Below are 108,797 nucleotides of genomic sequence, written 5' to 3' on the forward strand. Positions count from 1 at the left end.
GGATGGATGGGTGGGATCCATTCCTTTCCCTGGGCTAATTGAGCCGCTTATCTCTCAAATCATTGAGGTCATGACCCACAGAGCAGATGGTTCTGGGGGCTGTTCTGCTCGCCACGGTGAAAGCGAAACGTGCCAGAAGGAGCATCGCACTGACTGAGCTAGGGGGGGAAAGGGATCCTCACCATAGCAGATGTGCTGTGTATGTCATGTTATTTTATTGCCTTGAGCACAAATGTGGATGTGTAACAATGAATTCCTGCTGATTGAATGTTTGTATGCACATGGTCACGTCATGTATGTTATCATTTACTAACTGGAAAATAGTCCGATTTAATTTGCTATTAAGATAAAGCTCATACTGTTAACTGGACTGGTGAGAGAGACCTTATGATGTATAGTTCTAATGTTTACTATTTAATGTCCTCTAAACACACACAACATACCCCACCAATTACTGGGTGGGTCCCGTTTATTTTCTAGTGATGTTATTAACTAAAGTGAGCTGACGGAGCCAAATGATTATCTCCTAAACTCCTAAGTAAAGTAAACAATCTTTCTCTAGTTTGTAAGAATTAGAACTTGGCCACTGGGATTTTGAATTTTGCAGCCGTAACATCCCTGGTCAGGGTTTGGTTACGCTATTCCACTATTGTCGTGGAAATTCTAATCAATAATGAGGAGAGACGAGGTCAATCAGGATTTTACTTTTGTCAAAACTTATAAGGCAAACGGTCACACCACCCACACGTGAATGGAGTGAGTGCTCTGCAATATTGAGGCTGGTCGACCCAACACTCTTGAGTGTTGGGCCGAGAGCTCTGACAAACAGAGATAAACAGACGTCTCATATAGTGGACCTAAAAATGCTTAGTCATGGCTGGTTCCACCCCTCCACATCAACTCTGAAGAAAACAAGCTACCTTGTGTTCTTCTCGTGGCTGTGTGTTTCGGTTCATAGCGCACAAACAAGTGATAACGCCAGTTCCGTTACTCCTCTCTGTTCAAGCCAGCCTCTGTTCACCTCTATCTCCCCACAGCTGTGCCCTTGGAAGATAGTAAAATAACTGGATGGGCTGAAGAACTGTGGTCACTCTCAGAGGCTCTTTGTCTTATGCCTTGTGACCAGGTTACTCAGAAGCAAAGAGAAATTGAAACAATACAGGTCCATCTGTTCCTCAAGTTTATCTCCATCCCATGTCCTTGACTACACGCCTAGACCAGCTGCGGGGAGTGAACGTGGAAGAGATTAACCATCCTTTCTCAGAAGCACAGCATTGGCACTAAAGAAATGTCTTTACTATTGCTAAGTATATTCATTGTTAACTACAGTGAGGGAAAAAAGTATTTGATCCCCTGCTGATTTTGTACGTTTGCACACTGACAAAGACCTGATCAGTCTATAATTTTAATGGTAGGTTTATTTGAACAGTGAGAGACAGAATAACAACAAACAAAATCCAGAAAGACGCATGTCAAAAATGTCATAAATTGATTTGCATTTTAATGAGGGAAATAAGTATTTGACCCCTCTGCAAAACATGACTTAGTACTTGGTGGCAAAACCCTTGTTGGCAATCACAGAGGTCAGACGTTTCTTGTAGTTGGCCACCAGGTTTGCACACATCTCAGGAGGGATTTTGTTCCACTCCTCTTTGCAGATCTTCTCCAAGTCATTAAGGTTTTGAGGCTGACGTTTGGCAACTTGAACCTTCAGCTCCCTCCACAGATTTTCTATGGGATTAAGGTCTGGAGACTCTCTAGGCCACTCCAGGACCTTAATGTGCTTCTTCTTGAGCCACTCCTTTGTTGCCTTGGCCGTGTGTTTTGGGTCATTGTCATGCTGGAACACCCATCCACTACCTATTTTCAATGCCCTGGCTGAGGGAAGGAGGTTCTCACCCAAGATTTTACAGTACATGGCCCCGTCCATCGTCCCTTTGATGCAGTGAAGTTGTCCTGTCCCCTTAGCAGAAAAACACCCCCAAAGCATAATGTTTCCACCTCCATGTTTGACGGTGGGGATGGTGTTCTTGGGGTCATAGGCAGCATTCCTCCTCCAAACACGACGAGTTGAGTTGATGCCAAAGAGCTCGATTTTGGTCTCATCTGACCACCACACTTTCACCCAGTTCTCCTCTGAATCATTCAGATGTTCATTGGCAAACTTCAGACGGCCCTGTATATGTGCTTTCTTGAGCAGGGGGACCTTGCGGGCGCTGCAGGATTTCAGTCCTTCACGGCATAGTGTGTTACCAATTGTTTTCTTGGTGACTATGGTCCCAGCTGCTTTGAGATCATTGACAAGATCCTCCCGTGTAGTTCTGGGCTCATTCCTCACCGTTCTCATGATCATTGCAACTCCACGAGGTGAGATCTTGCATGGAGCCCCAGGCAGAGGGAGATTGACAGTTCTTTGTGTTTCTTCCATTTGCGAATAATCACACCAACTGTTGTCACCTTCTCACCAAGCTGCTTGGCGATGTTCTTGTAGCCCATTCCAGCCTTGTGTAGGTCTACAATCTTGTCCCTGACATCCTTGGAGAGCTCTTTGGTCTTGGCCATGGTGGAGAGTTTGGAATCTGATTGATTGATTGCTTCTGTGGATAGGTGTCTTTTATACAGGTAACAAACTGAGATTAGGAGCACTCCCTTTAAGAGTGTGCTCCTAATCTCAGCTCGTTACCTGTATAAAAGACACCTGTGAGCCAGAAATCTTTCTGATTGAGAGGGGTCAAATACTTATTTCCCTCATTAAAATGCAAATCAATGTATAACATTTTTGACATGCGTTTTTCTGGATTTTTTTGTTGTTATTCTGTCTCTCACTGTTCAAATAAACCTACCATTACAATTATAGACGGATAATTTTTTTGTCAGTGGGCAAATGTACAAAATCAGCAGGGGATCAAATACTTTTTTCCCCTCACTGTATTAATATTAAACAAATCAGGTAAATACGTGATTTTTCTCTCACACTGTTCCTTTACATTGTGAACTTATTCCTTATCAAGGAATGTTCTGGCATCTGAGGTTGTCCTGTCTGCCATTTCACCAAAAGGCAGCATGTTTGTGCCCCATCTCAACCCCCAATATCACCCTTTTACCCTCACAGCCTCACCCCTAGTACCCCCACCCTCTACCCCAACCATACAGAGGTCACATCTTTCAGATGCCAGTGAATTCCAGTCAATTATGGTGTCTGTCCCCCCGCTGGCTTTTCTCTCAACCAAACCACTTCACCCCTCAAACCCCACCCTATTCCTCGGTCCCCTCTTCCACCCTTCCAACCCCCAGTGGTGGGGGGCCTCTGGCCTTTCTGCTGCTCTGCCCCGGAGGAATGCAACACTACCCCCTGGTCATGTCACCACTACACGAATACACACACATACACACGTGTGGCAGGAGAGGGGTAGCGTGTGAGACAGAGGATATTAGAGGGCCTCACAGTCACACACTCATGTTGCCTTTACTCCTTGGAGTTAAGCTACTTTGTTCACAGAAGGAGCCCAGTGACTACTTTACCCAAGAGCACTGTGTCAATATAAGTATATCTCTTTATCTCTATCTATTCGTACAGTACTGGATATTTGTTAATTAGTTAGAAAGATTTAGAGATTTGAAAGTTCTAGGGAAAACATTTTCCAACTTTCTTAATTTTACTTTCAAACAAATCCACTTTCAGAGTGAAGGAAATTAGTTGTGATCTCTTCTGCAGGTTACTCTAATTAAAAATGAGGGTCAATAAACTTACAGTGGCTGTGAAGCATTCAGGCACATACATATAGCATGTCTCAATGACTTCTCGCACAGTAACCCTCTTTCTATCTAAAGCCTTTTCATTTGTTTTCTTCCTCCCTTTCTTCCTCTCCCTAACAATCCCAGATTCCTGATAGGATTAGCCAGACTGGACGACCGGGAACAAAAGCCCACAGCTGACTCCCACAGCCTGACGCCTGTCTCACAGAGACGCTGCTGAGGAGAGTGAGTGGGCTACACACAGACATACGTTGCCCTCCCCAGTCATGGATTCACTGTGCCATCATCAGTAGCTCCCCAAAGCATCAGCTGGGGTCTAAAGATGCCCCTCCCACTGTGACCTTTAACCCAAGTGACCACTAACCTCTGTGACCTCTCACAGTTGTAGGGTCAGCCCATAGAATTAGAAATTAGAATACTAGGATCTCTATGGGTCAACCTCTGAAGCTGGCATCACTGTGTTCTTTCTAAAAGCACTCTTGAAAAAGATTTGAGTAGAAATGTTGATGTGCATTTTTCTTATTTTTTCAATGGTAGTGTAGCAATGAACCTGACTACAGTGTATGCATTTATTCTTTCCTGCCTTAAAATATAGATACCATCGAACTGCAGACCACGTTGAGAACAAAGGACCTGCCACTACTTTCTGAACGTCTAACCACATACCCACCGAATGCGAAGACACACACTCACACACGCAGCATGGAGAGGCCAGTGTCTCAGATGAGTGGGCAGCCTCACGGATGGCCAGACCTGGGGCAAATTAAAGCTTTTCATGAGAAGGGACTCGCACTGCACTTCCTTTAAACCTCACAGAGAGGGAAGGGCGTTTTCTTACACTACCCTAGTTTCCCTGGACACCAGAGAGACAGAGGGTGTCCAGCCCTGAGGGTCTGAATCATGCTGTTTGTGCTACTTAGTACAAAGATAAACTTTGAGAATGGAAGAATATACTCACACACTCATAAGAATTAGATAAACTAGTTTGTTGTTATTTTTCACAAGCTGTTCTGTTGTGAGCATCAATCAACAGAGCAAATCCACAGCAGTGCCTGGAATAGCAACACTTGAGTTTCCTGCAAGACGCAATTAGTGTCAAAACAATGCTCTCCTCAGGATCCTGTGTGTGTGTTGTAACTTCTTTGTTTATTTACTCTTGTACTGACTGATTGCCATTTCCTATTTAAATATGTGGGCCAACAGGCACAGCTGATTCTAAAACCAGCCTCATCCATTAATTACAAAGACCTTGGGTTGACTAGACAGGGTGGATAGAGAACCCCTGGCATGGCACACACTCACACCTTAGGGGTTAGGGGCATCTTTTCTTAGGACACTCACTGTTTCTCCAAATTATGGGTTGTAGGTAATTCTTGGGTTATGGTTTGGTTTATTTGGTTGTTCAATACAATCCCCCCTTAGCTGAAAAGTTAAGACAGGCATACAAGCAGAGAGAGACTGACAACAGTGTTTTCACTGAGCCACGATACCCATGATAAATCAGAAATGTCTCTTAATCTGTCTTTTGACATTCCACAACCTGCAGGCCCTCTCCTTCATCTCAGCCTAGAGCTGTCTTCTGTTTGGCCCGGCCTGTGTGTGCGTGCGTGTGTGCATGGCATGTTGTTAAGTCTGGAACGTGTTTTGGGGTTTTACACTTGTGGTTTCTTGGATGTGTTATCTGTTCTGTGGCATGTTTGAGTAATTAAGGGGTTTGTTGTATTTGTGTTGTGGGCGGCCTGATATTGTATTGGTGCACTATACAGTAGGCAAACTGGTGTTTCGAATCTGTTAATCTAGTCTGGATGATTGGTGGAGGTGTAAAATGGCATAAAACACCCAATCTCAATCTCTTCAGTGCATTTGGAAAGTATTCAGACCCCTTCACTTTTTCCACATTTTGTTACGTTACAGCCTTATTCTAAAATTTATTAAATTAATGTTTTCCCTCATGAATCTATACACAATACCTCATAATTTGTTGAAGCACCTTTGGCAGCGATTACAGCCTCGTCTTCTTGGGTATGATGCTACAAGCTTGGCACACCTGTATTTGGGGAGTTTCTCACATTCTTCTCTGCAGATCCTCTCAAGCTCTGTCAAGTTGGATGGGGAGCGTTGCTGCACAGCCTTATTCTACAGCCTTATTCTAAAATGGATTTTAATATATATATATATACAGTGAGGGAAACAAGTATTTGATCCCCTGCTGATTTTGTACGTTTGCCCACTGACAAAGACATGATCAGTCTATAATTTTAATGGTAGGTTTATTTGAACAGTGAGAGACAGAATAACAACAATAAAATCCAGAGAAACGCATGTCAAAAATGTTATAAATTGATTTTCATTTTAATGAGGGAAATAAGTATTTGACCCCTCTGCAAAACATGACTTAGTACTTGGTGGCAAAACCCTTGTTGGCAATCAGAGGTCAGACGTTTCTTGTAGTTGGCCACATCTCAGGAGGGATTTTGTCCCAATCCTCTTTGCAGATCTTCTCCAAGTCATTAAGGTTTCGAGCCTGACGTTTGGCAACTCGAACCTTCAGCTCCCTCCACAGATGTTCTATGGGATTAAGGTCTGGAGGCTGGCTAGGCCACTCCAGGACCTTAATGTGCTTCTTCTTGAGCCACTCCTTTGTTGCCTTGGCCGTGTGTTTTGGGTCATTGTCATGCTGGAATACCCATCCACGACCCATTTTCAATGCCCTGGCTGAGGGAAGGAGGTTCTCGCCCAAGATTTGACGGTACATGGCCCCGTCCATCGTCCCTTTGATGAGGTGATGTTGTCCGGTCCCCTTAGCAGAAAAACACCCCCAAAGCATAATGTTTCCACCTCCGTGTTTGACGGTGGAGATGGTGTTCTTGGGGTCATAGGCAGCATTCCTTCTCCTCCAAACACGGCGAGTTGAGTTGATGCCAAAGAGCTTGATTTTGGTCTCATCTGACCACAACACTTTCACACAGTTCTCCTCTGAATCATTCAGATGTTCATTGGCAAACTTCAGACGGCCCTGTATATGTGGTTTCTTGAGCAGGAGGACCTTGCGGGCGCTGCAGGATTTCAGTTCTTCACGGCGTAGTATGTTACCAATTGTTTTCTTGGTAACTATGGTCCCAGTTGCCTTGAGATCATTGACAAGATCCTCCTGTGTAGTTCTGGGCTGATTCCTCACTGTTCTCATGATCATTGCAACTCCACGAGGTGAGATCTTGCATGGAGCGCCAGGCCGAGGGAGATTGACAGTTCTTTTGTGTTTCTTCCATTTGCGAATAATTGCACCAACTGTTGTCACCTTCTCACCAAGCTGCTTGGCGATGGTCTTGTAGCCCATTCCAGCCTTGTGTAGGTCTACAATCTTGTCCCTGACATCCTTGGAGAGCTCTTTGGTCTTGGCCATGGTGGAGAGTTTGGAATCTGATTGATTGATTGCTTCTGTGGACAGGTGTCTTTTATACAGGTAACAAGCTGAGATTAGGAGCACTCCCTTTAAGAGTGTGCTCCTAATCTCAGCTCGTTACCTGTATAAAAGACACCTGGGAGCCAGAAATCTTTCTGATTGAGAGGGGGTCAAATACTTATTTCCCTCATTAAAATGCAAATAAATGTATAACATTTTTGACATGCGTTTCTCTGGATTTTTTTGTTGTTATTCTGTCTCTCACTGTTCAAATAAACCTACCATTACAATTATAGACTGATCATTTCTTTGTCAGTGGGCAAACGTACAAAATCAGCAGGGGATCAAATACTTTTTTCCCTCACTGTATATATATATATATATATATATCATCAATCTACACACAATACCCCATATATTAAATAAAAAACAGGTTTTTAGAAATGTTTGCAAATGTATTACATATAAAAAAACAAAAATACCTTACTTACATAAGTATTCAGACCCTTTGCTATGAGACTCGAATTGAGCTCAGGTGCATCCTGTTTCCATTGATCATCCTTGAGATGTTTCTACAACTTGATTGGAGTCCACCTGTGGTAAATTCAATTGATTGGACATGATTTGGAAAGGCACACACCTGTCTATATAAGGTCCCACAGTTGACAGTGCATGTCAGAGCAAAAACCAAGCCATGAAGTCGAAGGAATTGTCCATTGAGCAGGATTGTGTCAAGGCACAGATCTGGGGAAGGGTACCAAAACATTTCTGCAGTATTGAAGGTCCCCAAGAACACAGTGGCCTCCATAATTCTTAAATGGAAGAAGTTTGGAACCACCTAGACTCTTCCTAGAGCTGGCCACCCGGCCAAACTGAGCAATCGGGGGAAAAGGGCCTTGGTCAAGGAGGTGACCAAGAACCTGATGGTCACTCTGACAGAGCTCCAGAGTTCCTCTGTTGAGATGGGAGAACCTTCCAGAAGGACAACCATCTCTGCAGCACTCCAACAATCAGGCCTTTATGGTAGAGTGGCCAGACAGAAGCCACTCCTCAGTAAAAGGCACATGACAGCCCACTTGGAGTTGCCAAAAGGCACCTAAAGGACTCTCAGACCATGAGAAACAAGATTCTCTGGTCAGATGAAACCAAGATTGAACTCTTTGGCCTGAATGCCAAGTGTCACGTCTGAAGGAAACCTGACACCATCCCTACGGTGAATCATTGTGGTGGCAGTATCATGCTGTGGGGATGTTTTTCAGCGGCAGGGACTGGAAGACTAGTCAGGATCGAGGGAAAGATGAACGGAGCAAAGTACAGAGAGATCACCTTCCAACAGGTTCACCTTCCTAAGCACACAGCCAAGACAACGCAGGAGTGGCTTCGGGACTCCGAATATCCTTGAGTGGCCCAACCAAAGGCCGGACTTGAACCCAATTTAACATCTCTGGAGAGACCTGAAAATAGCTGTGCAGCGACGCTCCCCATCCAACTTGACAGAGCTTGAGAGGATCTGCAGAGAAGAATGGGAGAAACTCCCCAAACACAGGTGTGCCAAGCTTGTAGCGTCATACCCAAGAAGACTCGAGGCTGTAATCGCTGTCAAAGGTACTTCAACAAAGTACTAAGTAAAGGCTTTTTGCAAACATTTAATAAAAACTGTTTTTCCTTTGTCATTATGAGGTATTGTGTATAGATTGATTCATGTAACATTCATTTAATCAATTTTAGAATAAGGCTGTAATGTAACAAAATGTGGAAAAAGTGAAGAGTTCTGAATACTTTCCGAATGCACTGTATTTGATAACCTCTTCACTGGAAACGTAATTCTTAATTCTAGTGTAAAGGAACAGCATGTTGCTCCATCTTGATGAGAAAAGCAGGAATGTCTTGGGTGGGATGTCAGTGGGAGTAGCCTCTGGTTTTGCTGACCAAGTCCAAAAACAACTCCAACACAAACACTACTGCTTTAGGACAGTGTGGTGCAGGGAAGATTAGATTAATTATTTGGCATGAGCGACTTTGTGTGTGTGTGTGCACGTGCGCGCACATCTGTGTTTGTGCTTGAGGGCTAGCCAGTGGTGTGAGACAACAACCAGAGAGCCCACAACAAGGAGCATTTCACGTGTGATGGAGAAGTGTTTAAGCACCCCTCCTCTCCCACATCCCACTTGTTCCTTCCTGTTCCGCTGTCCATTGGAGAGGAAGTCTGATTGTGCTACTGGGCTGTGACAAAGCTCTGAATCATTCCACTGGCTTAAGCCTCAGGGGTCCACCACTATCTAGCCATGCTGAATTATGAGACGTTTTTAAGTAGCCTATAGGTTTTTAACACTTCTTCTAACAAATATCTTATGTACTTGCTCATCAGTTAAGATGAAAATGTATAATTTGTCCTTTTACTGTACGCATGGGAATGGAGTGACTGACTCTCACTGTGTTTTATTGGAGACTCTATCTGGGTGCACCTGCTTTGCCTGAGTCATCTATTACTCTGTCTCTCTTTGTCTGAATCACCTCATTAAAGTAAATCACCTAACCTAAAAAATCTGACTAAGAAAGTATGCTCCTACCAGAGTCCCGTTATAGGAACTCCTCTTTCCTAACTGGGATGTAGAAGCTTGATATGAAACCAAGTACAGTATTTGGTTATTCAGAATGTCAGTGGTCTTTCTTTCTCTCTACCTCCCACTCTCCCTTTCCCCCGCTGTCTGCCCCTGCCTGCCTGCCTGCCTGCCTGCCTGCCTGCCTGCCTGTCTGTCTGTCTGTCTGTCTGTCTGTCTGCCTGCCTGCCTATGTTTCACTGCAGGGGCGCAAATTGGGGGGAACATTATTATTATTAATTTTTTTATCCAGTTGGATAAACACTCCAAACAGCCTACCCGATCGCTCGGAGGCGTCCGCATGGTCCTAAAGCATACCGTTTTGTATCACATTCCAATGATAAAACTGGGGGGGAATGCAATTTTAGAATGTGGGGGGATGTCCCCCCTGTCCCAAATGAAAGTTGCGCCCCTGTTTCACTGTACATGTGTGGTGGCCACCTGACTGATTATGCGAGTGCTCCAGTGGTTGTGAGTGGTCAAGGGTTCAGGGGTTTGTGACCTCAGTGATGTGGGGGATTCCAGGGAGATGAGCTCATGCGTGGTCAGTAGAGGGAAGTGACTTCTGACCACAGGCCAGGGTTTGAGGTGAAAGGTCATGAGACAATAATACTGGGCATGTTCGAGCGGATCTCTTTTGTCAAGTCGTGACCATTGTTGGTCACCGCCTTTCGAAGTGTGTTGCATTATGGGGATAAAAATTGTCTGACTTGTGACTACATGTCGACTGCATGAACTTCACAAATATCATGTGATCAAAGGTCTGCAGTCCACTACAAGTTTCTGCAGTTGCTCTTCACCAACTTCCTCCTGCAGCCATCGCCTGCATTGTGGGAGGCTCTATTGTTAACCAGTCATTAGGGTGTTTTTGTTTGACTCGCACAAACGTGACCAAAGACATGACTGAAACAGGAACCAACTTTGCGCGATTCATATATAGCAGGCTACATTGGAAATTTACAAATTATTGAATGTGATATTTGAGTCTCTCTCTCTCACCAATTGATTGTACAATGTAGCTTACACATATTTCAGTTTGTGAGTGTGTGATATGGGGGTTGGAGACATTTTTATTTCAACATAAATACTTTTTAAAATAAAAAATGCCATCACTGCCATGTTGCACTGAGTCTTGCTGTTGGAAAACCACATCAGTGTCCGACTTTCGGCTGTTGCAGATGCACCTCCAGACTTCACTTCTCGACTTTCGTCTATACAGCCGGTTGCTTTCGCCTTACCACTCAAACGAGCCCAATAACTCAGCCCAACTGCCAACCACTGCATTGGGTTGACGTAACCCTCAAGCACAGATCTTGGATCAGCTTACCCTCCCCAAATTCTAACCTTAACCATTAGGGGCGAGAAAGCGAAACTGATCAGGGGAATTACCAACTTCCGCGCCCACTCCCTCCTTTTCGTGTCTCAATCTCTCTCCCAGCTAGGTCAAGTTTAATGGTCAACAAGGTGTTCCCAATTATGCTACTAAGATTAATATTGGCGTATTATATTATTGTATCACATTGGGCACATGTTTTCTTTATGATAGGAATGAATTGTGTTGAGCTGGAGTAGGATATTAGTAAGGCAATATGAGTAATTCAGTCAAGTTTATTTCTTTCTCCAGTTTTTATTATTGTCAACATTTTGGATTGGTTTGGGGTTTTTCCTTTAACAAAATGATGGCTCATAAACACTGAATGAACCACTGAGATCTTACAATCAGTGGTGTAGTGGAGAGTATATGTCATTTCCAGTGGGGAAAAAGTATTTAGTCAGCCACCAATTGTGCAAGTTCTCCCACTTAAAAAGATGAGAGAGGCCTGTAATTTTCATCATAGGTACACGTCAACTATGACAGACAAAATAAGAAAGAAAAATCCAGAAAATCACATTGTAGGATTTTTAATGAATTTATTTGCAAATTATGGTGGAAAATAAGTATTTGGTCAATAACAAAAGTTTCTCAATACTTTGTTATATACCCTTTGTTGGCAATGACACAGGTCAAACGTTTTCTGTAAGTCTTCACAAGGTTTTCACACACTGTTGCTGGTATTTTGTCCCATTCCTCCATGCAGATCTCCTCTAGAGCAGTGATGTTTTGGGGCTGTCGCTGGGCAACACGGACTTTCAACTCCCTCCAAAGATTTTCTATGGGGTTGAGATCTGGAGACTGGCTAGGCCACTCCAGGACCTTGAAATGCTTCTTACGAAGCCACTCCTTCGTTGCCGGACGGTGTGTTTGGGATCATTGTCATGCTGAAAGACCCAGCCACGTTTCATCTTCAATGCCCTTGCTGATGGAAGGAGGTTTTCACTCAAAATCTCACGATACATGGCCCCATTCATTCTTTCCTTTACACGGATCAGTCGTCCTGGTCCCTTTGCAGAAAAACAGCCCCAAAGCATGATGTTTCCACCCCCATGCTTCACAGTAGGTATGGTGTTCTTTGGATGCAACTCAGCATTCTTTGTCCTCCAAACACGACGAGTTGAGTTTTTACCAAAAAGTTCTATTTTGGTTTCATCTGACCACATGACATTCTCCCAATCCTCTTCTGGATCATCCAAATGCACTCTAGCAAACTTCAGACGGGCCTGGACATGTACTGGCTTAAGCAGGGGGACACGTCTGGCACTGCAGGATTTGAGTCCCTGGCGGCGTAGTGTGTTACTGATGGTAGGCTTTGTTACTTTGGTCCCAGCTCTCTGCAGGTCATTCACTAGGTCCCCCGTGTGGTTCTGGGATTTTTGCTCACCGTTCTTGTGATCATTTTGACCCCACGGGGTGAGATCTTGCGTGGAGCCCCAGATTGAGGGAGATTATCAGTGGTCTTGTATGTCTTCCATTTCCTAATAATTGCTCCCACAGTTGATTTCTTCAAACCAAGCTGCTTACCTATTGCAGATTCAGTCTTCCCAGCCTGGTGCAGGTCTACAATTTTGTTTCTGGTGTCCTTTGACAGCTCTTTGGTCTTGGCCATAGTGGAGTTTGGAGTGTGACTGTTTGAGGTTGTGGACAGGTGTCTTTTATACTGATAACAAGTTCAAACAGGTGCCATTGATACAGGTAACGAGTGGAGGACAGAGGAGCCTCTTAAAGAAGAAGTTACAGGTCTGTGAGAGCCAGACATCTTGCTTGTTTGTAGGTGACCAAATACTTATTTTCCACTATAATTTGCAAATAAATTCATTAAAAATCCTACAATGTGATTTTCTGGATTTTTTTTTCTCAATTTGTCTGTCACAGTTGACGTGTACCTATGATGAAAATTACAGGCCTCTCTCATCCTTTTAAGTGGGAGAACTTGCACAATTGGTGGCTGACTAAATACTTTTTTCCCCCACTGTACCCACTTATTGTTTAGTGGACATTGCAAATACTCACTTCTTAATCCCCACTGATACATTTCATAGTGTAGTGGAGGTACACACTGTATCAATTAATAAGGCTGATGGAACAGATCAGAATGTTTAGCTTAAAATGTACACATGGTGGTAGGCCCACGCATGAATGTTCCAAAATTCAATCAGCGGTAAAACACTGTTCACATGCAAGCGGTCTCATGGACAGATATGGAAATATCCGTTAGAATTTTAGAAAGAGGGGGGATTTAAAGATGCAACAACTTTCATGGGTTGCTAATTAATGCAAGTAGTCTGGGTAGCCATTTGATTAGATGTTCAGGAGTCTTATGGCTTGGGGGTAGAAGCTGGTAAGAAGCCTCTTGGACCTAGACTTGGCGCTCCGGCACCGCTTGCTATGTGGTAGCAGAGAGAACAGTCTATGACTAGGGTGGCTGGAGTCTTTGACAATTTTTAGGGCCTTCCTCTGACACCGCCTGGTATAGAGGTCCTGGATGGCAGGAAGCTTGGCCCCAGTGATGTACTGGGCCGTACGCACTACCCTCTGTAGTGCCTTGCGGTCGGAGGCAGAGCAGTTGCCATACCAGGCAGTGATGCAACCAGTCAGGGTGCTCTCGATGGTGCAGTTGTAGAAACTTTTGAGGATCTGAGGACCCATGCCAAATCTTTTCAGTCTCGTTAGGGGGAATAGGTTTTGTCGTGCCCTCTTCACGACTGTCTTGGTGTGCTTGGACCATGTTAGTTTGTTGGTGATGTGGACACCAAGGAACTTGAAGCTCTCAACCTGCTCCACTACAGCCCTGTCGATGAGAATGGGGGCGTGCTCGGTCCTCTTCTTTTTCCTGTAGTCCACAATCATCTCCTTTGTCTTGACCACGTTGATGGAGAGGTTGTTGTTCTGGCACCACACGGCCAGGTCTCTGACCTCCTCTCTATAGGCTGTCTCGTCGTTGTCGGTGATCAGGCCTACCTCTGTTGTGTCATTGGCAAACTTAATGATGGTGTTGGAGTCGTGCCTGGCCATGCAGTCATGAGTGAATCAAATCAAATCAAATCAAATGTTATTTGCCACATGCGCCGAATACAACAGGTGTAGACATTACCGTGAAATGCTTACTTACAGCCCTTAACCAACAATGCATTTATTTTTTAGTAAAAAAGTACAATAAAACAACAACAACAAAAAAGTGTTGAGAAAAAAAGAGCAGAAGTTAAATAAAATAACAGTAGGGAGGCTATATACAGGGGGGCGAACAGGGAGTACAGGAGGGGACTGAGCACGCACCCCTGAGGGGCCCCCGTGTTGAGGATCAGCGTGGCGGATGTGTTGTTACCTACCCTTACCACCTGGGGGCGGCCCGTCAGGAAGTCCAGGATCCAGTTTCAGAGGGAGGTGTTTAATCCCAGGGTCCTTATTTTAGTAATGAGTTTGAGGGCACTATGGTGTTGAACGCTGAGCTGTAGTCAATGAATAACATTCTCACATACAGTGAGGGAAAAAAGTATTTGATCCCCTGCTGATTTTGTACGTTTGCCCACTGACAAAGAAATGATCAGTCTATAATTTTAATGGTAGGTTTATTTGAACAGTGAGAGACAGAATAACAACAAAAAAATCCAGAAAAACGCATGTAAAAAATGTTATAAATTGATTTGCATTTTAATGAGGGAAATAAGTATTTGACCCCCTCTCAATTAGAAAGATTTCTGGCTCCCAGGTGTCTTTTATACAGGTAACGAGCTGAGATTAGGAGCACACTCTTAAAGGGAGTGCTCCTAATCTCAGTTTGTTACCTGTATAAAAGACACCTGTCCATAGAAGCGATCAATCAATCAGATTCCAAACTCTCCACCATGGCCAAGACCAAAGAGCTCTCCAAGGATGTCAGGGACAAGATTGTAGACCTACACAAGGCTGGAATGAGCTACAAGACCATCGCCAAGCAGTTTGGTGAGAAGGTGACAACAGTTGGTGCGATTATTCGCAAATGGAAGAAACACAAAATAACTGTCAATCTCCCTCGGCCTGGGGCTCCATGCAAGATCTCACCTCGTGGAGTTGCAATGATCATGAGAACGGTGAGGAATGAGCCCAGAACTACACGGGAGGATCTTGTCAATGATCTCAAGGCAGCTGGGACCATAGTCACCAAGAAAACAATTGGTAACACACTACGCCGTGAAGGACTGAAATCCTGCAGCGCCCGCAAGGTCCCCCTGCTCAAGAAAGCACATATACGGACCCGTCTGAAGTTTGCCAATGAACATCTGAATGATTCAGAGGAGAACTGGGTGAAAGTGTTGTGGTCAGATGAGACCAAAATCGAGCTCTTTGGCATCAACTCAACTCGCCGTGTTTGGAGGAGGAGGAATGCTGACTATGACCCCAAGAACACCATCCCCACCGACAAACATGGAGGTGGAAATATTATGCTTTGGGGGTGTTTTTCTGCTAAGGGGACAGGACAACTTCACTGCATCAAAGGGACGATGGACGGGGCCATGTACCGTCAAATATTGGGTGAGAACCTCATTCCCTCAGCCAGGGCATTGAAAATGGGTCGTGGATGGGTGTTCCAGCATGACAATGACCCAAAACACACGGCCAAGGCAACAAAGGAGTGGCTCAAGAAGAAGCACATTAAGGTCCTGGAGTGGCCTAGTCAGTCTCCAGACCTTAATCCCATAGAAAATCTGTGGAGGGAGCTGAACGTTCGAGTTGCCAAACGTCAGCCTCGAAACCTTAACGACTTGGAGAAGATCTGCAAAGAGGAGTGGGACAAAATCCCTCCTGAGATGTGTGTAAACCTGGTGGCCAACTACAAGAAACCTGGTGGCCAACTACTTAAGACAATGGCTCGAATCTAAGTTGTGCCATTAGAATTCGAGAAAATTCACAACTAAGGAAGAATGTATCACTTCTCTCATTGACTTCTCAAACCCCAAACCCTGGCCTGGTCTGTTTGGTCTGTTTAGCAAGCTTTCCCGGAAGTCTCGAAATCTGAAACCTGTGAATTTCTGACTCCGTTGACAGCCTCATTTATCAGTTTCAATTAGCCTTCTTGCACAGTACAGCTTGGTTTGGCCTGACTGTGAAAGACCAATTTGGGATTAATCATTTTAGGTTATTCAGAGCGTAGCATATGTCACTGTTTCTCATATAATTTTTCACAGGGCGCCTGTCCTTTGCCAGGAGGGCTGTTTGGAAAACAATTGGCAAAATTAGGGTATACCCAATTCTCCTGGCACCACTGCTTACGCTCTCAAACATAGTTATTGTTGCTGTGGTCATTGCTGAGTTACTGGCTTTTCGTAAACCCCTTCTCCCTGTCCTTAGCCTCTGCCGATGTTCCGGTTTTCAGGGGAAATGGAAAGAGAGCCTGTGACGCGACTTCTGCTTTTGGACATTAACAAGGCGACAATCCATTTGAACTCCACCACATTTACTGGATTGGGTGAACAGTGCAGAAGAGAACCTCCCCCAACAGTTTTTTTCTTCTTCTCGTCAAGACGAGTATATAGGGGATCTAGTTTCAGGCGTTTCTTTTATGCCTGCTACGTCTAGACGGGGAGTCTGTGTGTGGGTGGGTGGGTGTGTGTCTTTGGAATGTCCGCAGGCTGGGCCTTTATTAGGCTCATCCATACCACCACATTATAGACCCTGTAGCTAGGCAACTGCAGGTCCTAAACTGTTACCATGGCAAGGGCCCATTGAGTGACGTTGCTGGTCCTGTTTGCCTCTTTTCTCTCTGGAATGGGGGTCTTTTTAGAGGTGCACCCCAAACTCTACACACCCCACAGTCTCAAAATAACAGCCCAGAGAGCCAGCCCATTCCCGACAGACCATACTGCTTCTTTGTGCCCAAACACCAGATACACACCAGAGTCTGAATGCCTATAGAGGGGGTTAGGGGAGGGATGCGATGCCTAGGTTGTCGTCATAGCAAAAAGTTACTGTGAAAGTTTGTTATGGTCATCTGCGAGTGCACACTAAGACGTTTATTCACAATGGAGTTCTATCAAGTGGCTCATGGCCACTTTTGGCTAAAATGTAAATTGCATAGCCTACATGCAGTTGTTGGACATACTTTTTCTCTCTACTAATAATGTCGTTGTCTTTTTTCACCAAAAGATAATCAGCCCAACTCATATCTACCTCGATTCAATTGAGCTGGTGAATGGCCTTTACATGTTCTAGTTATAAGTGGGCATATGACCCACTAAGACTCTTATGTGGCCAGCTAAAGTATAAGTAAGCTTTGAAAATCCAGCCAAAGCTTTGAATATGGGTCATTCATAATCAAGCTCTGAGAAATACCAATAGCTTACATGCCAGATGTTTTTGTTTATTAAGTTAAAACTGAATTGTATTATTTGTATAATGTAGGCCTATTATTCTAAATCCATAATTACAGGAAATAATTTCATTTTAACTCAAAGACTCCGAAGGTTGGGAACATATAATATGAGAAAAGGTCAGAACTTTTTTTCATCTCACCAAAAACGTTGTTTTGCCACCCCAATCAGCCAATTTACAACCCACAACCACAATTACACAGGCCTACAAAATCAAACCCCTCAAATGGCGGGAAAGAGCGATAGTGGTGGAAAGACATCCGGGAAGACGTTTCCAGCACATTCTCCCGAGCTTCAATTTGCACGCCTGCTAAACAGCGCGGTGGGGTAAGAGAGAGCTGGCTGAAAGGGGGATGGGGTCGGGGAGTATTGTGCTGAACAGCAGAGCCCCACTCTCGCTGAATGGGTATTGTCATCTAGATTTCTATAGTTCACCAAAATACTTTCTCCTGCTGTGGAGAACCACGGTGGGACCTCAACGCATTACGCAGGCGTCCGGCCCAGACATAAATAATATTGTTGATTTGCAAACGACATGTTCTGATGACCTATTTATTATATTCATTCAGCTACATTTCGATTCGTTTAAATAAAACACTGTAGAACAAATACGTTTGAGACGATATCAGTTTAATCTCAGTGTAACATTGGAAATAATATTGCATGAAATATATAATGGATCTTTATATCAAACATCAACAAAACCAGTCTGTAAAACAACAGTGTATTCCTACAAATCAATGACAAGAAACACATCCAGCATAGTGTCTACATACAGATATAAAACAAACGTTTGCAAACTTTTAAATGTTTTATCTGAAAATAGATTAAGTGGACTGGACATCCTATATTTGGCATCTAAATCTATGGTCCTAATTTTTGTAAAATAGATTATGTTCCGCTGTTGTAAAAAATAGACAAATATAAGGATGCCTGAGTCTTATTTTAGCTCTTCCCACAGTCCCATGCAGCAAAATCCATTGTCCAAAAACCTTTTAGGTGGTTTGGAGTGCAACCACTCCGAAATCACAGTAACTGTAGCCTACACTGAAGTAAAAAAACTGTGAATATATTCAGTCGTATAAACTTCCTTTAGAAAAAAAACTTCACAATGGTAAACATTTCAAAATGCAAAGGATTATGAGCGATCATATATAATATAGCCTAGGACATTTCAAAATACAGGTACCTAAAACAAAGACGCTCATTTTTGTCACTGGCTATCACTTTATATCCAGACGTATATGCATAGTCTCCAAAAAGTTTATTTTCTGCTGTTTGCAAAAATTATGAATGAATATGTTCTCCAATATTGTGTTTACTTTATAGTCAGTGTAACAAAATGATGCTTTCATTGATTTCAAAGTTCAGAGTAAACTGCAGGTGCAAAAAATACGTTTAAAAAAATAGTTTTTGAAAAGACCACAGCACATTTACGCACAGCCTAGCTACCCCATCCCGAGGGTGAGAAGCAGGGCTACACGTAATTCCTTTTGTCATAGTCCCCGGTCCCGTTCGGTGTGGCCCGTTTGGTCGGGGCATATTTGGCCGAATAGCCCGAATTCCCGTTAGAAGGACAAGAGCAGCAGAGCAGCGCGCCCCCGATCAGCAGGAGCGCAGTGGCCGCCCAACCGATGTAGAGCGCGGCCCCGATCTCCCTCTTTTTGGACGCGGGCACCTGTGGGTTGTAGAAGTCAGAGATGATGTTGTTGGCCATCCAGCAGAGAGGAACTAATACAAACAACCCACTGGTTATGTAGATGACACCTCCGGCGTTCACCACCCGGGTTTTGACGTTCTCGACGCTAATGCAGTTGGTGCACTGCGCCCCGGCGATCACCACCATCAGCCCCAGCACGCCAAACACACACGAGATGACGGTGAGGGCTCGCGCCGCCTGCAGGTCGTGGCCGAGCGCAAGGACCGAGTCGTGCACCTTGCACTGCATCTGGCCCGTGCTCTGCACCACACAGGACATCCAGAGCCCATCCCAGATGGTCTGAGCCACCACAATGTTAGCCTCGATGAACGCCGTCACCTTCCACATGGGCAGCCCGCACACGACCATCACCAGGAGCGAGCCAATGACGCACAGCCCCAGCCCAAGGATCTCCAGTCCAGCGGACACCATCTTCGCTACTTCTTAACGGATATTTGTTATAATTTTTGTCCTCTGTGCGTAAACAACGCGTCTTTATTTGGATTCTGCGCTTTGGGATATCTGAGCTTCAGACAGATTCAGATAACGTCGATTTGTTTGAGACTCCTTACATCACTCTCGCTACAAATAGTCTACAACAGGCTGTCGTTTTAGTCAGTATGTTACTGACTGTAAAAACAACTGGACGCATAGAGCGGCTTGACCAATTATATGTTTTGAGAGGGGTGGGGGTGACTCAACAAGTGCTAAAACCAGAGGAAAAACCTTCACCCAATCAGAAGTCACCGCATCCTCTCAGCACCAATGAGGAGGCAGGGATGTTGGATGAGAATGAACAAAGCCAGGAGACCGCATTTCTGTGTGTGTGTGTGTGTGTGTGTGTGTGTGTGTGTGTGTGTGTGAGAACAGTTAGTCGGTTGAATATAGGGTTGGGAACAAACGCTGAGGACTTGTAAGACCGTAGGCTATAATAAAACATATATTCTATCAATATTGCTCATTAGTGGAATAGCCTTCACAGTAATTAAATGATATGATTTTGAACCAAACATAATTGTTGGGCTCTTATCGCCAACTTAGTAGAATTTAAGCACATAAAATGAATTGGTTGTACCCATAGACAGACCCATAGGCTACTGTATATAGCTCTGGTTCTACCCAGATCTGCATCATTTAGAATGACATTCGATGATTTACAAAAAAAAATATTGGAACATTTTAATAATAGCCTAGTAAAAAAACAAAAAAACACCACATAGCCTATGTAATGGCCCCAGACAGACAGTTAGGATTGCATAATGCTGTGACAGTATGCTGTTTGCAGGCTACAGACTGGACTCACTGGACCATAAGCAGGTGTAATGTTAGTTACATTATAAATGTTGTTTTTGCTTCTGGTAGGTTCAGGGCATAATTAAGTATATACAATTTAGCAGACGCTCTTATCCAGAGCGACTTACATGAGCAATTAGGGTTAAGTGCCTTGCTCAAGGGCACATCGACGTATTTTTCACCAAATGTATGTAAACTTTGTTTAAACTTCGTTGTCTGTATTCTGTCTCTAAATGTTGTCTATCACTAGCAGGACCATATAACCAAGTAACATTCTGAGTAGTCTATGTGTAAATGTAGCCTACTTGGCGAATAAAGATGATTCTGATGCGAAACAGCGACCTTTAGGTTATTGGCCCAACGCTCTTAACCGCTAGACTACCTGCCGCCTGTTTCTAATAAATCTAGACTAGGTCTATATGTTAGAACATTTCTTGAAATATATTTAATTGGAAAAAAAATGTTTAAAACCATGCACGCTTTCCCTGACTCAGTGTTTTGTTTTCCAAGTTTGCGTCGACTTCAAAACAAAGTTTCCACTTAGGCTACTTTCCGTAGGCTACAGTAGCCTATACAATGCTTGTTACAATGTTACTGTTGACAAGCGTGTAATCACAGTCCTACACAATACCGTATGAGAAAGAATGTATCCTCCCACGAACTCCCACATAATAACGTGTATCTACCAAAGCGTGACATCATCCATCAAGAACGAAAACCGCCTCGTGTAGAAACTGAGAAGTATGGCTGCCATCTTGGATCTTGAACTACGTTTGCATATTGTTGTGATTCCACCCTGGTATGAGCCGCAATGGACCCAGTTGCACTGACTCCCACCCGTGAAAAAAGACGAACGAGCATCATGGGATGAGGGCGGGACATTGGAGCTGTTTCCGGAGTCCCTTCCCTGGCCTGGGATAGAAAGAAGAAGGGGAAATACTTCTGTTTATTTACATTTCATAAGTTACACACAGGTAAGGTCTCAAACGGTCGTATATGAATGCGTGTCTACCGAATGAGTCTAAGAAAGAGAGAAAAGGGATGAGCTTTTAGCGAGATCAGAGATAGTTGAAACTTGGCAAAATGACACCACTCACTCACTGGAATAGCAACTTTTTCATGCTAAAGTTAGACAGAAAACAAATAGTTTCATAGTGCTTCGAAAGTTGAATTGATAGGCCTGTTTCCTATTTACAATAAGGTACACTGTTTCCATATACAGTATATGCCTAACATATTCCTATTCATTCGCCGTAAACTCGTATCGTGTTTGCAATATGTCAATCTTTCCCAAACTGGGTGTGGACGTCAACTGTAGTAGAAAACAAAAGGCCAAAACATTTCCGCTACATTAAACATCCTAACTTCTCATTCAAAGAAGGAACTTTTTTGTTGTTGAAAAATACAAAATCATTATACAAAATCATGAACCACACATTTCACTTGTGACAATATTGACTTTGACAATGCATTGTGGATAGTAGCCTACATGTAGGCCTATGTATGTAAACTCAGCAAAAAAAGAAACGTCCCCTTTTCAGGACCCTGTCTTTCAAAAATAATTAGTAAAAATCAAAATAACTTCACAGATCTTCATTGTAAAGGGTTTAAACACTGTTTCTCATGCTTGTTCAATGAACCATAAACAATTAATGAACATGCACCTGGGGAACGGTCGTAAACATTTACATTTTAGTCATTTAGCAGACGCTCTTATCCAGAGCGACTTACAGTTAGTGAATACATATATATATATATATATATATATATTTTTTATACTGGCCCCCCGTGGGAATCGAACCCACAACCCTGGCATTGCAAACGCCATGCTCTATCAACTGAGCTACATCCCTGCCGGCCATTCCCTCCCCTACCCTGGACGACGCTGGGCCAATTGTGCGCCGCCCATGAGTCTCCCGGTCGCGGCCGGCGGCGACAGAGCCTGGATTCGAACCAGGATCTCTAGTGGCACAGTTAGCACTGCGATGCAGTGCCTTAGACCACTGCGCCACTCAGGAGTACTAGACACTAACAGCTTACAGAAGGTAGGCAATTAAGGTCACAGTTATGAAAACTTAGGACACTTAAGAGGCCTTTTTACTGACTCTGAAAAACACCAAAAGAAAGATGCCCAGGGTCCCTGCTCATTTCCATGAATGTGCCTTAGGCATGCTGCAAGGAGGCATGAGGACTGCAGATGTGGCCAGGGCAATAAATTGTAATGTCCGAACTGTGAGACGCCTAAGACAGCGCTACAGGGAGACAGGACGGACAGCTGATCGTCCTCGCAGTGGTAGACCACGTGTAACAACACCTGCACAGGATCGGTACTTCCGAACATCACACCTGCGGGACAGGTACAGGATGGCAACAACAACTGCCCGAGTTACACCAGGAACGCACAATCCCTCCATCAGTGCTCAGACTGTCTGCAATAGGCTGAGAGAGGCTGGACTGAGGGCTTGTAGGCCTGTTGTAAGGCAGGTCCTCACCAGACATCACTGGCAACAACGTCGCCTATGGGCACAAACCCACCGTCGCTGGACCAGACAGGACTGGCAAAAAGTGCTCTTCACTGACGAGTCGCGGTTTTGTCTCACCAGGGGTGATGGTCAGATTCACGTTTATCGTCAAAGGAATGAGCGTTACACTGAGGCCTGTACTCTGGAGCGGGATCGATGTGGAGGGTCCGTCATGGTCTGGGGCGGTGTGTCACATCATCATCGGACTGAGCTTGTTGTCATTGCAGGCAATCTCAACGCTGTGCGTTACAGGGAAGACATCCTCCTCCCTTATGTGGTACCCTTCCTGCAGGCTCATCCTGACATGACCCTCCAGCATGACAATGCCACCAGCCATACTGCTCGTCCTGTGCGTGATTTCCTGCAAGACAAGAATGTCAGTGTTCTGCCATGGCCAGCGAAGAGCCCGGATCTAAATCCCATTGAGCACGTCTGGAACCTGTTGGATCGGAGGGTGAGGGCTAGAGCCATTCCCCCTGGAAATGTCCGGGAACTTGTAGGTCCCTTGGTGGAAGAGTGGGGTAACATCTCACAGCAAGAACTGGCAAATCTGGTGCAGTCCATGAGGAGGAGATGCACTGCAGTACTTAATGCAGCTGGTGGCCACACCAGATACTGACTGTTACTTTTGATTTTGAGCCCCCCCCCCTTTGTTCAGGGACACATTATTCAATTTCTGTTAGTCACATGTCTGTGGAACTTCTTCAGTTTATGTCTCAGTTGTTGAATCTTGTTATGTTCATAAACATATTTACACAAGTTAAGTTTGCTGAAAATAAACGCAGTTGACAGTGAGATGACTTTTATTTTTTTTGCTGAGTTTATGTATGTACACTACCAGCCAAAAGTTTGGACACACCTACTCATTCAAGGGTTTTTCTTTATTTTTTTTACTATTTTCTACATTGTAGAATAATATAGTGAAGACATCAAAACTATGAAATAACACATATGGAATCATGTAGTAACCAAAAAAGTGTTAAACAAATCCAAATATATTTTATATTTGAGATTCTTCAAATAGCCACCCTTTGCCTTTATGACAGCTTTGCACACTCTTGGCATTCTCTCAACCAGCTTCACCTGGAATGCTTTTCCAACAGTCTTGAAGGAGTTCCCACATATGCTGCGCACTTGTTGGCTGCTTTTCCTTCACTCTGCGGTCCGACTCATCCCAAACCATCTCAATTTGGTTGAGGTCGGGGGATTGTGGAGGCCAGGTCATCTGATGCAGCACTCCATCACTCTCCTTCTTGGTAAAATAGCCCTTACACAGCCTGGAGGTGTGTTGGGTCATTGCCCTGTTGAAAAGCATACGATAGTCCCACTAAGCCCAAACCAGATGGGATGGCGTAACACTGCAGAATGCTGTGGTAGCCATGCTGGTTAAATCACAGACAGTGTCACCAGCAAAGCACCCCCACACCATAACACCTCCTCCATGCTTTACGGTGGGAACCACACATGCGGAGATCATCCGTTCACCAACACTATGTCTCACTCCAGACCAAAGGACAAATGTCCACCTGTCTAATGTCCATTGCTCGTGTTTCTTGGCCCAACCAAGTCTCTTCTTATTGGTGTCCTTTAGTAGTGGTTTCTTTGCAGCAATTCGACCATGAAGGCCTGATTCACACAGTCTCCTCTGAACAGTTGATGTTGAGATGTGTCTGTTACTTGAACTCTGTGAAGCATTTATTTGGGCTGCAATTTCTGAGGCTGGTAACTCTAATGAACTTATCCTTTGTAGCAGAGGTAACTCTGGGTCTTCCATTCCTGTGGCGGTCCTCATGAGAGCCAGTTTCATCATAGCCCTTGATGGTTTTTGCGACTGCACTTGAAGAAACTTTCAAAGTTCTTGAAATGTTCCGTATTGACTGACCTTCATGACTTAAAGTAATGATGTACTGTCGTTTGTCTTTGCTTATTTGAGCTGTTCTTGCCATAATATGGACTTGGTCTTTTACCAGATAGGGCTATCTTCTGTATACCACCCATACTTTGTCACAACACAACTGATTGGCTCAAACGCATTAAGAAGGAAATAAATTCCACAAATTAAGTTTTAACAAGACACACCTGTTAATTGAAATGCATTCCAGGTGACTACCTCATGAAGCTGGTTGAGAGAATGCCAAGAGTGTGCAAAGCTGTCATCAAGGCAAAGGGTGGCTATTTGAAGAATCTCTAATATAAAATATATTTTGATTTGTTTAACACTTTTTTGGTTACTACATGATTCCATATGTGTTATTTCATAGTTTTGATATCTTCTCTATTCTACAGTGTAAAAATAAAGAAAAACCCTTGAATGAGTAGGTGTGTCCAAACTTTTGACTGGTAGTGTATGTATGTGGGGTAACTAGCCACCCCTAAGAGCAAGGTCCAATTGTTGACACAAAAAAGCAATGTTTGGTAAAAATGTGGTATATGGATGATGGTCATGCTCAGCCGCGAAGTGGTAAGCCTCACAAGCTCACAGAACAGGACTGCTGAAGCGCGTAGCGCGTAAAAATCGTCTGTCCTCGGTTGCAACACTCACTACTGAGTTCCAAACTGCCTCTGGAAGCAACATCAGCACAATAACTGTTCGTCGGGAGCTTCATGAAATGGGTTTCCATGGCCGAGCAGCCGCACACAAGCCTAAGATCACCATGCGCAATGCCAAGCGTCGGCTGGAGTAGTGTAAAGCTCGCTGCTATTGGACTCTGGAGCAGTGGAAACGCGTTCTCTGGAGTGATGAATCATGCTTCACCATCTGGCAGTCTGATGGACAAATCTGGATTTGGCGGATGCAAGAAGAACGCTACCTGCCCCAACGCATAGTGCCAACTGTAAAGTTTTGTGGAGGAGGAATAATGGTCTGGGGTTGTTTTTCATGGTTCGGGCTAGCCCCTTAGTTCCAGTGAAGGGAAATCTTAACGTTACAGAATACAATTACATTCTAGACGATTCTGTGCTTCCAAATTTGTGGCAACAGTTTGGGGATGGCCCTTTCCTGTTTCAGCATGACAATGCCCCCATGCACAAAGCGAGGTCCATACAGAAATGGTTTGTCGAGATCGGTGTGGAAGAACTTGACTGGCCTGCACAGAGCCCTGACCTCAACCCCATCGAACACCTTTGGGATGAATTGGAATGCTGACTGGGAGCCAGGCCTAATTGCCCAACCTCACTAATGCTCTTGTTGCTGAATGGAAACAAGTCCCCGCAGCAATGTTACAACATCTAGTGGAAAGCCTTCCCTGAAGAGTGGAGGCTGTTATAGCAGCAAAGGGGGGACCAACTCCATATTAATGCCCATGACTTTGGAATGAAATGTTCGCAGAGCAGGTGTCCGCATACTTTTGATCATGTAGTGTATGTAGGCTACTGTATGGATATAGTCTGTGACCATGGATGTAGTAGTCTGTGACCAAAACATGTTTTGTCTTACTGAGTTCATTTCAATTCCTAGAACCTGACATAACCTTTAAACATCAGATTTATCATTGACCTCTGACGGTTTAGCACGTCCTGATAAAATAAATTGAATGTTTAGGCAACTCCACAATAATAGTAGGAAACAATAATAAGTATTCTCATTGTGTGTCTCTCTGAGCTAAGAGATGGCGGAGGGCCACTATTGAACAGCTATCATCCATCTTGGCTCATATCTTTTGGCTCAGGGAGTCTATGAACATTTCATTTCCCTCTGTTGAGTGGATGGAGATGATAAAAGGGCTGCCTTCATTGTGACTGTTTAGGTTGTGATAGAAGACCCTTAAATTGAACTCTGAAAGATGGTGGCGGTTTAGGTAGAGGTTGCCCATAAGAACAAATCTACGATCAGTGTACCCTCTCCAAATCCTGACCTTATCCATTATCGGGGAAACATAACTGGTGTTTTATCAGTGTCAAGGGGCAAGTTTCTCTTACTCCTGAAAAACCTAGACTGCCTCCCAAATAGCACCATATTCCCTTTTGTAGTGCACTACTTTTGACCAGGGCTAATGGGTATTAGGGTGCCATTTAGGACCTATCCACAGTGACTATCGCTGTGGTCCATTTGATTAACCTCAGTGTGAGCCCTGTCTCTTTCTCTAGTCTTATCTCATAAGGACATGGATGAGGGGGAGCCATCTGACACCACTCATCAAGGAGGGACGTTTCCTTTTGTTTTGTAGTGTGGCACGAACGGAATAACTACATGAATCAGACTGACATGTCCAAGTGGAGATCCAGAGTGGTGCTCTCAGTAATTGTACTGTACAGGATATGTTGTAATCCTCAATACTGGCAAATGGACAGTGGTATGGAAGAGGATTTGTGTCCATCCATAGAACAGTCCAGTTCTAACCTCATAGAATGATGTCATGAAGCTATGCTATGAGGTCTGTTTTCTTTGTCTTTCTAAGGAACTTTGGTGATTTGGTAATGGACACAGATGCTAAACTTAGAGCTACCTATGCATCATTGAAGTAGGGTCAGTACTGAGATGTTTATGCATTGTAGGAGTGCATCGTTTTATGATTTCACAACATAAATAGATAGTCAAACCTGACATTCTATTTATATTGCTCTGCATTTAACCCTGTGATCCCATGTTGGTCATACAGTAGCTAGGCCTGTGCATAGTGAAACGTGATGTTATGATAACATTTTCTTGCTTTGCCATCAAACCCTTCTGTTGCTTGACTATTTCCACTTCTGTCCCCATCATCATAAAAGGGCCATCCTGTGCTCTGTACTCTGTCTGTGTAATGAACTGCCCTGCTGGTTTCCGCTGGCTTGAAAGGCTTTCTCATTCCGCCCATTGTTGTGGTTTTTCTTTTCATTGCTTGTAGAGAGCTCCTGAAACAGAGTATAACAGCTTTATTATTGTTGCCCACATCACCTCGTGACCCCCAAAGGACCACTTATTACAGTCAAGCCTCAAACCCCCTACTGTATGTGTGTACATGTCAGTTTGCTAACTTTCTTTTTATGAGGCCACGTTCAGTTTATTAGTTCGCTGCCCAGTCACAGAATAGCTCAAATCAGAGTGGACTGTAGCTGCAATTTCAGGAAGAGGTTCTTAACCAAGAGACCAAATTAAGCAAAAATAGAATTCAAAATAATAACAAATTATATAGATTTGCATAGGTCTCAATAATTACGAATGGCTTAAATTTGTTGTTTTAAGTTACTGTGTGGCAAGTTGGTGAGGTGTACAGTGGGGGAAAAAAGTATTTAGTCAACCACCAATTGTGCAAGTTCTCCCACTTAAAAAGATGAGAGAGGCCTGTAATTTTCATCATAGGTACACGTCAACTATGACAGACAAAATGAGATTTTTTTTCTCCAGAAAATCACATTGTAGGATTTTTAATGAATTTATTTGCAAATTATGGTGGAAAATAAGTATTTGGTCAATAACAAAAGTTTCTCAATACTTTGTTATATACCCTTTGTTGGCAATGACACAGGCCAAACGTTTTCTGTAAGTCTTCACAAGGTTTTCACACACTGTTGCTGGTATTTTGGCCCATTCCTCCATGCAGAACTCCTCTAGAGCAGTGATGTTTTGGGGCTGTCGCTGGGCAACACGGACTTTCAACTCCCTCCAAAGATTTTCTATGGGGTTGATATCTGGAGACTGGCTAGGCCACTCCAGGACCTTGAAATGCTTCTTACGAAGCCACTCCTTCGTTGCCCGGGCGGTGTGTTTGGGATCATTGTCATGCTGAAAGACCCAGCCACGTTTCATCTTCAATGCCCTTGCTGATGGAAGGAGGTTTTCACTCAAAATCTCACGATACATGGCCCCATTCATTCTTTCCTTTACACGGATCAGTTGTCCTGGTCCCTTTGCAGAAAAACAGCCCCAAAGCATGATGTTTCCACCCCCATGCTTCACAGTAGGTATGGTATTCTTTGGATGCAACTCAGCATTCTTTGTCCTCCAAACACGACGAGTTGAGTTTTTACCAAAAAGTTATATTTTGGTTTCATCTGACCATATAACATTCTCCCAATCCTCTTCTGGATCATCCAAATGCACTAGCAAACTTCAGACGGGCCTGGACATGTACTGGCTTAAGCAGGGGGACACGTCTGGCACTGCAGGATTTGAGTCCCTGGCGGCGTAGTGTGTTACTGATGGTAGGCTTTGTTACTTTGGTCCCAGCTCTCTGCAGGTCATTCACTAGGTCCCCCCGTGTGGTTCTGGGATTTTTGCTCACCGTTCTTGTGATCATTTTGACCCCACGGGGTGAGATCTTGCGTGGAGCCCCAGATCGAGGGAGATTATCAGTTGTCTTGTATGTCTTCCATTTCCTAATAATTGCTCCCACAGTTGATTTCTTCAAACCAAGCTGCTTACCTATTGCAGATTCAGTCTTCCCAGCCTGGTGTATGTCTACAATTTTGTTTCTGGTGTCTTTTGACAGCTCTTTGGTCTTGGCCATAGTGGAGTTTGGAGTGTGACTGTTTGAGGTTGTGGACAGGTGTCTTTTATACTGATAACAAGTTCAAACAGGTGCCATTAATACAGGTAACGAGTGGAGGACAGAGGAGCCTCTTAAAGAAGAAGTTACAGGTCTTTGAGAGCCAGAAATCTTGCTTGTTTGTAGGTGACCAAATACTTATTTTCCACCATAATTTACAAATAAATTCATAAAAAATCCTACAATGTGATTTTCTGGATTATTTTTCTTAATTTGTCTGTCATAGTTGACATGTACATATGATGAAAATTACAGGCCTCTCTCATCTTTTTAAGTGGGAGAACTTGCACAATTGGTGGCTGACTAAATACTTTTTTTCCCCACTGTATAGATTCACTGCCACCACAGCCCCTCTAGCTAATAAATCAAGTGTAAACCTCACATGCCAGGATTTTGGCTTAACTTAAGTGCCATTTTTCCTTCTTCGCCAAACTGTTAAATCTCCCTCAGGTCGGGCCTTCTGGGTTGTGTGTGTGTGTGTGTGTGTGTGTGTGTGTGTGTGTGTGTGTTTATAACTGCTCACAGAAACCAGTCAGATTAAATGGGTATTATTAAGTGGGTATTATTGCCGCCTGCCTCCTGCCTGTATCTCCCGTAGTGTTGCCTTTGTGTTATTACCACAGCGATAATGGAACAGCTTAATTAATCTACTGCTGGTTCCCACAGAGACAGTCCAGGAATAACACATTTCTCTGTGTGTGTGTGTGTGTAAGTATGTGTGTGTGTGGACTTGTTTAACTATATTTGTGGGGACCAGAAGTCCCCACAAGAATAGTAAACAAACAAACATTTTGTTAGTCCCCACAAGGTCAAATGCAATGTCTAGGGGGGTTAAGGTTAGAATTAGTGTTAGGTTTAGGAGCTAGGGTTAGTGTTAGGGTTAAGGTTAGGTTTTGGGGTTATGTTTAGGGTAAGGGTTAGAGGTTAGGGAAAATAGGATTTTGAATGGGACTGAATTTTGTGTCCCCACAAGGTTAGTTGTACAAGACTGTGTGTGTGTGTGTGTGTGTGTGTGTGTGTGTGTGGGGGGGGGGGGGGGCAAACTCAGTTGGTTGCGGGTAAAATCGTTTTTTTAAATACAGACATGAGAAACATACTGTATCACAAAAATTGCTTTCGCATATTCAATAAATGCATTGTAACTTGTACAGTATGAAGGCCCCAGAATGTTGCCATAGATAATAGATTAATAATAATAATGCTGTGAAATAAATGTAGGCTATCACTCGGATGCAGCCCATCTCACCCCGCGCTGCCTGCTATGTCCTGCTAAGATCCATATCGCAAGCTGTTGACTTGTGGGTCCCGTCCGTCGGCATACCACTGACTGACCCTAACCACCTCTGTGCTTCGGCCCCTGATAGTGTGTGTGATTGTGGGCCGGTGGGGCCGCGGGCGGGCTCTTGTTCCCTCTCTTACACAGGCGGAGGGGTGATCCGTATGAAAGGCCTCAGGAACCTGGGTGATAAACAGCCATTGTTCTCCTGAGAGCTTGATGAAACAGAGAGGGATGTCTGGCCACGCCGCCTGCTGCGGAGATATGAGGTCCTGCCACCATACACAATAGATCAGTGTTGTAGTACTCCAGTCTCGAGTCCGGTCTCGAGACAATATATTGAGTGTCTCGGTGTCGGATACATTTGTACTTGGTCTTGACTTGACAGTGAGGACTCGTAATTTCTTCCAAAGACCAGCTGAGTAAAAAACTCATAATTATCAGCTTCCATTCAGTCAGCGGATAAAACCGCTTCGCCGGGCCAAATATATACACTCCTTTTTTGAAACATTATCTTAACAGCCTTTATCTGTTATAGACATGTTTGCGCAGTGGTGAACCTATAGGGCCATTGGTGTAGTGGAGGGTATACGCACTTTTTTTTCAGTCGGCATTGTGTATACTCACTTCTTAATCTCTACTGATGCGTATCAAGGTAGTGAAGTGGACGTATACGACTTATCAATTAGGTAGTACAATAGAGAAATCATGCACAAAGTAGCCTACACAATCGCAAATCACGTGAAATATATTCACATGCGCTCCGCACACATATCCTAGCTTCAGCGAAATATAATCTGCAGGCAGCAAGAGTACACAGCTCTCAACTGGTTGTCACATGGAGCAGCTCACAGAAGAATGACATCGGTAGCCGGTAGGGTAGGAAAGACATTTCAATTTATGATATCTACGAGTAAATGCTAACTAAGGCAACAATGGGTATGCAAACCAGGTATTAAAAAAGTTTAGTCCCAAGTGTTGGTAAGTAGGCTATTTGTGATGCGCAGTTGTCATCATGCACTGTTTGCATCAGTGGCGTAGACATGGATGGGCCTGGGTGGACAGAGGCCCACCCATTGGGAAGCCAGGCCCTGACAAGCTTACCCAATCAGATTGATGTGGTTTGAAGCATTGTGGACTTAGACCATCACGATTTTGAGAGTGAAAATCTGAAAAATCTATAGGAAAACTCATTAAAAAACCATTGGAAAGCATAGGATTTTTCACACAGGGTGCCTTTCCTTCGCTGGGTGGGCCGTTTGGGAACTTTTTGGCAAAATTAGTATACCCACTTCTCCAGGCACCACTACACCACTGCATAGGGCCGATGGAAAGACAGCAGTCACACACAGCATGATGTTAAAGGATAAGCAGTCCATAAACTCTGACATAATAAGCCAGTAGGTACACACAAAGTAACCTGTGACCTAGAGTTTAAAGTGGAACTGACAGCATTTTAACTACTTTGCAGATATGAAACAAACACAATCATAATATCAGTAAAAAATTTAAAAGTCCCAGTTTTTATGCTACAAAACCAAGAGGTTTTAAAAATAGGTTATATTTGATTCAACGTTCCATGACGTACACGAAGGCGTTGTTGGCAGAATAGATGGATGCAGTTCAATGCATGATTAATATAATTCACCAATACATTTCTTGGTAGTCCAAAAAATATTGCTATCAGGTTGTAAATCACAGCTTGCCTGATACATTGTTTGCTGCCTCCATTCGGGATGCACTGTTTCAGTTTCAATGACTCAGTATTCTGGACAAAAACGGACGAATGTAACTAATGCTGGGAATGTCAATACAATCAAACTAGCAAGGGCAATGAACAAAAGTCAGTCATAACGTATGGAGGACTAAAAGTGCCACAATTAAATAAATAAATACACCATTAAATAATTACTTAAATGTGTCATTAATTAATTCAAATTAGAATTAAATACATAAATGTGTAATTAAATGTATCATTAATTAATTCAAATACCGATTCATTTTATGTAAAATACATATATAATTATTTCACTATTTACATTTACATTTCATGATCCTGCATTGCAGTGATTCATGAATTACTTAAAACTGTCAAACTGACCCATCAAAGTCAGTGGGCGGGGCTAACGCGAATCTAGTCTGATCCATTGCTTTGGTCTGAAGTAGAGTAGGCCAACCTGGATAGAGACAATGGAGGATCTCCGTGAACTTTCCAGGGAGTTGGTTAGAGACATTTTAAACTTAGCAGAGGATGTAGAAGCAGGACCTGCTGACATTATCCGGAATTGATTTGTCTTGGCTTGATGCAGAGGGTAACCAATCAGGCGTTAGGTTCCGCCTACCAACTTTTGATGGGTCAGTTTGACAGTTTTAAGTAATTCAGGAAGCACTCCAACGCAGGACCATGAAATGTAAATGTAAATAGTGAAATTATTATATATGTATTTTACATAAAATGAATCGGTATTTGAATTAATTAATGACACATTTAATAACACATTTATGTATTTAATTCTAATTTTAATTAATTAATGACACATTTAAGTAATTATTTAATGGTGTATTTATTTATTTAATTGTGGCACTTTTAGTCCTCCATAATAACGTGGCTACTGTATTTTATTTATGTAGCAAGCTAAAAACACGGAGCCTAACGTTAGCTAACTGCTAGGAGGATGTCATGTCATGTCATGCGATTGGAGGAGTGGGTGAGTGACTGACTTTTTCCCCTCATATCGTTTTTCGGTGGCTAAACACAGCTAGAGACGCATGTATCATTTGGTTAGCTAGCAAGAACTTGAACGACTGTTATCCAGTTAGCATATCTCTTGCATTCGCAAATTCATTCTAGCTATCTACTACGATTTCAGAGCATTCTTGTCTGAGTGTGCTAGAGCGCAGAACAACTGATGAATTTACGAACGCGCAACACCCGCTGAATATGACCGGTGTCAGTAAACGTAGGCAAAGAAAGTAATAGTTAGTCAAAAACTCTCGAGATTACATGTAAACAGCCTAACCAGTTCTGCTACGGCGAGTAAAATGGTCAGAGTGAGGTGTTTTCTCATTTGTGTCTGGAAGTAGCTAGCTAGCAAGCTAGCCAACTTTAGCTGGTTAGCTTGGTTGTGACAAGCATGCATTGGCAGGCAAGCTGCAGAAGGACGAGGAGGCTACAATTCCCCATCGTTTTATCAGTGCATTTTTGACGGCCAACTAGCTGAAAAAGTTTAAGAGGGTTTATCTAATGTTCCTTCGTTAGATTTGAGCTAATCTTGCTCTGGCTAGCATTAGCTGTTGATCTTATTGTTGTTGATGTGCATAACTGAGGGAGAGAGAGCCTACTTTTTCATGGTTGTTTGATCAATAGGACTGTAAAGTTCCCAAATGTAAGAGGACTCCCGTGGTGTTTACATATTTACAGAAATACATTCAGGTGTATTTTTTGGCTTTTGGCAAATTAATGCGTTCTAATGATCGAAAGTCGCGCTGTTGCAACTGTTGCAAACACACAGTAAAGTTAAAAGTGAATGATGGCAGGCCCATGTGGCAAATGGCTTGTTTGTATAAAGGCCTACTGTAGCTCTGACTGGATATAGCTCTGACTAGTCTGTGTAGACTCCGGTCCTGGACAAGACAGATGTTTTTATTCGGTTTTATTTACTGCAGTGTCTATTAATTGTCCAAACGCACGGCCGCTTTCCCACTCTATATTGCTATAGAATTTTCACAAATGCCTTAGTTTACGTAATTCCCAAACGTTCTAAGAATTTATGAAAACGTGAAAATGACCATATCTAAGTGGTTGCTTGTCAGATTTTTTTTTTAAGTGTCATATTCTTTCTGGGGGTGTATATGAACAGATTGTAATACGATTTCATGTTGCTAAAATACTGTCAGTTCCACTTTAAATGCAACAATGTTTCACACAAGTTATTTTCAAAGAGATGGTTAACAGCAAGCACCCTGCAATAAGCACCCTGCAATAATAAACACAGTTCCACTCACCAGGAGAAGATAACAAATTGCAACTGCATCCTCTTTGATGACACCTGCTGCAGCCGCTGCAAACTAGCCGACAACAAAAGCTAGCTAGCTAAACCATGGGAAAACTACTGCTCGCTATTGCGCAGTGAGCTGTTGGCCTTCAAGAAGGCAGAAGTTTCCATACGTTTTAGTAAAAACTGATATTTCTTTCTCTTCAGTGTTAACCCTTTCCAACAGAAATTGAAGAGATTAAATCAGAACATCATTGAAAATAATAATATAACTATCATTATTATTATAATAATATTATTATAATGATTATTTTATAAATCCTTAGTCCTTCTCTGAAGGCGTAGAAGGCCCATTGTTCCCCACTGTGTTTGGGTTAGTAATAATTTGTAGAGTGGCTCTATTTTCCCTCAGCATGCATTTCTTCACTATTCTGAATGTCTAAAGAATCCATATGTTGTTCTGAAATATGAACACAGAAATACTGGACATTTTGAACTCTTATTATGGTGGTGATTTGACAAAATTACAATCATGGTCTTGAATTGGGCTCGCATTTTTATGGTCTCGGTCCTGGTCTTGAATCGGTCTCGCTTTAGGTGGTCTGGAACACAACACTGCAATAGATGTATCTTCATCACTCTTTAATGGATTCCAGACAATATTAAAGTGTCAGATATGGGACACACTCCTGAAAAATATTTTGTTACTTTTATTTTCTTGTGTTTTTGAAATAAAGTTACATAACAGGGTTCAGTAGTCTTTGGCTGTGCTTGACATCTTACTCTAGTGCCATAGAGTAGAGCAGCAGGAGCCTAACTAAACAAACCTGGTCCTTAATGTAATGTGGAGGTCTGGGAACCAAGTTGTTGTCCGCCCCTTTTCTGCTCCATCCGTTGACTGTGATAAAGAGTTAATGGGGATTTCGGTGAGTGACTAGATGTGAGTGCAAGCTTAGAGTGCCCTAGTGTGGATGCTGTCAGTGTCATTATTCAGAATGCTGGTGAGAGTGACTACTGCATGTTAATAGTAGTACTATAGTAAGACTTATGAGTGTAGGCCTGGTGGTGAATGATTATACAGTTGTTGTCTCAAAAGCAGAGATGGTAAGATAGCCTGGGTGCCAGTCTGCTTCTGCTTAAACAACGCTACATTGTTACCTTGCCAACAACAAAAACAAGTTGACTAAAGCAGAAACAGACTTGCACCCAGGCTAATGTTAGTGTTGAGTGACTTACATTATATTTTGTTTTCAGGTTCAGGCGACCAGCAGCAGTAACCATGTCTCAGTCTGCAGAGAAAGGGAAGGTGAGTGTACCCCTAATTCTTTAGTACGCACACGCCCTAACCCAGGCACTCAGAGAGGACATCCTGTATAAACAGCTGTTTCATCAGCAGCTTTATTGCTTTTAGGATTTTCTCCTCCATTTAATCTCAATTTACACCAGCCATCTAAAGGCTGGAGATGAAGAATGTCAGGGAGGAGAGCGATATATTGTCACATGCTTCGTAAAAAACGGGTGTAGACTAACAGTGAAACGCTTACTTACAGGGCCTTTCCCCAAAATGCATAGAGAGAAAACAAATAAATTATAGAAAATGTATGACACAAGGAATAAATACACAATGAGTAATGATAACTTGGCTATATACACGGGGGTACCAGTACTGAGTTGATGTGCAGGGGTACAAGGTAATTGAGGTAGATGTGTACATACAGGTAGGGATAAAGTGACTAGGAAACAGGATGGACAATAAACAGTAACAGCAGCGAATCTGATGAGTCAAAAGAGTTAGTGCAAAAAAGGGTAAATGCAGATAGTCTGGGTAGCTATAGGTTTACTATTTAACTATTTAGCAGTCTTATGGCTTGGGGGTAGAAGCTGTTCAGGGTCCTGTTGGTTCCAGACTTGGTGCATCGGTACCACTTGCCGTGAGGTAGCAGAGAGAACAGTCTATGACTTGGGTGGCTGGAGTCTTTGACAATTTTTAGGGCCTTCCTCTGACACCACCTGGTATAGAGGTCCTGGATGGCAGGGAGCTCGGCCCCAGTGATGTACTGGGCTATACGCACCACCCTCTAGAGCCTTGCGGTCGGATGCCAAGCAGTTGCCATACCAAGCGGTGATGCAGCCAGTCAAGGTGCTCTCAATGGTGCAGCTGTAGAACGTTTTGAGGATCTGAGGGCCCATGCCAAATCTTTTCTGCATCCTGAGGGGGAAGAGGCGTTATCGTGCCCTCTTCACGACTGTGTTGGTGTGTGTGGACCATGATAATTCCTTAGTGATGTGGACACCAAGGAACTTGAAGCTCTCGCCCTGCTCCACTACAGCGCTGTCGATGTGGATGGGGGCCATTTCCTGTAGTCCATGATCAGCTCCTTTGTCTTGCTGATGTTGAGGGAAAGGTTGTTGTCCTGGCACCACGCTGCCAGGTCTCTGACCTCCTCCCTGTAGGCCGTCAGTGATCAGGCCTACCACCGTCATATCGTCTGCAAACCTAATGATGGTGTTGGAGTTGTGTGCGGCCACGCAGTCGTGGGTGATGTGGGATTACAGGAGGGGACAAGGCACGCAACCCTGAGGGGCCCCCGTGTTAAGGGTTAGCGTGACGGATGTGTGGTTGCCTACCCTCACCACCTGGGGGTAGCCAGTCAGGAAGTCCAGGATTCAGTTGCAGAGAGAGGTGTTTCATCTCAGGGTCCTTAGCTTAATGATGAGCTTGGAGGGCACTATGGTGTTGAACGCTGAGCTGTAGTCAATGAACAGCATTCTCACGTAGGTGTTCCTTTTGTCCAGGTGGTACAATAGAGATTGCATCGTCTGTGGTTCTGTTGGGGCAGTATGCGAATTGGTGTGGGTCCATTTGTGTGGGATGACGGTGTTGATGTGATCCATGACCAGCCTTTCAAAGCATTTCATGGCTACAGATGTGAGTGCTACAGTGCGATAGTCATTTAGAAAGGTTACTTTGGCATTCTTGGGCACAGGGAATAGGGTGGTCTGCTTGAAACATCTAGGTATTACAGACTGGGTCAGGGAGAGGTTGAACATGTCAGTGAAGACACTTGCCAGCTGGTCAGTGCACGTCCTGGTAATCTGTCTGGCCCTGCGGCCTTGTGAATGTTAACCTTTTTATAGGTCTTACTCACATCAGCTATGGAGAGCTTGATCACGCAGTTGTCTGGACCAGCTGGTGCTCTCATGCATGGTTTAGCAAGCATAGAAGATATTTAGCTCGTCTGGTAGATTTGCATCACTGGACAACTCGCGGCTGGGTTTCCCTCTGTAATCCGTGATAGTTTACAAGCCCTGCCACATCCGACAATGCGTCAGAGCTGGTGTAGTAGGATTCGATCTTGGTCCAGTATTGATGCTTTGCCTGTTTGATGATTTGTTGGAGCGTGTAGCGGGATTTCTTATAACCGTCCGGATTAGTGTCCCGCTCCTTGAAAGCAGCAGCTCTAGCCTAGATGTTGCCTGTAATCCATGGCTTCTGGTTGGGATATTTACGTACAGTCACTGTGTGGACGTCGTCATCGATGCACTTATTAATGAAGCCGGTGACTGATGTGGTAAAGTCCTCCATGCCATCGGATGAATCCCGGAACATATTCCAGTCTGCGCTAGCGAAACAGTCCTGTAGCTTAGCATCAGTTTCATCGGACCGCTTCCGTATTGAGTGTGTCACTGGTACTTCCTGTTTGAGTTTTTGCTTGTAAGCAGGAATCAAGAGAATTAAGTTATGGTCAGATTTGCCAAATGGAGGGCGAGGGAGAGCATTTTATGCGTCTCTGTGTGTGGAGTAAAGGTGATCTAGAGTTTTTTTGCCTCTAGTTGCACAGGCGACAAGCTGGTAGAAATGAGGTTCTAGGAGTGCCGCCTCTGGGTGATGGTTTTCTTGTTTGCTTATGGCCCTATACAGCTCATTGAGTGCGGTCTTAGTGCGATCATCGGTTTGTGCTGGTAAATATAGATAAACTCTCTTGGTAAGTAGTATGGTCTACGTATAGAAAAACCAGCTAGATTTATATTTACCATGTCCTTGTTCAGCCACGACTCTAGAGAAACATAGGATCTTACAGTTCTTCAGATCACGTTGATAGGATAGTCTTGAACGGAGCTCATCCAGTTTATTCTCCAGTGATTGCACGTTTGCCAATAGAACGGAGGGTAGAAGCGTCTTATCAGGTATCCCGCACGCCGGCCTCTATAGCGCCGTCTCCTCCTCCTTCGAGGTTGGGGATTTGGGCCTGGTCTGGGATAATCAATGTCTTTCGCTTCCTACTCATTGAAGTAGAAGTCCTCGTCCAAATTGAGGTTAGTGATAGCTGTTCTGATGTCCAGAAGCTCTTTTCGGTCATAGGAAACGATGGCGGCAACATTATGTACAAAAAAATACTAAAAGAAACAATTTGTCAGTAGCCTGCAAAACGGACGCTATTCCCTCCAGCGCCATTCTACTACACAGAGTGGGAGGGAAGCGAAACAATTTAAGACACTTCTTCCAATGCAAATCCTACTGAGTTATAATGCATTATCGTTATAACCATGTGTTTGTCAGTTCCCCGAGGCGGCAGGATATGTGGGTTTTGCCAACCTACCCAACCAGGTGCACAGGAAGTCAGTGAAGAAGGGATTTGAGTTCACCCTCATGGTTGTTGGTGAGTATGACCTATTCTACAACTATGTTGATTCAATTCAGGAGAATTCAAGAGAAGCTCACCTACACAGTAGTTATTTTGTGCCAGAATGCTGTTGTATAGTTGAGGGCTGTGTCCAAGATGGCATCGTATTCCCTATATAGTGCACTACTTTTGACCAGAGCCCTAGGCCCTGGTCAAAAGTAGTGCACAAAATACGGAATAGGGTGCCATTTGGGACGCAACCTTGTAGATGTATAGATCCTAGAATGATCAGGCCCGGTCCGTATTTCTGCAGGAGAGTCTGGTTTGGGCAAGTCTACGCTGATCAACAGCCTGTTTCTGACAGACCTCTACCCAGAGCGATACATCCCTGGGGCCGCAGGTACACTCACACTCACTCACTAATAATGGAGAAATGTCTGTTCTGCTGTCTCGGGTATAGTATTGCCTGGAGTGGAATGTTAAGAATTATCGTTTGTATTAGTCTTTCAAAGGCCCATCCCCTCCTCATGACTTAGATTATTGGCCAGTCTGTAAAACAACCTCCAGCTCCTACCGCTTTTGTGTTTGTAGTTCTGAAGGGATGGGATAGGTGTAAGCAGTATTGTAATGGCTTCAGCATTGGGCAATATTGATCGTACAAAAAAAACACGATTTGAAATCATGTGAAAACTTGTTTTTGGAACACTTACGTTTTCACGTGTAGTTTCATGTTATCACATGTTGCTTTACATGTTGTCACATGTTATGTTATAACTTCACATAAGATCATATGTGATCACATGAAAACTTGTGTTTTTGGAACACTTTTTACATGTTCACATGTGATATTCATGTGTTTTTTCCATAAGGGTGCTTACACCTGTCCAGCTGCTTAAGATCTGCAGAAGGGGTTAGGGGCTGCCTGGGTTTGTTTTCAACTTGGATATTTTTTCCAGAGGCTTGGCTTAGGCAGGCTTTAGAGTCACAAGGAACAGAAGCTTTGATCTGAAAAGTAATGAAACTACTTAATTATAATGCTGTGTCCCCCGGGATCCCTCTAAGCTTAACCTAGTGTGTTACACCCAACTAAATATTATTTATTTTGTCTCTCCCTCTGTAGAGAAGATCGAGCGGACGGTGCAGATAGAAGCCAGTACGGTGGAGATTGAGGAGAGGGGTGTGAAACTCCGCCTTACTGTGGTCGACACCCCCGGATATGGAGACGCCATCAACAGCCAGGACTGGTGGGTGGATGGGGGGGGGGGAGTCAACTTGTTTGCCCTCCTGTACTCCCATCCTCTTTTACTCTTTCTCTCAAATTTCCTCTCACCTTCCTCCTCCACCCTCTCTTTCCTACCTCTCCTTCCCAATCTTTCATTCGCCCTTTCGCCATTTCCTCAGCCTCCTCCCCTTTGTCTGTTTGTGTGTGTGTGTGCAGGGTTTGTTCTGGATCAAAAAGGCGCTTAGGTGGTAGGTGTGGCAATGGGTGCGGACGTTGTGTCAGTGCTGCTGAATTTAAAGGCCCTGTGCAGTCAGAAACGTGATTTTTCTGTGTTTTATATACATTTCCACACTATGAGGTTGGAATAATACTGTGAAATTGTGAAAATTATGATAACACCCTTTTAGTGTAAGAGCTGTTTGAAAAGACTGCCTGAAATTTCAGCCTGCTTTGGTGGGATGGAGTTTTGGCCTGCCTGATGACATCACCAGGCAGTAATTAGTTAATAGACCAATAAGAAAGAGAGTACATTTCTGCCAATAACAGCTAGTTTTCAGTTTTCTCCTCCCCACTCAGACCACTCCCAGACAGTCATAGCCAAATTCTTGCTTGAGAAATTGCTCTTCCTAAGAAGACATTTTGGTTTCTTTTTGAAAACAATCAAAGTAAGGTGCTTTGTTACCCAGAAATGATTTGATATCGAGAAAAATAGTGTGCAAAGCTGTCAGCAAGGCAAAGGGTGGGTATTTAAAATATATTTTGATTTGTTTAACACTTTTCTGGTTACTACATGATTCCATATGTGTTATTTCATAGTTTTGATGTCTTCACTATTATTCTACAATGTAGAAAATAGTACAAATAAAGAAAAACCCTTGAATGAGTAGGTGTGTCCAAACAACAATAACAGCACTTACAGTTGACTGGGGCAGCTCTAGCAGGGCAGACATTTGACTAACTGACTTATTGGAAAGCTGGCATCCTATAACGGTGCCTTGTTGAAAGTCACTGAGCTCTTCAGTAAGGACATTCTACTGCCAATGTTTGTCTAAGTTGAATGCACCAATTTGTAAGTCGCTCTGGATAAGAGCGTCTGCTAAATGACTTAAATGTAAATATGGAGATTGCATGGCTGTGTGCTTCATTTTATACACCTGTCAGCAACGGGTGTGGCTGAAATAGCTGAATCCACTAATTTGAAGGGGTGTCCACATACTTTTGTATATTTAGTGTATTTTTCTACCCATCCCCTGATCTGTGCCTTTCCACAACATTGTCCCGGAGTTCTTTTGAAAGCTCCTTGGTGCCCATGGTTGAGTGTTTGCTTTGCAATTCACTACCAAGCATAGGGAAGCTACAGGAACGGCTGAATTTATCCTAAAATCATGGCCAATTTACTTGGTGTGTGATTTTGAAGGTGATTGGTTACACCTGAGATAATTTTGGATTGCTATTATAAGGGGGTGGGGAGGGGGGGTGGCGGCCCGCTAAAGGATTTCAATGGCAGAAAAATCCCTGTGTGTGTATTGGTATACAGTGAGGGAAAAACGTATTTAATCCCCTGCTGATTTTGTACGTTTGCCCACTGACAAAGAAATTATTAGACTATAATTTTAATGGTAGGTTTATTTGAACAGTGAGACAGAATAACAACAAAAAAATCCAGAAAAACGCATGTCAAAAATGTTATAAATTGATTTGCATTTTAATGAGGGAAATAAGTATTTGACCCCCTCTCAATCAGAAAGATTTCTGGCTCCCATGTGTCTTTTATACAGGTAACAATCTGAGATTAGGAGCACACTCTTAAAGGGAGTGCTCCTAATCTCAGCTTGTTACCTGTATAAAAGACACCTGTCCACAGAAGCAATCAATCAATCAGATTCCAAACTCTCCACCATGGCCAAGACCAAAGAGCTTGCCAAGGATGTCAGGGACAAGATTGTAGACCTACACAAGGCTGGAATGGGCTACAAGACCATCGGCAAGCAGCTTGGTGAGAAGGTGACAACAGTTGGTGCGATTATTCGCAAATGGAAGAAACACAAAAGCACTGTCAATCTCCCTCGACCTGGGGCTCCATGCAAGATCTCACCTCGTGGAATTGCAATGATCATGAGAACGGTGAGGAATCAGCCCAGAACTACACGGGAGGATCTTGTCAATGATCTCAAGGCAGCTGGGCCCATAGTCACCAAGAAAACAATTGGTAACACACTACGCCGTGAAGGACTAAAATCCTGCAGCGCCTGCAAGGTCCCCCTGCTCAAAAAAGCACATATACAGGCCCGTCTGAAGTTTGCCAATGAACATCTGAATGATTCAGAGGAGAATTGGGTGAGAATGTGGTGGTCAGATGAGACCAAAATCGAGCTCTTTGGCATCAACTCAACTCGCCGTGTTTGGAGGAGGAGGAATGCTGCCTATGACCCCAAGAACACCATCCCCACCATCAAACATGGAGGTGGAAACATTATGCTTTGGGGGTGTTTTTCTGCTAAGGGGACAGGACAACTTCACCGCATCAAAGGGACGATGGACGGGGCCATGTACCGTCAAATCTTGGGTGAGAACCTCCTTCCCTCAGCCAGGGCATTGAAAATGGGTTGTGGATGGGTATTCCAGCATGACAATGACCCAAAACACATGGCCAAAGCAACAAAGGAGTGGCTCAAGAAGAAGCACATTAAGGTCCTGGAGTGGCCTAGCCAGTCTCCAGACCTTAATCCCATAGAAAATCTGTGGAGGGAGCTGAAGGTTCGAGTTGCCAAATGTCAGGCTCAAAACCTTAATGACTTGGAGAAGATCTGCAAAGAGGAGTGGGACAAAATCCCTCCTGAGATGTGTGCAAACCTGGTGGCCAACTACAAGAAACGTCTGACCTCTGTGATTGCCAACAAGGGTTTTGCCACCAAGTACTAAGTCATGTTTTGCAGAGGGGTCAAATACTTATTTCCCTCATTTAAAATGCAAATCAATTTATAACATGTTTGAAATGCGTTTTCCTGGATTTTTTGTTGTTGTTATTCTGTTTCTCACTGTTCAAATAAACATACCATTAAAAGTATAGATTGATCATTTCTTTGTCAGTGGGCAAACGTACAAAATCAGCAGGGGATCAAATACTATTTTCCCTCACTGTACCTATGTCTGTGTGTATGAGTGTGTGTACAATAGTTGATGATGGCAGGAGCAGTGATTCTTCCCGTTCCCTTGCCCCCTCAGCTGCTGTGTGGGCTCTCTCACTCCCTCTCTCCCTCCACCTCTCGCTCTCCTCCCCTCAGCTCCATTTCCTGTTGATTGTCCTGACATGCCTGTGTTTGTGCCTGTGGTTGAGTGGACGTTGAAATCAAATAAACAACAAAAAATGGTCACATGCTTAGTAAACAACAGGTGTAGACTAACAGAGAAATGCTTACTTACAGGTCCTTTACTAACCATGCAGAGTTAAAGATGAAGATAGAAAAAGATAGATATAGAAACCAGGGTTGTTACCACTGGCAGTGGTCTAAGGGCTAGGTTGAGTGCAATAGAGCAGGTTAGCAGCTCGGTGGCGTCAGTGACAACAAAGGGGCAACAGTAGCAGGTGATAAGGATATGCTAAGATCCAGAGTTGGGATCATTCCATTTCAATCTAATTTCAATTAATCTCAGTTAAATTGGACAAGGCATTTTTTCACAGTAGTGGCTTGAGTTGTCTGGAGTTGATACGGAATGAACCCCAACACTGCCTGGGTCCAACTGGGTGATGTGAATATAGGTCAGAGGTAATCTACATCCCAAATGGCACCCTATTCCCTATATAGTGCACTACTTTTGACCAGAGTAGTGCACTATACAGGGAATAGGGTGCCATTTGGGAAGCAGACTTTGTGTTGATGTTACTTCTGTTTGGGGGGTAAGCTGTAGCTAATGACCATGTGACCACGCCTAGTGGCCCTGCAGGAAGTAATCAGAGAAAGCAGGTCAGATGACAGAGATAGGCTACATCTCAATAATCTGAAATGGCTTCTTTTTCTGGTCTACTTTCCTCCATGTTGCTGTCTGTTATCGCTGGTTTTCATATCAGTGCAGATGAAGTAGGAAAGGTGAGGAGAAAAAGCAAGTTTAGGCTTTTGAGTTGCACCCACTTTGTGAATATTTAAAGTATATACAGTGTATATACTGCCAAGGCTACAAAGACCCACAATCTATTTCTGGAGGTGGTCTTCAAGTTCACACAATGTCTCTGGTCGGTTTGTGTTTGATTTTTGTGTGTGTGTTTTGTTTGTGTGTGTGTGTGTGTGTCCTCAGCTTTAAGACTATCATCCAGTACATTGATAACCAGTTTGAGCGTTACCTTCATGACGAGAGTGGCCTAAACCGCAGGCACATCGTAGACAACAGAGTCCACTGCTGCTTCTACTTCATCTCTCCTTTTGGACACGGGTAAACACACACACACACACACACACACACACACACACAGCTACTTCTTACCACTATTTAGACTGGGTAGTGGGAACATAATCACTTTATATTTATCTGTATTATATTTCTACCTGTCCCTGTATCTGTCCAGTCTGAAGCCTCTGGATGTGGAGTTCATGAAGGCCATTCACAGCAAGGTCAACATCGTCCCTGTCATCGCTAAGGCTGACACACTCACACTGAAAGAGAGAGACCGCCTTAAAAGGAGGGTGAGTGGGGCACACACGTATAAGTACACCACATATTCAATAGTTTTCCCTCATTCCCTTACGTTAAAATCTCTTTTTAAATACAGGTGTAAAAACATAGCATTGCCTGTCACTAAGATCATGATAGAACCAGTGGAATGTGAGATGAGGTTGTTGCCTGGATGTTGTGAGCTGCATCAGCATCACTAGCTGTTCTTGTTTGTGTCCTGAGCCATATGGTACTATCATCAGAACGTAGATTATAGAATAATAATCAGAGGCAGCTATCCAAGTCGGACATCGTGATTGTGTGTGAATACGCACACATCTGGCCTGTTTGTGTGCGTGTGCACATTTTTGATGATGCAGCTTGATTGCTGCTGGACAAAAGCAGGCTTCTTTAGAAGTGCAGAGAGAGAAAAGAAAGGGCGAGACAGGGAAAGAGAGAGGGGGAAAGAGAAAAGAGGGAGAGGGAGAAAGAGAAAGCACACATCTTGGTCAGTATCTCCTCCCAGATGCTTCCTATTGGAGCAGACCCAGGTGTCTGCCTGCCTGCACGCTCCCTGCTTTCTGATGTCTGGTCTGACATAACATACACATACACACACACACACACACACACACGCCCTTGTCCAACCCTTTGTGTTATTGTAGTCAGGTTACACTCTGGGCATCTCACATGCATTAGACCCTGTAATGCACGCGCGCACACACACACACACCAGGAGAGGTGTGTTAAGATTTCACTTTAATAACTCTACCTACATGTACATTTTATCTCAATTACCTCGACTAACCGGTGCCCCCGCACATTGACTCTGTACCGGTACCCCCTGTATATAGCCTCGCTACTGTTATTTTACTGCTGCCCTTTCATTATTTGTTTTATTTTATTTTTTATTAATTTTTTTAGGTATTCTTTCTTAAAACTGCATTGTTGCTTAAGGGCTTGTAAGTAAGCATTTCACTGTAAGGTCTACACCTGTTGTATTCGGCGCATGTGACAAATCAAATTTGATTTGATTAAGATGATATAGCCCATGCTAGGCAGAGGAGAATAAGGTTGTGTAAATAGGATTTCCTGCTTCTGTGATATCACTCCCCAACTCCGCTCATCCCCCTCTCCTCCACCCACCCAGCCCACCCAACAATGGTCCTGTTGCCTGATGATTAGATGTTTTGGTTTCTGCTCCTTTTGATTCTGTGTGTTTGAGTCACAGTTTGTTTAAATTTCTCTCTGGGATCAAACAGTGCCTTTCTCTCTGTGGTGGGAGAGATAGCAACCAGATCCGGACAGGGCTGACTCGTTGTGTGTGTGCGTGCATCTTATATAATCCTCTGGTGACATCCACCCAATATAATCAACAGTGAATATCTTATTGTCTAACTTCTGCCCTCTGCCCCTTTGTTTTGCCTGAGCTGTGTAGTTAGCTGTACTGCAACTACTGTGTACTGTATTTCCCCTCCCTAACCCCTGTACTGACAGTCCAGTCCCAGCTAGTAGTGTATGTTCAGTCCCAGAACCCCCACCAGCACTTCTTTCATACCCCAGAGACGTTGGTCTTTTCCCCCAGTGGGGAGGCCTCTGCCCCAGCCTGTATGTGGCCGGAGTGGGACCTGGCTGGCACTCAGGGCTGGAACGGCTCTCCTAGCTGGGCTCCGGTGGAGGATGGCAGACTCAGTCACTGTACAGCTGCTTTGTTGGAAGCCCAGGTCTGTACAGAGCTTGTTCTACGGGAGTGAGAGTGTATGTGTGCGCTTTGTTGAAGACACAGTCTGGTTGTGTAAAGTGCTGATGTTACATATTAGTAAACATTGTGGTGGGTGCTGAGGAGTATTTCTGTCTGTAATAAAGCCCTTTTGTGGGGAAAAACTCATTCCGATTGGCTGGGCCTGGCTCCCAAGTGGGTGGGCCTATGCCCTCCCAGGTCCACCCATGGCTGCGCCCCTGCCCAGTCATGTGAAGTCCATAGATTAGGGCCTGATTAATTTATTTAATGAACTGTAACTCAGCAAAATCTTTGAAATTGTTGCGTTTATATTTTTGTTCAGTATAGCTTTTACCATATCTGTATAGGGTGAGTGTTCTGACAACCACAGGGGATGGGCTGAGGTGAGAGAGGAAATATGCTTTGATAACATCTCACACCCTTTCCTGTTCAACTGTTTAAAACTGTCTGTTTGTCCAATTGGTTCCCTTAACAACTGTCAGTTAACAAGCAATTAGGATAAACTGAATAGATAGCCTACACACAGATGTGCACTCTAATACATCACAAACTCACATACAGTTTACCACAAACCTCTGCTGCTCCTCCGTAAACAACATTTATGAATTCCCCCATGCCCACATAGGCCTACCAGCACACACTTTTATTTTATTTTATTTTATTTAACCTTTATTTAACTAGGCAAGTCAGTTAAGGACAAATTCTTATTTACAATGACGGCCTACACCGGCCAAACCCGGACGACGCTGGGCCAATTGTGCGCCGCCCTATGGGACTCCCAATCACGGCCGGTTGTGATACAGCCTGGAATCGAACCAGGGGGTCTGTAGTGACGCCTCAAGCACTGAGATGCAGTGCCTTAGACCGCTGCGCCACTCGGGAGCCCACTGATTAAATAGGGATGGCATAATTGACACAGTCTGTATCAGGCTAATGGTAGTGAGTTCCTAGATAAATCATTATAGGCAGGAAGTGGAGGGGGCACTCGATTTCACAGGTCCAAATTTAACCATGGAACCAAGCTGTATTTCCAATTACACTTTGCTAAGCATAATTTTAATGTATTTTTAAAGGGGAAAAAATTTCTGATGCGACTGTGATTTGCTCATCTTGGGTCTACTTGTTGTCCTTTGTGCTATGTTTGTTTCCCAGTTTAATCAGATAAGTAATAGATTGCCATACCAGGGTAGTAGAATACCCCTCCCCTATTAGACTAGGGTAGTAGAATACCCCTCCCCTATTAGACTAGGGTAGTAGAATACCCCTCCACTGTTAGACTAGGGTAGTAGAATACCCCTCCACTGTTAGACTAGGGTAGTAGAATACCCCTCCCCTATTAGACTAGGGTAGTAGAATACCCCTCCCCTATTAGACTAGGGTAGTAGAATACCCCTCCCCTATTAGACTAGGGTAGTAGAATACCCCTCCACTGTTAGACTAGGGTAGTAGAATACCCCTCCCCTATTAGACTAGGGTAGTAGAATACCCCTCCCCTATTAGACTAGGGTAGTAGAATACCCCTCCACTGTTAGACTAGGGTAGTAGAATACCCCTCCCCTATTAGACAAGGGTAGTAGAATACCCCTCCCCTATTAGACTAGGGTAGTAGAATACCCCTCCCCTGTTAGACTAGGGTAGTAGAATACCCCTCCCCTATTAGACTAGGGTAGTAGAATACCCCTCCCCTGTTAGACTAGGGTAGTAGAATACCCCTCCCCTATTAGACTAGGGTAGTAGAATACCCCTCCCCTATTAGACTAGGGTAGTAGAATACCCCTCCCCTATTAGACAAGGGTAATAGAATACCCCTCCCCTATTAGACAAGGGTAGTAGAATACCCCTCCCCTGTTAGACTAGGGTAGTAGAATACCACTCCCTATTAGACTAGGGTAGTAGAATACCCCTCCACTGTTAGACTAGGGTAGTAGAATACCCTTCCACTGTTACACTAGGGTACTTCATTGAGTACCAGTCCTTCTATTGAAGTCAGAGAGGCAGCAGCCAAGAAGCTGCCACAAAAAGCCCTCTGCTGTAGAATGATTAATGACTCTAGTGTTTTCCCCCTGATATTTATTAGTTTATTTGTTTTTCGATCGCCGCTTTCTCACAGTTTTTGCATTGTTTGTCCGTCAGTTAATTGTGTTCTCCTGCCCTCAGCCCCAGCCCTACTCTCTCTGTATTATTAGGGGGAAACAGCTTGTATAGAACAATATACATTTCCTGCAATGTGTCAAGACTATTCCACCGACAAAACGCAGTCTGCCACCCTGCGCAATAGAAGCTTATCAACCTCTGAACAAACCCCTCTCTTGATCTCTGTCTCCATCCTTCTCTTTTGTTTTCTCCTTCTCTCCCCTCCTCTTACTTTGTTTCTTTGTTCTTCCTGCTTTCTCTCCTCTCTCTCTCTCTCCCTCTCCCCTATCTCTCCCTCTCTCTCTCTCCCGCTCCCCTCTCTCTCTCCCCTCTCTCCCACCTCTCCCCTCTCTCCCACCTCTCCCTCTCCCTCTCTCTCTCCCCCTCTCTCTCCCACCCTCTCTCCCTCTCCCCTCTCTCTCCCCTCTCTCTCTCCCCTCTCTCCTCTCTCTCCCTCTCCTCTCCCGCTCCCCTCTCTCTCTCCTCCCTCTCCCCTCTCTCTCTCTCTCTCTCTCTCTCTCTCTCTCTCTCTCTCTCTCTCTCTCTCTCTCTCTCTCTCTCTCTCTCTCTCTCTCTCTCTCACCCTCTCTCCCTCTCCCTCTCTCTCCCTCTCTCCTCTCTCTCTCCCTCTCTCTCTCTCTCTCTCTCCTCTCTCCTCTCTCTCCCCTCTCCCCTCTCCCCCCTCTCCTCTCCCCTCTCTCTCCCTCACCCCTTTATCCCTCTCCTCTCTCTCCTCTCTCTCTCACTCTCCCCTCTCTCCCTCTCCTCTCTCTCTCTCCCCCTCTCTCCCTCCCCCTTTCTCCCTCTCTCTCTCTCCCCCCTCTCTCCCTCTCCTCTCTCTCTCTCCCTCTCCCCTCTCTCCCCTCTCTCTCTTCTCCCTCTCCCCTCTCTCCCTCTCCTCTCTCTCTCCCCTCTCTCCCTCTCCTCTATCTCCCCTCTCTCTCTCCCCTCTCTCCCTCTCCTCTCCCGCTCCCCTCTCTCTCTCTCTCTCCCTCCCTCCCTCTCCCCTCTCTCTCTCCCCTCTCTCCTCTCTCTCCCTCTCCTCTCCCGCTCCCCTTTCTCTCTCCTCCCTCTCCCCTCTCTCTCTCTCTCTCCCACCCTCTCTCCCTCTCCCCTCTCTCTCCCTCTCTCCTCTCTCTCTCCTCTCTCCTCTCTCTCCCCTCTCCCCTCTCCCCCTCTCCTCTCCCCTCTCTCTCTCCCTCCCCCCTTTCTCCCTCTCCTCTCTCTCCTCTCTCTCTCTCCCCTCTCTCCCTCTCCTCTCTCTCTCTCCCCCCTCTCTCCCTCCCCCTTTCTCCCTCTCTCTCTCCCCCCCCTCTCTCCCTCTCCTCTCTCTCCCCTCTCTCTCTCCCTCTCCCCCTCTCTCTTCTCCCTCTCCCCTCTCTCCCTCTCCTCTCTCTCCCCTCTCTCTCTCCCCTCTCCCCTCCCCCTCTCTCTCTCTCTCTCTCTCTCTCCCTCCCACCCTCTCTCCCTCTCCCCTCTCTCTCTCTCTCTCTCTCTCTCTCTCTCTCTCTCTCTCTCTCTCTCTCTCTCTCTCTCTCTCTCTCCCTCTCTCCCCCTCTCCCTCTCTCTCTCCCCCTCTCTCTCCCACCCTCTCTCCCTCTCCCCTCTCTCTCTCCCTCTCCCCTCTCTCTCTCCTCTCCCTCTCCCCTCTCTCCCTCTCCTCTCTCTCCCTCTCTCTCCCTCTCCCCTCTCTCTCCCTCTCCTCTCCCGCTCCCCTCTCTCTCCCTCTCCCCTCTCTCTCCCTCTCCTCTCCCGCTCCCCTCTCTCTCTCCTCTCCTGCTCCCCTCTCTCTCTCCTCCCTCTCCCCTCTCTCTCTCTCTCCCACCCTCTCTCCCTCTCCCCTCTCTCTCTCTACTCTCTCTCTCTCCCCTCTCTCTCTCCTCTCTCTCCCCTCTCCCCTCTCTCTTGCTCCCTCTCCCCTCTCTCTCCCTCCTCTCTCTCCCTCTTCTCTCTCTCTCCTCTCTCTCTCTTTCTCTCCCTCTCCCTCCCTCTCCCCTCTCGCTCTCTCTCCCTCTCCTCTCTCTCGCTCCCCTCTCGCTCTCTCTCTCTCCCCCTCTCTCTCTCTCTCTCTCTCTCTCTCTCTCTCTCTCTCTCTCTCTCTCTCTCTCCCCCCACTCTCTCTCTCCTCTCTCTCGCTCTCCCCCCTTTCTCTCTCTCTCTCCCCTCTCTCCTTTCCTCCTCTTTTCTTTGTAGTGCCAGTTTCCCTGGCTGAGGTCCCAGTGGTCTGTAACTCATAAGTGGTCCTGAGCAGGATATATTGGAGAGTTTATCCTCTGTGTCTGGGACGCTGCAGTCATATCCTGTGTGGGGCTTTACTCATAAACCACCTCACTATTGCTTCTCTATTTGATCAGACTATACACAGGAGGTGGTTTAGACTGAATCTTGGCTGGGACGATGCTACTGAAAAAATATCAGATGACAAAATCCCTGCATATCAGCTGTAGTGGATTCGCCATATAAGGGGAGCCATTTTGAACAACACTAGTGAATTACCAGCTGTTTATGGAAAAGAGAATACAAATAACTGAGCTTATTCAGCAATGGGGTTTAGATGATCTTGGCGAGGGAGGGCATGTAGTGCTAGTACACAGTACTGTATGTACTCACTAACCTGCTTTAGTGGTATAGTAGCACTTGAGTTAATTATTTTACTGCAATAGTAGTTTGCTACTATTAGGTCACTACATGGCAACTGTAGTTTGAAGGGAGGCAGAGGTCAGAGATGGCTGGAGAGCTCAGGAGGAGTTCTGTTCTCGCGCCGAGCCGGGGGGACAACCAATTGTTCAGCCCTCTCCCCTTCTCTCTCCCCCCTCCTCTCCTGTTCTCGCGGAAGGCAGTTTGGCCGTGCGGCTGTCATATATCACCCAGGCCGCGGCCCATGATGCTGTCACAGCTTTCCCGTCATTGTCTCGCTCCTGTCGACTCTCCCAGGCATCCTCAGTCCTCTCAGCCTTGTTCCTGCTGTGTGAACCAGCTCTACAGCCCCACAGGGGTACTGGTAGCTTAGCATAGCGCTATACCTCCGTCTCTAGGCCGATTATAGTAGCAGTGGAGTACAGTTAGCCAAAAGTCCTGCATTGTTTCTCTTTCATCCTCTGAGCATCTAATGGGTCTTTGCCCATACAAACACTCAACGGCCTTTAGGATTAAAGGTCGAACACTGATGATGACCTCATCCTTACTGAGGCCTCTCCTGTGTGTGTGTGTCCCCGTGTCCGTGTGGTCGTTGTCCAGTCCTTTTCCTGCCTGTGACTCCAACACGCGGGGGTATTTATTTGTCTGCCATGTGGCAGTCATTGTGCCAGGGCTTGCCCGCGCTTCTGCAGGATTAAAAACAATAAATACACATTTCCCTCCGTGGAGAGAATAACTATAAAACACAATTACCTCTTCAGGAGTGGATTCGGAACAGGCATTTTACAGTGAGAAAACAGCAGGTTTCCTTGCTTTTCTTTTTCTCAGGCTGACACCCCTTCAAAAGAAAGTCAGAGAATCTACTTAAAGTGAAGACAAATAATATAAGTAATGATATTAGCCCCTAGAGTCGATTGACGTACCCCTGCGTCACACAGTGAAGTCATTTTGAATATTGAATAGCTATCCATGTGTTTATGCTAGAGACTTACCATATTGTAGTGGCTGCAGCTCAATCCCCTCTTTCCACCGATATAAAGTTTGCGCCTATTCCATAACATGGGGCTTGTGAAAGCAGCCTTTTTCTACACGAGAGGATCCGGACAAGAAAATCGTCACACAATTGTCTGTAAAACCCGAACCGTGTGAGCTACAAACTAATATGTCACCTAAGGGGAGACTCTCACATACAAGACAGTGTCGGTTGTTTGGCTCTACGACATCCACAGACTTTACGGCAGTCGTCTGAACTCTCTGTCGCGGATGTCCTCCTTTCAAAGAGGTCTTCTCACAAAACCGACTGTCCAGACCGGACCGTTGGCGCTACAAACTAATATGTCACCAACTCGACGCACACTAGCTTCAGGGGAGTCGTCTGATGGTAACCCAGTACCTGGCTGTAAACATTTCAAAAACGGCATAGGGTGTAAAATGTGGCAAAAATAACATGACCAAACATGGGTCTAAAAAAAAATGTGTTCTTATTATCTCTCAGATATAGGACACACACTTCAAAACCTTGTTCCTTATGAATAATCTTTAGACTTTCTGTTTTGCCATTAATGAATGTGTTATTCAATACGTTTCTATGGGCTATAGCAGTAAAGGCCAAATTCAATTTAATCAAATAATTGTTTTATATATTTGTTTTTATACCTACAGGGGGCCTAAAATTCTAAATCAAATGGCTAAATGATACATTTCATGACCAACTTAAAACAATTCTGTATGTTAGATATTACCATCTAAGGGCTTAGACCTACAGGGGTTAATAGACATTAGTTTCTTACTACATTTATGTTCAACCTACTTTGAAACTGCACTGTGACAACCGGAACCAGCCAGAGGTATTTTCATCAGCCCCTTTCAAAACTCTTAAGCTTACATGTTCTTGTGTGATACTAGCTTATACATTATTACATGGCTTAATTAGCACTGTATTGAACTCTCCTTCATTCTCTGTGATCAGAGGTTGAGGTGGGTGGTCTGTGGATCGGTTGGGCCTTAGCTCTACTGTAGGAATACTCTCAGTCGAGAAGAGGGAGAGGGGTGGGAAGGGGGGTTGCTGTCATTCTGTTGCCTTTTTAAAATTAAGCGCTAAGCCCACTAGTTACCTTGGTGACTGTCTGCCCCACCACCCCTCCACTCCCATGCCCTCTGGCTGGGCAGACCCAGCAGGACCGGTCCAGTCCAGTCTGGTACAGTAATTACAGGAAGGACATCCGCTCTTATGGTCCAGTGAATAGGTCTGGAATGCCAACTTGACATCTTTGTTTAAATGCTCTTTCAGAACGAGTCACTCTTTGCTTCACCATTTTCATTTCTGATCAGGACGAAAGAAGAAAGCTACTCTGTTTTCCCATGCAGAGCTGTGAGGAGCTTTGTTAGCCTGGGCACCTGTATACCTGCATGCTACAGTACATTACTGTCTGGGCAGCATGGTGCTGTCGTCAGGATGTCTGTATGAGGATGCCTCCCAAATTGCACCCTATTCCCTATATAGTGCACTACTTTTGATCAGAGCCCTATTGGCCCAGGTCAAAAGTAGTGGACTATATAGGGAATAGGGTGCCATTTGGGAAGCTGAATGAGTCTTCTACAGGATCACCTGGAGCTTCTCAGGCCTAGGGCCAGATGTTAGGGTCCATGGGGGCAAAAGATGGAGCAGGGAGTCACAGAGGGTAGTTATGTAATACTGAGAGGCTGGGGCGGGTTTACAGGCAGTCCCAGTGCACAGGCAGCCCCAGACAGAATGTGCCATTATAGGCATCCTCTCCTTGGCAATCCCCCCATGGAGATCCAAAGCTCCACGTCTGCTCTCTCCACACACACACACACATTCTCCTGCTATCCGCCAGATTATCCCAACCCGAGAGCTGAGCCTACAGAGAGAGAGAGAGGTGTGTGTTTGGAGGGGGTGGTATGGGGGTCTAATACCCTCAGCCTGCCTTCCTCAGAGTGAGTATTGTTGGGGCTTCGTCACCCCCTCTGACTCCCAAGGGACAGCAGGAGGGTAAGTCTCCCAGGGCTTAAGGTTAACAAATTACATTTTGAATTAAAGTTGTTTTTGAGTGAGGGACCTAGAGGGATCTAACGAGCAGGCAGCGTTTCCCCCACTGACTCCCTCGTTGGTTGTGTAATGTGTGTGAGCCCAGTCAGTGGTAAAACAAAAATAATATTACTTTTTCGGTTATTATTCATCGTGTATAGGATAGCATTATTGGCTCCAGAGGCTGTGGTCTGTAATGTTACATAAAGCTTACGTTAAAGTTTTTCCAGACTTGGTGAGCATTCTGGGCCCCTGCTGCCTTGCCCTCCTCACCCTGGGTCGATAAGAGTTTAAAGATGCCATTCGTTTTTTCTCAGTGAGCTTTTTCACTCTGATTTGTTGATTTCATAAGACTTTCCTTCGGTGCATAGTTTCACTTCCAAGCATTGTTCCCTGGTGGACTAGTTTTAGTGGGGACAAACAGCCCATGATGGCAGACCTGAACAGGCTGCTGAGTCAGGCCAGGAGTAGGGCCAGGTGGACAGACAGGGCTGTGGTCTGTGGCTGATGTTACACATGATGCGTCCCAAATGGCACCCTATTCCCTTTATAGTGAACTTTGTTTGACCTGGGCCCATAGGGCTCTGATCAAAAGTAGTGGTCTATATAGGGAATAGGGTGCCATTTGGGACACAGCCACAAAGATTGGGACTGTTTTTCTCACAATGTAGAGGCTGCTATCTACAAACACCATAATGGTCTGTGGCCACTAGCTAACTGTACTGTGTTGGAGTGGGGCTTAACCCAGGTTTGTGTTTGTGACTGTTTTTCTACTGGTTTGTGGCTATGATAGTCATACTTGTGTGGGTGTTTTCATATTGGGTTTACTTTGAGGTCATGTTTATGAGTAAACCATATGGAAATATTGTGTTTGTTATTCCATAGTGTCTGTAACCAGGGGTACTGCATCTGTTAGTGTGATTGGAGGCTGAAGTGGCTCAATGTTTCCTTTTTCCCTATGTAGATAAAATGTCCTATATACAATTGAAGTCGGAAGTTTACATACACTTAGGGTATTAGACTTTTGATTTTGACCCTCCCCTTTGTTCAGGGACACATTATTCAATTTCTGTTAGTCACATGTCTGTGGAACTTGTTTAGTTTATGTCTCAGTTGTTGAATCTTGTTATGTTCATACAAATATTTACACATGTTAAGTTTGCTGAAAATAAACCAGTTGATAGTGAGAGGACGTTTCTTTTTTTGCTGAGTGTATATATAGATAGATAGATAGTTGAAGTCGGAAGTTTACATACACTTAGGTTGGCGTCATTAAAACTTGTTTTTCAACCACTCCACAAATTTCTTGTTAGCAAACTATAGTTTTGGCAAGTCGGTTAGGACATCTACTTTGTGCATGACACAAGTAATTTTTCCAACAATTGTATACAGACAGATTATTTCACTTATAATTCACTGTAACACAATTCCAGTGGGTCAGAAGTTTACATACACTAAGTTGATTGTGCCTTTAAACAGCTTGGAAAATTCCAGAAAATGATGTCATGGCTTTAGAAGCTTCTGATAGGCCAATTGACATCATTTGAGTCAATTGGAGGTGTACCTGTGGATGTATTTCAAGGCCTACCTTCAAACTCAGTGCCTCTTTGCTTGACATCATGGGAAAATCAAAAGAAATCAGCCAAGACCTCAGAAAAAAATTTGTAGACCTCCACAAGTCTGGTTCATCCTTTTGGAGCAATTTCCAAATGTCTGAAGGTACCACGTTCATCTGTACAAACAATAGTACGCAAGTATAATCACCATGGGACCACGCAGCCGTCATACCGCTCAGGAAGGAGACGCGTTCTGTCTCTTAGAGATGAACGTACTTTGGTGCGAAAAATGCAAATCAATCCCAGAACAACAGCAAAGGAACTTGTGAAGATGCTGGAGGAAACAGGTACAAAAGTATCTATATCCACAGTAAAACAAGTCCTATATCGACATAACCTGAAAGGCCGCTCAGCAAGGAAGAAGCCACTGCTACAAAACCACCATAAAAAGGCCAGACTACAGTTTGCAACTGCACATGGTGACAAAGATTGTACTTTTTGGAGAAATGTCCTCTGGTCTGATGAAACAAAAATAGAACTGTTTGGCCATAATGACCATCGTTATGTTTGGAGGAAAAAGGGGGTCGCTTGCAAGTCGAAGAACACCATCCCAACCGTGAAGCACGGGGGTGGCAGCATCATGCTGTGGGGGTGCTTTGCTGCAGGAGGGGCTGGTGCGCTTCACAAAATAGATGGCATCATGAGGAAGGAAAATTATGTGGATATATTGAAGCAACATCTCAAGACATCAGTCAGGAAGTTAAAGCTTGGTCGCAAATGGGTCTTCCAAATGGACAATGACACCAAGCATACTTCCAAAGTTGTGGCAAAATGGCTTAAGGACAACACAGTCAAGGTTTTGGAGTGGCCATCACAAAGCCCTGACCTTAATCCTATAGAAAATGTGTGGGCAGAACTGAAAAAGTGTGTGCGAGCAAGGAGGCCTATAAACCTGACTCAGTTACACCAGCTCTGTCAGGAGGAATGGGCCAAAATTCACCCAACTTATTGTGGGAAGCTTGTGGAAGGCTACCTGAAACGTTTGACCCAAGTTAAACAATTTAAAGGCAATGCTACCAAATACTAATTGAGTGTATGTACTTCTGACCCACTGGGAATGTGATGAAATAAATAAAAGCTGAAATAAATCATTCTCTCTACTATTATTCTGACATTTCACATTCTTAAAATAAAGTGGTGATCCTAACTGACCTAAGACAGGGAATTTTTACTTGGATTAAATGTCAGGAATTGTGAAAAGCTGAGTTTAAATGTATTTGGCTAAGGTGTATGTAAACCTCCGACTTCAACTGTAGATTACATATAGAGCCTATGGGCCCTGGTCAAAAAGTAGTGCACTATGTAGGAAATAGGGTGCCATTTGGGACATAAAAGTGTTTCAACGTATCATATTCACTGTCTCCATAAACCCCATAAAGTAAGAATGTCCCTCCCTACCCTTATCATTTATTTCCCCCAAGGGGAATGTTTCCTCCTCATCACGACTCTACTTACACACAGTCATATTAGATCACGTATCAAAACAAACTAAGCCTTTAAATCAGAAGCTCTCACTTCCTTTTCTAATTAATACTGAGGCAGAGCCCTGTGTGCCATTGTTACCAGAGACCTGGCCTGCCAACTCAAACACAGCAACAGAGAGCGAGGGAGCAAGAGAGAGGCAGGGTGAGAGAGAGGTAGAGACTGAGGCAGAGAGAGAGAGACAAAGAGAGAGACGTAGAGCTGGTTGGTCATAAAAACCAAAATGGCCCCCATATCCACCTTCCCTCTGCCAATTACAACACAGGACTGTAATCAGCCATCTAGTTAGACAGTAAGGAGAGAGGCTGGTGTAGGAGCATGTTAATACTGTATGTTACAGCAGCGCAGGATGTAGCAACTAAGAGGCCTGGTATCCTGTACAAAAGCCCAATATCTCTGTCAGGATTACTTGTATTGCTAGATGACTGCTAAACGTCACTTTAAATGCAAGCTTATGAAATTGACTTATTTTCAGTGACTTTAAAGTGTGATGAATGAGTATAGAAAAGAAAGATGAATAAATAGGATGATAACTAGAATTGACTTGGCCAACATTACATGTTATATGTCATTTAGATATATTTCGACCAGGCAGTGGTTTGAACACCTCATCACCCCTGAAGCTAGTGATTACAGGTGTGGTTGGTTAAGTCAGGCTGCTGTAAATAGATGTTAGGTCAATCCAGGTAAATAGTTATTAGGCTTAGCAGGTTGGGGAACAGGTCCAAACACCTGTTGAGAGGTTGGAAACCATGACTAAACATTCTGTTTTTAGTTAAATTCCTCAGTTGAGATGCAACTCCAGCTTTCCCATAGATCTCCCACTGATATCACTGCATGATTCACATTAAACCTTTTGTTATGGTAGTTGGTTGTTGAGTGTATTGTTGGTCGCTGAGGCTTTGCAGGAGGCTCCTTCTGTATCCCTCCCACCTCTGATACATTCAGAGACGTATTTCACATTTCTTTCAGCATTTTAAACTGTGGATTGACGTAACCAGTTTTGTTGTTTGTTACTTTTTTTCCTGCCATTGTGTGATATCTGTTTATTTTCCCCTCTGTGTCACGTTTGCCAAACTCCCAGAGTCCTACCCCACCATACTGATGCTTGTCTGTTATGTGTGGGAAGAACCCACAGGTCTTGTGTGTGGTGTGATGGGGAGCGGGTCTTGTTATGTGTCCTGCTGTCCTCCGGGTCCAGTAGGTCTGTTTGTTTTCAGTTGTCCTTAACAATACCCTCCTCTCCCAACACACCCTATAACACGCACACTCTGCTCTGAGAAAACAACCCACAACCATAACAGGAGCTGGAACAGTGGCCTGCCCTGTAGGAAAAAGCTGCTCTCACATCCTGGGTTCCTGCCTCCATCTCTACTGTACTTTATAGATTACATGAAAGACCCCAAAATGTCAGGAAAACAACACTTGACATTTTTGGGCTCGGTTACGCAACACTCATGCATTGTTAATTCAATTTTACTCTTGAGAAAACAGAGAAAAACATACCTTTTGATGGATAAAATAAATATTTCCATCTGTCCCCTAGATACTGGTGAAGAAAGGCCTTTGTTATTTCACCGCTGGGGGTTGAACAAAGGAGGGGGGAGAACTTTCCTTATGACTCTGTTAGACATCACACACCCACCCCTCTCTCTCCCCCGTCTCCGCCCTAGGGGTAGTTCATTAAAGTCCCTGGGTCTGTGAGGCTGCACAAACACACCAGGTATTCTCTTGCAGTGCAGTAGTGGACTGATTGTAGTGTAGTCAACAGGCCTCTCCTGGTGTCGCCCTGAAGAGGTGTAGGGGAGTGAACTTAATTGGGTGGGATGTTTTATTCTCCAGATAGTGTTGAGGACCGGGGCAAGTGGGTAGAACTAGAAGTAATAAGAGGGAGATGGAAATGGCGTGTCCAGAATCCCGCTCCTGTCATGGAGGCTGGGCCATGTCTGAAACAGTGACACAGCAGAGAGGAGAGCGAGAACAGAGGGAAGAGAGGCCTGATAGACAGCAGTGACCGCCTCATTATGTTGCAGAGGGAGCATGTTCTTGTCCAACTGTGGAATTGATAGTCTCTCAGCCCAACGTGACTGCCATCGAAAATGGCCGACTGCCTAGTTCAGATGAGAGGGATTGCTGCTGGGTTGGGGGCGGCTCCGGCCTGTACAGGTTGCAAAACTGACCTTAGATCAGTGCCTAGGGGCAACTTCATCTGCCTCCTTGAGGATGAGGATTGACCTGAGAAAGTTTGAGAGGTGAGAAGGTCACGGCGGGGTTGTGACCCTGTGTGTTGATCCTGTGTGTGTGTGTTTCTGTGTTAGATCCTGGATGAGATTGCAGAGCATGGCATCAGGATCTACCAGCTGCCAGACGCTGACTCAGACGAGGATGAGGAGTTCAAGGAGCAGACACGAGTACTGAAGGTACGACACACACAGGCAAATGGCACCATATTCCCTATGTAGTGCACTGCTTTGCCATCTGGTCAAAAGTAGTGCACTATGTAGGTAATAGGGTGACATTTGGGACGTTGCCACAGAAATACTAACACCAACTAAGAGAAAGGAACCCAAGGAGAAACACCACTACCAGAATGAACTGGAAGTAACAGATAGAACCACTTGTTATGTAGTTTCTCTCTTAACCACAGGGCATGAGTTTTAGAATGATCATAATATTGAAACCAAACCTGTTGATTGTCTTTTGAATAGGCCAGCGTTATGTCAACCCTGAACCATCTGGTCATTCTTTCCTTCCCTGATCCCTCTATCTCTACCTCCCTCCGTTCTCACACTCCTCTCTGTCTCCTCTTTCGCTCCCCTTATCTTCCTCACCCTTGTATCCATCTCACCCTCTTTACTCCTCCCCCTCTCTCAGGCGAGCATTCCGTTTGCTGTGATTGGTTCGAACCAGCTGATTGAGGTGAAAGGGAAGAAGATCAGAGGTCGTCTCTACCCCTGGGGGGTCGTAGAGGTGGAGAACCCAGAGCACAACGACTTCCTCAAACTACGCACCATGCTTGTGTGAGTCACCACGACAATGCAATGCAACTTTTGTTTACAAACCAATTAATCAAATGTACGAACAGGTAGCCTATAATACCACATGTAAAGGAATCTATGCATGCTCTTATCCCTGCTTTCCTTTGATATGTATTACTATATTGCCACCTAGTGGATGAATAGAGAACTTCAAGTCTGCCCATCTGTTGCTTCGTCAAGTGGTGTAGTCTAGTCTAGTGGGTGTTATGGGGGTTCCCACTAGCCGAATAGTGATACTGACACGTGTGATGGTTGTGTGTGGGTGTTATGGGGGTTCCCACTAGCCGAATAGTGATACTGATACGTGTGATGGTTGTGTGTGTGGGTAATATGGGGGTTCCCACTAGCCGAATAGTGATACTGATACGTGTGATGGTTGTGTGTGGGTGTTATGGGGGTTCCCACTAGCCGAATAGTGATACTGATACGTGTGTGTGGGTGTTATGGGGGTTCCCACTAGCCGAATAGTGATACTGATATGTGTGATGGTTGTGTGTGGGTGTTATGGGGGTTCCCACTAGCCGAATAGTGATACTGATACGTGTGATGGTTGTGTGTGTGGGTGTTATGGGGGTTCCCACTAGCCGAATAGTGATACTGATACGTGTGATGGTTGTGTTTGTGTGTGTTATGGGGGTTCCCACTAGCCGAATAGTGATACTGATACGTGTGATGGTTGTGTGTGGGTGTTATGGGGGTTCCCACTAGCCGAATAGTGATACTGATACGTGTGATGGTTGTGTGTGTGGGTGTTATGGGGGTTCCCACTAGCCGAATAGTGATACTGATACGTGTGATGGTTGTGTGTGTGGGTGTTATGGGGGTTCCCACTAGCCGAATAGTGATACTGATACGTGTGATGGTTGTGTGTGGGTGTTATGGGGGTTCCCACTAGCCGAATAGTGATACTGATACGTGTGATGGTTGTGTGTGTGGGTGTTATGGGGGTTCCCACTAGCCGAATAGTGATACTGATACGTGTGATGGTTGTGTGTGTGGGTGTTATGGGGGTTCCCACTAGCCGAATAGTCATACTGATACGTGTGATGGTTGTGTGTGTGGGTAATATGGGGGTTCCCACTAGCCGAATAGTGATACTGATACGTGTGATGGTTGTGTGTGGGTGTTATGGGGGTTCCCACTAGCCCAATAGTGATACTGATACGTGTGATGGTTGTGTGTCCAGCACCCACATGCAGGACCTCCAGGAGGTCACTCAGGACCTGCACTACGAGAACTTCCGCTCAGAGAGACTGAAGAGAGCTGGCAGGTCAGTCTCCTATATGCAGTGTTTTACACACACACACACAACACACACACACACACACACACACACACACACACACACACACACACACACACACACACACACACAGGCTGGTTGATGCTGAGGCTATTACAGTAATATGTTCCTTATTATTCCCCTACAGAGCTGTGGAGGAGGATGTGGTTGATAAAGACCAGATTCTCCTGCAGAAGGAAGCTGAGGTGAGTAGCTTCTACAGGGTTAACATGAGAGACAATGGTGTTTGCCTCTACCCTTTTTGGCCATTCTAAACCATGGAGCCAGTGATCTGTCAGAGAATAAAAAATGACCCTCTGCTTCCTAATTGCCTCTGATTGGTCTGTTTGTTTTGCCATTGCGATGTATATAGATAACAGGGTGGGGTGGGGTGCAATTAAAGCCGTTATTAAACATGCACATGCAATTAGAGCTGTTAGTAAACATGCATGTCTGTACAGGATATGACATATCTGACTTCCTGTCCCAGTTAAGTGGTGGAAATGAGTCAGGCGATGTAAAGAGTATTGTATACAGGGTTTACACTGGCTGGGCTGCTGGTGGGGGCTGTGTCCATAGAGATCCTATTAAATTACTATTCTTATTCCTAATTCTATGGCTGTGTCTTTATGGGAGGTCAGATTGGTTTCGTACACCATGTTTTCAAGGTTTCTGTTCCTAATTCTATGGCTGTGTCTTTATGGTAGGTCAGATTGGTTTCGTATGCAATATGTTTTCAAGGTTTCTGTTCCTTGACTGATGTTACTACTGGTACTATTTGATGAAGAGGGACAGAAGTTTTCAGTCAATCAGAAATAGATTCTTTAGAGATAATATTCTGAAGACCCATTAAGTGTCTTAGTGTATTATTATGTGCTCTTGTTTTTCAGTCAACAAACAAAACACAATCCACATTCACGGAAGACAAAAGTAATAGAATAAAATAACTGAACAAATAAAACGAACAATACATTTGCAGCGGCACGATCAGAAATCATGTTAGATATTTCCAGCTTATGTTGAGACAATGAGCACAAAATGAGTTTTACAGCACCTAACATGAAGTCGGAAGTTTACATACACCTTAGCCAAATACATTTAAACTCAGTTTTTTCACAATTCCTGACATTTAATGCTAGTAAAAATTCCCTGTCTTAGGTCAGTTAGGATCACCACTTTATTTTAAGAATGTGAAATGTCAGAATAATTACATTTACATTTAAGTCATTTAGCAGACACTCTTATCCAGAGCGACTTACAAATTGGGGCATTCAATTTAGGATAGCCAGTGGGACAACCACCACTGGGGGAGGGGGGGGTGTAGAAGGATTACTGTTAGACTATTCCAGGTATTCCTTAAAGAGGTAGGGGTTTCAAGTGTCTCCGGAAGGTGGTCAGTGACTCCGCTGTCCTGGCGTCGTGGGGGAGCTTGTTCCACCATTGGGGTGCCAGAGCAGCGAATAGCTTTGACTGGGCTGAGTGGGAAATGTGCTTCCATAGAGGTAGGGGGGCTAGCAGGCCAGAGGTGGATGAACGTAGTGCCCTCGTTTGGGTGTAGGGTCTGATCAGAGCCTGAAGGTAAGGAGGTGCCGTTCCCCTCACAGCTCCGTAGGCAAGCACCATGGTTTTGTAGTAGATGCGAGCTTCAACTGGAAGCCAGTGGAGTGTGTGGAGGAGCGGGGTGACATGGGAGAACTTGGGAAGGTTGAACACCAGACGGGCTGCAGCGTTCTGGATAAGTTGTAGGTGTTTAATGGCACAGGCAGGGAGCCCAGCCAACAGCTGTAGAGAGAATGATTTATTTCAGCTTTTATTTCTTTCATCACATTCCCAGTGGGTCAGAAGTTTACATACACTCAATTTGTATTTGGTAGCATTGCCTTTCAATTGTTTAACTTAGGTCAAACGTTTCGGGTAGCCTTCCACAAGCTTCCCACAATAAGTTGGGTGAATTTTGGCCCATTCCTACTGACAGAGCTGGTGTAACTGAGTCAGGTTTGTTGGCCTCCTTGCTCGCACACTCTTTTTCAGTTCTTCCCACACATTTTCTATATGATTTAGGTCAGGGCTTATTGATGGCCACTCCAATACCTTGACTTTGTTGTCCCTAAGCCATTTTGCCACAACTTTGGAAGTATGCTTGGTGTCATTGTCCATTTGGAAGATCCATTTGCGACCAAGATTTAACTTCCTGACTGATGTCTTGAGATGTTGCTTCAATATATCCACATAATTTTCCTTCCTCATGATGCCATCTATTTTGTGAAGTGCACCAGTCCCTCCTCCAGCAAAGCACCCCCACAGCATGATGCTGCTTCACAGTTGGGATGGTGTTCTTCGGCTTGCAAGCATCCCCCTTTTTCCTCCAAACATAACGATGGTCATTATGGCCAAACAGTTCTGTTTGTTTCATCAGAGCAGAGGACATTTCTCCAAAAAGTACAATATTTGTCCCCATGTGCAGTTGCAAACTGTAGTCTGGCTTTTTTATGGCGGTTTTGGAGCAGTGGCTTCTTCCTTGATGAGCGGCCTTTCAGGTTATGTCGATATAGGACTACTTTTACTGTGGATATAGATACTTTTGTACCTGTTTCCTCCAGCATCTTCACAAGGTCCTTTGCTGCTGTTCTGGGATTGATTTGCACTTTTCGCACCAAAGTACGTTAATCTCTAGGAGACCGAACGCATCTCCTTCCTGAGCGTTATGACGGATGCGTGGTCCCATGGTGTTTATACTTGCGTACTATTGTTTGTACAGAACGTGGTACCTTCAGGCGTTTGGAAATTGCTCCCAAGGATTAACCAGACTTGTGGAGGTCTACAATGTTTTTTCTGAGGTCTTGGCTGATTTCTTTTCATTTTCCCATGATGTCAAGCAAAGAGGCACTGAGTTTGAAGGTAGGCCTTGAAATACATCCACAGGGTACACCTCTAATTGACTCAAATTATGTCAATTAGCCTATCAGAAGCTTCTAAAGCCATGACATCATTTTCTGGAATTTTCCAAGCTGTTTAAAGGCACAGTCAACTTAGTGTACGTAAACTTCTGACCCACTGGATACAGTGAATTATAAGTGAAATAATATGTCTGTAAACAATTGTTGGAAAAATTACTTGTGCCATGCACAAAGTAGATGTCCTAACCGACTTGCCAAAACTATAGTTTGTTAACAAGAAATTTGTGGAGTGGTTGAAAAACGAGTTTTAATGATTCCAACCTAAGTGTATGTAAACTTCCGACTTCAACTGTATACACACACATTTTCTTAATCACCCCATTCACTCTGGCCAGTTTGAGATTAAGTTGAGTAGTGGAGACCAGAGTCTATCGAACCTGGGCTGTCTTTTGCAGAGGTTTGGTGTAGTTTTTAACACTGGTCACAAACTGGGGCTGTGACTGATTAGGCAGAGTCACACACTATAGACTTGCATTCTTGTAGCAAGCAGCTTGGGATACCAGATCAGCTTAGCGAAGTGTTACGTTTGATCGCATTCCTTCAGTCTGCAACACACAGAGCTCTAAAGAGCACTAACCTGCTTTAGTGTAAATTTAAGTATCAATGCAAATATTTTATTCAGTCACACACAAGTGTGAAAATTAGTAGGAGTCCATTTGATCCCAGTTGGGTGTGAAGTCAAATTATCCACTTGAAGTTCTATCCACGACCACTAGATGGAGATATGTTCTGTTGGAAAAAAGGTGGTTTTACATAGAGGCTCTAGGAAAGTTAGGCGGATGTATTCTCCTGGCTGATAGCCTCTGGTATTTGTTTTACTCAACTATCCCTTTCCCTCTCTGTCTTTCCTTCTCTTCTCTCTTTTTCCTTCTCTTCTCTCTGTAGCTGAGGCGTATGCAGGAGATGATTACCCAGATGCAGGCGCAGATGAAGATGAAGGGAGATGAGTGAAAAGAAAGCGATCGGAGGAGGGAGAGGGGGAAGAGAAGAGCCCCTCACCCCTCAACCCCCTGTGCGTCTGCAACTCCATCATGGACGTACTGCTGGACACATTCATCACCCCCTATCCCTCATTGTGTCAGTCAAACAATCAATTAACCAATCAACCAACCAATTGGAGGTCCTCCTCAATAACCTCATTTTAATTAGTAAGTCTTCAATATGGCCCCTATTTCACCATGGTACTGAGATCCACTGATCTGCTAGTCTGAGTGTTTTTTTGGAAAGCGTTACTAACGTTATGACATGAGGTGTGTTTGTCAGGAGTGTTATAGCATTACATAATAAAGGATATGGGTTTTGATATATAATAAGACATACTGTAAAGACAATAATTACATGCTCTCCTAATAGCTGACTACTGATGATGTCCATTTGTTTTCATCAGTACTACTAATTCTGTCTCATGTACAATGCAGATCTTCCATTGATAACGGTACTAATACATCTAATTGGTTAGACAACAATAAGACTTCAGTGTTTACGGAATGTTAGGGGAATGTTTTGAATATATTAAGGGAAGGTTTATTGAGAGCTGGGTGTTGTGTGTGTCATTTGCAACCTGTCTTTGTCTTCACATTTGGACACAGCGGAGGACATGTCAGTCCACGCTGTAGGTGTAGTAATAAGAGTGTCCCTCAGGTGGCGCTGTAGTCTATGTTCAACAGCACAACACTTGGAAATAACTATAAAGGTAATATATGAGGGTAATATAGACTTAATTGGAAGTATCCCACATAGTAACAATTTAGATTTTAAACCTTATCACATTTGGTCTATATTAGGAAATATTTATGTAACAAAACTTTGTGCCTCTGTTGTATTGGATGGAGACAGTTTGCCTTGGTCTCTCTGGATCAGTCTCAGACGAGGTTCTTCTGAGCTGAATTCCTCACCATGTAATCTTATAACTCAAGTATCACCAGCAGAAGTAACACAAGCCATGGGTTGTGTTGTCAGTAAAGAGGGAATATTTGTCCTTGTGTTTGAGGAATGCTCTGAAATGACTTGATAGCTGAAATATGTATGTCAAGTGGGTGGACGTACTGTCTAGAATAGATGTTGGTGCATTCAATATCCAACTGATGAAATGGTTGCCAAGTGATCATGTTAATTCAAGTGTTTTCAAACCATGCACAACCATATCATGTCTTAATTTGGTTAATATGCCTTTTGTATCTCCTAAAACGTGTACTTCAAAACCTTTCATCACCGTTTCTCTTTATTAGTTACATTACATCATGAGCAGTCTTAGTGTTGATATCTGTGGGTTTTTTATTTTGGTTCTGTTCTTGTTTTGGATTTTCCTAAAGTTCTTTTTAAAAAATGTCATCACAATGATTTACTGTATGCACATTACTCTTTTCATATTGGCTAGCTCCATGGAACTTACAGTATTAAACTGAATTCCAAACTATATTCTGATTCACCATGGTCGTGTCCCAAATGGCACCCTATTCCTATATAGTGCACTACTTTTGACCAGAGCCCTGGTCAAAAGTATTGCACTATATAGGGAATAGGGTGCCATTTGGGACGTAGTCCATGTATGTCTGTGGCTGTGCCAGCCCACCTTCTAGACTACTGACTGTCTTATACAGTCAACACACTAAAACCTCTTTCTGTGTTCAGGAATGTGTTTTCGTGTTTAGGAGTGCTATCGTAAGTTAGTGTGGCAATGGCATTGTCTCTGTAACCTGGCTGTTTCTGTTTAGTTGGTCAACAGATTTGTCTGTTTGAATATTCGAGCCATTAACCCAACTGTGCTTGAGACCTTTTTTAGTAGTGTCTCAACTTTTGCACTTCATTTTCAGAAATAAAGTTTCCATAGAAGCAGACTAGTGGGAGTGCTTTGTTCGGGCCAGGGGTCATACTGTAAGTATGATGTTGTTGAGGGGCCATGTAGAAAAACAAAGGTGATGGGATTGAATGGAGACTGAGATTTCAGTTGCCAGGCAGGCTTCTAGACATCGATCAAAGGGAAAACACTAGATAAGAAGCTGATGTAGAGGTTGGTGTAGCAATGTTGCTAGATGGTAAAAAGCTGATGATATGACAAGGATAGGAAGCATGGCACAGTGTTATTCCCTTCCACTTTGTGCATGTCTAGATGTTGAGCAATGAATGTTTAAAATATAGGAGTGATAGGTTTGAACCGGATTATTGATTATGCAAGCTGCATACAATATCAAATCAAATCAAATTGTATTTGTCACATACACGTGTTTAGCAGATGTTATAGCGGGTGTAGCGAAATGCTTGTGCTTCTAGCTCCGACAGTGCAGTAATATCTAACAAGTAATATCTAACAATTTCACAACATATACCCAAGTCACACAAAACTAGTAAGGAATGGGATTTAATAATATATACATATATGGACAAGCAATGACAGAGCGGCATGGACTAAGATACAGTAGAATATATTGATGATATCAACAGTAAGATCACAGGCAACTTCAACCCAGCTAACAATTCTATGGAGAGAGAACGTTTCTGTAATGTTACCCGTAATGTTCCCCAGATGTTTGAGTGTCCAGTTCTGTTAATTAGGGGAACATTCTATGTATGTTAGCAAAAACCTCCTGAGAACCTATTTAGCATGTCTTGGCATTAGAGTTAGGAGTACATTCCCTAAATGTCAAACAGAACTTACCCAGAATGTGGTTGTCATGTTTTTATGTACAATATTAATGTTCTAGACATGTTTCCTTGGAACATGTCCAGTTTTCTGAGGGTTGGGACAATATTCCATCAACGTCGCACCAAACATATAGAGAACATGGTTGCCATGTTCTCGAAATATAAGATCTTAAAGTTTGAGACACGTTTCATTGGAACATTGCAAGAACATTCCTCCCTCTATGCAAATTATTTGATAGATATTCTCTCAAAATAACATGGATTTATTTATTTAAAACAATTACTGATGGCATAAGTCAGTGGTACCACCTGTCAATGATTTTAGAGGCCGGTATAATTTTGATTTAAATGGTTTAACCTCTTAAGGATCTGACCCTTTTTTTCAATTTTTGCCTAAAATGACATGACCCAAATCTAACTGCCTGCAGCTCAGGACCTGAAGCAAGGATATGCATATTCTTGATACCGTTTGAAAGGAAACACTTTGAAGTTTGTGGAAATTTGAAGTTAATGTAGGAGAATATAACACATTAGATCTGGTAAAAGATAATACAAACAAAAAAACATGCGTTTTCTATTTATTTTTTTGTTCCATCATGCAAGAGAAAGGCCACAATATAATATTGCAGTTTAGGCGCAATTTAGATTTTGGCCACTATATGGCAGCAGTGTGTGTGCAAAGTTTCAGATTGATCCAGTGAAGCATTGCAATACTGGACTATTTTGTATCAAGTCTGCCGAATTGGTCAATTGATACATTTTCAAGTACATAACTATAGAGAACATACAAAAATGATATGGTAATAGAAAATGTAAGTTTACACACTCCCAGGAATGTCATACATGATGGATCATTAGCTTATACACTAACTTTCACACATCTAGATGGCCGGGCAGGTTGGGTGTGGAGCCAGAGACAGCAGGGGTTCAAACTGTAGAACCCAGTTCCTACATTTTTAATATATAATTGGATTTTATCAAACAAAACTATGCTACATTTTATCTCTGGGACCGTTAGGATGACAAATCTGAGCAAAATTACTGAATGTAAGAACATTATTTCCCTTCAGAGGTGAATATATGAAACCAGCTGCCGTGATACGTTTTTTGTTGTTGTGCACTCTCCTCAAACAATAGCATGGTATTTTTTCACTGTAATAGCTACTGTAAATTGGAAAGTGCAGTTAGATTAACAATAATTTAAGCTTTCTGCCCATATATGACATTTCCATGTCCTGGAAAGTTTGTTGTTACTTACAACAGTAATGCTAATCACATTAGCGCACGTTAGCTCAACCGTCCCGTATACGGGACACCGATCCCGTAAAGGTTAACCATCCAGATCTGTTTACACTTGATTGATATCCAGACCCAATGAGTACATGACTACCTCAGGAGGTGAATCTGATCACAATCAGATCACAATGTGTCTTTTAATCATCTACACGTGTCTAAAAATGTGGCCACAATCAGAATGTGGACAAGATCAGGACAAAGGGCGCATGTTAGCACCAGGTATAAAAGAGCTCTAGAGAAAAGTATTTTAATTAGATCAGTTATGGGTGTTGTAACTGTTGCTAAATAATACATTAACATATATTGCTAAGAATGTGAGAGTAGTATGACACCCCTAGCAGGTCTCGAACCCAGGCCACTAGCACCAATAACGAACACCCTAACCACTGTCCCAATAAGGGATATTGCTAGGGCATGTTCTCATTGGGCCAGTATAGTTAGGCCCTGTTCAGAAGCAAACCCCTTCTCCCTATGCACTTGTGTAGATATGAAACAACTGCATAGGCATAAGCAATAGAGTGAATGCACTTTGAAGTCAATTTCAGCTCTGTTAAAAGTACACTCAAGAAAAACTATTTTATTGATCATAGTGCTTCAGGAGTAACATTAAAACAGGGTTATATGCCCCACCAACATTAGACATCTATACAAAAACCCAAAAATTGCAGAAATAAGTCAATGATGAGAGAATAGTGAAATTAACTGAGGCCTTTTTAACTGACACAAACATGGTGGGGTAGCAGGAAGATCTGAATGCTGTCAACCAAGAGGTTGTGAGTTCAAATTGCAGGGGAGGACATGTTGAATAATAATTACTGTATAAATAAACATTCACAATCTCTTATCCAGAGCAACATACAGGAGCATTTAGGGTTAAGTGCCTTGCTCAAGGGCACATCGACAGATTTTTCACCTAGTCGGCTCGGGGATTAGAACCAGTGACCTCTCGGTTACTGGCACAACGCTCTTAACCACTAAGCTACCTGCCGCCTCATGTATGTCAAGTGTATTAAATATGTAAGTTGAAAACACTATATTAAAAGCATTGAGTGTCCCTAACTTTGCCAACAAACAAAGAGCTGTGAGTGGTTCACCAATCAGAGCCTTGATGGGCTAGGCCACAGTAACAATGAAATGGACACAGGAATGTTCATGAAACGTGTCTAGAACATTCATATTGAATATTCGGAGAAAATGTTAACCACATTCTGGGTAAGTTCTGTTTGACATTAAGGGAATGGTCTCATGGAAACAGTCTGGAACATTCCTATGAAAAGGTTAGGTAATGACCTAATGAAACTGTTAAGGGAAGGTTCTCTAAAGTTGTGGGAACGTTTGTTATTAGCTGGGTCTCCATCCACCATTGGGTACCACATAGAGGAAGGCGGGGCTCAACCTGTCTCTCTGCTGTAGTAGAGCTGAGAAGGACCGGGCGCGTGCTTTTACCGAACAGTACGTCCGTTTTGGAAGCGACACTGACGGGAGGAGAGCTGCGAAGATGACGACCAACATCAGATACAAGAGCCGGATCCCGATCAAATCGGGTAAGCATAATGATAATAGTGATGATTATGCATAAAGGCAATTATAACGCGGTCCATTGCAATGACCGTCTTTCTCTGTCGGTTTCTCTCTCCCTCTTTCTAAATTGGGAGTCGTTCTGCATCCCTCCACCTGCGTTTCATTTCCCCATCCACCACAATGACCAAACAGATGAGACCACTGAGGTAAGGAACACGTTTATTCCTAAAGGATTTTTTTTCATACAAAAGGTTTATCTGTGCTCCGTGCTTATGGTGTAAGCCTAGGTCATGTTAGGCGATACATAGAATCATAATTCATATCGAGCATGGTAGCCTACATATACATTTTTTTCTCCAATTCGCTTCTTATGGCCTCATAGCCTAGATATATATTTAGCCTATACACTATGTAGGCCTTGTAAACGTCAGCGCATCATCATTCCGGTGCATTGAATATGACTATTGTTGTCATGCCACCGCATTACAGGGTACAGTGAGCATCACACAGTCAGAACGATTAGATATCATATTTATGCAAACAGTCAGACACAGAATGCGCACGCAGCTTGTGGTACCCGAGGGCTCGCCTCTCATCCTTGGGCATCCATCCATTCATCCATCCTACCAGTCGCACACTTGGCTGTGGGCGTGACAGTGACCCGCTCCCTAAAGTCTATTAGAGACCCTATGGGTCCAGTCAGCGAAATGACCCGCTGTTAATTAGCTGTCTTTAGATCAATCTCTGTCTGCATCCTCAGTACATCACAGCTCATTATCCTCTCATTGAGTTCCCTCTGTATTGGTCAGATGAGCTCCCTTTCATAGATGTCATAGATTATTACCTTGAGTGAACCCTGTGTGTGATCATGCATAGTTTAGGTGGAGCTTGGTGGCTGGCTACACTATCCTCCTTGGCAGAGTGCCAATTATATCCTAACATTCGGGGGTCTCTATTGTTTTATGGGCCTTATAGTAAAGACATGGAATTTAAGGGGAAAAATGTATCACCTTTAAATGAAATGAACACAACCAGTCATGTTTTCATCTGATGGTCAAACAAAGCACTTCAAATAGTAGCTACCTGCTCATGTTTCGTCCACTCCAAAATAATTCCAGCATCCAAACAGTGCACTGTGCACCTGCCATTTGATGAATGGAAAGAGACTTCTGTTACAAAACATCAAAAAGTGTAATGACATTCGGCAATTGTCATTAGGTAGGCTGAATTAATTGATGTGTCTTGCTCACAAAATGACCTTTTTTTGTAGACAGAAAAGTTGGGACACTTGAAAATGGGCTGAAATAAGTGTAGCCACATGGGGATTCTTTTTTCTCCAAGCATGACACAGAGGTAGGAGTGTTCGTTTAATTTGGAATAAGCTTTTATTTTCATATTTACCACTGTAGCAGTACAAATTGCATTTTAAACACATAGGAGAATGGGTAAATTAGCATTATATAGATACCCCCCAAAAGTTATGCCATTTTGCCACAACTTTGGAAGTATGCTTGGGGTCATTGTCCATTTGGAAGATCCATTTGCGACCAAGCTTTAACTTCCTGACTGATGTCTTGAGATGTTGCTTCAATATATCCACATAATTTTTCTTCCTCATGATGCCATCTATTTTGTGAAGCGCACCAGTCCCTCCTGCAGCAAAGCACCCCCACAGCATGATGCTTCCACCTCCGTCCTTCACGGTTGGGATGGTGTTCCTCCAAACATAACGATGGTCATTATGACCAAACAGTTCTATTTTTGTTTCATCAGACCAGAGGACATTTCTCCAAAAAGTACAATCTTTGTCCCCATGTGCAGTTGCAAACCGTAGTCTGGCTTTTTTATGGTGGTTTTGGAGCAGTGGCTTCTTCCTTGCTGAGCGGCCTTTCAGGTTATGTCGATATAGGACTCGTTTTACTGTGGATATAGATACTTTTGTACCCGTTTCCTCCAGCATCTTCACAAGGTCCTTTGCTGTTGTTCTGGGATTGATTTGCACTTTTCGCACCAAAGTACGTTCATTTCTAGGAGACAGAACGCGTCTCCTTCCTGAGCGGTATGACGGCTGCGTGGTCCCATGGTGTTTCTACTTGCGTACTATTGTTTGTACAGATGAATGTGGTACCTTCAGGCGCTTGGGAATTGCTCCCAAGGATGAACCAGACTTGTGGAGGTCTACAATTGTTTTCTGAGGTCTTGGCTGATTTCTTTTGATTTTCCCATGATGTCAAGCAAAGAGGCACTGAGTTTGAAGGTAGGCCTAGAAATACATCCACAGGTACACCTCCAATTGACTCAAATGATGTCAATTAGCCTATCAGAAGCTTCTAAAGTCATGACATCATTTTCTGGAATTTTCCAAGCTGTTTAAAGGCACAGTCAACTTAGTGTATGTAAACTTCTGACCCACTGGAATTGTGACACAGTGAATTATACGTGAAATAATCTGTCTGTAAACAATTGTTGGAAAAATGACTTGTGTCATGCACAAAGTAGATGTCCTAACCAACTTCCCAAAACTATAGTTTGTTATCAAGAAATGTGTGGAGTGGTTGAAAAACAAGTTTTAATGATTCCAACCTAAGTGTATGTAAACTTCCGACTTCAGTGACGGAAAAAAGTATTTGATCCCCTGCTGATTTTGTACGTTTGCCCACTGACAAAACATGATCAGTCTATAATTTTAATGGTAGGTTTATTTGAACAGTGAGAGACAGAATAACAACAACAAAATACAGAAAAACGCATGTCAAAAATGTTATATATTGATTTTAATTACATTTAAGTCATTTAGCAGACACTCTTATCCAGAGCGACTTACAGTTAGTGCATACTTTTTTTTTTTTCATACCCCCTGTGGGAATCGAACCCACAACCCCTGGCATCGCAAACGCCATGCTCTATCAACTGAGCTACATCCCTGCCGGCCATTCCCTCCCCTACCCTGGACGATGCTGGGCCAATTGCACGCCGCCCCATGGGTCTCCCGGTCGCGGCCGGCTACGACAGAGCCTGGATTCGAACCAGGATCTCTAGTGGCACAGCTAGCACTGCGATGCAGTGCCTTAGACCACTGCGCCACTCTGCCTTTTAATGAGGGAAATAAGTATTTGACCCCTCTGCAAAACATGACTTAGTACTTGGTGGCAAAACCCTTGTTGGCAATCACAGAGGTCAGACGTTTCTTGTAGTTGGCCACCAGGTTTGCACACATCTCAGGAGGGATTTTGTTCCACTCCTCTTTGCAGATCTTCTCCAAGTCATTAAGGTTTCGAGGCTGACATTTGGCAACTCGAACCTTCAGCTCCCTCCACAGATTTTCTATGGGATTAAGGTCTGGAGACTGGCTAGGCCACTCCAGGACCTTAATGTGCTTCTTCTTGAGCCACTCCTTTGTTGCCTTGGCCATGTGTTTTGGGTCATTGTCATGCTGGAATACCCATCCACGACCCATTTTCAATGCCCTGGCTGAGGGAAGGTTCTCACCCAAGATTTGACGGTACATGGCCCCGTCCATCGTCCCTTTGATGCGGTGAAGTTGTCCTGTCCCCTAGAGCAGAAAAACACCCCCAAAGCATAATGTTTCCACCTCCATGTTTGACGGTGGGGATGGTGTTCTTGGGGTCATAGGCAGCATTCCTCCTCCTCCAAACACGGCGAGTTGAGTTGATGCCAAAGAGCTCGATTTTGGTCTCATCTGACCACAACACTTTCACCCAGTTCTCCTCTGAATCATTCAGATGTTCATTGACAAACTTCAGACGGGCCTGTATATGTGCTTTCTTGAGCAGGGGGACCTTGCGGGCGCTGCAGGATTTCAGCCCTTCACTGCGTAGTGTGTTACTACTAAATTGTTTTCTTGGTGACTATGGTCCCAGCTGCCTTGAGATCATTGACAAGATCCTCCCGTGTAGTTCTGGGCTGATTCCTCACCGTTCTCATGATCATTGCAACTCCACGAGGTGAGATCTTGCATGGAGCCCCAGGCCGAGGGAGATTGACAGTTATTTTGTGTTTCTTCCATTTGCGAATAATCACACCAACTGTTGTCACCTTCTCACCAAGCTGCTTGGTGATGGTCTTGTAGCCCATTCCAGCCTTGTGTAGGTCTACAATCTTGTCCCTGACATCCTTGGAGAGCTCTTTGGTCTTGGCCATGGTGGAGAGCTTGGAATCTGATTGATTGATTGCTTCTGTGGACAGGTGTCTTTTATACAGGTAACAAGCTGAGATTAGGAGCACTCCCTTTAAGAGTGTGCTCCTAATCTCAGCTCGTTACCTGTATAAAAGACACCTGGGAGCCAGAAATCTTTCAGATTGAGAGGGTGTCAAATACTTATTTCCCTCATTAAAATGCAAATCAATTTATAACATTTTTGACATGCGTTTTTCTGGATTTTTTTGTTTTTATTCTGTCTCTCACTGTTCAAATAAACCTACCATTAAAATGATAGACTGATCATTTCTTTGTTAGTGGGCAAACATACAAAATCAGCAGGGGATCAAATACTTTTTTCCCTCACTGTATATCACAGGAGGTTGGTGGCACCTTCATTGGTTTCCAGGTGTTTGATGCCATTCCACAGGAGCAGCCTCCTGTGATCATTATATATATATATATATATATATATATATATATATATATATATATATATATATATATTATATAGTACTAAAGTATTCACCACCTTTGGCATTTTGCCTATTTTGTTGCCTTACAACCTGGAATTAAAAGGGATTTTTGGGGGGTTTGTATCATTTCATTTACAGAACATGCCTACCACTTTGAAGATGCAAAATATATTTTCTTGTGAAACAAACTAGAAATAAGACAAAAAAAAAACAGAAAAATTTAGCGTTCATACCTATTCACCCCCCAAAGTCAATACTTTGTAGAGCCACCTTTTGCAGCAATTACAGCTGCAAGTGTCTTGGGGTATGTCTCTATAAGCTTGGCACATCTAGCCACTGGGATTTTTGCCCATTCTTCAAGGCAAAACTGCTCCAGCTCCTTCAAGTTGGATGGGTTCCGCTGGTGTACAGCAATCTTTAAGTCATACCACAGATTCTCAATTGGATTGAGGTCTGGGCTTTGACTAGGCCATTCCAAGACATTTAAATGTTTCCTCTTAAACCACTCAAGTGTTGCTTTAGCACAATACTTGGGGTCATTGTCCTGCTGGAATGTGAACCTCCATCCCAGTCTCAAATCTCTGGAAGACTGAAACAGGTTTCCCTCAAGAATTTCCCTGTATTTAGCGCCATCCATCATTCCTTCAATTCTGACCAGTTTCCCAGTCCCTGCTGATGAAAAACATCCCCGATGGTGTTCTTGGGGTGATGAGACGTGTTGGGTTTGCACCAGACATAGCGTTTTCCTTGATGGCCAAAAAGCTCAATTTTAGTCTCATCTGACTAGACTACCTTCTTCCATATGTTTGGGGAGTCTCCCACATGCCTTTTGGCGAACACGAAACGTGTTTGCTTATTTTTTTCTTTAAGCAATGGCTTTTTTTCTGGCCACTCTTCCGTAAAGCCCAGCTCTGTGGAGTGTACGGCTTATAGTGGTCCTATGGACAGATACTCCAATCTCCGCTGTGGAGCTTTGCAGCTCCTTCAGGGTTATCTTTGGTCTCTTTGTTGCCTCTCTGATTAATGCCCTCCTTGCCTGGTCTGTGAGTTTTGGTGGGCAGCCCTCTCTTGGCAGGTTTGTTGTGGTGCCATATTCTTTCCATTTTTTAATAATGGATTTAAATAGTGCTCTGTGGGATGTTCAAAGTTTCTGATATTTTTTTATAACCCAACCCTGATATGTACTTCTCCACAACTTTGTCCCTGACCCGTTTGGAGAGGTCCTTGGTCTTCATGGTGCCGCTTGCTTGGTGGTGCCCCTTGCTTAGTGGTGTTGCAGACTCTGGGGCCTTTCAGAACAGGTATGCTGAGATCATGTGACACTTAGATTGCACACAGGTGGACTTTATTTAACTAATTATGTGACTTCTGAAGGTAATTGGTTGCACCAGATCTAATTTAGGGGCTTCATAGCAAAGGGGGTGAATACATAGGCATACACCACTTTTCCATTATTTATTTTTTAGAATTTTTCTATGACATAAGTATTTGATACATCAGAAAAGCAGAACTTAATATTTGGTACAGAAACCTTTGTTTGCAATTACAGAGATCATATGTTTCCTGTAGGTCTTGACCAGGTTTGCACACACTGCAGCAGGGATTTTGGCCCACTCCTCCATACAGACCTTCTCCAGATTCTTCAGGTTTCGGGCTGTCGCTGGGCAATACGGACTTTCAGCTCCCTCCAAAGATTTTCTATTGGGTTCAGGTCTGGAGACTGGCTAGGCCACTCCAGGACCTTGAGATGCTTCTTACGGAGCCACTCCTTAGTTGCCCTGGCTGTGTGTTTCGGGTCATTGTCATGCTGGAAGACCCAGCCACGACCCATCTTCAATGCTCTTACTGAGGGAAGGGTGTTGTTGGCCAAGATCTCGCGATACATGGCCCCATCCATCCTCCCCTCAATACGGTGCAGTCGTCCTGTCCCCTTTGCAGAAAAGCATCCCCAAAGAATGATGTTTCCACCTCCATGCTTCACGGTTGGGATGGTGTTCTTGGGGTTGTACTCATCCTTCTTCTTCCTCCAAACACGGCGAGTGGAGTTTAGACCAAAAAGCTATATTTTTGTCTCATCAGACCACATGACCTTCTCCCATTCCTCCTCTGGATCATCCAGATGGTCATTGGCAAACTTCAGACGGGCCTGGACATGCGCTGGCTTGAGCAGGGGGACCTTGCGTGCGCTGCAGGATTTTAATCCATGACGGCGTAGTGTGTTACTAATGTTTTCTTTGAGACTGTGGTCCCAGCTCTCTTCAGGTCATTGACCAGGTCCTGCCGTGTAGTTCTGGGCTGATCCCTCACCTTCTTCATGATCATTGATGCCCCACGAGGTGAGATCTTGCATGGAGCCCCAGACCGAGGGTGATTGACCGTCATCTTGAACTTCTTCCATTTTCTAATAATTGCGCCAACAGTTGTTGCCTTCTCACCAAGCTACTTGCCTATTGTCCTGTAGCCCATCCCAGCCTTGTGCAGGTCTACAATTTTATCCCTGATGTCCTTACACAGCTCTCTGGTGTTGGCCATTGTGGAGAGGTTGGAGTCTGTTTGATTGAGTGTGTGGACAGATGTCTTTTATACAGGTAACGAGTTCAAACAGGTGCAGTTAATACAGGTAATGAGTGGAGAACAGGAGGGCTTCTTAAAGAAAAACTAACAGGTCTGTGAGAGCCGGAATTCTTACTGGTTGGTAGGTGATCAAATACTTATGTCATGCAATAAAATGCAAATTAATTACTTAAAAATCATACAATGTGATTTTCTGGAATTTTGTTGTTGATTCCGTCTCTCACAGTTGAAGTGTACCTATGATAAAAATTACAGACCTCTACATGCTTTGTAAGTAGGAAAACCTGCAAAATCGGCAGTGTATCAAATACTTGTTCTCCCCACTGTGTGTGTGTGTGTGTATATATATACACATATACATACATACATACATACACACACACACACACACACACACACACACTACCGGTTCAAAAGTTTGGGGTCACTTGTTTTCTATAATTTTTTTTGTCCATTAAAATAACATCAAATTGATCAGAAATACAGTGTAGACATTGTTAATGTTGTAAATGGCTATTGTAGCTGGTGGAAACGGCTGATTTTTAATGGAATATCTACATAGGTGTACAGAGGCCCTATCAGCAACCATCAGTCCTGTGTTCCAATGGCACGTTGTGTTTACTAATCCAAGTTTATCATTTTAAAAGGCTAATTGATCATTAGAAAACCCTTTTGCAATTATGTTAGCAAAGCTGAAAACTGTTGTGCTGATTAAAGAAGCAATAAAACTGGCCTTCTTGAGGCTAGTTGAGTATCTGGAGCATCAGCAATTGTTGGGTTCGATTACAGGCTCAAAATGGCCAGAAACAAATAACTTTCTTCTGAAACTCGTCAGTCTATTCTTGTTCTGAGAAATGAAGGCTATTCTATGCGAGAAATTGCCAAGAAACTGAAGATCTCGTACAACGCTGTGTACTACTCCCTTCACAGAACAGCGCAAACTGGCTCTAACCAGAATAGAAAGAGAAGTGGGAGGCCCCGGTGCACAACTGAGCAAGAGGACAAATACATTAGAGTGTCTAGTTTGAGAAACAGGCACCTCACAGGTCCTCAACTGGCAGCTTCATTAAATAGTACCCGCAAAACACCAGTCTCAACGTCAACAGTGAAGAGGCAACTCCGGGATGCTGACCTTCTAGGCAGAGTTGCAAAGAAAAAGCCATATCTCAGACTGGGCAATAAAAAGAAAAGATTAAGATGGGCAGTCTGAGATATGGCTTTTTCTTTGCAACTCTGCCTAGAAGGTCAGCATCCCGGAGTCGCCTCTTCACTGTTGACGTTGAGACTGGTGTTTTGCGGGTACTATTTAATGAAGCTGCCAGTTGAGGACCTTTTTCTTTTTCTTTAGGTATTCAGTCGGGGTCTCAACTTACTGTTGAGGGTTAGAATAGTAGAATACACAAGGTGCAATTTCGAAATTTGGTAGTGCATCAGCAGGTCTTCTCTTATAATATCAGTCACTGACAGTCACTCAATCAGCCCATGTCAGCTAAAATGTTTTAAATTGGTAAGTTAGTCTAGCCAGCTACTGTACACTACATTACCAAAAGTATGTGGACACCTACTCGTCGAATATCTCATTCCAAAATCATGGGCATTAACATGAAGTTGGTCCCCCCTTTGCTTCTATAACAGCCTCCACTCTTCTGGGAAGGCTTTCCACTAGATGTTGGAACATTGCTGCAGGGACTTGCTTCCATTCAGCCACAAGAGCATTAGTGAGGTCGGGCACTGATGCTGGGCGATTAGGCTTGGCTTGCAGTCGGCGTTCCAATTCATCCCAAAGACGTTCGATGGGGTTGAGGTCAGGGCTCTGTTCAGGCCAGTCAAGTTCTTCCACACCGATCTCGACAAACAATTTCTGTATGGACCTCGCTTTGTGCACGGGGGCATTGTCATGTTGAAACAGGAAAGGGCCTTCCCCAAACTGTTGCCACAATCTAGATTGTATGCTGTAGCATTAAGATTTCTCTTCATTGGAACTAAGGGGCCTAGCCCGAACCATGAAAAACAGCACCAGACCATTATTCCTCCTCCACCAAACTTTACAGTTGGCACTATGCATTGGGGCAGGTAGCGTTCTCCTGGCATCTGCCAAACCCAGATTCATCCGCCGGACTGCCAGATGATGAAGCGTGATCCATCACTCCAGAGAACGCGTTTCCATTGCTCCGGAGTCCAATGGTGGAGAGCTTTACACCACTCTAGCCGACGCTTGGCATTGCACATGGTGATCTTAGGCTTGTGTGCGGCTGCTCGGCCATGGAAGCCCATTTCATGAAGCTCCCGACGAACAGTTATTGTGCTAACGTTGCTTCCAAAGGCAGTTTGGAACTTGGTAGTAAGTGTTACAACGCTTCAGCACTCGGCAGTCCCGTTCTGTGAGCTTGTGTGGCCTACCACTTCATGGCTGAGCCGTTGTTGCTCATAGACGTTTCCACGTCACAATAACAGCACTTACAGTTGTCTGGGGCAGCTCTAGCAGGGCAGAAATTTTACAAACTGACTTGTTGGAAAGGTGGCATCCTATGACGGTGTCAGGTGGAAAGCCACTGAGCTCTTCAGTAAGGTCATTCTACTGCCAATGTTTGTCTATTGAGATTGCATGGCTGTGTGTTCTATTTTATACACCTGGCAGCAACGGGTATGGCTGAAATAGCCAAATCCACTAATTTGAAGGGGTGTCCATATACGTTTGTATATATAGTGTATGAACACACACACACCACAGAGGTTCTGATTGAAAAGACAGTGTAGGAAAAAGGAATTGTTTGAATTCTACCAGCCCAGGCCATCCATCTGCCATTCATGGTTGTCATGGTAATCCCTATGAAATATGGTTACATGTGGTTTAAAACAATGAGTCATGCATCAGTGAGTGTTAATATGATAAATATTGATTTTGACATAGCTGGGCTGAACAGATGTTTTTCAGATGGAGATATACATCTGTCTCACATCCCAGCCTTGGACCAGTCTCCATGTGCCCCCCCCCCCCCCCACTTTAGTGCTGTTGGTTGCAGTCACAGATGGGACCCCCTCCCTATCCTCCCTCGTGAAGAACAGCTGCTGGGCTTGGATAGACTTGTCGGGTGGGGTGGGGGATGTGCAGGGGGCAGGCATTCAAACAGGGGAACCCCTGGGGGTCTTGATCGGTATTGGTAAGAGTGTAGAATCAGCTCTTTAGCACTGATTAAGGGACATTATCAGAGGGTAAATGTTGCCCACTCTTCATGTAACAAGCACCAACCCTACCTAGATTCAATACCATGTTCATACCAGCACTCTGTACAGCACTCCAAGGACCTTTTCCTACCATTCACATTTACTTAGTTTCTTGATTATGGCAATGAGGCACTTTGTCTACTTCCCCAGAGTCAGATGAACTTGTGCATACCATTTGTATGTATCGGCGTCCAGTTTGAAGGAAGTTGCTAAATAGGATTAGCTCAATGACTGAATGTCTATAGGAACAGCTAGCATGCTTGCTGTTCCTGTAGACTTCCAGTCATTGCGCTAACGCTAGTTAGCATTGGCTTGCGAAACTACCTCTAACTTCCTTCATACTGGACGCAGATACATAAAAATGGTATCCACGAGTTCATCTGAGCTATCCATTTAATGCAAAAGGATACTACAGGATCAGTTTATGGTCGTTTACAGAAAATTGCCTGGTAGCTACATGTTTAACTTTCTCTCTCACCTGTGTGTGTTCTGAGTGTTTGTCTTTGTTCTTTATCTAACCTGAAATGTTTATTTCTCTCTGGCACCTGATGTCATTATGTCATGCTGCAAACATGCAATGCCAATGATCCAGTAGAGCGTGTTTGTGTGTGTGCGTTTGTGTGTGTGTGAGAGAGAGAGAGAGAGTTCACAAACAACACATGTGAATAGAAAGTTTATATTCTCTCTCTATCCCCAGGTTTCCCTCTCTCCCTGTACAGCTTGCCATGTCTCAGCCTTTGCATAAGCGTTTAAAAAGCTTTTGCAAATAACCCATGCCTCACCCAGATAGGAGTCCAAAACCCTTTTTAAGAAGGAAGAGTTTGAGTGACCTTGATAAGTTAGAGATTATATGATGTTTGAGGGGAGGAATCAGAGACTTGGGAGCTAAAATCCAATGAAAATGGTAAGGAGAATTAGAGGACTCATTTTACCTCCTACTGTGGGTAGAAAAGCTCCCTTGAGGAATGTTAAAAGATGTGAGTACTCTTAAAATAAAGGAATTCTTCCTTGAGGAATTAAAAAAGATTAACTGAGAATGGTATGATGCATGAAAGACAAAAAAATGGAACATTAGAAAGTGGAACTTTCTTACATATACAGTGGGGAAAAAAAGTATTTAGTCAGCCACCAATTGTGCAAGTTCTCCCACTTAAAAAGATGAGAGAGGCCTGTAATTTTCATCATAGGTACACGTCAACTATGACAGACAAATTGAGGAAAAAAAATCCAGAAAATCCCATTGTAGGATTTTTAATGAATTTATTTGCAAATTATGGTGGAAAATAAGTATTTGGTCACCTACAAACAAGCAAGATTTCTGGCTCTCACAGACCTGTAACTTCTTCTTTCAGAGGCTCCTCTGTCCTCCACTCGTTACCTGTATTAATGGCACCTGTTTGAACTTGTTATCAGTATAAAATACACCTGTCCACAACCTCAAACAGTCACACTCCAAACTTCACAATGGCCAAGACCAAAGAGCTGTCAAAGGACACCAAAAACAAAATTGTAGACCTGCACCAGGCTGGCAAGACTGAATCTGCAATAGGTAAGCAGCTTGGTTTGAAGAAATCAACTGTGGGAGCAATTATTAGGAAATGGAAGACATACAAGACCACTGATAATCTCCCTCGATCTGGGGGCTCCACGCAAGATCTCACCCCGTGGGGTCAAAATGATCACAAGAACGGTGAGCAAAAATCCCAGAACCACACGGGGGGACCTAGTGAATGACCTGCAGAGAGCTGGGACCAAAGTAACATAGCCAACCATCAGTAACACACTACGCCGCCAGGGACTCAAATCCTGCAGTGCGAGACGTGTCCCCCTGCTTAAGCCAGTACATGTCCAGGCCCGTCTGAAGTGCATTTGGATGATCCAGAAGAGGATTGGGAGAATGTCATATGGTCAGATGAAACCAAAATATAACTTTTTGGTAAAAACTCAACTCGTCATGTTTGGAGGACAAAGAATGCTGAGTTGCATCCAAAGAACACCATACCTACTGTGAAGCATGGGGTTGGAAACATCATGCTTTGGGGCTGTTTTTCTGCAAAGGGACCAGACGACTGATCCGTGTAAAGGAAAGAATGAATGGGGCCATGTATCGTGAGATTTTGAGTGAAACCCTCCTTCCATCAGAAAGGGCATTGAAGATGAAACGTGGCTGGGTCTTTCAGCATGACAATGATCCCAAACACACCGCCCGGGCAACGAAGGAGTGGCTTCGTAAAAAAGCATTTCAAGGTCCTGGAGTGGCCTAGCCAGTCTCCAGATCTCAACCCCATAGAAAATCTTTGGAGGGAGTTGAAAGTCTGTGTTGCCCAGCGACAGCCCCAAAACATCACTGCTCTAGAGGAGATCTGCATGGAGGAATGGGCCAAAATACCAGCAACAGTGTGAAAACCTTGTGAAGACTTACAGAAAACGTTTGACCTGTGTCATTGCCAACAAAGGGTATATAACAAAGTATTGAGAAACTTTTGTTATTGACCAAATACTTATTTTCCACCATCATATGCCAATAAATTCATTAAAATCCTACAATGTGATTTTCTGGAATTTTTTTCTCATTTTGTCTGTCATAGTTGATGTGTACCTATGATGAAAATTACAGGCCTCTCTCATCTTTTTAAGTGGGAGAACTTGTACAATTGGTGGCTGACTAAATACTTTTTTTCCCCACTGTAGTGCCTTCAGAAAGTATTCACACCCCTTTACTTTTTCCACATTTTGTTTTGTTACAGCCTGAATATAACATTTATTAAATTGGGATTTTGTGTCACTGATCTACACACAATTTTGACAAATTAATAAAAAATTCAAAGTGGAAATGTATTTAGTCAATAAGTATTCAACCCCTTTGTTATGGCAAGCCTAAATAAGTTCAGGGGTAAAAATATGCTTAACAAATTCATTCCATGTTCAATAATAGTGGTTAACATGATTTTTGAATAACTACCCTATCTCTGTACCCCACACATACTGTAATCGATGCCAAAAGTGCTTCTACAAAGTATTGACTCAGGGGTGTTAATACTTATGTAAATGAGATATTTCTGTATTTAATTTTCAATAGATTTGCTATTATTTCTAAAAACATGTTTTCACTTTGTTATTATGGAGTATTGTGTGTTAATGGGTGAGACATTTTTTTATTTGATCCATTTTGAATTCAGGCTGTAACACAACAAAATGTTGTTTTCTAGTTTTCCCAGTTTTTACCATTCTGCCTGCACTGACCCTGACTGCCGTTCTGTACCTTGTCACACCACCCTGGATTATTGACCTCTGCCTGCCCTGACCCAGAGACTGCCTGCCGTTCTGTACCTTTTAGACTCTGATCTGGATTACTGACCTCTGCCTGCCCTTGACCTGTCGTTTGCCTGCCCCCTGTTTTTGTAATAAGCTTTTGTTACTTCGACACTGTCTGCATCTGGGTCTTCTCCTGAAACGTGATAAGCTCTTTACTTACCACTGTATTGTACCCTGGGGGACTCCCTCGTGACAAACCCTTGCTGCTGAATGGGGCGATGCTAATGTTAGGATACGCTAGTCAAGTGTCCCTCTTTTTCCCCAGTTCCAAACCCCTGACCCTACCCGCGCCTTGGCAATTCATGTATCACTGAAAGGATTGGATCGGTATAGGCGATATGGTGGCTAACAGTTCCACCTTGTGCCCTGATAGGTTATGAATTACTTCTACAATACTTACTAATCTTTACAGATCTACTCAAGCCACTTACAGGGAAGGGGCTATAGGTCAATTTGTAGCTAGGCTGTGGAAGAGCCTATGGTTGCTGAATGGGCAGACGCTAATGCTAGGCTATGCTAGCCAAGTGTCCTTTAGAAGGCCTGTTGTTGCCAGGCCAATTATATGCTGTTAGATTAGCATGGTAAAGAGCCTAGCGTCTAGAGACTCACATCTCCAAGGAGAGCAAACACTACAGGGATGGGGGTCCAAAGAGCCTTTCTTTCACACCCTCTCTCATTCTCATCCTCTTTCTCTCTCTCTCAAGTTCCACCATCTTTCCCTCTCTTTTCCCCTTCACCCTCTCTCTTTCTCCTCCTCTCTTCTCGATATCTCCCTGTCACCCATGTAGCTCCCGTCTCTATCTTCCCCCCCTTTCCCCTTCTTTTTCTCTCCTTCCCTTTCTCTGTACGCATCTTTGGCCCAACACACAGCAACCATTTGTTTAGTTTACTGCTGTGGCCTTTTGAAAAGAGCTTCCTGAAAGGCCACAACAGTAAACAAGAAGACCAACTCTGTGTGAATGACTAATCTCTGGATCACTGCCTCTGTATCCAGCAGGCATGCAGGCTCTAAAGGGAAGGAAGTCACTGGCCCTCTAGTTGCTGTCAGCTGGAGGGAGGGAGGGAGAAAGTCTCTCTCTCTCTCTCTCTCTCTCTCTCTCTCTCTCTCTCTCTCTCTCTCTCTCTCTCTCTCTCTCTCTCTCTCTCTCTCTCTCTCTCTCTCTCTCTCTCTCTCTCTCTCTCTCTCTCTCTCTCTCTCTCTCTCTCTCTCTCTCTCATATATATATATATGCTGAGCACATGTTGGCTGCTTTTCCTTCACTCTGCGGTCCGACTCATCCCAAACCATCTCAATTTGGTTGAGGTTGGGGGATTGTGGAGGCCAGGTAATCTGATGCATCACTCTCCTTATTGGTCAAATAGCCCTTACACAGCCTGGAGGTGTGTTGGGTCATTGTCCTGTTGAAAAACAAATGATAGTCCCACTAAACCCAAACCAGATGGGATGGCATATCGCTGCAGAATGCTGTGGTAGCCATGCTGGTTAAGTGTGCCTTGAATTCTAAATAAATCACAGACAGTGTCACCAGCAAAGCACCCCCACACCATAACACCTCCTCCTCCATGCTTTACGGTGCGAAATACACATGCGGAGATCATTCGTTCACCCACGCTGCGTCTCACAAAGACATGGCGGTTGGAACCAAAACTCTCCAATTTGGACTCCAGACCAAAGGACACATTTCCACCGGTCTAATGTCCATTGCTCGTGTTTCTTGGCCCAAGCAAGTCTGTTCTTCGTATTGGTGTCCTTTAGTAGTGGTTTCTTTGCAGCAATTTGATCATGAAAGCCTGATTCACACAGTCTCCTCTGAACAGTTGACGTTGAGATGTGTCTGTTACTTGAACTATGTGAAGCATTTATTTGGGCTGCAATTTCTGAGGCTGGTAACTCTAATGAACTTATCCTCTGCAGCAGAGGTAACTCTGGGTCTTCCATTCCTGTGGTGGTCCTCATGAGAGCCAGTTTCATCATAGAGCTTGATGGTTTTTGCAACTGCACTTGAAGAAACGTTCAAAGTTCTTGAAATGTTCTGTATTGACTGACCTTCATGTCTTAAAGTAATGATGGACTGTCGTTTCGCTTTGCTTATTTGAGCTGTTCTTGCCATAATATGGACTGTAAGGGTTGGTGTGAGGTGTGACCCAGGTGCGGTGCAGGTTAGACAGTAGGCAGTGAAACAAGGAACTTTACTGATGGTCCCGAAGCCAGGATACAAAATAACGGACTTTACACGAAAAGAAAGGTGGAGCAAATAAGACTCCAAAATACAGTCAGACAGCCAAAAATACAAAATACCAACTATGACTGAAATAATAAATAAAGAAGGAGAACACTTCTCACGTTCCTGTCCATACATCCCGTGATCAGACACTGATTAGTACTGCTTGGCATAGTGAAACTAGCAGAGAAAACTGAGCAAGGGAACACAGGAAAGTGAGGGCATAAATACACAGGTGAATCAGATAGACACAGGTGACACCAATAGGAAGATGATTAGTCCCGACTGTGAGTGAGGAGGTGCCTAAGGTTGTCGGAGGAGGACACCTAGTGGGTCGCTCCGGAACTGCGACCCACTCCTGTAACAATGGACTTTTACCAAATAGGGCTATCTTCTATATACCCCCCCTACCTTGTCGCAACACAACTGATTGGCTCAAACGCATTAAGAATTCCACAAATTCACTTTTAACAAGGCACACCTGTTAATTGAAATGCATTCCAGGGACTACCGTATGAAGCTGGTTGAGAGAATGCCAAGATCGTGCCATGCTGTCATCAAGGCAAAGGGTGTCTATTTGAAGAATCTCAAATATAAAATATATTTTGATTTGTTTAACACCTTTTTGGTTACTACATGATTCCATATGTGTTATTTCATAGTTTTGATGTCTTCAATATTATTCTACAATGTAGAAAATAGTAAAAAGAAAGAAAGACCCTTGAATGATTAGGTGTTCTAAAACTTTTGACCGGTAGTGTATATATATCTTTTTTTTAACAGGACAAATCTGAGGGGGCATGTGCTCCTATGCCCCTATGGGCATGACACCTCTGATACAGTGTGATAAGCACAGGAGACAGACAGCTTCCTGCTCTTTTCTAACATGATTCAGCCCCTGAGGTCAGATAGACACAATCAGACACAGGAAGTAATGGATCGGCTGGAGATGTAGAAGGTTATCTCTGCCTGACTGTGTCCCTGGCAAGTGGCTTTCACAGTGGCCCCCTTAAAGACTGTTCACAACATGTACTATATCACTTTATCCAACTGATGATGTCAACTGTATCCATGTGTGTATGTTTACATGTGTGTGCACGTGCATCAGGCCATGCGTGTGTGTGTGTGAAGGTGAGAGAGAACTCCCGGTGCTGTGTCCTACCAGAGGCCAGATGGACAGCTGGCCAGTGAGAGAGAGAGAGAGAGAGAGGGAGGGGCCTGAAGAGGGCTATTGTGATGTCATACTAGGACATCTGTTCTATTCAGACGACCCCCCCCATCTCCCCCACAGACACACACACACACCACTCTCTCTGTGTCAGGTTACTGAGAGGTAAACACATAAGGAACATGAATACAGACTCACACAAGGACAATATTAATAAACAAAACTTCAGATAAAAATGTCAACATCAGCTATAAACTAAGCATCTCATACTTTATGTCTTGCACTCTCTCTGACCTCTACAGCAGGGTTTCCCAAACTCGGTCCTGGGGCCACCCCGGATGCACGTTTTGTTTTTTACCCTAGCACTACACAGCTGATTCAAATAACCAACTCATCATCAAGCTTTGATTATTTTAACCAGTTGTGTAGTGCTAGGGCAAAAACCAAAACGTACACCCAGAGGCGGGGGCCCCAGGACAGAGTTTGGGAAACCCTGCCTTACACCACTAGCCCAGCTCCCTTCCACTCTTCCTCATTTTCACCACTTTCACTTAGTTTGAGAGACAATTGGTTCACCTCAAGCCCACCATTAAGCCCTGTACCCCACCTCCCCCGTAGCAGCGTACTCTAACCACCGTCCTTCGTGCCCATCCTCTCTACAGCCTCCTTTACAGCCCCTGTGCCACAAACAGCCCCCCACCCTTCCCTCACCCCTACCACTCTACTGGCTTACCACTTGAGAGAGAATGAATGGATATACTCTCCTATTTCTGGCCCCTCTTACCCGTGTCTTCCTCTCAAACACTGTGTTGGTAGTAGATGGACGGTGGACCCCTGCACATCACTACCCTCTGCCGTTGATCCCCTGCGCTCCTCCATTCATCTTCTCATCACCCCCCTCCCCCTCCCCCCTCCCCACAAACACACACACACACACACCAGAGCAGCAGTAGCTTCCGTTCAGTCACACACCCTGCCAAATCTGCTGCTCATGTTGTCTCTTTTTTCATTCACTCTTGAGAGTCAGTCAAGTTTTCTTTCAAATGCTGGTATCTGATGTGTGCTCTTATATCTTACTTAAAACAGTAGCTTAGCTACATAGCACAATACATATCTGCTGATAACTGCCTTCATCATGTAACTTGTTCTGTTTTGCTCTGTCTCCCTCGTGTGATGTAGATTGGTATTACAGCTTCTGGAGCTATCCCATGAAGAAAGGTCCTGGGGATCCACAGCGTGTTCAGGCTTTTGTTCCAACCCAGCACTAATACATCTGATACAGCTATTCAAGGGCTTGATTAGTAGTTAAAATAACATACCATTGATCAGTGGTCACCTTTTCTGAGTCAAGATCACTTTCTGAGTCAAAATGCAAGCCGAGATTTACCGCTCAGATTTTTTTTAAACATGCAACATTAACCAATTAAAAACAGTTCTGTAGCAATGAGGTTTGTGCAGTAGGCTATAGGCCCAATACATGATCACTGCATATTGGCTGTGCTTGAATTGCCCTGCCAATGTTGTTCTTTTCAGACCATTTTGAAATTATGTTTAAAAAATGTAGGTATATGATCACGCTGGTAATACATAATATATTGTATTACTTGTGAGGCACAGCTGAGTGAGAATAATAATTAGCTTCTTTTTTTTACTGGACTGATGGCCTTCATCTGATGGTCATTCTGAGGGGAGGGAGGGAGCAGTGGCTGCCTTTCACCCGACTCACTGTCCCTCCACTCTCCGTCCCCTCCCCCTCGCACAGTCTTCCAGCTGATGGCAAAACTCAAGTTACACTGCATTATTTCTGCCTCATGCACCAATTCATGTTGTTACTCCTATGACCAGAAAAAGTGAAATATTCCTTGATATTAAAAAAGACACAAACTGCTAATAATACAGTGCCTTCGGAAAGTATTCAGACCCCTTGACCTTTTCCACATTTTGTTACGTTACAGCCTTATTCTGAAATTGATTATCAATTTACACACAATACCCCATAATGACAAAGCAAAAATAGGTTTTTAGAAATTTTTGCAAATTTATTACGAATAAAAAACAGAAATACCACATTTACATAAGTATTCAGACCCTTTACTCAGTACTTTTTTGAAGCACCTTTGGCAGCAATTACAGCATCGATTCTTCCTGGGTATGACGCTACAAGCGTGGCACACCTGTATTTGGGGAGTTTCTCCCATTCTTCTCTGCAGATCCTCTCAAGCTCTGTCAGGTTGGATGGGGAGCGTTGCTGCACAACTATTTTCAGGTCTCTCCAGAGATGTTCGATCGGGTTCAAGTCCGGGCTCTGGCTGGACCACTCAAGGACATTTAGAGATTTGTCCCGAAGCCACTCCTGTGTTGTCTTGGCTGTGTGTTTAGGGTCGTTGTCCTGTTGCAAGGTGAACCGTCGCCCCAGTCTGAGGTCCTGAGTGCTCTGGAGCAGGTTTTCATCAAGGAGATCTCTGTACTTTGCTCCGTTCATCTTTGCCTCGATCCTGAATAGTCTCCCAGTCCCTGCGGCTGAAAAACATCCCCACAGCATGATGCTACCACCACCATGCTTCACCGTAGGGATGGTGCCAGGTTTCCTCCAGACGTGACGCTTGGCATTCAGGCCAAAGAGTTCAATCTTGGTTTCATCAGACCAGAGAATCTTGTTTCTCATGGTCTGAGAGTCTTTAGGTGCCTTTTGGCAAACTCCAAGTGGGCTGTCATGTGCCTTTTACTGAGGAGTGGCTTCCGTCTGGCCACTCTACCATAAAGGCCTGATTGGTGGAGTGCTACAGGGATGTCCTTCTGGAAGTTTCTCCCATCTTCACAGAGGAACTCTAGAGCTCTGTCAGAGTTCCAAACTTCTTCCATTTAAGAATGATGGAGGCCACTGTGTTCTTGGGGACCTTCAATGCTGCAGAAATTTTTTGGTACCTTTCCCCAGATCTGTGCCTCTACACAATCTTGTCTCGGAGCTCTACGGACAATTTCTTCGACCTCGTGGCTTGGTTTTTGCTCTGACATGCACTGTCAACTGTGGGACCTTATATAGACAGGTGTGTGCCTTTCCAAATCATGTCCAATCAATTTCATTTACCACAGGTGGACTCCAATCAAGTTGTAGAAACAGCTCGACGATGATCAATGGAAACAGGACGCACAAGTTCAATTTCGAGTCTCATAGCAAAGGGTCTGAATACTTATGTAAATAAGGTATTCCTGTTTATTATTTTTAATAAATTTGCTAACATTTCAAAAAAAAAATTTGCTTTGTCATTATGGGGTATTGTGTGTAGATTCCTGAGGATTTCTATTTATTTAATCCATTTTAGAATAAGGCTATAACGTAACAAAATGGGGAAAAGGTCAAGGGGTGTGAATATACTTTCTGAAGGCACTGCAACAACGCAAGCTTATCGAAACATTTTGCTATACTAATTCATTGCAGCTGCGGTGCTGGTTGTAGCGTGAATGGAATTAGGAATAACGCGCATTTAAAGGCTTATAAAAGTGTTGAACAAAGTGTTGACTGCTGAATACCAACTTAAACATGAACTTACTCTTAAAAACAGCAGCTCTTTGCTGTTTTCGTTGAGTCTCTCTCTAGTCATGATTTTAAAAGTTTTGAAATCTCACAGTATCAACTTTGCTGTGTGTTCAAGGCTTCTTTTTACAGTCTATGGCTCGAGGAAACTGTGCAGATACGGTGATCTGAGCTATCTGATTGGCCAGCGGTAGGCCTATAGGTGCACTTGATTTGCTCTCTGGGCCTGCCGGGTAGGCAGAGTTTTACCTTCAGACACAATAAATGGTTAAAAATGGGAACACTTTGACCTCCCGGCGCTAGGACTGCTGAATCAAGTGCACCTACCACCAACAGTGTGAAACAAATAAAAAAAATAGGAACGCAAGGCTTTGTCGTTGGGTTTTTTAAAGAAATGTTTGGTGATCGACTAGGAATTCCTTGGAGATCGACCAATTGATCGCGATCGACCGGTTGGTGACCACTGCCATAAATAGTATGTGCTCTGTAGATGTTACCCACTCTGTCTGGGGTATCATTGCTTACTGAGCTCCAGTTGTCTTGAATCCTTTGTCTGTCCTCCAGTGGTAGCTTAGCTGAGTCATCACCACTGAACCCAGACACACACACACACACACACACTCCATGGGCCCACATCTGGCAAACAATTGTCCACCACGCCCTGTACTGTTTCACAGTGTGTGGAGTGCATGGGGCCTTTGGCACCACTCTGTTAACACTACACACGTTTCTAAGAGCATTGCGGTGAAAACAAAGGCCTAGGAGTATGTTTTATGATCAACAACTCATGGTGTGATTGTAGGAATGTACAAACCCTTAAGAGTTTCTGTTCCCCTGACCTGGAATACCTCGCTATCAAATGCAGACCCCATTATCTCCAGAGATAATTAACAGCTGTTTGTATCCCCCGACAAGCCAACACCGCGAGGAATTACACGGGACATTGAACAAATTGGAAACAGCATATCCCGAGGCCGTATTTCTTGTAGCCAGGGACATTAACAAAGGACATTTAAGGAAAATTCTCCCGAAATTCGAATGACACATCTTTTGCCTCACTTGCGGGAAATATACATTGGATCATTGTTATTCTCCATTCAGAGAGGGATACAAAGACCTCCTTTGACAAATCAGACCACATCTCCATTCTGCTCCTCCCCGCCTATAGGCAGAAGTTAAAACAGGAAGCACCTGTGTTAAGGTCTATTCAATGCTGGTCTGACCAATCGGAATCCATGCTGCAGGACTGTTTTGATCACGTGGACTGGGATATGTTCCGGGCCACCTATGGGAATAACATCAACGAATATACTGAGTTTCTCTCTGGGTTCATCAGGAAGTGGATAGAGGATGTTGTTCCTACAGTGATGATTAAAACATACCCAAACCAAAAACTGGATAGATGGCAGCATTCGTGCAAAACTGATAGTGCAAACCACCACATTTAACCACTGTAGAGTGTCTGGAAACATGGACGAGTATAAACAGACCACCTATGACCGCTGAAAGAAAATCAAAGAGGCAAAAAGACAATACAGGGACAGAGTCGCAATTCAACGGCTCAGACATGAGACGTATGTCGCAGGGACTTAAGACAATACGGATTATAAAGGGAAAACCAGTGACGTCGCGGACACTGATGCCTCACTCCCAGACATTCTAAACACCTTTTTTCGCCTGCTTCGAGGAAAGCAACACAGAGCAGCCGACGTGCCCCCGCTGCTCATGAGGACTGCGGGCTCCTGATCTGTGTAGCCGACGTGAGTAGGACCGTCAAGCGTGTTAACCTTCGTAAGGCTGCCGGCCCAGATGGCATCACAAGCTGCGTCCCCAGAGCATGCGCAGACCAGCTAGCTGGAGTGTTTACGGACATTTTCAACGTAGTGCCTTGAAAGGATAGTCAAGGACCGTATTACCGACACCATACTCGACACCCTTAACCCACTACAATTTGCATACTGCGCCAACTGATCCACAGACGACGCAATCGCCATTGCACTACACACCGCCCTATCCCACCTGGACAAGAGGAAAATCTATGTGAGAATGCTGTTCATAGACTGCAACTCAGCTTTTAACACCATAGTGCCCTCCAAGCTTGTCCTTAAGCTCAGGGCCTTTGGTCTGAACTCCTCTCTATGCAACTGGATCCTAGATTTCCTGACGGGCCAACCCCAGGTGGTGAGGGTCAGCAACAACACCTCCTCCACGCTGATCCTCAACACGGGGGCCCCACAGGGGTGTGTGCTCAGCCCCCTTCTGTACTCCCTGTTCACCCATGACTGGTGGCCATGCACGACTCCAACTCAATCATCAAGTTTACTGATGACAACAGTGGTAGGCCTGATTAACAACAACGACGAGACAGCCTACAGAGAGGAGGTTAGAGCCCTGGTGGAGTGGTGCTAGGAAAATAACCTCTCCCTCAATGTCAACCAAACAATGGAGCTTACCGCAGTGTATAAGGTCAAAATCTTCAAGTTCCTCGATGTAAACATCACTGAGGACCTGAAATGGTCTCACCACACCGACATCATGGTGAAGAAGGCGCAACAGTGCCTCTACAACCTCAGGTGGCTGAAGAAATTCGGCATAGCCCCTAAGACTCTCACGAATTTCTACAGATGCACCATTGAGAGCATTCTGTCGGGCTGCATACAGCACCCGGTGTCAAGAAGGCCAAGAAGATCATCAAGGACCTCAGTCACCAGAGCCACGGACAGTTCACTCGGTTACCGTCCGACAGACAGAGACAGTACAGGTGCATCAAAGCCAAGACCGAGAGACTAAAAAACTGGTCATCAAAAAGAAAGGAGGACCAAGGCACTCTTCATATAATTAATTGAAATGCCTTTATTTGTATGGCATGTTCAATGGAAACAAAGTTTTAAAAAACTCTGACGCATTTCGGCTGCATGGCCTTCGTCAGGGAGACTAAAAAACTGCTTTTGTTACCAGGCATCAGACTGTTGAACAGCCATCACTAGCCGTCTACCAGGTGATGCACACTCACTCACACAAAACACACACACATGCTATCACACACACACACTCCCTCACACTCATAGCCAACGCTGCTGTCCCATGTTATAGAGACATTAAACCACTGGTCACTTTCCGTTTCACACTGTGTATTTAAATACTGTATCCCCGACATAGCTTATTAAAATATTTATAAATTGTACATTGTATTTTAGTTACACTGTTTATACACACCGCATATTTATTTATATATTGGATTCTCGACATACTGTAGCTCACACTATATTAAATCTACATGAGTTTATCTTGTGTAAATTCCCCCGGTGTACATACACTACCGTTCAAAAGTTTGGGGTCACTTAGAAATGTCCTTTTGTTTTTTGTCCATTAAAATAACATAAAATTGATCAGAAATACAGTGTAGACATTGTTAATGTTGTAAATGGCTATTGGAGCTGGAAACGGCTGATTTTTAATGGAATATCTACATAGGTGTACAGAGGCCCATTATCAGCAACCATCAGTCCTGTGTTCCAATGGCACGTTGTGTTTGCTAATCCAAGTTTATCATTTTAAAAGGCTAATTGATCATTAGAAAACCCTTTTGCAATTATGTTAGCACAGCTGAAAACTGTTGTGCTGATTAAAGAAGCAATAAAACTGGCCTTCTTGAGACTAGTTGAGTATCTGGAGCATCAGCAAAATGGCCAGAAACTATGAGAGTTAGTGTCATTAGTGTCTAGTTTGAGAAACAGACGCCTCACAGGTCCTCAACTGGCAGCTTCATTAAATAGTACCCGCAAAACACCAGTCTCAACGTCAACAGTGAAGAGGCAACTCCGGGATGCTGACCTTCTAGGCAGAGTTGCAAAGAAAAAGCCATATCTCAGACTGCCCATCTTAATCTTTTCTTTTTATTGCCCAGTCTGAGATATGGCTTTTTCTTTGCAACTCTGCCTAGAAGGTCAGCATCCCGGAGTCGCCTCTTCACTGTTGACGTTGAGACTGGTGTTTTGCGGGTACTATTTAATGAAGCTGCCAGTTGAGGACCTGTGAGGCGTCTGTTTCTCAAACTAGACACTAATGACACTAACTCTCATAGTTTCTGGCCATTTTGCTGATGCTCCAGATACTCAACTAGTCTCAAGAAGGCCAGTTTTATTGCTTCTTTAATCAGCACAACAGTTTTCAGCTGTGCTAACATAATTGCAAAAGGGTTTTCTAATGATCAATTAGCCTTTTAAAATGATAAACTTGGATTAGCAAACACAACGTGCCATTGGAACACAGGACTGATGGTTGCTGATAATGGACCTCTGTACGCCTATGTAGATATTCCATAAAAAAAATCAGCCGTTTCCAGCTACAATAGCCATTTACAGCATTAACAATGTCTACACTGTATTTCTGATCAATTTGATGTTATTTTAATGGACAGAAAATTGCTTTTCTTTCGAAAACAAGGACATTTCTAAGTGACCCCAAACCTTTGAACGGTAATGTATGTATAGTTTGCATTTTGATACAGCTACATTGATTTTTGGGTTGAACATCCAGGATTCGTCCCGCCATTCTTGATTTATTGTATTTTTTTAAAATTTGACTGCGTTCTTAGGAGCAAGCAACATAAGCATTTTGCTGCACTGCTATAACACCTGCTAAACTGTTTACGCAACCAATAAACTTTCATTTGATTTAATTTAATGAGAGAACGTCTCCTTTGATTATTTTAGTGTAATTTCCACAGCCATGCCCTTTTGTTGTATGGCTGATGTCCAGTCTAGAGGTTGGCTAGGCTCTTCATTCAGCCATTGAGACACACATCTCTGGCTATCCTCATCCCAGGGCTGGGTTAAGAGGTCATTTTAGCTTCACTAAGCTCTGTGTGACAGGTTACTGACTTTTACAAGTCCACACTTGAACTACACAAAGGGTTTGTGTCTCTGCTATAGGACACTGTGTTGTTCTTTGACAACTGATCACTATTATGGTCAGATATGGGCTATATTATTTAGCCATCTCTTGTCTGTCGGTTTCTCTCTCTCGCTCTGTCTCTGGGCTGCTATAGGTAATTACTGTAGCAGTCAGTGCTTTATTTTTCTAACGGTGGAAAAGGGGGAGGGACTACAGGGTGAATGAATGTATTTTATTCCTTCACTTTCCCCCTCCGTCCCTCTCTCTACTCCATCCCTCGCTTCCTCCCCTAAATTGATACCTCTTACTACCTCTCTCACTCCGTCCTACCATTTTATTTCCTCCTGTCTACCCCCCTAGCTCTCGCTCTCTCCTTTTCTCTCTCTATCAGAATTCCTCCCTACCTGTCTGAACAGGGAGCAGTAGAGGGCTGCAGGACAGAGGAGAGCGAGAAAGAGGAGAAAGAAAGGGAGAGGAGGAGAGTAGGAGGAACAAAGACATAGTGAGGGAGAACAGGAAAGAGGTGTGTGTATTGAGAAAAGTGTGGACTGACAGAGAGGTAGAGAGGAGTAGAGGGGTGCATAAGAGAAGCGTTGTGAGGAGGTTGCTCTGTTTTTGTCCTTTGGAAAACCTTTTCCCTGTTGGTGTCGTGTTGGCTTGGTATGGATGCTATCATGCTGCAGGAGAAACTAGTGGAACGCTTGCTGTGCCCTCGAGTCAGAACCGCCAGGCAGAAGGTAAAGAACTGGAACATGACAGGCGAGAGAGGATAGGGAGTGAGAGGGGGAGACAGAGGAGAGGAGAGAGAAAGTGGAGGAGAGGAAAGAAAAGAAAAGGGAGAGGGGGTCAATGTCAAAGAGAAATTGACAGTTAACACACACACGCACAGGTCAGCAAACTCTCATAGAAACACCATATTTCTCTCTAACATGTCATATTAGTATGGAATATAGAACATACTGTTTTCTTAAGTCATGTCCTGATGAGTTCATGACAGATTTATGGGTAGTTTGTTTGTTCTGACTGTGGCATATTTGTTCCCACACACACCCTAGAAGTAAGTCAGATGTTTGTATGATTACTCATTGATATAGATTTCCCAATTATGTGTGTGTGAGTGACTTCAGCACTAGCTCTCTTCCATGTCTATGTATGCTGTGACTGTGTGTATGCGTGTGCGTGTGTGTGGGTTTGTAAGCCTTGCCCCAGGAGCTGTCGGGAATGCATATGACAGGTTATGACAACTTATAATAGACCCTGACTGAGTATTTCTTTGGCGTGTGTTTGTGTTGGTTAGGGGTTTTAAAAGGGCCATTCAGGTCTGGTCAATACAGCCTTTGTCACCCTCTGTTGGCTGCCAGACTCTGGCCTTGGTAGACTGGCAAGGCTGATAGTGTGTTTGTGTGTGTGTGGGTGGGGTATGGGGTCTTCAGTACTGTAGGGTCTGAGTAAGGAGAAGCTTTGGATGATGTGTGAATGGTGTCAGAAGGGGATGAGGAGAGCTGCCAGATAGACAGCCATTGTGTAGTGGAAAAGTCATAGATCAGTCATACTTTTCTCTCTCTTTCTCTCACTGTGTTTGTGTGTGTTTTTTATGTATGTGTGTGTGTCTGTTTGTGTGTTTGTGTGTGTGTGTGTGTGTGTGTGTGTGTGTGTGTGTGTGTGTGTGTGTGTGTGTGTGTGTGTGTGTGTGTGTGTGTGTGTGTGTGTGTGTGTGTGTGTGTGTGGAAAAAGAGCAGCGCCAGGTCTTAGACACTAAATGGAATTTCATGAATGCATTTCCCCGTTTCCCCCCTCCTATTGTCAAGGGATTTGTCCATACTGTAATTCTAGCAGAGTGGGTTGAATTGAGTTTGAACTTCAGCTGTATTTTAATTTAAATGACAATTTTTTCTAATTTATTTAGCTCTTAGGAATGTTGCTTTGAATCGATATCTGACTGAGGATATCATATGTTCGTTTACCTATTGTGTGAGTGTGACTGAGTCTCTCTCTCTCTATCTCACCCTCTCTCTGTCTCTTTCTTGCTCTGTCTCTCTCCCCCTCACTCTTTCTCTCTGTCTCTCTGTCTCGCTCTCTGTCTCTCTTTCTGTCTCGCTCTCTCTCAGGAGAAGCAGTATGTGGGTTTTGCCACCCTCCCTAACCAGGTGCACAGGAAGTCAGTGAAAAAGGGATTTGACTTCACCCTCATGGTCGCCGGTCAGTGAAAGTATTTTTTGTAGCATTTACTGTAGTAAAAGTAAAACAACCCAGTGATATTAAGTATTTCATGTGTGTTCATGAATGTTGACTCTGTGTTAGTGTTGATGGCCATGTGTGTGTCTGTGTGTGTCGGTGACTGTTTAGAAACATGTTATACTGAACAAAAATATAAAGTGTTGGTCCCATGTTTGATGAGCCAGAATTAAAGATCCCAGAAATGTTTCCATACGCACAAAAATCTTATTTCTCTCACATTTTGAGCACACATTTGTTTACATCCCTGTTAGTGAGCGTTTCTCCTTTGCCAAGATAATCCATCCACCTGACAGGTGTGGCATATCAAGAAGCTGATTAAACAGCATGATCATTACACAGGTGCACGTTATGCTGGGGACAAAAGGCCACTCTAAAATGTGCAGTTTTGTCAAACAACACAATGCCACAGATGTCTCAAGGTTTGAGGGAGCGTGCAATTGGCATGCTGACTGCAGGAATGTTGACCAGAGCTGTTGCCAGATCATTCAATGTTAATTTCTCTTCCATAAACCGCCTCCAACGTTGTTTTCGAGAATTTGGCAGTACGTCCAACCGGCCTCACAACCGCAGACCACGTGTAACCACGCCAGCCCAGGACCTCCACATCCGGCTTCTTCACCTGCGGGATCGTCTGAGACCAGCCACCTGGACAGCTGATGAAACTGTGGGTAGCACAACCGAAGAATTTCTGCACAAACTGTCAGAAAGCGTCTCAGGGAAGCTCATCCGCATGCTTGTTGTCCTCACCAAGGTCTTGATCTGACTGCGGTTCGATGTTGTGATCGACTTCAGTGGGCAAATGCTCACCTTCGATGGCCACTGGCATGCTGGAGAAGTGTGCTCTTCACGGATGAATCCCGGTTAGAACTGTACCGGGCAGATGGCAGATGTTGTAAACAGAGTGCCCCCGTGGTGGCAGTGGGGTTATGGTATGGGCAGGCATAAGCTACGGACACAATTGCATTTTATTGATGGCAATTTGAATGCACAGAGATACCATGACAAGATGCTGAGGCCCATTCATCTGCCGCCCTCAACTCATGTTTCAGCATGATAATGCACGGCCCCATGTCGCAAGGACTTCAGTGCGGCTTTTTACATTATTGATCATAGTCTGTTGCTGGAAAAACGTATGTGTTATGGCTTTACACCCCCTGCTATATTGTGGATAAAGAGTTACCTGTCTAACAGAACACAGAGGGTGTTCTTTAATGGAAGCCTCTCCAACAAAATCCAGGTAGAATCAGGAATTCCCCAGGGCAGCTGTCTAGGCCCTTTTTACTTTTTTAAATCTTTACTAACGACATGCCACTGGCTTTGAGTAAAGCCAGTGTGTCTATGTATGCAGATGACTCAACACTATACACATCAGCTACCACAGCGACTGAAATGACAGCAACACTTAACAAAGAGCTGCAGTTAGTTTCAGAATGGGTGGCAAGGAATAAGTTAGTCCTAAATATTTAAAAAACTAAAAGCATTGTATTTGGGACAAATCATTAACTAAACCCTAAACCTCAACTAAATCTTGTAATGAATAATGTGGAAATTGAGCATGTTGAGGAGACTAAACTGCTTGGAGTAACCCTGGATTGTAAACTGTCATGGTCAAAACATATTAATACAACAGTAGCTAGGATGGGGAGAAGTCTGTCCATAATAAAGCGCTGTTCTGCATTCTTAACAGCACTATCAACAAGGCAGGTCCTACAGTTTTGTCGCACCTGGACTACTGTTCAGTCGTGTGGTCAGGTGCCACAAAGAGGGACTTAGGAAAATTCCAATTGACTCAGAACAGGGCAGCACGGCTGGCCCTTGGATGTACACAGAGAGCTAACATTAATAATATGCATGTCAATCTCTCCTGGCTCAAAGTGGAGGAGAGATTGACTTCATCACTACTTGTATTTGTGAGAGGTATTGACATGTTGAATGCACCGAGCTGTCTGTTTGAACTACTGGCACACAGCTCGGACACCCATGTATACCCCACAAGACATGCCACCAGAGGTCTCTTCACTGCCTTGGCAGCAGCTAATGGGGATCCATAATAAATACAAATACAAATCTGTACACAATTCCTGAAAGCTGAAAATGTCCCAGTTCATCCATGGCCTGCATACTCACCAGATATGTCACCCATTGAGCATGTTTGGGGTGCTCTAGATCGATGGGTACGACAGCGTGTTCCAGTTCCCGCCAATATCCAGCAACTTTGCACAGCCATTGAAGAAAAGTGGGACAACATGTCATAGGCCACAATCAACAACAGCCTGATCAAATCTGTCACGTTGTAAACTGATAGAAGACAGGTGCAGGAATGCGTAATAGGTTTTTTTATTACTCTACCCAACATAAGGTACGTCATGGAAAACGACGGGGACGAAGCCCAAAACAAACACTTATATATATAACACAGGGATGTAACCCAACCAAATGAGCGAGGTGTAAACCTCTAAATAATACATGGGACGAGACCCGTAATAACAAGTGCACAATACTCAGTGAGTAAACTGTAATAACATGGGACAATAATCGACAAGGACAATGGGGAACAGAGGGCACATATAAAGTGCCTTGGCATTTTTCCTATTTTGTTGCCTTACAACCTGGAATTTAAATTTCTTTTGGGGGGTTTGTATCATTTGATTTACACAACATGATGCAAAATATTTATTCTTGTGAAACAAACAAGAAATAAGACAAAGAAACATGCATAACTATTCACCCCCCAAAGTCAATACTTTGTAGAGCCACCTTTTGCAGCAATTACAGCTGCAAGTCTCTTGGTGTATGTCTCTATAAGCTTGGCACATCTAGCCACTGGGATTTTTGCCCATTCTTCAAGGCAAAACTGCTCCAGCTCCTTCAAGTTGGAGGGGTTCCGCTGGTGTACAGCAATCTTTAAGTCATACCACAGATTCTCAATTGGATTGAGGTCTGGGCTTTGACTAGGCCATTCCAAGACATTTAAATGTTTCCCCCTAAACCACTCAAGTGTTCCTTTAGCAGTATGCTTAGGGTCATTGTCCTGCTGGAAGGTGAACCTCTGTCCCAGTCTCAAATCTCTGGAAGACTGAAACAGGTTTCCCTCAAGAATTTCCCTGTATTTAGCACCATCCATCATTCCTTCAATTCTGACCAGTTTCCCAGTCCCTGCCGATTAAAAACATCCCCACAGCATGATGCTGCCACCACCATGCTTTACTGTGGGGATGGTGTTCCCTGGGTGATGAGAGGTGTTGGGTTTGCACAAGACATAGCGTTTTCCTTGATGGCCAAAAAGCTCAATTTTAGTCTCATCTGACCAGAGTACCTTCTTCCATGTTTGGGGAGTCTCCCACATGCCTTTTGGTGAACACCAAACGTGTTTGCTTATTGTTTTCTTTAAGCAATGGCTTTTTTCTGGCCACTCTTCCGTAAAGCCCAGGTCTGTGGAGTGTACGGCTTAAAGTGGTCCTATGGACAGATACTCCAATCTCCGCTTTCGAGCTTTGCAGCTCCTTCAGGGTTAACTTTGGTCTCTTTGTTGCCTCTCTGATTAATGCCCTCCTTGCCTGGTCTGTGAGTTTTGGTGGGCGGCCCTCTCTTGGCAGGTTTGTTGTGGTGCCATATTCTTTCCATTTTTTAATAATGGATTTTATGGTGCTTCGTGGGATGTTCAAAGTTTCGGATATTTTTTTATAACCCAACCCTGATCTGTACTTCTCGTGAAATTCATAGATTATGGCCTAATACATTTATTTCAGTTGACTGATTTCCTTATATGAACTATAACTCTACTAAATTTTTGTTCAGTGTATGTAATATGTATATCATGTTACAGGGGAGTCTGGTATGGGTAAATCTACTCTGGTCAACAGCCTGTTCCTCACAGACCTGTACAAGGACAGGAAACTACTCAACGCTGAGGGTGAGTAACACAAACACACATTAAAATGTAAACTAGAGCCATTTAAAATGCCATCTCATCAAAGGTTATCTTCCCTTTCTCCATCAATCCCTCCCTCTCTCCCTCCCTCTCTCAGAGCGTATCAACCAGACAGTGGAGATCATTAAGCATACAGTGGACATTGAGGAGAAAGGAGTGAAGCTCAAACTGACCATTGTAGACACACCAGGGTTTGGAGACGCTGTTAACAACAGTGAATGGTGAGCTAAATCTCTCTGAGGCTTCTTTATGGGTTAGAACAGTGTTTCCCAACTCCTCAAGTACCCCAAACAGTAAACATTTATATTGTAGCCCCAGACAAACTCACCTGATACAACTCATTGAGGATTTGAGGATTAGTTGACAAGTTGAATCAGGTGTGCTTGTCCGGGGCTACAACAAAGAAATGTGTGCTGTTGGGGGATCTCTAGGACTCTAGGAGTTGTGAAACACTGGGTTAGAAGATTGACTTAAAATTGGAATGATAGCGGCAATTAATCTTGTACGTCGATCCTGTAAACCTTGTGAAAAGTATGAGCTGGCGCACACCCAAAAATGTTAGTAGAGGTGCTGACTAACGGCGAGTAAACTGTAGGCTATAAAAATAAATAAAGAGAGTCACACTCTATAAACCACCAACGTTTCAGCATCGCAGTGCCTTCTTCAGGGTGATAAATTACTGGGAGCTTATATATAGTGTGCAACTCTATTTTTATAGTTCCTGTATGCCTTGACTGATTGTGGCGTGTGTGTGTGTGTGTGTGTGTGTGTGTGTGTGTGTGTGTGTGTGTGTGTGTGTGTGTGTGTGTGTGTGTAGCTGGAAGCCGATCACAGACTACATCGACCAGCAGTTTGAGCAGTACTTCAGAGATGAGAGTGGACTGAACAGGAAGAATATCCAGGACAACAGAGTCCACTGCTGCCTCTACTTCATACCTCCGTTCGGACACGGGTAACACAAACACACACACACAAACACAGGAATGTGGTAGTGTAATGACAGGTATAGCCATAATGATTAGATAGTAATAACACATCCTGAGTTTGATGACCGGAGGATACTATGTAAACAGCACCAATACAACTCAACCAGCAAACACTGTTATTACTGTCCACCTCAGTCAGAATGCACTTATCCCCCATTAAAACTCTCACACACATACATGTATGCACGCACATACACTGACCAGGCGGGGTGTCTCCTCTCCCTTGCAGACTGCGTCCAGTAGATGTTGAGTTTATGAAGGCTCTCCATGAGAAGGTGAATGTGGTTCCTCTCATTGCCAAGGCTGACTGTCTCACTCCCAATGAGATCAATAAAGTCAAAGACAGGGTGAGTTCAACACAGCAGACAGACTAAAACTGCTGAAGCAGATGTCACATTATGATTGTAAGATTGGATGCAGGAACCTTAGGAAGTTGCTCACCCAGCACAATGTGCGGTGTGTGTGTTTGTGCGTGTGTGTGTTTGCGTGTGCGTGTAGGTCCGTGAGGAGATTGAGAGGTTTGGCATTAAGGTGTACCAGTTCCCAGAGTGTGACTCTGATGAGGACGAGGAGTTCAAACAACTGGACAAAGAACTGAAGGTGAGACACACAACTGGAGACCGAACATTAAGATTAGATTTAAACTCAACCATACCTTCTAACATGTCAATCTATCATGCCAAATCCTAACCTGTGTGTGTGTGTGTGTGTGTGTGTGTGTGTGTGTGTGTGTGTGTGTGTGTGTGTGTGTGTGTAGGAGTGCTGTCCGTTTGCAGTGATTGGTAGTAACACAGTGGTTGAGGCCAGGGGCCAGAAAGTGAGAGGGAGGCTCTACCCATGGGGCATTGTGGAAGGTTTGTGACAACAATGGAGGACACAGAACAATATTACTCAGGGCTTTGACTTTTTAAGTTGCATGGTGAAACATGCTTTTCCTCACATATAAACATTTTTGAAGGAAAAATGACTGAAACTCAAACTATGAAAAACAACCTGTATCTACCCGTATATCTCAACCAATGCATTATGATTAGGCTCAGTTTTCTTGCTCAGAAAACCCCCTATTCCTAATCGGATACAGTGCATCACTGCTGATGGATACAACAGAGAGGAATGTTTTATCTAAGCAAATCATGTCAGTGTAAAATGACCCAGTCTGTCTGTGTTTCAGTGGAGAACCAGTCTCACTGTGACTTTGTGAAGCTGAGGAACATGTTGATTCGCTCCCACATGCACGACCTCAAAGACGTGACCTGTGACGTGCACTATGAAAACTACAGAGCCCAGTGTATACAGGACATGACCAGGTATGTGCATGTGTGTGCATGCGTTTGTGTGTATACCGTAGAGCAGGGTTTCCCAAACTCGGTCCCGGGGTCCCCCCTGGGTGCACAAACCAGAACGTGCATCCAGGGGGGGCCCCAGGACCGAGTTTGGGAAACCCTGCTGTAGAGGTCAGAGAGAGTGCAAGACAGAAAGTATGAGGTGCTTGGTTTATAGCTGATTTTTATCTGAAGTTTTGTTTATTAACATTGCCCTTGTGTGAGTCTGTATTCATGTTCCTTATGTGTTTTCCCCTCAGTAAACTGACACAGGACAACCGCATGGAAAGCCCGATCCCCACCCTGCCCCTATCCACCCCAGACATGGAGACAGATAGACTCATCAAGATGAAAGATGAAGAGGTAAACTGATACATCATTATGGGTAACATCACCCATACAGGATGGTCTCCAGTTTATAGAGAGATGCTAGAAAAGACAAAAATGGCATTACCACTCGTACTCTCTCACTTTCTCTGTCTCTCTGTGTCTTTCTCGCACACTCTCTCTCTCTCTATCCCCCCCCCTTCTTTCTCTCTCTCTCTGCAGTTGGCGAGGATGCAGGAGATGCTGAATAAGATGCAGCAGCAGATCCATGAGGGGAAGGACCAGTGAGCCCCTCCCCAGCAGCCTCAGGCTTCAGCCCCATCTGCTGACCACTGAACTACAACCACAACTTCAGACATGTTACTTACATACCAACATGTTACCTAATATAATCAGGGGTGATAGTATATTTAATTTCTTAAAGGTATGGGGACCTCCTATGTGTATTTTTTTATGGGCCTAATCATAGAATTACATATAGAATCCCTTTTAATTTAATAGGATCTCTGTGGACCTCATAGTAAAGATCACTTTTAACTTTGAAAATGTATTAGCCTACCTTATAATGTATCATAAACACAACCAGTCATAATGTTTTCATCTGATTGTCAAACAATTACTCCAAAAGGCTACTTTAGGCTTCCTGCGAACGTTATTCTACTCTAAAAGAATTCCCGCATCCGTGCACTGTGCACCTGCCATTTCATAAATGCTAAGAGACATCAGTTACAAAACACCAAAAAGTGCAATGAATGACATTCTGTGATGGTCATTCATTAGGCCTACACAAGTCTTGTAACCTGAATTGATGCGTCCACTGCTGTCCACATGCGTCTCGGTCTCGGCCACTTATCTCTGCCTTGGCAAATTTTCAGTGTTATTGTCAAACCACACTGCATTTTGGAGCGTAGTCCAATTTTTTTCTGTTCACTCATTTTTCATGCGTCTAACATGCGGTAATGATAAATAATAGTGTACAAGCCTACAGTTTTCCTAGAATCAGTATGTTTTAATTATTGCGATAGGCTCATGTTTTACCGGTACAGTGTACCCCCACTATTTATTTTGTCGGTACTCCATACAGGACCGACTTACTTTCAACCCTGGATATAATCAGCGTTGTGTTGAGGGGAAAACAGTAGCTGTATATTCATTGGACATTTGTTTTTTGGTGCTTGCATATTTGGTCTGTCCTGCAAGGAGAAATGTGGTATTTTTTACTGTATCTTGTGTCCATTTAAACCCCATTAATATTATTGACGGTCCTAATAACATATGACGTAATATAAACATGTAATTTAAATGACCTGTTAAATGTAGCTAATTTATAAATATGGTGAATACTTTTGGGATATTCTGTCAGGTTATGAAGACGAATTACAAGATGTTTTGTAAAACAGCGATAATACTGTTGCTAAAGTTTGAATCCTTGTTGATGTTTGCGCATGTGAGTGTGTGTGTCTGCGTGTCTGTGAGTCTGTGTGTGCATGTTTGTGTGTCTGTGAGTGTGTGTGTCTGTGTGTCTGCTTGTTTGTGTGTCTGTGAGTGTGTGTCTGTCTGTGTGTCTCCATATGTATCACCCTCTATTACGAGAACCTTGTTCTGCTTTGAAACTGTGAGAATCCGTTTTCCCTTTCTTAGTGGCATTTCTTGTATTTGTTCTAGCTGCAGACTAATGAACAATAGGCTACCTAAGAATCAGAACATATATGTAATGTATTACCTTTTTACTGCTGGTCTCTACATGGCACTTGTTCAGAAGTTGGGAAGACCTTTCTCTCATTTTATTTTTTTAATAATCATGTTTTGGCGCTTGTGAATCACATTGAAAATGTATCCAGCGCCAGTTGCTTACCTTACAGTGAATTGAGCCCCTCTGATATACAGTACATAGCTAATGAAAGGGTAGGCACAGAACAGTAAGTGGTGCATGTGCAAGCATGCCGAAGTTACTCATATCTGCTTACAGCTCGATTTCCTCTCTCTTATATGATGCAATGTGTTTGTTCTGAAATGCATTATGACCTATGCCTCAGTACCAACCACTATGGGATGGTAAAAATAGGCCAACTTTTAAGAGCAGCTACTGTATATGCTTCTGTCCAATATGGCATATCCATATATTTTTGTGTGTGTGTGTGTGTGTGTGTGTGTGTGTGTGTGTGTGTGTGTGTGAAGTGTATGCTGCCTTCTGGCTGTGTCATACAGGATGGTGATTGTGGCTTTTTATAGTGCTAGTGCTCAGAGGACGTGGTGGAACTACTGACCAGGTTATGATGACCAATAAACAGTCTTGATTCTTATCAGTGTTTCTCCATTATTTCTTCAGCTGAAAAAAAAACAAACACTACATGGTTTCTAGTACGATCTTTCTGTCACTAATATTAATGCAAGGATGGTCTTGGCTGGTTCTCAAATGACTCCCTATCCCTTATAATATATTGTGCTACTTTTGACCAGAGCCCTAGGGCAGTAAGGGCACTGTATAGGGAATAGGTTACCATTTGAGACACAGCCCCTGAGTCATCCTGTAGGCCCCTTGCAGGCAGGCCTGTGTGGGGGAAGTCTGGCTACTGTAGCTGAATAAAGTGCTGAGTCACAACTTATCTCCTTGGACCTCACTTCCCCTCTGGCCCACAGAGTCAGATCCATCACTAACCCAACTGACTGTTTGGAGCTGAATGATGAGAGCCTTGCTGCAGCCATAGTATAGTTACTGTAGACGGTGAACCTACAAGCCGTTGTAGGGACAGTTTACCCTGGGTTGTACCCAGAGAAGTAGGAAGCTTAGCTGCTAAGCAA

At 43.9% G+C, this 108,797-nt stretch overlaps 3 protein-coding genes across 5 annotated transcripts; 2 read left to right on the top strand and 1 right to left on the bottom strand.

Annotated features, from left to right (window-relative positions):
• Positions 1-18,090: 18,090 nt before the first annotated feature.
• On the bottom strand, positions 18,091-20,339 carry LOC121573130 (claudin-4-like). The gene has a single exon (XM_041885114.2). The coding sequence runs from the start codon at positions 19,610-19,612 to the stop codon at positions 18,959-18,961; it is 654 nt and encodes a 217-aa protein (XP_041741048.1). The 5' UTR covers positions 19,613-20,339; the 3' UTR covers positions 18,091-18,958.
• A 1,003-nt stretch (positions 20,340-21,342) lies between these two features.
• Positions 21,343-67,999, top strand: LOC121573102 (septin-2). Of its 2 annotated transcripts, none has more exons than XM_041885113.2 (12): positions 21,343-21,447; positions 35,988-36,039; positions 39,295-39,394; positions 39,672-39,758; positions 40,479-40,602; positions 44,874-45,008; positions 45,142-45,259; positions 60,204-60,305; positions 60,760-60,905; positions 62,110-62,193; positions 62,354-62,411; positions 66,048-67,999. In XM_041885113.2, the coding sequence occupies exons 2-12, from the start codon at positions 36,013-36,015 to the stop codon at positions 66,111-66,113; spliced, it is 1,047 nt and encodes a 348-aa protein (XP_041741047.1). In that variant the 5' UTR covers positions 21,343-21,447; positions 35,988-36,012; the 3' UTR covers positions 66,114-67,999. The 2 variants fall into 2 exon arrangements, with proteins under 2 accessions (XP_041741047.1, XP_041741046.1); XM_041885112.2 differs by lacking the exon at positions 21,343-21,447 and adding an exon at positions 30,891-31,007.
• Positions 68,000-71,513: 3,514 nt separating this feature from the next.
• Positions 71,514-108,298, top strand: LOC121573080 (septin-5). Of its 2 annotated transcripts, XM_041885111.1 has the most exons (12): positions 71,514-71,644; positions 71,814-71,827; positions 99,300-99,390; positions 103,256-103,342; positions 103,458-103,581; positions 104,178-104,312; positions 104,576-104,693; positions 104,845-104,946; positions 105,104-105,200; positions 105,518-105,653; positions 105,929-106,031; positions 106,218-108,298. In XM_041885111.1, the coding sequence occupies exons 1-12, from the start codon at positions 71,599-71,601 to the stop codon at positions 106,281-106,283; spliced, it is 1,119 nt and encodes a 372-aa protein (XP_041741045.1). In that variant the 5' UTR covers positions 71,514-71,598; the 3' UTR covers positions 106,284-108,298. The 2 variants fall into 2 exon arrangements, with proteins under 2 accessions (XP_041741045.1, XP_041741044.1); XM_041885110.2 differs by lacking the exons at positions 71,514-71,644; positions 71,814-71,827 and adding an exon at positions 97,485-97,928.
• Positions 108,299-108,797: the final 499 nt, after the last annotated feature.

Source organism: Coregonus clupeaformis, chromosome 18 (assembly GCF_020615455.1).
Source record: "Coregonus clupeaformis isolate EN_2021a chromosome 18, ASM2061545v1, whole genome shotgun sequence".
NCBI classification, from domain to species: domain Eukaryota; kingdom Metazoa; phylum Chordata; class Actinopteri; order Salmoniformes; family Salmonidae; genus Coregonus; species Coregonus clupeaformis.

Coding starts and splice junctions, on each gene's coding strand:
- LOC121573130 (XM_041885114.2), bottom strand. CDS start 19,612: ATGGTGTCCGCTGGACTGGAGATCCTTGGGCTGGGGCTGTGCGTCATT.
- LOC121573102 (XM_041885112.2), top strand. CDS start 30,958: ATGAAACAGAGAGGGATGTCTGGCCACGCCGCCTGCTGCGGAGATATG. Junction 60,906..62,109: donor AAACTACGCACCATGCTTGT/GTGAGTCACCAC, acceptor TTGTGTGTCCAG/CACCCACATGCAGGACCTCC. Junction 62,194..62,353: donor AGACTGAAGAGAGCTGGCAG/GTCAGTCTCCTA, acceptor ATTCCCCTACAG/AGCTGTGGAGGAGGATGTGG.
- LOC121573080 (XM_041885110.2), top strand. CDS start 97,854: ATGGATGCTATCATGCTGCAGGAGAAACTAGTGGAACGCTTGCTGTGC. Junction 99,391..103,255: donor CTTCACCCTCATGGTCGCCG/GTCAGTGAAAGT, acceptor ATCATGTTACAG/GGGAGTCTGGTATGGGTAAA. Junction 105,201..105,517: donor CCCATGGGGCATTGTGGAAG/GTTTGTGACAAC, acceptor TCTGTGTTTCAG/TGGAGAACCAGTCTCACTGT.